The sequence below is a fragment of the Macrotis lagotis genome, chromosome 4 (genome assembly GCF_037893015.1).
Source record: "Macrotis lagotis isolate mMagLag1 chromosome 4, bilby.v1.9.chrom.fasta, whole genome shotgun sequence".
In the NCBI taxonomy this organism is placed as follows: Eukaryota; Metazoa; Chordata; class Mammalia; order Peramelemorphia; family Peramelidae; genus Macrotis; species Macrotis lagotis.
In genome coordinates, this window is record NC_133661.1 from 271472243 (window position 1) to 271588858 (window position 116616).

Here is a 116616-nt window from a genome sequence, read left to right on the forward strand (position 1 = left end):
AATATTTAAAAGCTTTCCTCACAACTCTGAGATAAAAGGTGCAAATATTATTATAGAGGAGAAATGAAGAAACTAAGAGGGTACTGAACAAACCCAGGCCATTTTTTTTTTTTAGGTTTTTGCAAGGCAAACGGGGTTAAAGTGGCTTGCCCAAGGCCACACAGCTAGGTAATTATTAAGTGTCTGAGACCAGATTTCAACCCAGGTACTCCTGACACCAGAGCCGGTGCTTTATCCACTACTCACCTAGCCGCCCCTCCAGGCCAGTTGTTTTGACAAAACGGACTATTGTCTGTGGGGAGAGCTGTTAATCGTACTGGATAGGGACAGTTGAGGAAAGAGCCTTTTCTTGAAGGATAATTACAGGAGACTACCCCCCCCCTCCCCAGTGTTGTACCTCACCCTACCTTCTTAGTTCAAGTTAAAGCAACAAGGATTTATTAAATGCTTACTATGAATAACACTGTGCTAAGTGCTGGGGACACTCAAAAAAAAAATAAGCAAAAACAGTTACTGCCTTCAGGGGGATCACAATCCAAACTGTCCCATCCCATATAGCTAGGGCCTTACAGATAATCTAACCTCACCTGCCATTTATATTAAATAAATTTTGTTGCTGTCTTTTGTTTTTCAGTCATTCCTGAAAATATTCTCTCACACTTTCTTCATCCTAACCTAACTGGATTGAACACTCCTTTGATTTTTTTTTATAATTTAATCTTTAAAATTAAAAAAAATCATTTCTCTCTCTCTTCTATCTCCCCAACCACCACTGGAAAAAAGAAAAAGAAAAACCAAACTTTTGTAACAAATATCTATAATAAAAAAAAACAAATTCCTGTACTGGTCATGTCCAAAAATTAGTATTGTCTCAATTTGCACTTTGAATCCTGGTCCTCTCTGTCAAAAGACCAGTGATATGTTTCATTATGAGTTCTTAGGAATCACTGATAATTGATTGAGTAGAATTCTTAAATTCTTCAAAATTTTTCATCTTTAAAATATTTGTTGTTATTGAGTAAATTGTTCTTCTGATTCTGCTCACTTCAGTTCTTATCATTTTATATAAGTATTCCCAGATTTCTGCGAAGCCATATGTCACTATTTCTTCCAGTACAATAAAATAATTCTATATTCATATACCAAAATTTGCTTAGTCATTCTTTGGTGGGTAGATACTTCTGAGGTGTTCAGTACTTTGCCATCACATAAATAGCTGCTATAAAAAAAAAATTGCAGTTATATGTGTCCTTTCCCTCTTTCTTTGGTCCTTTTTTGATGTATGACTCTAGCAATTATATATCTGGGTCAAAGGTAAATCATGTTTAGAGACTTTGAGGGGAGTATAGTTCCAAATTGCTTTCCAGAAGTCTGAACCAATTCATAGCTCCACCAGCAGATTGCACATTAATGTGTGTATTTTCCCATAGTCCCTCCAATATTTATCATTTTTGCCAGTCTGATATATATGAGGTGGAATTAGAGTTTATTACTTTAGTTTGCATTTATCCATTAATTAGTAATTTGGAGATTTTCTTCTTATGATCTGCCTGTTCATATCTTTTGACCATTTATCAATTAAGAAATAGTTCTTATTCTAATAAGGTTGAATCAGTTCCTTATGTATCTTTGAAATAGAGCTTTATCAGAGAAACTTTCTGCAAAGATTTTGCTCCCAATTGTTTCCCTTCATATTTTAGTTGCTTGTGTCAAATATTTTTATATTTCATGCAATAAGAATTATCTATTTTATCTTCTGTGATATTTCTAATCCTTGTTCGATCATGAACTCTTCTCCTGTCCATCAATCTAAAGGGTTCTTTCTTCTTTGCTCCTAAAATTTGTTTGTTTATTTTCTTATTTAAAACATGAATTCATTTAGAACTTATCGCCTTTCATACATGTTTTCTTCTGTTGAATCCAAATGATCTAATAATTACAATTCATCTCTGTAGAATTTCTATACCCAAAGGTATGACTGCTCATACTTTATGATTCCATTTTTATTCCCCAGCTAAAAAAAGTCCTTTAAAACTGAATAGAACCTGTAACCATTTGTGTGCCTTTGGGAAAATCACTCAACTCTGAACTTGTTTGCTCATTAGTAAAGTAGAGCTTGAACTGGATGATGTTCTTTTCCATCTCTAAATACTGTAATATGGGGGGCAGCTAGGTGACACAGTGGATAAAGCACTGGCCCTGGAGTCAGGAGTACCTGGGTTCAAATCTAGTCTCAGACACTTAATAATTACTTAGCTGTGTGGCCTTGGGCAAGCCACTTAACCCCATTTGCCTTGCAAAATTCTAAATACTATAACATGACTCAAAGGCCCTTGAATAGCTAGGGAATAATAATAAATATGATAGTTAGCATTTATATGCCTACTATATGCTAAGTACTTTATATATATATTATCTCAGATATCTTTACAATAAACATGAGAGGTAGGTGTTATTATTTTTTCTGATTAATATTTTATTTTATTTTTCCAATTACATGTTATAAAAGTTTTTCCACAGTCATCTACTTGCATATTTATAAGTTACAGATTTTTCTACCATCCTTCCTTCCCAACCCCCCAGCAGCAAACAGTATAGTAAAAGTTGTACATGTACATTTATTTGTGTTTAACATATTTACATATTAGTCATTTTGTGTATGAGGAATTAGTACTAAGGGAAAAGATAGAAAACCATGGGATAGCAAGGAAAAACATAAGAGAAGTGTTTTTAAAAAGTGAACATAGTCTCCATTCAGATTCTGTAGGATTTTTTGTTTGTTTTTTTCTTTGGATGTTGATGTCCTCTGGATGGCATTTCCAAAACAGGTCTCCCTAGATTGTCCTAGAACTCTGAACTGCTGGAGGAGCTGCATCCATCATAGTCAGTCAACTCATAATCTTGTTAACGTGTACAATGTTCTCTTGGTTCTGCTCCCTTCATTCAGCATCAGTTCATATAATTCTTTCCATGCTTCTCTATAGTCCGAGGTAGGTAGTGTTATTATTCTCAATTTATAGTTGTGAAATTGGGGCAAACAGAAGTTGTGTCTTGTCCAAGGTTACACAGCTAGTAAATATTTCAGGTCATATTTGAACTCAGGTCTTCCTAATTCCAAGCCTATTGCTCTACATATTATACCATCTAGTTGCCTTACAGAGTATGATATCTCTGGGAAGAGGTTACATTGGGAATAGTGATGCAATAATAAGAAATATCAATAAAATTTTATTTTTAAAAGGTTAGTTTAAATCATTTAATAATCCTGGATGAGCAAAAATAGCTTTGATTTTGAAGGGTAGAGCAACAAACAACTGGGAAAGAATTCACAGGAAAAGCTAGACATGACAGTTTGAATCTCCTCTAGAGATCTTTCTTTTAAAAGATGACCACATTGCCACTTTTGAGACAAAAGCCTTTTCTTAAAACCAATCTAATTTTAAAATATTTCTTTTTTCCTCTTCATTGTAGTAGAAATGCCATAAATCAATCAGTGGAAGCCCTCCCTAATAAAGGTGTAGAACAGCTTTATTGATCTCTGGATTTGTCCAATCATTTGGATGTAGTCCAGGTAGTTATCAAAATACACTCACATCCAGGTGACAGAAAGTGTCCAGAGCCCACAAACCATTCAGAAAGCTGAACCTAAAATTTTATTTTAAGAAAGGATTTCCATTCACCTAAGTAAAACTCAGAAGGGGTGGTCTCCAGGGCTTCATATGATCATAGGATTTAAAGCTGAAGTGAAACTTAGAGATCATCTAATCCAATCTAATTTTATATAGAATGAAACTGAGATCCAGAGAAGTTGCTTATATGACTTGCCTAGGTTATAGAGATAGTAACACAGGTGGGATTTGAACCCAGGTCTAATAACTCTAAATCTGATGCCCCATACCAACTGACCCAAACTGTACCATCTTATTAAGTCTAACTTTCCTAACATTCAGGACTGTACAACTGTCACACCATCTTTCCCCAGGATAGTGGACCATTGCTTCAGTACTCGGGGTAGAGAAAGTTGACTATGCTGGTTCTGATTGGTTCTGCATGTTAAGTCTCCTTTTCACATTTCTAATATCTTTTATTTCTTAATTGAAATATTATTTTGTTTTTCCAATTACATGCAATGGTAGTTTTTCAACATTCATCCATTTGCAAATTTGTCTAACAAACTTTCAATATGGAGCACCAAGCCAATAATATGGAAATCTTCATATCCAGTAAGTTTTTCCTAGATTGTAAAGTGAATCCTAGTGCCCAAATTACCTGCCCCCTTTGCCTGGATTAGAAGAATGAACTGGTCACCAGAAGGAAGGGGAAAAGGCAGACTATGTGTCAAGAAGGAAGGTAAGTACAGTAGTTTCAAAGCATGAATATAAAGTTCTCTTTTTCTGTTAAGTTTCAACTAAAATTCAATAGAAACTCATTGAAATATCTGGATGAATCTTTTTTTTTACAAGTGAATTGGATTTTTTTATATTTATTTTTTATTCTCATTTTGTACAAATGTTTTTTTACATTAATAAAATATTCTTGTTTACAAGTAAACAAAATGCCCCTCCTCCCCCATGAATATAGATAGACCCAAAATAAAATAAAATAGTAATAATAGTAGGGGTGGCTGGGTGGCAGACAGAGCATTGGCCCTTGAGCCAGGAGCACCTGGGTCCAAATCCGGCCCCAGACACCCAAAGATCACTCTGCTTTGTGGCCCCAGGCAGGCCACCCAGCCCCACTTGCCCTGCACCCTCCCCCAAATAATAATAACAAAAAATGTGCTTGAGTCTTTGTTCCAACACCAACAACTCTGTCATGGGTGGATCTCATTCTTTATGATAAGTCCATCACAAGAGTTATTTCCATATTTTTCCAACACTGCCATTGCTGATCACAACTCCCTCCTTTCTTACTTCTCCACTACCATGTACTCTGTTTTCTCTCTCCTTTCACTCTGACTCTGCTGTAGGGTCGCTGAGTGGTGCAGCAGACAGATCCCTGGTCCTGGGGCCAAGAAGCCCTGAGCCCCCATACCAACCCTTAGGCCCAGAATCCACCTGGCCCTGTGGTCCTGGGCAGGCCTTCCATTCCCAGCCCCTTGCAAGAAGTAAGAAAGAAAATGTGTTATATCTGGCCACTCTCCCCCCATGGTCCATCCTCTCCTCCTTTATTCACATCCCCACCCCTTCCCCCTGCTCCTCCCTCCTTCTTACTCCAGATGTCTATACCCCATTGAGTATATATGCTGTTTCCTCTCCTTGCCATCTCTGATGAGAGCAAAGATTCCCTCATTCCCCCTTGCCTCCCCACTTCCATATCATTGCAATAGCTCATTGTAATAAAAAAAAATCTTATGTGAAATATCTTGGACTATATCCCCCCCTCTCCTTTTTCTTTCTCCCATTCCATTTCCCTTTTTTTTTCTATTGACTCCATTTTTACACCATATTTTATCTTCGAATTCAGCTTTCTCCTGTGCTTCAACTATAAAAGCTCTCTCTACCTGCTCTATTAACTGAGAAGGTTCATATGACTATTATCAGTGTCATTTTTCTATGCAAGAATACATGCAGTTCATCCTCATTATGTCCCTCATATTTCCCCCCTCTCCTCCAATCTCCATGCTTCACCCGAGTCCTGTATCTGAAGATCAAACCTTCTGTTCAGCTCTGGCCATTCCAAAAGGAACCTTTGAAATTCCCCTGGTTCATTGAAAGTCCATCTTTTTCCCTGGAAGAGGACATTCAGCCTTGCTGGGTAGTTCATTCTTGGCTGCATTCTAAGCTCTTTTGCCTTCCGGTATATTGTATTCCAAGCCCTACGAGCTTCCAATGTAGCTGCTGCTAAGTCCTGTGTGATCCTGACTGCAGCTCCATGATATTTGAACTGTGTCCTTCTGGCTGCTTGTAATATTTTCTCTTTGACTTGGGAGTTCTGGAACTTGGCTATAATATTCCTAGGGGTTGGTTTTTTGGGATCTCTTTCTCTGGGGGATCAGTGGATTCTCTCCATCTCTATTTCTAGAATATCAGGGCAATTTTCCTGTAGTAATTCTTTGAAAATGATGTCAAGGCTCTTTTCCTGATCAGGACTTTCAGGTATTCCAATAATTTTTAAATTATCTTTCCTAAGTCTGTTTTCCATATCAGTTGTTTTTTCAATGAGATATTTCACATTTTCTTCTAATTTTTTATTTTTTTGGTTTTGAAGTATTGATTCCTGATTTCTGGTAAATTCATCATTCTTCTTGAATTCTATTCTTTGTCTGAAGGGTTTGTTCTCCTCAGAGAGTTTTCTTATCTCTTTTTCCATCTGGCCAATTTTGCTTTTTAAAGCATTCTTCTCCTCAATAATTTTTTGAACTGTTTTATCCATTTGACCTAAGCTGGTTTTTAGCATGCTATTTTCTTCAGCATTTTTTTGGATTTCCTTGACTAAGCTGCTGACTTCATTTTCATGTTTTTCCTGCATCTCTCTCCTTTCTTTTCCCAGTTTTTCTTCCAACTCCCTCATTTGATTTTCAAAGTCTTTTATGAGCTCTGTCATAGCCTGAGCCCAATTTCTGTTTTTCTTGGAGTCTTTAGATGCAGGAGCTTGTGCTTCCTCATCTTCAGACTGAATATTTTGATCCTTCTTGGGCTCATTTGCAAAATATTTCTCAATAGTCTTCCTTTTGTTTCTTTGCTTGCTCATTTTCCCGGCCTGGGCTTGGTTTGGGGGTGCTTCCTGAGCTTTTGGGACACTCCCACAAGGGTCTCAGTGTGTGAGGAGCTGTCCTCCCTCCTGGTCTGTGAATGACCATATGTGCCCCCCCTCTGCCACGGCGCTGAGGTAGGCGGGGCCCTGCTGTTCTATGGAGGGGCTTAGACTCCTATCAGGGTCTGAATGTGGTCAGAGCCCCAGAGTCCTGTTCCAGGGGCAGAGGACAGAGCTCTGCAGATTCTCTTCACTCCCCTCCCTCAGCTCAATGGGCTCATGCCCTGGGGGCTCCTGCTTACCAGCTCCACCTGCTTCTGTTTCCTGGATCAGGGCTGGGGAAAGACCATGCTGCTCACTGTGTGCCCTGAGGGCTGGGCTCCACGTGCTGGCTCTGGCAAAGGTCCCCCCCCCCCGCTGTTCCCCCACCTTGTGCCCGGTGCTCCTCGGGGTGCAGCTCAGGAGACTCCCCCACTGCTGTGAGCTGAGACTCCCAGCGCCCTGGGGCTGCCTCTGGGAGGCTGAAGTTCTTTGGCTCTGGCGGGACACCCCTCTGGCAGGCCGCCTCTCTGATCCCAGGGAGCAGAGCCTTTCTTCTCTTTTCCAGGTTACCTTGAGTAGGAGAACTGCCTCACTGAGTCCCTTTGTCAGTCCTGTCTCTGGAAAGTTTAGTTAGAGTCCTTAGCTGATGAGTTTTATCAGAGAGCTCCTAAGACTCGATCCCTTCTTGTTGCCATCTTGGCTCCGCCCAAGTGAATTCTGGATGAATCTTGATGCTTAGACCTGCTGAGGTTGAAAACAATTTCTTGGTTTTAAAAAAAAGTTAAATCAAACCACCTAGAAATTTACATTTTTCCTCAAAAGACTGTCCCTGAAATCTAATTTCCTTTCAGATGTGTTTTCCACAAAAAAATCCCAAATTGCATATTATCTCTTTTCACTAAATTCATCCAAGCTATTGTAATGCTTTCAGCTTATTTAAGATTCTGAAAGTTAATCTGGACTCCAAGATATGTTCCAATGCAAAGAAGTATTGTAGCCAAATAGGTCTAGTTTTCAATGGCAGGGGAGGAAATCGGGGATCAGGTACATGACAAAGCTCTGAATCTTGGAGCCACCTGGTTTCAGAGATCAAATTAATAGGATTTGTAACCTGAAGGAACAAGACAAGAAGTTCTTAGTGTAATCCAAATTCATTGGGAGAGGTAGTTAGGTGGCAGAGTGGATAGAGCACTGGCCCTGGAGTCAGGAGGACCTGAGTTCAAATCCAGTCTCAGACACTTAATAATTGCCTAGTTGTGTGACCTTGGGCAAGTCACTCTTAAGCTCATTGCCTTAAATAAATTTAAAAAAAAAGAAAATAGACCAAAGTTCATTGGGAGCAAAGTAACTAACTCAGCTCAATCAAGAAAGAACCTTAGAATGAGAGTTTTCAAAGTCACTAATGTAGCTAACTGAACATAGGGGCATGATGGACATGGCTGGCTTCTCTCAAGTCCTCTCAGACTATTTTCCTTCAGAAGTCTGAAGGGTTGGGTTTTGTTCACTTTCCTTTGGTAATTGGAAGTCAGAAACACCCAGAGAGACTTGAATAACACCCATAAGAAGATTGGAAAACTCATCTCTCCTGATCTCAGTTAATTCTATCACTGAGGAAAGAGTTTCAAACCAACAGACTTTATATTCTCATTGAGAGAGTTCCCATGTTTTGTGAGGAGTAGTAGTGTAGGTGTGTTGTTATATGGTTCAAAAGGAGACAGAAAATACATCAATCTCTTCTCTTACTTTTCTCCAAAGGAGATTTTAATTTCTTCCAGGATCCAAGGTAGAGACTTTGAGAGCAAGTTACTCAGGAAAAATGCCTTGGCAGGTATAAAAAAGACTAGACCCACTCCTTACCATCTTCAAGGAGATTCACAGCTTGCTGTCTTCCCTGCAATGTGGTATATATTGGGAACATGGAGATGAGAATAAAAGGTTTGGAGTTAACATGCTTCATTTCTAGTTTGTGCATTCAATTCCATCAGGAATGGCTACATGTTGCATACCATATTTGCTCATATTTGAACAAGAACCATGCCTGTCTATTCACTTGCACTTCAGTAACTCAGTTGGAGGTGATATAACTATTTTCACTCGGTACCTCTCTTAATTGAAGGAGAAACTGAAAAATGCACCCCTACCCCCAACTAGCCAGAGCTTTAGTTCAGAGGATCTGTGACAGCAGCAAAAGGCCAGATATTCTGGAAATACAGTATCAAGAACTTCAACAAGGAGACAGAGTTCTGCTGAGGAATGCTGACATTCAAGGGTCTCATGAGTTAGCTGACTAATAGAAGGCTAACTCACACAAAGTAATTCAGAGACTGGCCAGCTTGCCTATTTACAACCTTTGCTTGTTTAGTCCCAGGGAATAGAGGGGGCCCTATCAGGACTATTCACTACCACCACCTATTGCCAATAGGAAGTTAGACTTTCTACTGAGCAGGTAGAGAGAACTGATGGACACCTAGGAAAAGACTAAGAAAAAGAAACAGTCAAACAGTTGTACAAAGACTTTCTGACCCAGATATGAGCCTGAAAATGATTCATTACATGAAGGAAACTATGTATTATTTCAAGGCAGGAGAACTGAACTCTAAGGCAACTCCTTTCTTATTCTAAACTATTACCAAGACTCAACAGGGTACAGATTCAAACCCCAGAGCTTGAAAATACTGATACTGCTAGCCCAAGTGTAGATACAGAAGAAGTCTCTAATGATCCTGATGTTCAGTCAATACTAACTATAAATTCTGGTATATACAGGAGCTGAGAGATCAGGCTATTATGAAGTTGATAACAGGTTAAGTTATGATTTTACAGGTAAACCTGAAGATATGGTTACATATGTCTCTAAGCAATAATACTAGTGATTGCTAATGTAAAATGTGCCTTGCATATAATTGTATGTGTTTCCTGCTTTACCTATGAATTACTATGGGTTTATTTGAAGGAGACAGTCTAGGACTCTTAATGAAAGAGTTCTGAGAATAACAGTGCCCCCCCTCTCTTGACACTTGCTCTGCTTCTAGCTGGTCTCCAGAACTATTATTTTTTATTTTTATTTTTATTTTTTGCAAGGCAATGGGCTTAAGTGGCTTGCCCAAGACCACACAACGAGGCAATTATTAAGTGTCTGAGGACAAATTTGAACTCAAGTACTCCTGACTCCAGGGCCGGTGCTCTATCCACTGAGCCACCTGGCTGCCCTGCTCCAGAACTATTACTGAGGGGAGCAATCCTGTTAATGAAAAGGTCCATCACGAACTGACAATCCTTGATGGGTAACCTAAAAGTTCTAGGAAAAGTTATGTGCCCCCAGACTCGGTCCTGATTCTAGCCCAGTCCCTAAAATCACCAAGTATTTAAGAGATTTAGCTTGACAACAGCTTCTGTTAAAAAAAACCACAGCTCCTTCTGATCTTTTTTTTTTTTATCAACCACTGCTATGGAAGACCCAGAAAAGAGAGTTCTTGATAGCAAAGTCCTTGACTTTATCAAATGTTTCAACATCAGAAACTGATGTGATTTTACCAGTAGAAGCAACATTAAAGAAGATACATTACCATCTACTTAAGGACTTCACTCCAAGGACCATGGATGCCTGAAAACTGACTTGCAGCTGAAATCTTCTATGGATATTGTCTAATGGGTATTCCCATTAAAATTGGAAAACTATTTGAACTTGGAACTTGAATTCCTTGAAAGTTGGAAGTTCTCTATTTTTCCTTTGTAACCCAGCTTCTTAGCAGAGCTTTGTACATGGTAAGAGATTAATAAATGCCTTTTCATTCATTCATTCATTCATTAATCTTGATTGCTGATACACTGACCCAGCTTTCAAAGAGGAAGTGGAGAGGGAGGAGAGGGAAAATCATAAGAAGTATTCTAATATTGTCCAATTACCTAGAATGTCAACTCATCCCCAAAGTTTTTCCTCCTTATGTAGAGCAACAGAGCACTTGAATAGGGGAACCAAAGAAGAGAGGTGGGAAGGATCTGAAGACTACTTTACAGCATTGCCCTAAAGTAACTTTTACTGAAGTCCAGAAATTCACCCTGCCTCATACATTAGGAAAAAAATCAATTCAGAAATTGATTCTATTCATTCATGAGTTATTTTCTTACAGCTCAGTAAAGATATCCACCTTTGAACTATAGACCAGAAGTCCATCAATATTAACTTACAGCCCAAGGCTGAAATACAGAAATGCAAAGGTTATATTTCTGAAATCTCATTACCCTATATATTTGCTAACCTCTTAATAATAATCAAAATTAACAACTTCTCTGTTGAACAGTGCTACTAATCACAGATGAAGAACACATTCAGGGACAGAGGATGCTTAGTGGAAGTTTATAAAAATAAACTAATATTTTATGAGGGTCAACTAGGTGACACAGTGGATAGAGCACTGAGCCGAAGTCAGGAAGACTCATCTTAATAAGTTCAAATCTCTCAGACACTAACTGTGTCACCCTGGACAAGTCACTTAACCCCATTTACCTCAGTTCCTCATTTGTAAAATGAGCTGTGGAAGGAAACAGCAACTCATTCAAATATCTTTGTCAAGAAAAATGGCCCCACATGGGAGTCACAAGATTAGGACACAACAGAACAACAAAAATATTAAATGCTTCCATGCATGGAATCATGTGTGAACAACAACCAAAGCCAATTCAGGTTGTAGAGTACACGGGTTTACATTTTACATAGGGTCTTTAGTGTAATGGACTAAGAGATTGTTATGACTTGCATTTATTCATTCAACAAGGCAGAGATGGGTCTAGTGTCTCGTTCCCATGCTAGAACCAGAGGATCTTAGAATTAGAAGAGAAGACTTTAGAGGTAATACAGTTCTTTCTCTGTTAAGAAATTCTTTTTGTTTTATTGCATTGTTCACAATTTAACAAAATTAAGTACCAACTATGCAGAAAGCACTTTGCAAGATACTGGGGAAAACAAATAAAATATAAAGCCTCTGCCTTAAGGAAATTACATTTTATTAGAGAGAATATAATATAACAAATAAGTACAGGTTAAGGTGAGGAAGAAGAGAACACTAATTGGGGAATATAGGAGAAGGGCATCATGGAGGACATGGACAAGCATTTTAAAGGTAAAAATAAGAAGGAATTTCACTCAATCTGTCCGATTCTCCTCATTCAAGTCCAGGGGAAATAATGGTGCACTTTGGGTAGTCATGATAAAAAGAAAATCCAGGCTCCAGAAGTCCTTTTACAACATGGTTGACAAGTGCTCCTCTGGGCAGTCCTAGAATGTGTCCAAGGATGTCACTTTTTAAAGACAACCCATTCCTTCTTGGATAGAGCAAATTAATAAAAAATTCTTCCTTGTGTTGGTTTCAAATCTACCTCCCTACAATACTGTATCACTTTGAATGAGAGTCCAGCCCTACCCATGAAACCAACTGTCATCTGTCCTGACAAAACTATCTCCCATGTAGGGGGTAGAGTAGGTTTATCTGGAAGGACAGAAGGTAGGCTAGATCCCCACAATGGTTAAAATACTTAACCTATGTCTATTTGGGATCTTTCTGATATATTGTAGATGAGATCCATACCTTTTACTCTTCCCCCCCCCCATATAACTGACATCCCATTTGGCTACTGACTCCAACAGTGGAGCCCAGTGGACTTTAGTTAGCATCACAGAAATTCCTACTCATCTAGGGGTTTCTGAGATACGGTGCTGAGCACAGGACAATTATAGAATAAATTTCCTCTTTCTATATTTATATTTTCTTTTTTTGCAAGGCAATGGGGTCAAGTGATTTTCCTAAGGTCACACAACTAGGTAATTATTAAGTGTCTGAGGTTGGATTTGAACTTAGGTCCTCCTGACTCTAGGGCTAGTGCCACCTAACTGCCCAGAAAACATTCCTTAAAATAAAAGATCACTATCTTATTTTTTCTTCTTCAGGCTAAACATTTCGAGTTCCATCAACCATTCTTCAAATGAGATAGTTGGCATACCATTCACTTTCTTGGTGAATCTCCAGAATCTTGGAATGACCTGTAATTCATTTCTCCTAAAGTGTGGCAACCTGACCTGAACATAATTTACTGTTCTTTGGAAGTTAACATCATAGCAAAATTAGTAGCAGTCTTAGAAATGGAATTTGGATTTCTACTTTCCCTATTTAGCTGTATCCTATCTTTCATATTTATCTCAGAGATAGCTCTATGGAAGAATTTTTGCCTGGAAAGAGGCCTTTGTATTCTCTACCTCTTTCTTCACCTTATTTAAAAAAAATTTAATATAAGGCAATGGGATTAAGTGACTTGCCCAAGGTTACACAGCTAGGCAATTATTATGTGTCTGAGGCAGGATTTGAACTCAGGTCCTCCTGACTCCAGGGCTAGAGCTCTATCTACTGTGCCATGTAGCTGCCCCTCTTCACTTCATTTTTACTGATTACCAGTCATATTTCTAAACAAATCTCACCGCAAAATTGTGAGACACTATAAAAGTCAAATTGACAGATGACAAACTAATTAGGATTAATCCCAAACCTTTCTTGAATATTTTCTTGAAAAGTCAGTAATTTTCAATCATATGATTGAGAGGTAAAGGGGAGGAGTACTAGTAGGAGATCCTACATAGTAAAGAGGAGGGAACCAGTAGGGCATAATATATAGTAAAGGAGAGGATCAAATGAGCTACAGATATTACAGGTCAAGATCAAATGAGAAAATATTTGTAAGGTACTTAAAGGCACAGTGTCTGGTACATAATAGATACCATATAAATGCTATCATCACTATTATCACCATCATCATCATTGCAACTCTGAAACAATAAAATTAGCAGTACCTTGGAAAGTTATGTGCATCCCAGGAATCAGGACATAGGGGCCAGATGCACTTACCATGCTTTCCTCATCATCCCAAACAATTTTCTTGAGATCCAGTTCAGCATGATAATGAGTGCTCCAGTGGGAAAAAAATTTGCCAACCTTTTTAAAATTTAAACTCTGGGCAAATCTCTTAATCCTTCTAAACCTTAGCTTCTTCCTCTGTAAAATGAGAATGATCCAAGATCCTTTCAAATTGTAGACTCTGTCTCTGCTAGAATTGTAATTAGGAATTTTCTCCTCAGAACAAAAATAGGTGAGGTTTTAGAGTTCGGGATATGTTGAGTGGATGGAGGAAAGATCAGAAATGGTGGTCTCCAAGCACAGGATAGAGAATGCAGGTGTATATGGGAGAAGATGTGACTATTTCCCAGAGTATGGTTCAGAAGTGAAAGAAAATATGGCTTTGATAAATGGTTACCATGGGTACTGGAGACTGGTGACAGTTGACTACCAAGTGAAAGAGTAGGGAGGCATTGTAATAGCATGGATACATGGAAAATGAAGTAACAAAGAGATGGTGAACACCAGCAAATCCCTTCTGGACAATCTTCTTCCCTGTCCCCCTCTCAACCCTCTCATTCCGAGACCTTAGATAAACTGGATACATTTCTAGCAAGTAATTCTACTAGGCAAGCTCATAATGTATGTCTTAGGGAAGGGGAGCCTGGAATCTAATGGGATAAAGACTAGAAAGATAACAGATGTAACACTTTGGAAAGGATAAGATATATTGTAAATCACGTGATCTCCTGGAACTGATTGTGTTTTAACTTAGATCAAATAATATTTATCAGCAAGCTACACCTCAATTGTGTACCTCAGTTGCCACATGAGGCTTAGGATATTGTTCTCTCATATCTCCAAACCCACAACTCCCATTCTGAGCTCTACAAAGACAGTACTCAATCCTTGTAGAATTGAGATTATTGGATCAATCAGTGGCCTACCCAAAGGGTGCTTAGGAATTACTTCTCAAGATGCTGCCAACAGACTCAACTTCTTTTTGGAAGAATATAGATTTACAATGCAATAGTCCACCTGAAGGACCTGTGACTACTTTCTTTTGCTTTCAGGAAGCAAGAACAGTGGGTGGGGGGTGGGAAAAGCTATTTGTAGGTTCCTCCCAACATGTGGCCCCCATACATTGTTCCACAACAGAAAAATCTGAAGAGCAAAACAATTTACAGAGATTATTTGGCTAATCCAAGAGACTATAAACTCTAGAACAAGAACCATGTCAAGGAAATAGGTGTAAGGGCCTTGGTATAACAAAGCCAAACACTGAAAATAGAAGTTCAAAAGAGTTTTAGAGGGAAATATTCAATAAGGGAAATAAAAAATGGATTTCTCCCAAATGGGAGTGGTTTATTACAGTTTTTTGGTATAGACTGAAGCTTAATGACACACATATAGAGTGAGATAAAACTTTCTTAATGTTAAAAGAGTATTGCCTGGTATATGGCAACAGTACTTATATGTATATAGTTATTTGAAATAGCCTGGAACAGGAGAAAAAGAGAATAGTAGCAAGGTATTTTGGACATTTAACTTTTTTCTTAATGCCAAGAGGAAAGGTTGTTAACCTACTTAAAGAAATACTACAGAAAGCATAGTTATTGCAAATTGATTAAGGCCTTAGTAATGAATATTTCCTTTTGTTTTGCTTTCCTAACTTTGGAGATACATGTTTTTCAGACTCAATTGGTCTAAATTGTGCTCATTTTCCAAAGCCTAGCTCAACCTCACCTCTTCTTTAAGATTAAAGAGAATTTTTCAAACCAACTCAGTCCACAGTAGTCTCTCCCACAGAGCCAGGACAAAAAAGCATTATTACTTAATAGGCAATAACACTCCTGAGTGTTATTGTTCACTGGAGGTCTTTGCTGAAAGTCATGGAACCTGACTCCACAAAAGAAATACCTATGTGCCACAGAAAGCAAAACTGTATAACATTAAACTTACATGCACTTGTAAAAAGTAGCATTAAAAAGGGTTCATTCTTTTTTTAAATTTAATTTAATTTTTTTAAATTTATTTTATTAAAGATATAATTTGAGTTTTACAATTTTCCCCCCAATCTTGCTTCCCTCCCCCCACCCCAACATGGAAAGCACTCTGTTAGTCTTTACTTTGTTTCCATGTTGTACCTTGATCCAAATTGGGTGTGATGAGAGAGAAATCATATCCTTAAAGAAGAGAAGAGAACAAGATCAGACAATAAGATATCTGTTTTTTTCTAAATTAAGGGGAATAGTTCTTGCACTTTGTTCAAACTCCATAGCTCCTTATCTGGATAGAGATGGCACTCTCCTTTGCAGACAGCCCAAAATTATTCCCAATTGTTGCACTGATGGAATGAGCGAGTACATCAAGGTTGATCATCACTCCCATGTTGCTGTTAGGGTGTACAGTGTTTTTCTGGTTCTGCTCATCTCACTCAGCATCAGTTCATGAAAATCCCTCCAGGCTTCCCTGAAATCCCGTCCCTCCTGGTTTCTAACAGAACAATAGTGTTCCATGACATACATATACCACAGTTTGCTAAGCCATTCCCCAATAGAAGGATATTTACTTGATTTCCAATTCTTTGCCACCACAAACAGGGCTGCTATAAATATTTTTGTACAAGTAATGTTTTTACCCTTTTTCCTCATCTCTTCAGGGTATAGACCCAGTAGTGGTATTGCTGGGTCAAAGGGTATGCACATTTTTGTTGCCCTTTGGGCATAGTTCCAAATAGCTCTCCAGAAGGGTTGGATGAGTTCACAGCTCCACCAACAGTGTAATAGTATTCCAGATTTCCCACAACCCTTCCAACAATGATCACTATACTTCTTGGTCATATTGGCCAATCTGAGAGATGTGAGGTGGTACCTTAGAGAAGCTTTAATTTTCATTTCTCTAATAATTAATGATTTAGAGCATTTTTTCATATGGCTATGGATTGCTTTGATGTCCTCATCTGTAAATTGCATTTGCATACCCTTCGACCATTTGTCAATTGAGGAATAGCCTTTTGTTTTAAAAATATGACTCAGTTCTCTGCATATTTTAGAAATGAGTCCTTTGTCAGAATCATTAATTGTAAAGATTGTTTCCCAAATTACTACATTTCTTTTGATCTTGGTTACATTGGTTTTATCTGTGCAAAAGCTTTTTAATTTTATGTAATCGAAATCATGTAATTGGTTTTTGGTGATGTTCTCCAACTCTTCCTTAGTCATTAACTGTTCCCCTTTCCATAGATCTGACAGGTAAACTAGTCCTTGATCTTCTAATTTGCTTATAGTATTTTTTTTTATGTCTAAGTCCTGTAACCATTTGGATCTTATCTTGGTAAAGGGTGTGAGGTGTTGTTCTAACCTAAGTTTCTTCCATATTAACTTCCAATTATCCCAGCAATTTTTATCAAAGAGGGAGTTTTTATCCCAATGGCCAGACTCTTTGGGTTTATCAAACAGCAGATTACTATAATCATCTCTTGCTTTTACACCTAGTCTATTCCACTGGTCCACCACTCCATTTCTTAGCCAATATCAAACAGTTTTGGTGACTGATGCTTTATAATATAATTTTAGATCAGGTAGGGCTAAGCCACCTTCTTTGGCACTTTTTTTCATTAAGCTCCTGGCAATTCTTGACTATTTATTTCTCCATATGAATTTACTTACAATTTTTTCTAACTCATTAAAGTAAATTTCTGGAATTTTGATTGGTAGGGCACTAAACAGGTAGTTTAATTTTGATAGAATTGTCATTTTTATTATATTAGCTCGACTTATCCATGAGTTGATATTTGCCCAGTTATTTAAATCTGATTTAATTTTTTGTGAGAAGTGTTTTATAATTATTTTCAAAAAGATTCTGAGTCTGTCTTGGCAAATAGACTCCCAAGTATTTTATATTGTCTGAGGTTACTTTAAATGGGATTTCTCTTTCTAGCTCTTCCTGCTGTATCTTGCTAGACATATATAGAAAAGTTGAGGATTTATGAGGGTTTATTTTATAACCTGCCACTTTGCTAAAATTGCTACTTGTTTCCAGTAGTTTTTTGGATGATTTCTTGGGATTCTCTAGGTATACTATCATGTCATCTGCAAAGAGTGAGAGTTTTGTCTCTTCCTTCCCAATTCTAATTCCTTCAATTTCTTTTTCTTCTCTAATTGCTGATGCTAACATTTCTAATACAATATTGAATAGTAGTGGTGATAATGGGCACCCTTGTTTCACCCCTGATCTTACTGGGAATGCCTCTAGCCTCTCTCTCCATTTATATGGTTTCAGATAGACACTGCTAATTATTTTAAGGAACAGTACATTTATTCCTACACTCTCTAGTGTTTTTAATAGGAATGGATGCTGTATTTTGTCAAAAGCTTTTTCAGCATCTATTGATATGATCATATGATTTTTGATAGGTTTGTTGTTGATGTAATTGAGTATACTAACAGTTTTCCTAATATTGAACCAACCCTGCATTCCTGGAATAAATCCTACTTGATCATAATGTATTATCCTAGTGATAACTTGTTGTAATCATTTTGCTATGATTTTATTTAGGATTTTTTGAATCTATATTCATCAGGAAAATAGGTCTATAATTTTCTTTCTCTGTTTTAACTCTTCCTGGTTTAGGTAACAGTACCATATTGATTTCATAGAAAGAGTTAGGCAGAGTTCCATCTTTACCTATTTTTCCAAAGAGTTTATATAGAACTGGAACCAATTGTTCCTTAAATGTTTGGTAGAATTCACTTGTGAATCCATCAGGCCCTGGAGATTTTTGTCAGGGAGTTCAATAATGGCTTGTTGAATTTCTTTTTCTGAGATAGGGTTATTTAGGTATTTAATCTCTTCTTAATTTAACCTGGGCAATTTATATTTTTGTAAATATTCATCCATTTCACTTAGATTATCAAATTTATTGGCATAGCATTGGGCAAAATAATTTCAAATTATTACTTTAATTTCCTCCTCATTGGTGGTGAGTTCACCTTTTTCATAAATGATACTAGAAATTTCGTTTTCTTTCTTTTTTTTAATCAAATTGACCAGAGATTTATCAGTTTTATTGGTTTTTCATAATACAAACTTTTGGTTTTATTTATTAATTCAATAGTTATTTTGCTTTTGATTTTATTGGTTTCTCCGTTAATTTTTAGTATTTCTAATTCGGTATTTAATTCGGGATTTTTGATTTGTTCTTTCTCTAATTTTTTTTAGTTGCATATTTACTACATTGATTTCCTCTTTCTCCAATTTATTCATGTAAGCATTTAGAGCTATAATATATCCCCTGAGAGTCACTTTGAATGAATGCCATAGGGTTTGGCGTGTTGTTTCATTATTATCATCATCTAGGATAAAATGGTTAATTCTTTCTATAATTTGTTTTTTGTTCCACTCATTTTTTAAAATGAGGTTATTCAGTTTCCAATTTGTTCTGGGTCTATATCTCCTTGGTCCAGTATTGCATATGACTTTTATTGCATTGTGATCTGAGTAAGATGTATTCACTATTTCTGCCTTTTTGAAGTTGATCATTAGGTTTTTATGTCCTAGTACATGGTCAATTTTTGTATAAGTTCCATGTACTGCAGAGAAAAAGGTATATTCCTTTCTATCCCCATTCAGTTTCCTCCATAAGTCTACCATATCTGATTTTTCTGACAATCTATTTACCTCCTTAACTTCTTTCTTGTTTATTTTGTGATTTGATTTATCTAGATCTGATAGTGGGAGGTTGAGGTCTCCCACTAGTAGAGTTTTGCTGTCTATGTGTTCTGTAGTTCTTTCAGCTTCTCCTGTAAGAATTTGGGTGCTGTCCCACTGGGTGCATATATATTCAATATTGAAATGACTTTATGTCTATGGTACCTTTTAGGAGGATAAAGTTTCCTTCCTTATCTCTTCTAATGCTATCTATTTTTGCTGCTGCTTTGTCTGAGATAAGGATTGCTACCCCTGCTTTTTTTACTTCAGCTGAAGCAAAATATATTTTGCTCCAAAGTTTTACCTTTACTCTATATGTATTTCTCTGCTTCAAATGAGTTTCTTGTGAGCAGCATATTGTATGATTCTGTTTTTTAATCCACTCTGCTATTTGCTTACATTTTAAGGGAGAGTTCATCCCATTCACATTCAAGGTTATGATTATTAATTCTTTATTGCACTCCGTGCTATCTTCCCTTTGTTTGTATTTTTCCCCCTTCCTCCCCCCCCTTATCCATATTCCCCAGTATTTTGTTTCTGAATACCACCCCTTCAGTGTGTTTGCCCCCCTATATCACACCCTCTCCTTTCTTTCCCCTTTCCCTTTTTCCCTTTTCCCTTCCCTTCCTTTTGTTATTTCCCCCCTTCCCCCCACTCCCCTTCCCTTTCTCCATCCCCCCCTCCCCTTTACCCCTTTTAATATTTGAAAGATTAGGTGTTTTATAAGTTGACTGAGTATGTGTAGGTTGACTTTAAGCCAAGTCTGATGAGAATAAGATTCAGGTATTTCTTATCTACTCCCTTCTTCCCCTCTATTACCATAGGTTTTTTGGTACCTCTTAGTGTAATGAGATTTATCCCATTCAATCCCCTCCCTTTTCCCATCTCTTTCCTGTCCCCCTTTTTTTTCAATCAAATATATAACTTTTAATAAGCATATCTTCCTTTTGCTGCAATCACTTGCTTGACATGATTTGTCATGGAATTTCCCACATTTTTGACATATTCTATAATTCATCATGAAACCGCATTTTTTTCACATTAGCTACCAAGTGTGCTTTTGATGAACAGTCCATTTCTCCAAGTCTAGGTTTGATTCTATCCCAAAGGTTTTCTCTTTTTTTATTTTCATTTTGTACAAATTTTTTTTACATTAATAAAATATTCTTGTTTAAGAGTAAATGAAATATCCCCCCCCCCCCATGAATATAAACTTGCTTGAGAGATAAAGTAAAGGGGAGAGAAAAAAAATTAAAATAAAAAAATAGTAATAATTGTAGGTATGGCCAGGTGGTGCAATGGACAAAGCACCAGCCCTGGAGCCACGAGCACCTGAACCCACATCCATCCCTGTAGACCCAACAATCACCCAGCCATGTGACATGCAAGCCACCCGATCCCCACTGCCCTGCAAAAACCAAAAGGAAGGAAAAAAAAGGCCCAAAATAAAATAAAATAGTAATAATAGTAGGGGTGGCTGGGTGGCAGACAGAGCATTGGCCCTTGAGCCAGGAGCACCCAGGTCCAAATCCGGCCTCAGACACTCAAAGATCATCCTGCTATGTGGCTCCAGGTAGGTGACCCAGCCCCATTTGCCCTGCACCCTCCCCCAAATAATAATAATAAAAAATGTGCTTCAGTCTTTGTTCCAACACCAACAACTCTGTCATGGGTGGATCACATTCTTTATGGTAAGTCCATCGCAAAAGTTACTTCCATATTTTTCCACCATTGCCATTGCTGATCGCAACTTCCTTCTCCATTACCATGTACTATATTTTCTCTCGCCTTTCACTCTGACTCTGCTGTAGGGTAGCTGAGTGGCACAGCAGACAGATCCCTGGTCCTGGGGCCAAGAGACCCTGAGTCCCCATACCACCCTTTAGACCAAACTGCTCGCTGTGTGCCCTGAGGGCTGGGCTCCACGTGCTTGCTCTGGCAGAGGTCCCCTGCTGTTCCCCCACTTTGTGCCCAGTGCTCCCTGGGGTGTAGCTCAGGAGACTCCCCCACTGCTGTGATCTGGGACTCCCAGCTCCCTGGGGCTGCCTCCGGGAGGCTGAAGTTCTTTTGCTCTGGTGGGCCACCCCTCTGGAGGGCCGCCCTTCTGACCCCGGGGAGAAGAGCTTTTCTGCTCTTTTCCAGGTTACCTTGAGTAGGAGAACTGCCTCTCTGGGTCCCTTTGTGGGTTCTGTCTCTCAAAAGTTTAGTTAGAGTCCTTAGTTTAGAAGTTTTATCAGAGAGCGCCCAAGACTCGATCCTTTCTTGTCGCCATCTTCTCCTGTCCCCCTTTTTAAGGAGGTAGTGTTTTTTAGATCATTCTATCTAAGTCATAGAAAATTCTGAGTGTCTGTCCCTTCTAGTTCAGTATATTCTATCGAATAGAGTCAAAATTCCTGAGAGTTATTAGAGTCTTTCTCCCAAGTGGGGTTAAAGCCAGTTATATCCCATTAGATAGCAGTCTCATGGATAGGTCATGAATGTCCATCATTTCTGGCTAGGTGTATTCTCTCTGTTAGAGTTACAATTCTCAAGATTTATGAGAATCTTTTTTTCCTCCATGCTAGGATATAGCCAGTTTCAACTTACTGGATTGCATTTTTTTTCCTTTTACTGCCCCCCCCCCCTTTTACCTTTTCATTTGTCTCTTGAACCTCCTGTTTGATGTCCCAATTTTCTGTTTAGCTCTGGTCTTTTCATCAGAAATTTTTGGAATTCTTCCATTTCATTGAATGTCCATCTTTTTCCCCTGGAAGAGAAGGCTCAGCTTTGCAGGAAAGTAGATTCTTGCTGCATTCTAAGCTCCCTTGCTCTTCGAAATATCTCGTTCCAGGCCCTTCGATCCCTTAATATTGATTCAGCCAGGTCCTGCGTGATCCTTACTGTGGCTCCTTGATATTTAAATTGTTTCTTTCTGGCTGCTTGCAGGATTTTCTCTTTTATCTGATAGTTCTGGAGTTTGGCCACAACATTCCTTGGTGTTTTCATTTTAGGATTTTTTTCTGGTGGGGATCGATGTACTCTTTCAATAACTACTTTGCCCTCTGATTCCATGATATCAGGGCAGTTTTCCATCACTAGATCCTGTAATATTAAGTCCAGGCTTTTTTTCTCTTCAATGTTTTCAGGAAGTCCTATAATTTTCAGGTTGCCCCTCCTCGATCTATTCTCAAGGTCAGTGGTTTTGTTGATGAGGTATTTTACATTTGCTTCTATTTTTTCTATTTTTTGATTTTGTTTAACTGACTCTTGCTGTCTCATGGAGTCATTAGTTTCTGTAGACTCCATTCTTTTTTTGGGGGAGGAGTTTTCTTCATTAACCTTTTGCAACTCCTTTTCCAATTGGTCAATTCTACTTTTGAAAGAGCTTTCCATTTGACCAATTGAGGTTTTGAGAGAATTAATTTCTTTTGCATTTTCTCATTTGAGAATCTGAGAGAATTATTCTCATTTTGTATTTGTCCAATTGAGGATCTGAGAGATTTATTCTCATTTTATATTGGTCCAATTGATGATCTGAGAGATTTATTCTCCTTTTGTATTTGTCCAGTTGTACTTTCTAAGGTTTTGTTTTGTTGTTGCAATGTATTAATTGTCTCTCCCAAATTTTTAAGCTCCTTCCTTATTTCTTCAAGCAAGTCTTTCTGTGCTGAAGACCAGATTGTATTCTCCTCAGAGGTTCCAGGTCTCTCTGAGTTAGGGTGTTTCCCTTCCAAGAATTTTTCTATAGATCTACCTTTCCACTGACCCTTCTTCATTTTGCTAAGACCTTGAGTTGGAGAGGGGCTGGTTCACAGGGGCTTGGGATTGCCAAAGGCTTTATTCACTGAGTACAGTTTTTCTGGCTGGCCAGTAGGAGGTGTTGGTTGCTTTTTCTGGAGTGTCTGTGACCTTGGTTGAGGCCTTCTCCCTTTGCTTGAAGGGAGGGGTTGGAGCTATTGAATTCTTTTGCCTTCAGTCAATGGTGGGCTTTACCCTGGCCTCAGGTCATGGGCTGGTTCTTCTGCTCACACACCTGGGCCTGAGGCAGAATTAGTTTGCATTTGTTTGTTTGGGAGGAGGTCTGAGTTGTAATGGGACCAGAGATGCTGAGGGATGGTGTCCACAGCTCTCCTGCACCAGAACTCTACCCCCAGCCCAGTCCCCAAGCTCCAGGGGGGACAGTACCAACATTAGTGCCTCTGTTCCCCAGTTGACCCAAGCCCCTGCCATCTAGCCCCACCGCCGATCCAGCAGGTCCAGCTCTTGGGCCCTGAGACTCCCAGTGCAATGCAGCAGCTAATCTTCCTGATTGGGGCTGATCCTCCCTCTGAGCCCAGACTCACTCACCCTAATTCAGCCAAAGCTGCTGCTGGAGACAAATCCCAAGGTAGATGTTATTTCTCCTGGCTTTTCTTTCTGGGTTTTGTGGGTCCGATTTCTTTTAAGAGGTTTGTTTCATGTGATAGATGGGGAAGAGATCAGGAGACTTTAGAACTACGCCTGTCTTCTCTCCGCCATCTTGGCCGAAAGTCCCAAGGTTCATTCTTTTAAGAAGCCCCATTGTTTCTACTTATAATAATGTACTGACTTAAAGAAAGACTGACACAGGAAAAGCTGACCTTTTGTTGGGGGATATTGGCTTTCTACCAAAGCAGCTGGTGGTACAATGGCTAGTGCTGGGCTTGGAAAAAGGACGATCCAAGTTCAAATCTGACCTCAAGACACTTTCAGTCAAGCAATACATATTTATTAAGCACCTATTTGTGCACCAGGCACTGTGCAAAAGTGCTGTGTTTAGCAAAGAGGCAGGAAAGTCCCTGCCCTTAAGGAGCTTAAAGTCTAATATGTGAGACAACATACAAACAAATACATACAAAATGAGCTATATACAATATAAACAGGAAATAATGAACAGAAGGAAGGCATCACAATTATTAGTCTAAATTGGTTCAGGTAGGTGTCCTATAGAAGGTGGGATTTTAGAAGCCAGGGAGATCAGTGGGATTGACCTAACAGGTAGAGAAGGTTAGCCATGGAAGGAATAAGGTCACTTTATCGTGTAAGAAAGGAATAAAGGAGGAGAGAGTGGCAGAAGGCATTTCTACCTGTGTAACCTTGGGCAAGGCACTTAATTGCTGTTTATCTCAGTCTTCTCAACTGTTAAAATACAGATAATAAATAAATTCTACTTCTCAGGTTTGTAAAAATCGAATGAGATATTTGTAAAGTATCTAATACATAGTATGTATTTAATAACCGATTTTGTCATTAGGTACACCTGAAATATCAAGGAGAGATAATACTCTTTAGCCCTATCGCCACACTTATTAATTTCCAACTTATAGTTTTAGGAAATTTTGTACTGTACTGTAATTGTAATTGTTCTTTGCCCCATAACTACACTGCTATTATCTGATATAAGCCCCCAATGGCTGGTTTGGGTACTGCTCCTATCTGTAGCCCTCTAACTTCATTTCAAAATAACTTTTTTGTTGTTTACAGAAAGTTTTTTCAAAGACATTACTAAGGGAACACATTGACTCCTTTCCATGCTGCCACAAAAATGCTCAAATAGGGGCGGCTAGGTGGTGCAGTGGATAGAGGACCAGCCCTGGAGTCAGGAGTACCTGAGTTCAAATCCAACCTCAGACACACTAGCTGTGTGGCCTTTGGCAAGCCACTTAACCCCATTTGCCTTGCAAAAAACTAAAAAACAAACAAAAACTAAAAAAAAAATGCTCAAATATCCCATCTTCTAAAACAAACAAACAATTTTACTCACTTTAATTCACTCTGATGAGGTATGAATGTTATGAAGTACTATTGTTCTGTAAGAAATCATGAGTGGTCCGACTTTAGAGAAGCATGGGATAAATTATATGAATTAATGGGCAAGAGGAAGCTGATGACACTATGAGACACTAGGAAACAAAACAAGGACAAAAGAATGAAAAAAATAGAAGAAAATGTAAAAGATTTTATTGGAAAAACAGGAAAAGAGATCAAGGAGAGAATTCAAGAATTATTGGACTAGGGTAGCTAGGTAGTGCAAAGGATAAAGCACTGACCCCGCAGTCAGGAAGCCCTGAATACAAATCCAGTCTCAAACATTTAATAATTACCAAGCTGTGTGACCTTGGGCATGTCACTCAACCCCATGGCCTTGCAAAACAACAACAACAACCACAACCACAAAAAAGAACTATTCAACTACCTGAAAATCATGATAAAATAAAGAACCATGACATCACATTTGAAGAAATTATTAAAGAAAACTGATATCTTAGATGCAAAGGTTAAAATAAAAATTAAAAGCATTCGCAGGTTACTTCTTGAAAGAGATTCAAAATGAAAACTTCCAGGAATAGTATAGCCAAATTCCAGAGTCCCTAGGTCAAGGAGAAAATATTGTAAGCATTCAGCAAGAAACAATTCAAATATTGTGGAGCAGAGTGCAGACAATACAATATTTAGCAGTTTCTATGTTAAAGGATCAGAGGGCTTGGAATGTGATAGTTGAGGCAAAAGTATCTAGGATTATAACCAAAAATCAGCTATCTAGCAAAACAATATAATCCCTCAGGGGAAAAATGAATTTTCAGTATCTAGAGTTGATTAGAAAATCTGACATTCAAATTCAAGATTCAAAAGAAGTATAGGGGCAGCTAGGTGGCACAGTGGATAGAGCACCAGCCCTGGAGTCAGGAGGACCTGAGTTCAAATCTGGCCTCAGACAATTAATAATTACCTAGCTGTGAGGCCTTGGGCAAGCCACTTAACCCCATTTGCCTTGCAAAGAAACCTAAAAAAAAAAAATAAAAGAGAGAGAGAGAGAGAGAGAGAGAGAGAGAGAGAGAGAGAGAGAGAAGTATAAAAGATAAACATGAAAGAAAAATCATAAGGGATTCAATAAGGTTAAATTGTTTACATTCCTACATGGGAAGATGATACTTGTAACTCATAAGAACTTTCTCATTATTCAGGCAGTTAGAAGGAGTATACAAAAACAGAGGACCTGAGTGTGAGTTGACTATGCATGGATAATTTCAAAAAAATAAAATTAAGAGGGAAGAAAGAGGGATGTACTGGAAGAAGGTGTAAAGGAGAGATAGAATGTGATAGATTATCTTATATAAAGGAGACATAAAGAAAGCTTTTAAGTGGGGGGAGTAAAGGCATGATAAAAGAAGGATGGTGACAGAAGTGATGGTAGATTGTGGAAAGTGGGGATAAGAAACAAAACTTTTGAGGAGGGACAGGGTAAAAGGTGTGTGTGTGTGTGTGTGTGTGTGTGTGTGTGTGTGTGTGTGTGTGTGTATGAGAGAGAGAGAGAGAGAGAGAGAGAGAGAGAAAGGGAAAATGGGATAGATGAAATACATTTAGTATTATAACTGAATGAAAATGGGATGAACCCATAAAATGGAAGAGGATAGCAAGTTAGATTAAAAATCAGAATCCTGTGATATGTTGTTTACAAGAAACACATTTGAAGCAGTGAGACACACAGAGTAAAGATAAGGAGCTGGAGCAGAGTCTATTATGCTTCAGCTAAAGTTAAAAAAAAAAGCAGGGATGGCAATCATAAACTCAGACAAAATAAAAACAAAATAGAATTAATTAAAAGATAAGCAGAGAAACCACATTTTTCTAAGAGTTACCACAGACAATGAAGTAGTAGGAATACTAAATATATATATATGCATAAAATGATATAGTATGCAAATTCTAAAAGGAAAAGTTAAGTAAGTTACAGGAGGAAATAGACAGTGAAACTATGCTAGTGAAAGAATCTCAAATTTCCTCTCTCAGAATTCAATAACTCTAACCAAGAAATAAGAAAGAAGTTAAGGAGATGAATAGAATTTTAGAAAAGTTCATGAAACCAACTCTTGGTTCTGTATATGAGATCAGAGGATTTTTGCTTTCAGTTTTATTAACCTGTCCCTTGATTTTCAGAAATTCTAATTTAATATTTAATTGGTAATGTTTAATTTGTTCTTTTTCTAACTTTTTTTTAGTTGCATACCCAATTCATTGATCTCCTCTTTCTCTATTTTATTCATATAGGATTTTAAAGATATAAAGTTTCCCTCAAAGCTGCCTTGGCTGTATCCCATAAATTTTGGTATGATGTCTTATTATTATCATTTTCTTTGATATAATTATTGATTATTTCTATTATTTGCTGTTTGATCCACACATTATTTAAGATAAAGTTATTTAATTTCCAATTAGTTCTTGGTTTCTCTTTCCCTGACCCTTTATAACATGTAATTTTTATTGTATCATAGCCTGAAAAGTGTGTATTTATTATTTCTGTCTTTCTACATTTGATTATAAGGATTTTTTTTGTGCCCTAGTACATGGTCAGTTTTGGTGAAGGTGCCATGTACTGTCATGAAAAAGGTATATTATTTTCTGTCCCCATTGGTTTTTCTCCAGATGTCTATCATGTCTAAGTTTTCTAAGATTTCATTCATCTTCTTAAATTCCTTGTTTATTTTGTGGTTAGATTTATCTAGTTCTGAGAGAGGGAGATTAAGGTATCCTATTATTAAAGTTTTGCTATCTATGTCTCCTTGTAATTCACCCAGCTTTTCCTCTAGGAATTTGGATGATATACCACTAGGTGAATATGTTTAGTAATGATATAGCTTCATTACCAATGGTGCCTTTTAAGTGCCTTATCCCTTTTAATAAGATTGATTTTTGCTTTTACTTTGTCTGAGATTAGGATCACTACCCCAGAATTTTTTACTTCAGCTGAGGCATAATATATTTTGCTCCAATATTTTATCTTTACCCTGTGTATATCTCTCTGCTTCAAATGTGTTTCTTGTAAACAAGGATATTGTAGGATTCTGATTTTTTAATCCATTCTGCTATCCACTTCCATTTGATGGGACAGTTTATCCCAGTCACATTTACAGTTAAGATTACTAATTCTATATTTCCCTCCATGCTATCTTTCTCCATTTATATTTTTTCCTGTCCTCTTATTCCTCCTCACCAAAATTTTACTACCTTTTTCCCTTTGATTTTTTAAATTTCTGTTTATTTTTACTTATACCTTCCCTTCCCTTTTATCAGTCCCTTCTTCCCTCATCTTCCTTTTCCTAGTCCGCCCCCCCCTTCCCTGTAGATTAAGTTAGATTTTTAAACCCAAGTGGGAATATATCTTTATTCCCTCCCTGGGCTAAATCTATTGAATAGAATTTACTCAGCACTCACATTCTCTCTTCTTTCCCTCTAAAATTGTAAATCTTTCTGCATCTTCCCTTGGTGTTATTTATCACTCTAATATTATTAATCAGTTATTATCAATCACAGTTTGATTCTTTGATTGCTTGATAAGCTCATATTGTTACAAGATATCATCATAAATTATTTACTTGATGGCTTGATAAGCAGCATTGATTTAAATTGCATCAAATTATAATTGTAATCATTTTTTACCTTACCTTCTTTTCAAGTATAATTCAAGTACACACAATCCTTCTTAGGAGCCAAAGTATCATCCAAAACTATATCATTTCTTAAACTATTTGTGCTCCTTCCCTCAGGCCTATTTTCTTTCACACTTTATTTCCTTCCCCCCCACCCCCTCACCCCACTCCAATCCAGGGTATTTAACACCTTAAGTGAAGCAAGGCCTATTCTCTCTCCCACTTCACTCCACCCCTTCCCACCTAGGGTATTTAACCACTTGTTAAGTGAAGCACTGGTTTAATCAAGCCTGATTTATTACCTGTAAGATCTCTAAGTCCTGGGAGGCTCTGGAGGTCTCACCTGAGAACTTTACAAATGGTTGTAAATTACAGAGACACTGACACAGGACCACCCAGTTTATGATGCTCTTATTAGACAAGGTGCTAAGCACAGTGGGATTAAAGTGAGCCCACGGATAAGGAGACTCTTAAATTTAAAGTTAACACCCCTGATTTTCTTCAGGGCTTTTTGTCTCAGACATAGTGATGTTATCTTGGACTTCTTCAACTGAGAGATAAGACTCAATTGTACCCATATCCTTTAGGTTCATTCTCTTCAATTATATTCTACCTTTTAATTATTCTAAGAGAAGTAAAGTTCTAGAGAATTAGAAATGTTATAACTTCCCTTTTAGGGTTGTATATAGTTTGATAGTCTTGAACAACATTTGTTTTGTTTTTTCCTTCCCCTTTTCATTTACCATTTTTTGTTTTTCTTTGCAATTCTTGAATTGTATATTTGGTGACTGAATTCTCTGCTCAGTTTTGGTCTTTGTGGAAATTCTGGAAGTCCTCTATTTTGTTGAACATCCATCTTTTTCCCTGACAGTATATGCTGAATTTTGCAGGATAGTACATTCTGAATTGTAATCCCAGGTCCTTGGCTCTACAATATATGCTATTCCAAGTCTTCTGATCCTTCAGTGTTGAGGGTGATAAGTCCTGTGTGAGTCTGATACTGTTTTCTTTATAATTGAATTGTTTTCCTTTTGCTGCTTGCAATATTCTCTCCTTGAGAGTTCTGGAATTTGGCTATTACAGCCTTAGAGTTTTTATCCTGGGGTCTCTTTCTGAAGGGGTTCTGTGGATTCTTCCAATAGTTATATTGTTACCTAGTTCTAGTAGATTTTGATAGTTTTCCCTTATAATTTCCTGCATGATGTTTCCTGGGTTCTTTTCTTGATCCAGGCTATCTAGTAGTCTGATGATTCATAGATTGTCTCTCTTCGATCTATTTTCCAGGTCATACATTTCCCCTGAAAGGTATTTTACATTTTATTCAATTTTTTTCAGCCTTTTAATTTTGCTTGATGGAGTCTTGTAGACTTATAGACTTATAATTACAGCTAGGTAATTATTAAGTGTCTGAGGCTAGATTTGAACTTAGGTACTCCTGACTCCAGGGCTGGTGCTCTATCTACTGCATCACCTAGCTGCCCCTCTTCTTTGGTTTTTAAATTCTTTTTAAAGCTCTTTGATGAGCTTTTGTATTTGAGTCCAATTTATAGACTGTTTTGATATTTTGCCTGTGAGTGATTTTTTTACTGCTTTCTTCTTCAGACATGGCATTGCTGTCATCTTTGTCTATAAAGTAGTTTTCTATAATGAATGCTCTTTTAGCTTTTTTTGCTCATCTTTGTTGTTTTAGCTCTGCTCCTGGGGTACAGGGAGTATAGATCCAAGCTTTTTTTTTTTTTGCTGGGGCTGGAGTCTGATCCCTGGTTTGCCATTGGGCAAGATGTCACCTATGCAGTTCAGGCCTTGCCTTTGCAAAGGTTTTTTTTCCCCTCCTTTATGTCCAGGTTCTGACTTAACAGTGGTTTGTTCCTGATCCAGTCCTGTCTTTTTTGCTAGTGTTATTAGGGTTCAGACTTTGTTCAGGGCTGGCTTGCTATCTAGCTACTGGGACTTCTGCTGTTGTTAAGCTGTTGGGACCTAGATTGTTCTGTGGTTAAAAGTCCTCTGCTGGCTTTTCTGCTATCTAGCCTCCTTCCACCTTTTCCCCAAAGAGACAGACCTTCACTGAAGATCCTCCACCATGTCTGCAGTTGAAAACTTCTTTGAACCTTCTCTTCTTCTTGGTGGAATATGTAGTTTGAATATCAGAGTAGAGCCTTCATTTATTTTTGTAGGGAAAATCTCCAGGAGTATGCTAGATTCATGCTAGCTTGGCTCTGCCCCAGTAGTTCCTCAGGGAGAGTTTAGAAGAGAAAACTTGTAAGGGAAAGATTGAGAAGTTATAGGAGGGAATATTTGTTATTCTTATGATTGTCTGGGAAAGATGCCATATTTTCTTCCTGGGTTGGGGGGAAGGGGTGGTGGGTTGGACACTTGATATTCTTGATCCCATCTGCCATCTTGTTAAGACTTGAACTCTAAACTGAGTTCAGCTGATGAGTGCCCCATCCATTGGTGGGGGGTGCAGGAGACTTCAAGTGCTTACGCCTTAAAGGGAAAGAGACCCCATCACAGGTGTGATAAGTGATTGAGAAAAGAAGAAAATATAGAAGTCAGAGGTTGGGAGACACATTTATTGAAAGCATATCATGTTTAATGAATGTCTCTGCTCTGGTCACATAGTCTAAAAGTGTTGCTCTCCTGACTCTCACACTGTTTTTTTTTTTAGGTTTTTGCAAGGCAAATGGGGTTAAGTGACTTTCTGAAGGCCACACAGCTAGGTAATTATTAAGTGTCTGAGACCGGATTTGAACCCAGGTACTCCTGACTCCAAGGCCAGTGCTTTATCCACTACGCCACTACGCCACCCCTCTCACTCTGTTTTTAAGGTTTCTGAACTAAAGTTTTGGGAATTACTCTGAGGATTTTAAAAGAGGAGTATTGGTGTTGTTACATTCTGACAAATTTGTACAGAATGGGAGGAATTAGATAATCTAGGTTGTTAAAATGGTTTGGGATTTTAAACTCTATTCTAACACCTTTGAGTTAAAGGAAAGTGGTATTATATTACTAAGAAGAAAAATACATAATTATGTTATCAAGGATATTTGCTGATTTCTTTTGGGAAAAAGCTCTAAATCATTTTAATGTTAAACCTAATAACGTTAACAATTGTGTTTTTATTTTGATGGAGATTTTGGAGTGTGAGTGCTGGATTCTCTGTACAAGGTACTCTAAAGCTTTTATCAAACTAAACTGTTGGGAAGTTTAATTATATTGTTGATAGCAAACTAGATGAAATGAGGTTTAATCTAATGATTTAGTCCTTTGCTGTCAGATTAACTGTAGCAAAAATAAGAATTACATTGGGGTTTTAAATGTATTATATATGTGAGATTAGATTCTTGGAGGATCTGGGTATATCTGATGTGGGGGGCTCTGACTGATGACTGAACAAATAGCAATTCTGTGGTCCCACTGAGGGTAACTTATTGATGAATAAGATGTATGTAATACAGTTATGTAATATTCTTCTATAACTTCAGACAAATTATATTATCCCTTGTGAACAAATAAACTATATGAATCCTGTAATGTTAATGCATGGAATTAACATGTGATTGCTTCAAAGGGATAATAAGGGAAATATCAAAAAGTATGACCCTTTTGGGAATCGATCTGTGGGTTCATGTATATTGTAATAATGAAAAGATTGCTTTAGGGGCATCTAGGTGGTGCAATGGATAGAGTACTGGCTCTGGAGTCAGGAGGACCTGAGTTCAAATCTGACCTCAGACTCAATAATTATCTAGCTGTGTGACCTTGGGCAAGTCACTTAACCCCATTGCTTTGAGAAAAAAAAACAAAAACAAAAAAAGATTGTTTTGTATAATCTAGTAATTTGTGTGGTATTCTTATTGCTGTTTTGTTATATTGGAATTAAAACATATATTGGAAATTTAAAGTCACCTAAGATGTTCTAATGGTTTTTAAGAATTCTGAAAATAATAATTTATATTTTAAAGATGTCCAGTAGATAAACAGGTATATATATATATATATATATAATATATATATATATATATATGTTCCAAAACTATGTTTGTTTGCTTTGAAGTAAAAGCAACTATGTAATATGAGAAAGATAAACACAAGAAAATAATTTCAGATTTTTCTATGACAATATTTAGCTTAATTGTTATGTGAGAATTTAGGAGATGATAGGCAATTTCTTGGCCAAAGGAGGTGTTAATTTATTGCAAAATACAACAGTCTAGAAGAAGGATTCTCTAGCCAAGGGGAATCTGATACATCATCTTTATATAGAGATAGAGTAGATATGACCTTGAGTAAGAGGTAGATGAGGCATGTAGGGCCAGTTATAGTTAGGATTCCTGGTTTTAGCAAGGATCCAGGAAGGACACTTAGAGCTTTAGGTAGGGGGTTTATTAATTGGGACCCCATTAAGACTATAATTGGAATTTAGTGAATTGGACTCACTTGAAGTTCTAATTAGTTAAAACAACTATTTTAGATCATGGAACTTTTAATCAATTTTCTTTTTTTACCAGGATGGTGAACAAAAAGGAAGTGTTACTGGATCAATGTACTCTTGAAGCCAAGGAAGGCAATGGGCTGAAGATTTTAAATGACAGGGATATAAATAGTTAAAGGGGAAGCTTTTTAGTGCAACCTGAGGTTGGGCCTTTTTGATTTGACTTCCCCAAAGTTACATTTGGATGATGTTTCACTTGGTAGAATAAATCTGGCCTAACACATTTGGCTACCTACATGACTTCTGCCTGGACACTGCCATTCAATAATTATATCTATAAAGGAAATTTTCCTTTAATGTCCTGGATCTTTAAAGTAACTAAGCAAACCAGAAAAAGAAGTTTTAGGTCAAGGGAATTTAATAGCCAGATAGGTTAGGTGTGTGTCTCTGACACCTGCTGTCAGATGCATGTTTAAAAAGGAATTAAGATTCCTTAATTTTTATGTTAGAGGGGATATTTAGATAAGAAGAATGGGAAATTTTTAGGATAATTATAGTTTCAAGGTTTATTTTAAGGAAAGGAATGTGAGTCAGATAAATATATCAGGAAAAGGAAAATCTATGGTATCTTTGGGAATATTCTGGGAACAAAATTCATTTTGGTTATGGATGTTTGAGTCATTGTAATGATAGCAAAAAGTTAAGACTGTTATAGACTTAAGTTAATGTATTTCTCAGTGGTTTATTCATGTATTGAAACACTCATAGAAGTGTTTTTGTATTAAAGTGAAGTATATATGTCAACAAGACAGTGAGCAAGGCAAAATGTAAATTGTAATAAGCCCCAGAATCTTATTGTGTTGGAATGAAAACAAGTGTTTTGAGCTGAGTAAAATGTTAAACAGTTTCTTTACCAGAAGACAAGGCCTCAACTAGTCACCTGAATCAATTTGGAATCAATTCAGAAGATGAAGAAGGACATAGGATGTCTCCAGGGGAGAAGAGAAGAGAGGAGAGACAGTGGACCAATTCATCTCCACCATCTCTCACCTATGTGTATATTGCTTAGTCAGGGAATCTGTTCCTTTGATACCTGTAACTTCTCCTCGATTCTGTGTGACACCCCTTATGGAAAGGGAGAAGGGGAGGAAGATGTTCTCTATTGAAAGAAAAGAGGTTGAGAATTATGGCATGATTATATCATACGCCTATATATCCTATCTAGGAAGAGTCCTATCTCTGATTTAAAGAATGAGTTATTAGTAATGGTGGGAGGAGAATCTAGCTGACAGAAGTTGTTGCCCAGTCTTTTGGTGTGGTTAACTGTTGGACTTGTGGTGGTCCACAGAAGTTTGAGAACTGGCCTTGGGTGCCAGTCCTCCTGGGTCCAGCCTAGATTCTTAGTTCCTGGTCAGAGGTGCACTGTGGCACAGGATCCTAGTCCACAGGAGAAAAATACCAGTGGCATATGACTGAGTCAGTTCAGGGTGACTATTGCCTATACCAGTCTGGCCAGGATATTTTCCTGGATAATAGCAAACATCTGTGGACTTAGGTCTGGAAGCAGGGTACAACATATTCTGGACTGCAATTTACAGAGATAGGTGAACTGAGTCTCATGTGAGATATAATGATGGTACCTAGATCCTTTGTCAGGATCCATTACAATAAAGAAAATTGGTCAGGGAGTTGTTATCCAGACTTTTGGACCTGCTACCTAGGCATGGGATGGGAGTTAGGGCTATGGAACCCCAATTTATATCCTGATTTGATTCTAAACTGTAGTGGAAACAATTACCAATTAGACAGCTAGGGTCCTGGACTTGCTGGCTGGCTAAACTATGCAAACAAAAGGGAGAGTTATTCAATATAGAGTTGTATTAGACAATTAGAGAAGGAGCAGCTTTTGGTAAACTGAATCTATAAAGCTGATGCCTAAAGATAGAGTATAATAGGTAAGTAGTAAAAGACATCAGAAAGTTGGCATGTGCTCCTGCACAAACCTGGAAAATAGGATGGGTCCACATAATCTCATAATGAGGAAGTAAAAACCTTGAAAGAAGAAAAAAGTCAGTAGTCACATCATTTAAGAAAGAAATCACTAATAAGGTGTGGAACCCAAATTCTTATTTTTTTTTTTAGGCTTTTGCAAGGCAAGTGGGGTTAAGTGGCTTGCCCAAGGCCACATAACTAGGTAATTATTAAGTGTCTGAGGCCAGATTTGAACTCAGGTACTCCTGACTCCAGGGCTGGTGCTGTATCCACTGCGCCACCTAGCTGCCCAAATTCTTATTATAAAAGAAAAGAGGGAATTGTGAAGAATACAGGGGTATTTGGGTTCTACAAGAATGTGAAGGAAAAATTATTAGTATACATTACAAAGACTGGGGTCTGTCTATATTGTTGCTTATGGACAGGTGTGTGAGTTAAGAAAAAGGACTTAGCTTCACCTGATCAAAAACTGAGATCAAGCTAGGTCTGTCCCACCTAGTTCTAAATTAACCTAGGATCTGCAACTTCTCCTTTGCACATGTTCAAGGAGGTAGCTGTTCTTGCTCATTAGTATAATGAGCAGAGTGGAGAAAACTTATGAGGACCAATATATCAATGAGATTGTGACCCCTAGCCAATGACTGGCATGAAGGGGCAGGAACGGAGCCTTTCAAGGTGCATAAAAGACCTAATACTTCATGGATTCCTCATCCTTTTCCCCTTAAAAGAGAAGTGTGCCATTTATTAAGATATCTTAATTTTTAAAAAAACATTTTAATCACTCTGGACTAAGAATTCATGAGCCATTTATAACACTCTGACACTGCCAATCACTTTGGTGCAGACCCTCATCACCTCACTCCTGGATTATTGCAATAGCCTGCTGGTTGAATCTGTCTGCCTGAAGACTCTCTCCACTCCAATTCATTCTCTACTCAGTCACTAAAGTGATTATCCTAAAGTGCAGGTCTGATAATGTCAATTCCTCCCACCCCTACCCCAGAACACACATATTCAATAAACTCCAGTGGCTCCCTAATGTCTACTGGAGAAATTTAAAATACTGTTTGGTATTTGAATAAGAAATCATGATTCTCATATGAGTAAGTTCACTCGAGCCTGTAGGAGAAAGTGTCCTTCCCCTCCGGAACATGTCCTATGTGATTTGACCACCTTCTTAGAGTCCCAGGAACTAGCCATTCCTTGGAACATAAACAGTACCGAAAAGAACTGGCTATTCTCACAGTACTGACCTTAATTATGTTGTATCTTGTGGCCCCATATGACATCTTCCTAATGTCTTAACACTTACTGACTTCCTATGTTCATGATAAGAACTCTAGGATCCTTTCCAATTGAATTTAGCAACAAGCCTTTGTTCTTCCCTAATAAATATCCTAAAACTCCAATCATTCAGAAGAAGAAGAAGAAAAAAAGGGAATCTCACCCATGGAGAAGATTTTCTGCCTGGGGCCCTTTCCCATTCGGGACTCAAAGACTGCTGCTGAATTGGAATCCCCCAGCAAAGATGATTGGAGTTGGTGCTCCCCCAAATTGATGATGTTTTCTTTATCTTTTTCTTCTTCTGCCTGGGGCTTTCCCATTCAGGACTCCCCCAAATTGGTGATGTTTTCTTTCCCATTCGGGACTCCCTCCCAATTGGTGTTTTCTCTATTTTTCTCTTCTACTTTTGTTACAGTATTAATAATCCTTTCTCATATACATATATATTATTTGCTGTATTGAATATTATTGTAAGCAATCTATTCCTTGCATTATTACAATACTTTCATTTTCAACTGCATGAGAGCGTCATTTACAGGAATGAATCCAAACCTCATTAAAATCACAATACATTAATTGGCATCACGAACAAGATTTGCTGTGTAAATGCCTCTATTTAAGAAAAGTACAGAGACCCCTGTCCCTGTCGAAGTACCAGGATGGGAGGACCCCTCCCCTTTTTCTTCTTTAGCAAAGGTTTGGGCTCAAAACACGGCATGTGTGAAGATTGGGGAAGCCCCATTAGGGATGGAAAGCCTCTCCAATTTTCTGAGTGCTTAAGTAAAATTTCCATAGAAAAGGGAATGGAGATGAATGGTATTTGCAGAAGGCTCTTTTAACCACATATCAGAAGGTATGTCAAGCTTTGGATAATAAGATTGATGGACTCCCTACTCCTGATTTGTTCAGGATGGATAAGGAGAAGAAAGTAGAAATAGGGAAATTAGGGCCATTCTATCAACACCCTCCCTTTACCCATATTTAACCTGTCTTAAAGGAGAATAGTAGATAGGGACCAAACCCCAGTAAGGGAGATCAGACAGAGAAACTATTGGTCTCTCATAAGATTAATTAATTATAAATTGGAAAAATGGATATACAACTGTTACTAAAGTTTGTTTCTTTCTTCTGTTTTGTTTTGAAATTGGGGCAAGACCTCTTTGATGAATGGCAATCCTAGTATATTTAGAAATGGAATGTCTGTTAAAATTACTGGCTTGGGAGGAAAAGAAATTTAGGTAAAACAAGTTAAAATAATGATGAAGGTAGGTCAATTACCCAAAAAAAGGAATACTCAGTGATGATTGTTCCCTTTCTCCCAGAGTACATATTAGTACATTTTAAGGGGGATGACTCCCAATTTACCTGATGAGAAAATATTCTTGCAAAAGTACAAAGACCATTACAATCTGTAAAATTTTAAATATGCAATGGAATTAGGGACATTGAAAAATCTTGCCCAAGACCTTGTAAATAGAACTATGCCTATCTAGCTGCAAAAGTAAGGTTTTAAATAAATCATTGGATCTGGTCATGAACAGTATGTGTTAAAATAAAATATGTGTTAAAATAAAAGAAGAAGAAAAGGAGGGGTGAATAAAGTCTGAAATATGCTTAAGTAGTATGTTAAGAGAAAATGCAAGTTGTGCAGTCTGAATACTGGATTTAAGGACCTGTGAAGAGAATAATGAAAGGGGGTGCAAAGAAAATGAAGAGGCATAGAGAAGGTTAGGTTCTTTTTAATTTATGGAAGCTAAAGCATATAGAATGAAGGTATGAGCAAGTTTGACTTTGTATAAATAAGATATTGGTTTTGGAAGTTTTGAAAATTGATTTTAAATCAATGTAAACTAGGAAAGAACATAGAGAGCTATGAATCAACTAATAAATTATGGAATTTCTTCTGGGATTGGGCAACCCAGATTTGTACTAAATTGAGATATGTTTTTAAAAGTGGTTGGGGCAATTTAAAAAATTTTAATATTAGACTGCTACCTGTAGGAGAGAACTATACTCCTTTTGAATGATTGCTAGCTGCATATTGGACATTAGTAGAAACTGAACAGTTCCCTTTAAATCATGAAGTTCTGTTAAGGCCCCAAATAACTATTATGAGCTGGATAAATGGAGACTCTGATGTCTCATAAGATAGGACATGCACAGAAGTCCAGTATAATTAAATGGAAATGGTACATACAGAACAGAACTAAACTAGGAGAATCTGGCGTCTCTCCCCTGCCTGAGAAAGTATGTGAATTAACCTCAGTGCAGTCTCCACTGACCATTCCCCCTCAAAAGGCAGTTTCACCAATCAAATGGAATCAAGGATATGATGCCTTGAGTGCTGAATAAAAGAAAAACACTTGGTTTACCGGATGGCTTTGCTAGATATTTAGGACAAATTAGGTATTGGAAGGCTGTAACATATAATATTTTAGAAAGCACAGGAAAGCAGTCAGTGGACAAAACTGATGGCTGCATGTCAAGTATTGAAACAGGAGAAGGGGAGACAATGTCATATTTATTTTTTTACAGGCACCTGGGTAGTGGCAAATGGCCAAACCACTTAGATGACCATGTGACATGCAAAAAATTGGGATTTTTATGGGAAACAAGTTTGGGCTTATGAAATGTGGAAAGATAAATGTATTTGGGTCCAGTATACTAATGTCTCAGTCTTTCATGTAGATGCCCATGTGAAAGCTGATTCGGTGGAACGTGAGTATAATGCCCAAGCTGATGGAACTCTCAAAAGTAGAAAGAAAATCCCTGCAAATGATGCCCCTGGAGAATAGGGATGATTTGATGCTAGGAAAATGGATTCACATCACTGTAGGCCATCTTGGCGCTCTTGCATCTTACAGTGTTTTATAGGCTTCTGGTTTTATGTTGCAGTATGGACTTGGACTCCGGGGGGCCAGTTGAGATTCTCCAGGAACAAGATCCAATTAAAGTGGTGGTCATCTATTGTTCCTTCACAACAGGGAAATTATACCTGCCCTGCTCTCAATTTTTGTAACATTGCTAATTGGACTATCACTAATGCTACATTTTATCAGACTCCTTCGTCCTATATCCTGAAAGGGCTTCTTCTGTGAACTTAAGTTTTACTACCTCTTCATTAGTTAACATTTCATGTTGTATTACTCCTCTTCCCTTTGCATCCCCGGCCTCACGGTGTAACAGATTAATTGAAAGTTGTCCATCAACAATGGAACAAGAACTAATTAAGAATTGTACACAGTGGAATATAGATAACTCTACTTATAATATAAATGTTACTACTGAAAATAGATACCAGTATTTAGTCTGCTCTAATGCTTCCACTATAGTTAACCGAACTACATAGATACAATATATATCATTGTCACCAGAGACTCCACCTAATCAGCATCCTCCTTCAGTAGTACGAATTCCTAAATCTTGTGTAAATGTATCTATTGCTCAGCACAAAATTGTATTTTGTTATAATGTGTCCTTCCCACCTTTATTGCCCTGTACTAGATTTAAAAGAGCCTGGTATGACACTCTACTTGGTGGAGCTGGAATAGGTTTGGGTATAGTAAATTCTATAGAAAAAAGGGAATCTCATCCATGGAGAAGATTTTCTGCCTGGGGTCCTTTCCTATTCGGGACTCAAAGACTGCTGTTGAATCAGAATTCTCCAGCCAAGGCGATTAAGAGTTGGTTCTCCCCCAAATTGGTGATGTTTTCTTTATCTTTCTCTCCTACTTTTGTTATAGTATTAATAATCCTTTCATATATATATATATATATATATATATATATATATATATATATTATTTGCTGTATTGAATATTATTGTAAGCAATCTATTCCTTGCATTATTAAAATACTTTCATTTTCAACTGCATGAGAGTGTCATTTACAGGAAGGAATCAGAACCTCATTAAAATCACAATACAGTATTTAAAGGTGTTTATAACCTAGCCCTATCCTATATTTCCAGTCTTCTTAAACCTTATTCTTTGACAGAATGACACAGTGACACTGGCCTCTTGGCTGTTCCACAAACAAGGCACTCTATCTTTCCCCTCCAGTCATTATCTCTGCCTGTCCCTTATGCCTAGAATGATCTATCTGCTCCAGTCTGATTACTGATCACCTTGGCTCCCTTCAAGTCCCAACTGAAATCCCACATTCTATAGAAAGCCTTTCCCAAATATCTTAATTCCAGAGCCTTCTCTTTTTTAATTCATTATTTATCTCACATTGAGCTTGTTTTGTCAGTATTTGTTTACAAATTGTCTCCCTGATTGTAAACCCATTTGGGGTAGGGACTGTCTTTTGCTTCTTTTTTGTATCTCCAGTGCTTTGTACATAAATGTTTATTGAATTGAATATACAAGAAAAACAGAAAATAATTAACAAAGGGAAGGCAGTAAAATTAAGAGAGATTGGGAAAGGCTTTTGGGATTTTAGTTGGGACTTAAAAGAAGCAAAGATAAGGAGGGAGAAGATCACAGGCAGAGAAAATGTCCCGAGTTGAAAGATGGAGTATCTTATTTGAGAAAAGAGGCCAATGTCTCTGGATCAAAGACCAGTACATGGAAGGGAGTAGGTATAAGACTGGAAAGAAAGGAGTAGGGTGAGTTTGTGAAGAATTCTGAATACCTGAGGATTTTGTATTTGATCCTGGAGGTGACAGGAAACTGCTGGAGTTTATTAAGTAGGGAAGATATAAGGTCACACTTGCACTGCAGGAACATCATTTTGGCAACTGAATGGAGGAAGAATTAAAACAGGAAGGGTTATTGTAAGCCAAATAACAAGCAGATAATTGCAATAGTCCAAGTGGGAAATGATGAGACTCTGCACCAGGTAGTGGCAGCATTAGAAAGAAAGGGAATTATTTGAGGGATGTTGCAAAGGTGAAACCAACAGGCCTTGGCAATAGGTTGGACATGAGGTTGAGAAATTGAGGCTGACACCTAAGTTGCAAGCCTAGGGGATTGGGAGAATGGTAGTATCTTTGCTAGTAATAGGGAAGTTTGGAAGGGATATGTTAAGCTTAAAATGTCCACTGGACATTCAATTTGAGATATCTAGTAGGTAGTTGGACATACAAGATTGAATGTCAACAGAAAGGTTGGAGCCGTATAAGGATTCAAAAAATCATCAGTATAGAGGTGAAAATTAAATCCATGGGAGCTGATGAGACCACCATGTGAAGTAGGACAGAGGGAGAAGAGGGCTCAGGATAAAATCCTGTGGGTCACCTAGTTGGAAGGCATGATCTAGATGAGGATCCAGCAAAGAATGAGAAGGCATTGGTTTAATAGGTAGGAGAACCAGGAGAGAGTTTTAAAAACAGAGAGAAGAGTAGTGAGTGGATGCTCAACAGTGTCAAAAGATGCAAAAAGAATAAGAATGAGGCTTAGGGGTAGCTAGGTGGTGCAGGAGATGGAGTACTGGCTCTGGAGTCAGGAGGACCTGAATTCAAATGTGACCTCAGACACATTCTAATTACCTAGTTGTGTGACCTTGAGCAAGTTACTTAACCCCATTGCCTTGCAAAAAACAATACAAAACAAAACAAAAACCCTAAAAAGAATGAGGCTTAAAAAAAGTTACTGGATTTGACATCAGTAACTTTGGAAGAAGCAATTTCAGTGAAATGATGAAGTTGGAAATCACTGTAAGGAGATTAAGAGTGAGGGAATTGTGAAAATTAGAACAGCAAATGGAAGTGAGAATTGAGTGAATCACACTGATTACATGTTATTACCCAATTCTGGAGCTAGTTCAGTTTTTTTTTTTTTCTATTTAATTATGAGTCTAGTCCAATTTCTGTCGTGTGAGAAAACTCTTTTCAGATGTGAGAAAACTTTCTTGCATTGTTTGAACCTAGCCCTACAGAGCTGGTATGCTAGACTATCTACTATTACTTAGGGACCTTTAACTAAAGACCTAGGTAATGCAGACCAGAAACCTAGTCAGATCTGAAAACTGATACAAGTTTTCTCACAATTGTACATCACAAGCAACCCATATCTTTTTTTTTTAAGATTTTTTTTCAAGGCATTTGGGTTAAGTGGCTTGCCCAAGGCAACATGGCTAGGTAATTAAGTGTCTTGAGGTTGGATTTAAACCCAGGCATTTCTGACTCCAAGGCCAGTGCCAGTGCAACACCTAGCTGCCCAACCCATATCTTTTTAAAAACCTGGCTCTATATTGATCAGTCAGCCTGAATAGATACTTTTGCGGACACATCTCTTTCTGATTTCAGGGAATTGTTCTTGTTTATTCTTCCCCTCCCACCTTGGAATGTCTCTATTATTTTTCCCTGTTAGAAATCAGATTGTCTCCTGGTTGTTGTTTTTTTAGATTTTTGCAAGGCAAATGGGGTTAAGTGGCTTGCCCAAGGCCACACAGCTAGGTAATTATTAAGTGTCTGAGACCAGATTTGAACCCAGGTGCTCCTGACTCCAGGGCCAATGCTTTATCCATTACACCACCTAGCTGCCCCAAGTTGTTGTTTTTTAAATTGGTCTTGATTTGTTGGTTTTTATTGTATAAAAATCTTCTTTCCCTGTATTCATGCCAAAGCTGAGGAAGGCAAATGGTCTGATTGCAATTGGGATGCATTGCTTATTAAATGACATGCTCAGAAACTTTAACTTTTGTTTCCTCAGTTATTTCATCTCTCAAGCACCACAAGAGGAATAAGAGGAGAGAATGAAAACACAGTATACATAGCCTTCTGAAGAAACTGAGTCACAAAGGGCAGAACAGATTTAGCAGTGAGGCTAGAAGGAGAAAATGTGGGTTTTAGAAATCTGAGGGATATATGGACATGACTAGCAGCATGGAAGGAGTCAATAGATAAGATTAAAGCTAAGTGAAAGAGTGTGATGAAAGAGGAAGAAATCTGCTGGAAATGGTCTAGAATTAGAGGGGTTTGCCTTGGTAAGTAATAGGGTCATCTTTTCATATGAGAAGAGTGAAGATAATGGCAGAAGGCACCCATCTGATGAGGAAGTGGGGAGAAGAGGAAGCTAGCAGCAAATTAATCAATTTTTTTTCTGTACAATATAAGGCAAAGTTCTCACCTGAGAGTGGGGGAGGGAGAAATATGGAAGATTTAAGTAGGGATGAAAATGTTAATTAAAAGTGACTATGGGAAACAATTCGCAATTTTAGCAAAGTGGCAGGCTATAAAATAAACCCCCATAAATCCTCAACTTTCCTATATATGACTAGCAAGAAACAGCAGGAAGAGCTAGAAAGAGAAATCCCATTCAAAGTAACCTCAGACAGTGTAAAATACTTGTGAGTCTATTTGCCAAGACAGACTCAGAATCTTTTTGAAAACAATTATAAAACACTTCTCACACAAATTAAATCAGATTTAAATAACTGGGCAAATATCAACTGCTCATGGATAGGTAGAGCTAATATAATAAAAATGACAATTCTACCAAAACTAAACTATTTGTTTAGTGCCCTACTAATCAAAATTCCAAGAAATTACTTTAATGAGTTAGAAAAAATTGTAAGTAAATTCATATGGAGAAATAAAAAGTCAAGAATTGCCAGGAGCTTAATGAAAAAAATGCAAACGAAGGTGGCTTAGCACTACTCGATCTAAAATTATATTATAAAGCATCAGTCATCAAAACTGTTTGGCATTGGCTAAGAAATAGAGTGGTGGACCAGTGGAATAGACTAGGTGTAAAAGCAGGAGAGGATTATAGTAATCTGCTGTTTGATAAACCCAAAGAGTCCAGCCATTGGGATAAAAACTCCCTCTTTGATAAAAACTGCTGGGATAATTGGAAGTTAGTATAGAAGAAACTTAGATTAGACCAACACCTCACACCCTTTACCAAGATAAGATCCAAATGGTTACAGGACATAGGCATAAAAAACAATACTATAAGCAAATTAGAAGATCAAGGACTAGTCTACCTGTCAGATCTATGGAAAGGGGAACAGTTTATGACTAAGGAAGAGTTAGAGAACATCACTAAAAACCAATTAGATGATTTCAATTACATTAAATTAAAAAGTTTTTGCAGATAAAACCAATGTAATCAAGATCAAAAGAAAAGTAGTAAATTGGGAAACTACAACTAATGATTCTGACAAAGGACTCATTTCTAAAATATACAGAGAACTGAGTCATATTTTTAAAACAAAAAGCCATTCCCCAATTGACAAATGGTCAAAGGATATGCGAAGGCAATTTACAGATGAGGAGATCAAAGCAATCCATAGCCATAAGAAAAAATGCTCTAAATCATTGATTATTAAAGAAATGCAAATTAAAGCTATGCTGAGGTACCACCTCACACCTCTCAGATTGGCCAGTATGACCAGGAAGGATAATGATCATTGTTGGAAGGGATGTGGGAAATCTGGGACACTATTACACTGTTGGTGGAGCTGTGAACTCATCCAACCCTTCTGGAGAGCTATTTGGAACTATGCCCAAAGGGCAACAAAAATGTGCATACCCTTTGACCCAGCAATACCACTACTGGGTCTATACCCTGAAGAGATGAGGAAAAAGGGTAAAAACATCACTTGTACAAGAATATTTATAGCAGCCCTGTTTGTGGTGGCAAAGAATTGGAAATCCAGTAAATGTCCTTCAATTGGGGAATGGTTTGGCAAACTGTGGTATATGTATGTCACGGAACACTATTGTTCTATTAGAAACCAGGAGGGACAGGATTTCAGGGAAACCTGGAGAGATTTGCATGAACTGATGCTGAGTGAGATGAGCAGAACCAGAAAAACACTGTACACCCTAACAGCAACATGGGAGTGATGTTCAACCTTGAAGGACTTGCTCATTCCATCAGCGCAACAATTGGGAACAATTTTAGGCTGTCTGCAAAGGAGAGTAGCATCTGTATCCAGATAAGGAGCTGTGGAGTTTGAACAAAGTACAAGGAATATTCCCTTTAATTCGGGGATAAAAAACCCCAGATGCCTTATTGTTTGATCTGGTTACCTCTGAGAATTCTGTTCTCTTTAAGGATATGATTTCTCTCTCATCACACCCAATTTGGATCAAGGTACAACATGGAAACAAAGTAAAGACTGACAGTGCTATCTTTGGGGTGGGGGTGGGGAAGCAAGATTGGGGGAAATTGTAAAACTCAAATATCTTTAATAAAAATTTAAAAAAAAAGTGACTATGAAGAGTGGGATGCTGAGTTGATAAGGCAGATATGAATTGTCTAGCAGCAGTGAGGACCCAGTTGAGATTGCATACATAAATTGTAGTAGACCTAGTCAGAATGGCTGTGATTTTTTTCCACCAAAGTTCAGGCAGGACATGTACATGAGCAAAGATGACAGATTAGGGAAGTGATCCAAAGTTATGGCTTGTCAGGGAACAATTGGCAATACAAGGGGACCAGTGTCTCAAGAAGACAATGTAGAATAAGTGATTCACCAAGGGGTTAAGATGGGAAAAAGGGGAGAGTAGCTAATATAGGAATGATAACTTGCGAGAGAATTGAAGGGTTGAGAGATTGGAGGTTTTGGTGTGGATGAGGGAAGGCAGAGGGAAAGCTGGAAAACCAGTTATGGTCAGATAAAAGGATTTCAGACCTCCTGTAACATGGAGGTGGTATCAAGGTATATCAAGGTGGTATCTTAAAGTATAATTGAGATGAGATGAAAGGAGAAGACATGTGAGATGATAAAATTGAAGAAACTTGTTATTGAATATGGAAATTATGTAAAGAAATCTAGGTGCAGAGTAGTAACCCTTCTTTTGACTGCAAGACTTCTATCTCCCTGGGCCATCTCCTGTCTAATCTTAAGCCTTCAGAGGGAAGAGAAAGGAATGAGACAACCCATCTGATCCTATTCCTTCCATATTGTGCTTTGTCTCCCACCTCATCTCCAGCCTCCTCTGAGTACAAGAATGATCTTTTCCACTCATACTTCATACCTTACACATCCCAGTGATTCTAAACTCTTCTAGGTTATCCAAACCCAGTTATTCATCCCCCACCACTTCATTCCTTATTCCTGTTCCCCCTCAAATCTCTTGCCTCATAAGTCCCAACCAGATACCACCCACACCTTTCAGTGTGTCCTCTGGAATGCAACAAACTTGCCTTTATCTTAAATGTTTTCCTTCCATTTCTTAGTTACTATTGAAACCTGACTCCTCCCTAGATGACAGTCTTCCTGTCCACCCTTTCCAGAACCTCTGCTAACTCATTGAGGCAGGGAAATTGAATACTCCTTGTTCCCCTTTGCTACTTCTAGGTTCTCATCACTTGGTAACCTCATTCCCCTTGAGGTTCATACAATGCACATCTTCTACTCAATCAAAATCTTGACACCTCTGGTCTACATATTTTCAACACATCTTCATTACCATTCCTTCAAACCTGATCAAAATTTTTTTTCTCCTTTCCCCAACTCTTAATCCTAGAGGATTTCAATTTATATACTAACTGCCCTGACACCCCAGTTTCTCAGTCACACTTCCTATGACCTACTTTTTTGATGTGAATATTCTCTAAAGTGCCATAGATCTCAAACCATGCAAGTATGAACATTCTGCTCTTGTCCATGTCTTCCTATAATGCCACACTAGATTCTTCTTAAATAGTAACTGAAGTACATAGGCATTTAAGCACTGATCATTACTTGCTCTTACATGACCATCCCATCTTTTTCATTCACACATTTCTGAGCTTTTACTAGTTTTACACCATAATTCTCTGTATTGTATCCTAGTCAAATTTCAGCTTTTCCGCTGCCCTCAATGACTGATGTTCCATGTTTTGTAGGCATATAATATTGCCTTCACAAAGTCCATTGTGCTGCCTCATTGTGGCGCCTCATTGTGGCAAGGTTTCAAAATCTTTGCAAGAAGAGCACAAGTTACAGGCAGTTCCCCTCAAAAGATAGGCTTTGTATACAATCCTAGCAAGCAGACTGTTTGCCTGCAAAAAAAAAACTAGCCTTGTCTAACACAAACAGGCTCACTGTGGGTCATTTTGTGAAAGATGCTTTGGTCATGATAGCAAGAAAAAAACAATTCCTTTAAGAAGCTGCCAACATCATCTAAATTACAAGCCTTAACTATATTAGTCCCTTCAGTATCTCCCTGCTGCTTCTGGAGTAAAGCACAACTCTTCAGTTTGGCCCCAAACTACCTTACCAATCTTATTTTGTTTCCCACTCACTGACCTCTATATTCCAGGCAAACTGGACTATTTATGATTTGCCTAAATTCAAGATTCCTTCTATCTTTGTGTATACCCAGTCTCCCACACCTAGAATTCATGCACTTCTCATATCTGCCAGTCAGAATCAAGATCATTCTTCAAGGCTCAGTTCATGTGTCATCTTTTCTGGGAGCCCTTCTTTAATCTTTGTCAATTTAGTGCTCTTTCCTCCACTAATTATCTTGTATTTACTTATGTGTATATCCTTTCCCAATTCACCCATCTCCCTCCAGTGGGCATTTTCTTTGAAAATTTTGTGTTTTTTGCCTATTTTCAGTTTGAACCAAACTGACCTAGTGTTTTTAAAATAACATCATTATCTGCACACTTCTTTAGTATGTTCAAAATTTCAGCACCTTCACAAATTTGTGTTCTATTTCTCAGACTCATTTTTTTTATAACAGCAATTCTGATTTACCTGTTACTGATTTTATAGTAGAATTTGACAAATCTTTTTTGATTTCTTTAAATATTTAACAATAAAGAAAAACAAAATCTCTAGTTCATTTCAATCTATATGTAGGATACCTGAAGTCCACTGGATCTGTGAAGCTCAAATATTTTAAAAATCTTCCTACTGTAAGAGTTATCATGATGGCCTTGTCTCTCTGATCTACAGTATTCAAATCCTTCTGTTATTACTTTCATTTCTTTTCTTGACAGTCATTTATGATTCCATGTCTAGTCTTTAGTACAGAATAATAAATTTACTAGGCCAAGTGAAGAGCCACTCACATAAATAATGCACTAATAAAAATTTAATATCATAAAACAAATCAAAAAACAACAACTTTTATTTTTAAACTATTCACAATTAAAGTGGAAAAAGACAAAATTATAAGGCAGCCATCCATGGAATGATTTCGTGTTTACAAAGGATCAAGAAGAGAGAGACATTTAAAATCACTGTTCAAGCCTTTGAATCAGAGGAACAGCAATGTTATCCCAAAGAAATTCAACTTAACAGAAGATGCTGCCAGAAAAAAATAATTACCCAATCTTCTTATGTTCAGCACTTGATGATCTTAGGCTGAGTACACCTGGAAAGTTAGCAAAATGTTCTGTTTCCTTCCCACAAATAATAATTTCCTTCCAGATCTCCTGAGATAAATATCAATGAGCTGAAGGAACAAAGACAGTAAGTAACATCACTGATTTGATTCACAGCATCTTTTACTTTTTTGGGACCAGTGAATATACTGTAACCAGGCACATATTTACCACTGCATGGAAGATTCTTATAAGACAAATACAAAGGGTTCCTCCAATTTAGCAGTTCTCAATAAGTGCCCTAAGTCTCTCAAGAGATTAGATTTATACACACAGTAAGCAGGAATGTTCTTTGGGGTTTTGTGTTGAGACAGTCATCAAAATCCTGTGCTCAGCATCTCACAATCAATATGTAGTATATTTCAGCTGCTTAAGATAGCCTGATGCTGGTGTGTTGTCCTTGCTAATTCTCATCCATTTGAAAGGGAAAACCCAAGCAGTTTATATCTAGGATGGTGGGGAAAATAAAGAATAGTTTTTTCTGTTACCACAAGGAACAGATATTCTAAGCAGTCATTTTTCCTCCTTTTTCAATGACTGAAAACACAAAAATACAGCAAAATGGCTGATGTAGTGAGCACAGAATTAGGGATAAAGAAAAAAGGAGCATGCAGCCTCTGAAGGTAGTGCCTTTCCCAATTCTCAGTACTCCAGTGTAGAATCTCTCCACTAAGACAATCTAGCAATGGAAAATTAAAAGCAGAACCAAACTGAGCATCAAAGGATCACTACTTCAAAAGAAATGGCAACTGATATGTGGCTACCTGAAAATACTTCAGGGGGTGATATAATTTTGATTCAGAAACTCTTTCATTTAAACTGCCAGTCAAGAGAAAATCCTGGATCTGAGCAAAGTCTTGTACCCAAAAGGGGACCAGACTGTAACTAAAAATGAATTTTGGCTACTGGTAGGAAAAAAATTATAAGTTGTATACCTCTTTGGTAGCCAAAAATTCCATCCAAAATCATGGCAGCAACTTATATATCACCAACAATTTAATACCTATTATTATTATTATTATTATTAAGGCATCCACATTTAAAGGGAAAAACAGAAATGAAATGTATCATTAAGTTAAAATCAATATGGCCTCTCCCCCAGTGCAAGTAAATTTTTTTTTACCAACAGATCTTGGTGAAACTGCTCTGCTGCATGAAGAAGTGTTTGAGCCCTACAAATTTATTATGGCTTTATCTGCTGACCTTGAAGACAAGGAATTCTTGGGGCAGAAAAACAAAAATCTAGAGAGAATTATAGACAATGCTCTAGTTATTAAGTCCTGACAGATTTGCCTGTGATGGCAAGGTTGCAGATGAAGGTAGATCTGGAAAATAGTTTAATCCTTGTAAGTGTCCAAGGCCCTGCATAGCAAGATTCTAGCCAAATTCATAAAGATGATGGCAAGGCACTGCTGAAAGGGTCTTTGGCCAGCAAAGTATCTATTCACTGCACAAGAGCTAAATGGTAAAATTCCCATCCAAACCAATTATCAAAACTGTGCAATTTATTTGACAGCAAAAGTGCAATGTTAGATAAAATCCAAGGCAACCAAGTAATTCTGAAGGGCAAGATGAAGCCCTATCTTTCTTGTCTGGCTAAGGAAAGTCAGCTATTTTCTATAGAAAATCTTCTATGTATCTTAAGTACAAGTGATTCAATGGGGAAGGGGAGGGGTGGGCAATGTATTATTTAGCAAAATATCTCATATGGTACTACTTTGGTCTGCAGCCAAGAGGGCTCACAAATCCTTGTTATCTATAGCTAATAATGATAAACTAGTTAGTAGAGAAATCACAGGCATATTATAGTTTGTGTGTCACATTTAATTTTTATGGGCTAAAAAAACCTTTTTACTAGAGAAAAATAATTTTCTTTCCCTTTATATAACTTGTTTAAAGCTGGTAAAAAAAAAAGTAAATCAAAAGTTAAAAACACATTAATAAGAATTATTTTCCAGTCTCATTGAAGAGTTTACAGGGACTCCAAACATCCAGATCAGTGATTTAGGAAATGTTAGGGCTTGAGGGCAGAAACTCAGTGAGTATATAATTAATAGGTTTATAACCAAAAGGGGGGGGTGTTCAGCATTTTAACTAGTACAGCAAATCTCTCATAAAAAGGTAAATAAATTAAGGGGCTTAGACAATTTGCACTGGATGAAAATTATCTATCTGGAAGAAATAGGTATGGAGCAAGTAAGAGCTGAGTGGTTGTTCTGCTGAGAACTAAGTCCTATAGAATTAATTAGTACTATCCCTACCACCAAGCTGACTATGGGAAGAGTGGGGAGGAGAAAAAGAACAATGTGTATAAAGAGGGAAGTTTTATCTCAGAGGCAAGTGTGGGAAAAATTAAGTGACATGATTGCAATTACAAGGAAAACACTTCTCATTTATGATAAACCATTACTTTTCTTTATCACAAAAGATGCTTACTTAAAGCATACTTAGCATTCCCAAGATGCACCATTATTTTTACCAAAGGGATTGCTGTTCTGCTAACAATAATACTTTTTAAAAACAAGAAAACTGACAACATAGAATTCAGTTACTCTAACTTTAAAAATGATCCAGAGACCTCTCCTTAGTAGCCATAATTTGTATAAAGTTTAGTATCTCTTCATTTCTAAAGATGTTCTGCAAATCTGAGTCCCTGGAGAGGGCCGCCTAAAGTTATGCTGCTGCTCCACAGGAATATGCTGAAGACTGAGATTCTCCCAGGGGGAACTTGAGAAAAAAATATTTTACAAAATTGTTCACGTTAGAAGGAAGCTTCCCCATATTTCATTTCCTGGGATTTTGCCTTTTCCTGCAGAGAAGCAGAAGCAAGTATTTCATTCCATACTAAACTGTGTTACCTCAGTTGTTTCCTCTTTGTGTATCCATTCATCATTTTCCTTACTCTTTCAACAAATCTAAATTTTATCACCTTTCAACATATAATCCAGGCATGGGACACCAGTGTCAAAATGTGAAGACCATGTTAAAAATAAAAACAAGTTCAGAGATCTCTTAAACTAAAAGAGGAGGTTCAATATGTGTTAACCCAAGTATGAAAGATGAATTTTGAATAATATACTTCAATAATTATTATTTTAAAAAGAGCAATTAAGTCCTCCATTTTACTTGAAATCTAAATTTCATTTTTTTCCTGAGAAGAGGGTAATCAAAAGTCTAAAAACTCAAATATGAAGGGGTCTTTTAAAAAATGTGAGATAACAAAAAAAACTTATATTGGTATATACAATGTTTTTATGCTAAAAGCATTTCTAGTATTCTGAATTTTACATCACAATCCTCACTGAGTTTCTGAAATATTGGTGGAACTAGGCAAGGTAAGACAAGAGACAGAGGAATTGAGCAGCTGTAATGTGCTATCCACATCAGACTTCTGAAAGACCAAGGATAGAGGCTGGGACCTGAACATTTAATGCTGGTGTCCAATTGACAAAATGAGTGGGATGAGGCAACCCCAAACCAGAGCGGCCACTTCAAGGCGGCTGAGTCCTTTTCCTCCAGCAGAGTCAGGCTTGTGACTGTGACCCAGTCCTCCCACTTCAGGGAGGACATGCACTGTAGCAACATAGAGAAATGTCCCAGCAGAGAAAAGCATGGCCACTCCAGTGGCATTCACCTCTGAAAGGGCTTCTTTGCTGCTCTGTGAAATTTTAAAAGAGAGGTTTAAGTCTTAGAGTTAAATTTATTATGGTCAGGTAAACATCACAGTAAGAAACCAGTCAACACTTCATAATTAGCTCTGGCTGAGTCAAGCAACCAAATAATAATGGATTAAATTACTAACCTGGTCATATAAAAGTTTCCAAGAATTGCAGGCTGTTGGGGTTTTATTTTAAAAAACTATAGACTTGTAAACTACAATAGATAATCAGATGTCAGAAGAGAGTCACAGTGGATAGAGCCCTGAACCTGGAATCAGGAAGAGTTCAAATCTGGCCTCAGACACTTCCTCTAGCTGTATGACTCAAGGTCAAGATATTTAATCTATTTCTCTCAGTTTCTGCAAATGGAAAATGAGGACCATAATAACAGAGCACCAGCCCTAGAGTCAGGAAGACCTGAGTTCAAAGCCAGCCTCAGACACTTAATTGCCTAGCTGTGTGACCTTGGGCAAGTCACTTAACCCCATTGCCTTAAATAAAATTTTTAAAAATAAAAAAAAATCATCCTAGGTCTTCCTGATGCTCTTTACTATGTCCAATTAACAGAAATCCAATCAACAAGAATTCTTAATTAATTTCCCAATGAGCCCCATCCACCACCCCCAAAAGACATCTTTTCTTTCTGAAAAAAAACAAGATAATAGAAAAGATTTAGTTTAAAACCGAACTATTGGGTTCAGTAAACATTGAGCTCAATCTTCTACTCTACCAAAGATCTAATTAAGTTCAATATTACTGTCAACAAGGCAAAAAAAAAGTTATACTAAATGAATTAATGCTAAATTATAAATCATAATAACTTGCATAATTAGAAATCTATCCTGTAAAAATAGTGAAGATCCCAGGCCCAGGCTTTTCACCTTTGCCACTGTTCTTTAAGTACATACCCTTCTCTCCTCTAATATTACCATCACTAGTGTAGGATCTCATCACTTCACACCTTGATTTTTTAATAGCTTACTGGTAGGTCTGCCTGTCTCAAATGCCTTTCAATTGCAACCTACCCTTCATTGTCACTAAAGTGATTCTCTTAAAGCATAGGTCTAATTATGTTATTCCCTGCCCCCACCCCCAATCTTCAATAAACTCCAATAACACCCTATGTCTCCAGGAGCAAATACTACATGCTCTGGTTTGATATTCAAAGTTCTTCATAATCTAGCCCCACTCCTACCTTTCCAGTTGTCTTACACTTTATTTCCTGACACATGCTCTTCGATCCGGTGACATTGGCCTCCTGTCTATTCCACAAACAAAACATTCTGTCTTTCAACTATGGGCATTTTTTCTGGCTCTGCTCTGTACTTGGAATGCTATTCCTCCTCTGCTTCTTGGCTTCCCTGGAGCCTTTCCCAATCCCTCTTTTAGTGCCTTCCCTCTGTTAATTTTTTTATTTATCCTGTATACAGCGTGCTTGATAATATTTGTTTGTTTCCTTCTTGTCTTTACCATTATACCATGAGTTCCTTGGGGTCAGACTGTCTTCAGCCTGTCTTTGTGTTCCCAATAATAAACACAGTGCTTACTACACAGTAGGTACTTAATCTATGTTTATTGATGGATTATCTAAAGCACTACATTAATATAAACTATCATTATCATTATTATTATTTTATATTTCCAGGTAACTTAACTGAAAAATTACTCTTTAGGAAATCTGGCTCAGTGTAAAAGTTTGCAAGGCTTTCTTTATAACTACTGACAACCTAAGTCATGAAAGAATTATATTCTTTTATATGGAAAACAATTTTATATAATGAAAAGTAGAAAGGAGGTATACTTACTTTACTCAGCCCTAAGTATGTAACCATAGCCATAACGGGTGCTGCCAGTGCAAAAACCAACAAATGCTTTCTGATTCGGTTTCGTTCTAATCCAGCATGCATTAAGAAGGAAACCAGGCCAAAAGCAGCTGGTGCCTAGAAGAAAATTTCCAGTTACTTACTGGTCCTAATTCTATTTCTCTCAAGTTTTTACATGACATTTGACAGAGTCAACCCTTCCATCTAACAAGGTATAACAAGCCATCTAGAAAAATCTTAGGAAAACTGGATGACTATATGAAAAAGCCAGATGGAGCACATAAGGAAGAACTATAAAGTTATGATATTTTATTCATTAATTAATTTAAATATATCTACAGTTATCCCTTTTACATTGAGGACATTATAGGGGCACAGTGCTCCTATGAACTGGAAAATCTGGATAATTTTTTTGGTTCTTCCTTCATATCAGAGGAAGAAGTCTTCCAGTTTTATGGATTAGTCCTTTTCTTTTTTCTGATATTATACATGATTTTAGATAAATTTATGCATTTCTGTATCATCTGTAACTTCCACAAAATATCTAAAAAACTCCCATTTAATTTCTTATGCCAACTCATGATATATCAAAATTACAATGGGGAAAGTCGTGATGTGAAATGGATAAATTACTATAATTACTAAGTTTAGTTATATTGCTATTTGATATTATTTTCAACAAATAGTTTAACAATTTATATATTAAAAATTACTATGATATTGCACAGAATTAAAGATTAGATAACACATTTACAATTTTCTAACAAAATGGTTATTCCTAAAAGACTTCATATTACTTCACTCCTACCACTGCACAAGTTTCACAAATCAGACTAACTTTCCTGGGCAAGGTAATCTTAAAATATAAATATAAAATTCACTTGATATCAAATCTTACTGCAAATGCTTACCTTATGTAGCATTATTGCCACAAATACAATTAGCTGGACACTAGTTTGTGAAGTAGAAGCTGCTGCTCCCAAAGCAACACCATCAGCTGAATGCATAAAAATGAAACAGAAAAATACTCTCAAGTTCACAAGTCAGGTCAAAGACGATATACATATGAAGTGAGTATTTCAAAGGAAGATTTTCCTTTCTTTCTTTTTTTTAAACAGCTGGAAACAGCTCAGGTCCTCTTGACTCCAGGACCAGTGCTCTATTCACTGCACCACCTAGCTGTCCCTCACTCATCTATTCTTAAATGTTAAATCAATACACACACACACACACACACACACACACACACATACATGACCTAAAGTGTGTTTCAATACACACATGACCTAAAGTGTGTTTCAATTGGAATTATTTTCCATTTTTTCAAAACGAGTTTGCCAAGTTGAAAAGCTCTAGCACAAATGAGTCTTTACTTAGCCCTAAGTATGTCACCATGGTCATAGTGGGTGCTGTCAGTGATTCAATTTCATTCTAATCCAGCATGCCTTAAGAAGGAAACCAGGCCAAAAGCAGCTAGTGCCTAGAAGAAAATTTCCAGTTTCTTACTGGTCCTAATTCCACCTGCTAGGAAGGGATTCACTGCAATTCTTTATTTCAAAAGATTCCTACTTTACTGCTTAAAGTTCTAAAATAATACCAAGAAAAGTATTATGGTTTCCATTCTGGAATATTCTCCCACTTAAGAACAGAAAAGGGTAAAGGGAGAAGTTGCAGGTCTTTGTACATGATCCGATTGGCAGCCTCTCATAAACCGAATCTTAACAAACTGAAAAGTAGGCTAGTGATTCACTGGCATTCCATCCACACATAGAAGCATGATAATCCTACCTGCAGCATGAACTACAAGGCCCAACGTGGTAGTGATTTTGGAATTGTTGGATCGTGCTGCTTCTGGATCTGAAATGAAAATGAGAATGACATCTCTTAAGGAAGATGAATTATAAGTGAATATAACATGGGTTTGAAGGCAGAAGTAACTATTTGTAAGAAGAGCTAATTATACTCTTCCTTATAATATGAAATAAAGACTATTCAGTATAAATTCTGACATTAGAAGATCTGGATTAAGTCCTGATTCCAACAATAAATTAAATGTATAACCTAAGCAAGGTACTTCATACTTCTTTCAGAACCCAAATTTTTTTCCTACCTGTAAAACAGGAATAAAGATTGCAGGGCTTATCTCACACAGTTGTTGTGAAGAAAGCACTTTGCAAAACTTAAGACAGTGTCTGTCTCCAATGATTCCTTTTCATTGCTTTCAAAAAATGCTGAGATCTCCCCTTTCCTTAAAACACACACACACACACACACACAAAACCTCTTTCAATAACTGTCCCATCTCTACTTCCATTGATAACCAACTCTTCAATTAGGTCACTTTCATTAAGAGCTTCTATTTTAATACCTTTGTTTTCCTTATAATTTTGTTATTCTTTCACTGCTCTTTTAAAAAGTGTCATCAATGACCAAACCAACAATTGTTTAAATTTTTTCTTCATTTTTCTCAACTGTTTTCAATGGTTAATGCTTCTTTAAACCCTCTCTTAGAATCAAATAATTTTGCAGCTGGAAGGGAACATGGAGGTCATGTAGTTCTAACCACAAGTTTCTGTGATATATTGGCACCAACCTCCTTTACAGACTCCACTTTTTTCCTCCAGTCTCTTAGTATTCCTAGTCTTTGGCATCTTTTTCCTTCACTTTAAGAAGTCTCACTGTTTCAGTTTCAATTTCATTTGTATCTACATCTCCAGTCCCTATTGTTTACCTGAATTTCTATTCCATATCTCTAAACACTTAAATAATACTTTCTTCATTTAATTTGTTCCATAGTCATCTCAAATTCATTCAATACATCTCAAACTCATCTTTTTTCCTCAAACAGTTCTCTTTTCTAATTTCCCCATTTCTGTCAAAGGCACCCAGCCTCACAATCCTGGGATCCCTTTTCACCTTACCCCTCAAAAATAAAGTACTTCTGACTCTTCTTTCCAAATGTCCCCCATATCTTAGCATTCTCACTGCTACTATGATAACTGAAGTCCTCATTATTTCACAATCAAACAACCAACCACAAGAGTTCCTTACTGATTCAGCTCATCTATTTCACACAAAGAGAATTTTAGACTACCTAAGGCAAACCATCCCTCATTTCACCCCTAATTTCTTCAATTCCACATATTCCTTCATCTTTCCAAGATCTGTTTTTATTGCATCACTCCCTTGCTTAAAATAGTATGTAATGGATTCCCAGTGTTTCTCAATACCAGTCCAAACTTTCTGGCCTAAATAGCCTCATATATTTCTACTTACTTTATACTTGTTTTTACTACTTTTGCATTCTCTGTCCAGTCACACTAATTTTATCACATACTGAACATGCTATATTTTATTTCTCCCCATGTTCATGTTTCCTAGAATGATTTAACTTTTTCCTTCTTTATCAGTCCAAATTTGAATTTATTTCAGAGTGTAAATCAAGACCATTTCTATCATTAATCTTTATATATTAATCTTGGGTTAAAAGTGATTTTTTTCCCTGTCATCTTAAAATCTAACATGTGGGTTTAAGTTTTTGTAACAGGGGTTCAGAATTGAGACAGAGTTAGAGTAGTGTTCTCTGCTAGGTCTTAAGCAATAGCATTTAACTATTAACTAATAGTATTTAACTAAAAGGACAGACAATTCTTTAAGGCAAAATGAAATTTGATCTAAAAAGCCAAGACTTGGACTTGGAAAACCTGGCTTTGAATTCAGCTTCTATTTATGTGACTATAGGTTGAACATTGGATGTGTTGAATCTGTTTGTCCATCTGTAAAACAAGAACTATATAGTAACCTCTTTCAAAAGCTCAATTTACAGAAAACAATTTAAACTTTGCTGTATTACATAAATAGGACTTATTGTTAATTACTGCATATATAAAACATGCTATATAACATATCAGCATATGCTATACTATACATAAAATTATTATATATATATATAAATTACTGTATATAGCCTATATTATATTTATTTTCACTAGGAATTCACATATATTATATTTCTCAACTATAAGCACCTGAGAAGATACATAATGATGTTAATAAATATCAAATACATTTATAATAACAGTTAACATTAATATAGCATCTACTATGTGCTAGGCACTGTGCTATACACTTTACTTTAGAACCAATTAAAATGACTAAAGAATGCTCAAATGACAAAATAGGTTAGGGTCAGTAATGAAAATATTTCTGTCTTTAATGCCAAAATATTTCTTTAAGAAATAACACAAGAGAAAGCATTTACAAGGAAAAAGAATTAAAATTAAAGCACTGTATCTTATTACAGTCAGATAAACACTCAACTGAATGACAAACTAGTTAGTAGCCTAACCTTTATCTTTAAGGCAATAAGGATCTCAAATTCATTTTAAAAAAAATCAGAAAAGAATTGCCCTGTTATGCTTTGCTAAAACTGAGTCTAGTCTTCATGTTTGATGTTTGTTTCCAGTTTACATTTAGGGAAGAAAAAATAATTTACTTTTAAACTGAAACCCTTTTTAAAGCTATAGGAAAATTTAATCTTTTTCACTGACATCATTAGAACTGAGGAATTAATCAGTAATGATTTTTAAAATTTGGGAAACTCTGAAAAGCAGATGAAACTAGGTAATCAAGCCTATGAGAATTAGCTTGTTATGCTCTATTCTATTCTCTCACAATTGTACACTGGTCCCACCACATATGAAGCATAGAACATAAAGTCATGAATGAATGTTTAACTATCTATAGTATGCTTCAGAGCCTCAAAAATAGCTCAGGACAATTAAGAATTCAATTGGAAATGCAGGTCCTGAGAAAATTTAATGGCACCATTGTTTTTTGATCTTTTATGCTACCAGTGGGAGGGAAAACTTCTAGGCTTTGGAAATATTTCCAGAGCACAGGGAAGAACACAAGGAATAGGCTTATAACTCTCTAAAAACATCTGAAATGAATCTATCAAAACCATTCATGGTTGAGTCAGACATTCTCTATAATCCTCCCCCTCCTCCTGAACACAAGGAATTTTTCAAGATTCCAAACATATATCTGGATGAAAATAGACTATTTCCCAACCCTTAGTGCTCTTTCCCCAAATTTTTATTTATTTATTTTTATATACAAGTGTATCTACATCTATGTATGTATATTCTCATTCATTCTCCCCCCCCCCCTTTATGCCCCCTGATTGAATGTAACTTCTTTGAGTGTCCTGACTTAAATGCTGGGATTTTTCATTCTTTGTTCATACTCCCCCCCCCCCATGTCTAGCAAAGTGCCTATTACATACTAGGCACTTAGTAAATGTATGATCGGTTTATAAAATCCACAGGAAAATAGAAAAGCTTACCTGTTAGAGATGAGTCCTTTCCTACAGAAAAAGGGAAAGCTTAGATGCTATCTTTGAAACTGTTACCCCTCCCCTTATACCTGTTGATCTGCTATTTATTTAGAGATTTGCTACATTTCCTATTTCTGGTCCGCTTGACAGTAAGCCAGTTCCAAAAAATATCTTTAATAAATCTCATTTGCATGTTTTCTGATTGGATACCTTCCTTTCCCCCCTTTCTAGTATGATGCTGATTTACCATAAAAATACTTATTCACAAAGTCAATTATCACCAAAAGTAGGAATAGAAACTGATAAAATGATCAATTATCTTGATTTTAGGGAAAAAAATCCAAAGACCCTAGAGAAATAACACTAATTCAACAATAAAAGAAACTACTTAACAGGCAAAATAAGTGGAAGAACAATAGGGATACAAAGAGCATTTAAACCCTTGATTGAGGATTTAGAATACAGTCCATTAAAGGATATTTTAATTTTTTTTTTAGATTTTTGCAAGGCATGGGGTTAAGTGACTTGCCCAAGGCTACACAAGGACATTTTAATTTAAACTGAAAAAAATTTCAAAAACAGACTATAGACAACTCAGTAATGCAGTCAGTATTAGATAGCATCTAAGAGATTTGTTTCTCATTTGATGTTAAGAAGAAATCATATAAATAATGTTTTTATTTAAATCAACTACAATTTTTAGATATTAAAATTTAATTTATTCAAAATGTAGGAGTAGAGTTGGGCAACAACAAATGCTATGACATACAAACCTCTAGACTAAAGTTCTTAACTTTTTATATATTACAATTCCTTGATCAGCCTGGTAAAACCTATAAATTTCTTCTCAGAATAATGCTTTTAAATGCACAAAATAAGAAATGAATTCTACTGATGTACTATATGTCTATGTATGTATCTATTTATGGAAAGTAGGTTCAAAACTCCTGTTCTGAAATTTAGAATCACTTCAATAATATGACAGTTTTAAGTAAATAAATAGCTGAAAGATATTTTACAAATATTGAAGTAGTGTGTGTGTACACACACACACACACACACACACACACACACACACACACACACACTACTTCAATAGCTCCTCCCAAAGGAAAGATTTCACTGGATCCAAAGGAAGTCAGTGATTTCTTAGGTATCTATGGAATAAGGCAACAATACAAACCAGGATATTTAAGTTGTTTGTAATTTTCCAATCCAAATCATTTACACATTGCAAACCTAGGGTCACTTACCTTCTGTAGAATGCATATGAGAACTGCCAATCTGGTCCACCAGTAGCATGAAGACAAAGCCTAAGACGAGGGAAACACCAATATATGCATGTAGTCTTGTGTGATCATGGCTGTGCTCATGTTCATGTACAAGTGGGTTTTCTACTGCTTTGTCTGATGCAATCACATTCTGTGCCTCACTGGTCTGGTGATGCTTTCCTAATGTAGGAGAAATCAAAAGTGGGAAGGAAAAAAATGCAAAGAAGAAATCTTTATTTTCCTGTATTTTTATTTCAGACCTTCCCCCAAAGCACTGATTTCCTATGTTGTAAGCTATCTAAACATAAGATGGTTCCACTAACAGGTCTGAAATGTTTAAATTTTCAAGTTTCTTCTACTACTGAAATGTAATTCTGTTTGCCCACTGTATTTCCAAAACTCAGAATAGAGAAGTAAACTTACGAGGGAGCAAGTAAGCTATACCATTTCCCAATAATCATAACATTAAAGATCCAAATCATAACATTATGTCACTGATGGTTTAACATTACGGAAAGCTTTACTGACTGATCTGTCAGTAAAAAGGAGAATCGATTAATGATTATCAGTCCTAGGTGACATAAAAAGAAAAGTAAGCAATTATTTTTCAGCTTTAAAAGTTGTAACCTTAGGGGAATCATTTAAACTTTTTGCACCCTTTTCCTCATCTACAAAATCAAGCATGATGTCCAATAGTCTTTTAGTTTTAATATTATGACTTGAATAATTTCAGATACCATTCATTAGATTAACACAAGAATAAAAAAGACAGAGAAACATCCTCTAGACCAAATTCCATCTTCACAAGAAATATTTTCTGGGCAGCTAGGTGGCACAGTAGATAGAGCACCAGCCCTGGAGTCAGGAGGACCTGAGTTCAAATGCAACCTCAGACACTTAATAATTACCTAGCTGTGTGACCTGGGGCAAGTCACTTAACCCCACTCACTGCCTTGCAAACACACACACACAAAAAAGTCAGTTTTGGAGACTTTGAAATGGAGCAAATGGCAAGAGCACTACTGAATGTCCATCTATCCTGTAACTTGGATGCAAACTCTTTAGGGACTGGCATCTCAGCTTTGCTGAATTTCATTAACACAGGCTAATAAAGAGATAATATATTTTTTTGACAAAAAGATGATAAATAGTCCTGTTTGTAATATTTTAGGTCTAGTTAGTTAATTTCTCCCAAGTGTTCTTAGGCAATTTGAGAAGGATAAAATCCCTGCATACTTACACTGCACATAAATGAAGAAGTGGAATAAAAGATAAAAAATTCTTCTTTATTATTAACATTTCTTTTCCTATAGAATGCATTTATTTGTATTTTTTAAAATTTCACAGATGCAAATGGATTAAGAAGAGGGGGCAAGAAAGATATGATTAAAAAGAAATTTCTAACAATTTATCAAAAATCTTTTTTTCTAAAAGAAATGACAGTTATATTCCCATGGTAGGATCAAGTTCATAATTAATGGCCATCTGATTTCTATAAGGGTTAACCACCTAGATGCCAAATTTTGTTCATCTCAACACATTGTTGTGTATTCTAACCATCCTCTTTCAAAATTTAAATATGCTTTGGAAGATTTAATGCTTTTTTAATTTAAATTTTTATTTCAGAAAACAATTATTGTCAGGTGCACAGCAAAATACAGGAGAAGATTCATAATATAAAGCAATAAATTTTGATTTCAAAAAAGCCTACATAAAAATATACACTGTGTTCAAATCTGTCCATTTTTTCTTTGCTTCCTTATTAAGTTTTCATCTGCTCTCTGTTGTACACTGTTTATTTTTCCCCCTCTCACCTCTCCCCACTCCAGGACAGCTATAATTAAGCATGATACACTCATACATACATTTATACACACTTATATACATACTCACATACACATATACAATATGTATTGAGATATTTTATAGTATATATATATATATGTACACCCACACACATACACACACTCACATACACCTAGACATATAGAAACATATGAACATGCCTATTCATAGATATTTGGCTTGTATCTCTCATTCTTATAACATTTCCTGAAAGCAACAACCTCTTCTCATTTCTCTACTTGTTACTACTCAGCCCTCCTATAACTTAATGATCATTCAAATTACTGCTTCCTTACATACCCTTCCTATACTCCCCTCCCCATCAATCTACACACAATTCTATATTTCCCTCTAACTCATCACCCTCCCTATGCCCTCCTCTTATTTTTTTCCAAAATTAGGTTTTTAATAGTCATATATGTAGGTACACACACACACATGCATACACACAAATAAGTAGATTTTCAGAACTACCAGCCCTCTTTTCCCCCAATTCCTTTGTATCAATTCTTGTCACATCTCATTTGTATCAGATGGTAACTCACAATTTATCTTTGAGTCCCTTGTAATTAGTCTTTGATGCTTACCTTGTATTTGTCTTGTTATCATGTATGTCAAATTTTCTATTAAGTCCAAGCCTTTTTGCAACAAAATCCTGAAAACTGGTAATTCATTGAATAACCAATTATTTCATTCAGGATTATGTTTAATTTTGTTAGGTATGTTATTTTCTGCTGCAACCCTAGTTTTTTTGTTCTTCAATATGTAGTGTTTGTTCTAAGACCTGCAGCCTTTTAAAGTAGACACTGTTACGTATAATTCTAATTATTTAAATTGGGTATTTCCTTGTTGTTCTTAATATTTTCTCCTTAACCTGGAGGTTTTCAAATTTTGCTGTTATATTCCTGTCAGTTTTTCTCCTAGGATCCCTTTCAGGTGGCAATCAGTGAATTTTTTCCTATTTCTACTTTTCCCTTTTGTTCCAATACTTTAGGTAAATTTTCTTTAATTATTTCTTGTATTATTGTATCAAGAATCTTTATTAAACTACAGTCCTCATGTAGTTCAATGGTCTGTTCTCCATAGCTACTGTTTTTCTTGTGAGGTGTTTCACCTTCTCTTCTATTTTTTCATTTCTTATATTTTGTTTTATTATTTCTTGGTCTCTTATAACTTTACTGACTTCCCCCTTGCCCAATTCAAATTTTCAAAGAATCATTTTCTTCCTTAAGATTCTGAATCTCCTTTTCCAGTTCATCTACTTTTTTTTGATAAGGCAATGGGGATTGAGTGACTTGTCCAAGGTCACATAGCTAGTTAATTATTAAGTCTCAGACTAGATTTGAACTCAGGTTCTCCTGACTCCAGGACCACTGCTCATCCACTGAACCACCAAGCTGCCTTCATTTACTTTCAAGATTTTCTTGTTTTTTTTTTTTCCTTGGATTTGTAATTATTTTCTTTTTTAAAAACTGATTTTTAAAGTCATTTTTGAGCAGATTTTGACATTACTCTTCAGGGTAGAAAAGGCTTTTTCTGTTTCAACTTCTTCCTTTGAAGATGAGCCCTGGTCTTCTCTATTTCCATAGCAACTGTTCATGGTTGGATTCTTTCTCCTTTGCCTGCTCATTTAAAAAAAATTAAGCATCTTTTTTCCTTATATTCAGCTCTAGTCCTGTGGTGTTGGAGATGGTGTCTCTGACCACAGGAGCTTTGTGCTGTGTCTTAACCAATGCATCTTCGCCCCCTCTGAGCACACACCTGGGGTCCCTCAGCATCCTATTCAGGAAATGATCTTACTTCTTGAGAACCTTCCAGTGGTTGTAAGCTTCATTTCTCCCCCTCTGGCTGAGAATCAAGACCTAGAACTCAATTCTACTAACTGTCCACTCCGAGCAGTGTCGCCATGCCTCTGCCTCCACACTCCCCAGGCATGGGCTGCTTCCTTCTTGCCGAGGACTACGACTTACCTGCCGCTCAATTGAGCCTGGCATCTCTTCTCAGCAGAGGTACCCTCTCTTCCACTCATAAGCCTAACTCCCCCCCCCCCCCCACCATAGGCTGGGAGGTTAAAAATTTCTGTGGTTGAGACAGAGGCTATCCTCTGGGGTCCAATTCTAGTTATTTCAAGAACTTAGGCGTTTGTACTTCACTCAGGAGTCTGAATCTCAGTCTAGGATGTTTCTTTGGATTTTCTTCCTTTGTTTCAAAAGGAAAACTGTTCTGCCCACCTTTTGTTTGTTTTTAATGCTCTACTTTCACCTGAGGTGCTTTTTTGATTGGTTAGTGGAAAAAATATGGAGTTTGGAATTTTCTGACCCACTCTGTCATCTTCCCAGAATTCCTTTGGTAAGATTTCACACTAATAATAGCTTACCTAATTATCAAGATTAAACTCCAAGGATAGGTTCTTTTACTATAATACTATAACTTTCAATGAGGAGAGTAGGCCTAATCAGATACTGTTGAGTACAGAGTTATTCAGGGAAGGGGATGGTGGAGAAAATAGGAAGAGGTTGTAGGGAACTAAAAATGAATTTTTTCCACAATACAATTTTGCTTAGAATTAACTCATTATGCTCCATTAACAAGAATTATTAGCAGTAATCATAGTAAGCAGAGTTCATTTATATAGCCCAGATTTATTAAAACACACACATTAAAACAGTAGAAATCAGAAGAAAATTTTTCCTTGACAGAACTTGATATCAGGAGGACCTGAGTTCAAATCTGACCTCAGACACTTAATCATCTAGCTCTGTGATGGGGGGCAAAATCACTTACCCCCACTGCCTTGCATAAAACAAACACACAAACAAAAAATAAAGCAAAAAAAAATTTTTTTTGAACTGATTTTTTAAAATGATTGACCTATAAGGTTTTCCTTCTGTGTTTATCCTTCCCTGGTTTAGGTATTGAGACTATTATTATCCCATTAAAGGATTGTGGTAGTTTACTTTTTCAATTTCCAAGAATAATTTGAGTATTACAGGTTCTAATTGTCTCCTATTACTAACCCCCCCCCCCCAACCTATGCATCCATATTACTTCCATTTTATAGTTAAAAACCCTAGGAGGAAAAAAACTGTCTACATATGTTATCTCTGCTTCCTTTTTTCCCATTTATTTCTCAACTTCTTGTACCCTGGCTTCCCATTCTCATCTATTCTCTTTAAAGGTTTTAATGAAATCTTGCCAAATCTGATGGTCTTTTCTCAATTATCCTTTTTGTACAATCTAGTACTACTGAACTCTCTATTGAATGCTCTTTATTCTCTGAATTCTAATGACACTGCTCCTATCTAGTTTTTTCCCCAGTTTTGTTTTCTTTTCAGCTTCTTTTGCTAAATCACCATCCATGTCTTATCCTCTAATTGTAGGTCCTCCCCATGCATCCTCTATTGATGATCTCAATCCTCTCTAGGCAGAATTCCAGATTATGTCTCCTCCTCAACTCTCTAGTAGTCAAATGAAAAAAGTACAAGAAAATTTTAAAAAGGAGCTCCTTTATAATAAAAAAATCCTGCTTTCTCTCCTATCTTCAAATCCTTTGTCACTGATTACCTACCTATTAAACAGTTCCAAATGTACCAAAGCACTTAAAATCTTCATGTCCAAATCAGAACTCAGAAACCTTTGTTTTGTTTAAAGCTGAGTTCAAATGCCACCTCCTACATGAAATCCTGTTTGATCTACCTGAATGCAAGTGCTTCTTCTCTATTGAAATGACCTTGAATTTAATTTACTTATATGTGTACATATAAGTACATACTCCTTAAGAGTAAGAACTGTTTCATTTTTGTTCTATGTCCATTGCCTATTTTTATTAAACAATTGTTATTGTTGACTGATCCCCAAATGTTTTGTCGTGAGGAACTCCTATTTGACTCATCTGTTGCTCTTAAATCAACCTTGGGGCAAACAGGGGAGGAGGAGATGAGTGTAGAATAGAAGGCAAACCAACCTCATCACCTAACCATATTATTATTAATAATTCTACAATAGAACAGAATGTGGAACTTCAATATAACAAAGTAGAATTCCATTTTTATCTTGGGGGGGGTTGTTTTTTTTAACATTTTAACATTTTATTCGCTTTCCAATTATATACAATAGTAATATGTACCCATCATTTTTTGCAAGGCTCTAAATTCTATAATATCCCCCTCCAAGGCTGTCTGACAGTCTCTACATTGTTTCCATACCAAACATTGATATAAATTGAAATTGAATGTTAGAAGAGTAAACATAAGAATAAACATAACCACCCACCCCCCCAAGAAGATAGGAAACTTCAAAATTAGAGAGAAAAAAAAATGTGCTTCAGTCTGTGTTCAGATTTCAATGGCTCTGTCTTTGGGGTGAGCTGCTTTCTTTATCATAAGTCCACCAGAGAAGTTGCTTCAATATTTTTCCCTCAGTTGCTATTACTAGCTGTACCTCCACTCTATTTCTCCCCACTCTCATTTATTCTATTCTTTCATCCTGGCCTTGCCCAAAAGTGTGTTGAATCTAAATACCCTCTCCCTAGATCTTCTCTCTCTTCTATCACCTATTCCCCCCTTCCCTCCCCCCATTCCCCCTCATCCTAGCCTTCTCCAAGGCAAGATAGATTTCCTCACCCTATTAAGATTTCCTCACCCTATTAAGTGTGCATGTCATTTCCTCCCTGACCCATTTTCGATGAGGATGAAGGCTCACTCATTCCCCCTTGCCTTCTCCCCTCCCCTCCATTGAAAAAGCCTTTTCTTGACTCTTATGTGAAATCTCTCAGGTTCTTCTTCATCTCCTTTTCCTTCCTCCCAGTACTTTCCCCCACCACCCATTGACTCCATCCTTTTACCACATCATACCATTATATTCCACTCCTTCCTATGCTTGTTCTAACAGTTCTTATAAATGAGAAAGTTCATATAAGTTATCAACATCTTCTTCCCATGCAGGAGAATACAAACAGTTCAGCATCATCAAGTTCCTCATAGATAGTCCCCTCTCTTCCACTCCCTCTATAGTTCACCAGAGTCTTTCTGTTCAGTTCTGGTTGTTTCAATAGGAAAGTTTGAAAGTCCCCCCGTTTCAATGAACGTTCTTCTTTTCCCCTGAAAGAGGATGTTCAGTTTTGCTGGGTAGCTGATTCTCGGTTTCTGCCTTCTGGAATATCATGTTCCAATCCCTATAAGCCCTTAACGTAGATGCTGCCAGATCCTGTGTAATCCTGACTATGGAGCCTTTGGTAGTTGAATTGTCTGTTTCTGGCAGCTTTTAGAATTTTCTCTTTGATTTGGGAGTTTTGGAATTTGGCTATAATATTCCTGGAAATTTTTCTTTTGGGATCTCTTTCAGGGGGTGACTGACTGATGAATTACCTCAATTTCTATTTTACCCTCAGCTTCTAGGATCTCAGGGCAATTTTGCTGTATTATTATTTCATGAAAAATGAAGTCTAGGCTCTTCTCCTGGTCGTGGCTTTTGGCTAGCCCAATAATTTTTAAATTATTTCTTTTGGATCTGCTTTCAAGGTCGGTTGTTTTTCCAATGAGATATTTCACATTTTCTTCTAATTTTTGGCTTTTTTTGGGAAGAGTTTTATTTCTTCCTGATTTCTTGCAAAGTCATCAGCTTCCTTTAGTGCCATTCTGCACTTGAAGGAGTTATTTTCTTCAGAGAGCTTTTTTATCTCCCTTTCCAGCTGGCCAATTCTGCTTTTTAAGGCATTATTCTCATTTGCCTTTTGTTTTGCTTTTTCCATTAGGCCTAAACTGGGTTTTTAACATTATTTTCTTCAGTATTTTTTTGTATATCTTTCACCAAGCTTTTGATTTGATTTTCTAGATTTTTTTGCATGGGTCTCTCATTTCTCCTCCCAGTTTTTCCTCCATCTCCCTTAATTGCTTTTTTTTTAAGGTTTTTGCAAGGCAAATGGGGTTAAGTGGCTTGTCCAAGGCCACACAGCTAGGTAATTATTAAGTATCTGAGACCTGATTTGAACCCAGGTACTCCTGACTCCAAGGCCAGTACTTTATCCACTATGCCACCTAGCTGCCCGCCCCCCTTAATTGATTTTTAAAGTCTTTTTTGAGCTCATCCATAGTCTGAGCCCATTTTTTATTTCTCTTGGAGGTTTTGGATATAGAAGCTTTGATTTTGTCATCATCTGAATATGTATTTTGATCTTCCATGGGACTAAAGTAATTCAATATGGTCAGATTCTTCTTTTTCTGTAGTTTAGTTTACTCATTTCCTCAGCCCAAGAATAATTTACAGCACTTCCAAGACTTTGGTTTTTTTTTTTGGGGGGGGCACCCCACTGAGACCTTTATTCCTCCAAGGTCTTATGGTCTCCAGCCCATGCTTTGATATGTAGATGGCCCAGTACTTCCCTCTGCCCTGGGGCTCCCTCACTCCACACTCATTCGGGTGGAGCAGAGTTCTCTCACTGCCCCTTCAAGCTGTTGCCTGTGATCTCTGGGCTGGGCTGGGCCAAGACTTTTTTTCCCCAATCCCCCATCTTGGTGAAACATACCTTTCCCACTGAACTTCTAAGTTATCTTGGACTAGGAAAATGTATCACTCAAGTCTTTCTGTGGGTTCTGCCCCCTCTAAATTTTGGTCAGAGCCATTCTTTGTTTGTTTTTTGGGGGGTTGGGGGGGTTGGAGTTCCAGGGAAATGCTGCCTTCATGCCACCATCTTGGCTCCACCACTCTGGAATTCCATTTTAAAGGGCGAATCTTTTTCTTAATGATTTGACAAGAATTAAATATAAAACATTAACAGGTGTCAACAGACTTTATAAAAGCAAAGCAAGAACTATAAATGTTCACTAACTATAGAAATGCATCCTAATTATAGAAAGAAAAAAGAAAAACAGGTAGTGAAATGTCAGAGGATCTGGAAGAGATCTTTACACAATAGAAGTGTTTTACAAAGAGTAAAAGCATTTTGGATTTTGCATAGGATTTTACCCTTGTTTTATGTTTATGTGAATGTTTTTGTTTATAGTTATTAAATTTATTACTTAAAAATTTTAAGGCATAGTAAAACGTTACAGAAAATAAATTACAAAAGGGAAATTCACTGTTTTAAAGAATACAATAAGATTCTAAATATTGAAAAGTAGTCTAACTTTTTGACAGCCTATACAAATTATTCAATATAGAAGATATATGGCATTATTTAGAAGACGGTATTATTTAAATTGTTATTAATGTCAGATTCCTGTAGTCTGGGCTTTAGACCTAACCTAGATTTTATTTACTTTATTAATTTTTTATTTCTTCCATTGCTTTCCTGTTATTTGTGCCTTTTCTCACAGTGGTGAGAAATTCCAATTTCAAATTCCAGTTAGATAATGAACTAGCACTATGGCAGGTAAAAAGTTCTCAAAATTCTTGCTACTTTGAGAAGACATACGTTTCCTACAAACATAAAACTATGATCATTAAGTATCAGAAATTCTGTTAGGCTATAATTGTAAAAGCATATCTTGGAAGTTTCTGTTTATAATCATTAAATTTAGTTACTCTTATTATATAGTTTTAGAGCATTGAGATGGGAGCATGAGCTCCCAAAATATCAGTTAAGAACCAAAAGGAACACAAATTGTAGGAACAGATAACCAAAGATCTTTTTAAAAATCTAAAAGAACAATAATGTGATATATAAATAAGAATCAAGAATATTGTAGGTTAACATTCTTTGTTGTAAGCTCTGGTCAATCTAGAAACAAGCAGTGCTGAGACACTGAAGCATGTGGCAAATTTGGAAAGGGAGACTTTTTATAAATGCATCTTGGAATACATAAAAACTAATGAAACAAAAAATATTCAATAAAAAGAATATCATCTAATATAAAATAGCATAATTTAATCCTCACTTTCTTTGATTCAAAAGATCCTGAAGGAACAAGGATGACTAATATTTATAATCTCTTTTTGGTTCTCTCTTAAGTCATAGTCTGAACACACTCTTGATTTATCTTACTCCAGTTCCTTTGGAGTGCCTGAAATCAAACCCTCTAACATAAATCTAATCACAAATCATAGGAACATCTCTTACTCAGCAAAAATCTACGGATAAGGATTTGGCTTTCTTCCTTCAACTGGGCTAATGTCAAAACAATGATTACATTCCATTTAGTATGCTAGTGAGTTATCTGGAGATTAATTAATTTTATTTACTATATTTGCTCCAATTAGAGGTTTTTATCTAAATCTGTGATAAATTAAATGACTAAATTCTATAACAAAAGTTTTTATAGAGTTTGTAAAGTTGGAACCTGTACTTTCATTATGAAAGGGTTCTCACCCAATACTGTTCTGCAAATTTTAGTGTTATAATGTCTAGAAGCCTGGGGCTCTGCAGACAGGATGTGTCAAGAGGAAGAACATCTACATAGGTTATACTGACACGAGGCTAACGTGTCTATCCATTCTGCCTCTCTATGACAAACTTAATGATATTTATTCTCAGCAAGTGAGTTTCTGCCTCACTAGCCCAACAAGTCAAAATGCATCAAAATATGAGACCTTATTTTCTTTCTCACCCTCCAGAATATCTTCATAAAGTGCATGTACTCCTTCAGGCACAATGACAGCCAATGCAGTTCCACAGAGAAGCCCGGCACCCAAAACAGTTATCAGTTTTAGTCGCTCCTAGAATCAAACATAAGTACTATTAGGCCAATGTATTAATAAGGGAGGGGAAAAGGGGGAAGAAATGGGGAAGGAGAAATTTGAAAGATTTGTAATCGAGGTTTCTGAGGCAGAAGAATGGTCCACTAAAAACCAGGCAAAAAAAATCCAGACATCTTTACTGTATGATCTTGGGCTAATGTGGATCTGGTTTGATTTGTGTATGGCTCATTATTTTATAGTTACACTCTGTACTTTCATTCTTCGGGTTTAATTTTCTTATCAGTACAATGGAAATAATTCCAATTACTCCTTTTCCTGACTATATCTAATTAGGATATTAAAAAATAACTATTAAATATACTGCCTATTGAATATTTCTTTAAAATAACTTGAAAGATAAATGCAATAATAACTGACATATATAGTGCTTTCCATAAATTTTGTTTGATCAATAAAATCCAAAATCTTTTTATATGACTATACTTCTGTCTTACAAAGGATGGCTTATATAAGGAAAGAAAGAATACAATGTAGGAATAGGAGAGAGAAAGTAATGCAAAAAAGGGCATTAATGAAATGGGCTACATATACAAGAAGAGAACAAAAGGAAGTTCTTACTTTTTTTTAAATTTAAGGCAATGGGGGTTAAGGGACTTGCCTAAGGTCACACAGCTAGGCAATTATTAAGTGCCTGAGATCCAGATTTGAGCTCAAGTACTCCTGACTCCAGGGTGGTATTGCCCTCCAAAAGGAAGTTCTTAAGTGAACACAGAAAACAGCAGTACTACCATTTTAAAGTTGATGAAAAATTTATTTTAAAAGACTAACAGAATGGATAAACTTGCTGAAAATAAATGCAAAAAGAAAACCAAATTTACTAAGTAAAAATTAAACAAGATAAAATGACAACTAAAAAAATCCACAAACTAGGAGAGATTTTTTCCTTTTTTTTTTTTTTGCAAGGCAAATGGGGTTAAGTGGCTTGCCCAAGGCCACACAGCTAGGTAATTAGGTGTCTGAGGCCCGGATTTGAACTGACTGACTCCAGGGCCAGTACTCTATCTGCTCCCACCTAGCTGCCCTAGGAGAGATCTTATAACCAATTGACAAGTGGAGTCAGAAAGCACTTTTTAAATGCCTACTATGTCCCAGGCATGGTACTAAGTGTTAGAGGCACAAAGGAAGCCAAAATTAAGAACAGTAACAACAAACAGTATATACTTTCAAGGAATTCAATCAAATTGGGGAAGACTATGAAAATTGTTCTGTACCAATGTGTTTGTGCTTGTGTTTATGAATGCATGTGTGTGTGTGTGTGTGTGTGTGTGTATGATAAATTCGAGATAATCAACTGAGAGAAGGCACTAGACTTTAAAAAGGAAATAGGAAACAGAAGGTAGAATTTTATCTGAGACTTGTAGGAAGACAAGGAAAATCAAGAAGTGGAAATAAGGATCTAGGCATGAGAGTAGATAATGAAAATACACAGAGTTGAAAGGAGTATCTTATTCAAAGAAAAGTAAGAAACCACAGGATGTAGAAGGAAATAAGATGCAGGGAGCTACTCTATAGTTCAGGCATAAAATGGCAAGGCTGCACTAGTGTGATTGTAGTGCTAGAGAACAGAAAGAGGTGTACACGAGAGATATGGTGATGGTGGAATTCAGAGATACTGGATGGGAGTTTGAATCCAGCCTCAGATACTTTCACTTATTAGCTGTGTGACATTGGGCCAGTCACTTAACTATGCCTCCCTCTCAATCCAGGGTCATTTCCAGTCATCCTGATTCATATCTGGCCATTGAATTCAGATGGCTCTAGAGGAGAAAGTGAGGGTGGTGATTTAGCACATCATCTCCCTCATCCAACTTCAATTCACATTCTTGTCCAAGTATCACCTTGCTGATGTTGTGGTCTTCTTTGAAAATGAAGGACGGGGAAGTTAGGTGGTGTAGTGGATAGCACACTAGCCCTGGAATCAGGAGGACCTGAGCTTAAATCTGGCCTCAGACACTCAATAATTACCTAGCTGTGTGACCTTGGGCAAGTCACTCAAACCCTACTGCCTTAAATAAAAATTAAAAAAAAAATTTTTTTAAATGAAGAACATATTATATGAAGGGCAAGAGATAGCTTCTAGGTTGCAAGCCTGGGTGATTAGAAAGATGGTAGTACCATCAACAATGATAGCAAGTTTGGAGGGAAAAGATTTTGAGTTTTGAATATGTTAAATTTAAATGTCTATGTGACATCCTGTTCAAGATATCCAGAAGGTAATTGGAAATGTGAGCCTGGAAGTCGGAAGTTCTGAAAATCATCTGCATAGAGACATGAATCCATGAGAGATGATGAGATTATTAAGCAAAATAGCATAGAAGGAGAAGAGATGCTTGGGGAATACCCATGGTTAGCTGGCATGACCTGAATGAAGATCCGGCAAAGGAGACTGTCAAAAAACAGAGGTTAGGCAGAAAGAAAACCAGAAGAAAGCAATATGTCAGAAAGCCTAGGGAAAAGAGAGACTATCAAGAAAAAAGAAAGAGAATGAATGTCAAAGGCTACAAAAGAGGTCATGAAAGTGAGAAGTGAGAAAAAGCCATTAAATTTGGCAAATAAGAGATCACTGGAAATTTTGAAAAAAGCAGGTCAGACTTCAGAGTTTAGTGGAGAGTGCACTGAGTGCAGACTATTTCCTCAAGGAGTTGAGTAACAAAAGAGAGATATACTATAATAACTAGGATGGATCAAATTAATTTTTTTGAATGATAAGGGAGACATGGGTCTGTTTATAGTCAAGAGGGAAGCAGTTTCTAGAGTAAGAATGATAGAGGGGATAATATGCCCAAGAAGATGGGATGGGAATAGAAGCACTTGCTCATGTAGAGGAAGAGGGACTGGTCTTGGAAAGGTAAAGGACCAGGTGTTTATTGTCAGATAAAGGTAGAAGAGATAGAGGCAGAAGGCATATAAATGGAATGAGAAGGAGGATAAGGGAAGAGGGAACTCTTGGTGAAGTTTCAATTTTTTTTTTAGTGAAATGTAAGGCAAGGTTCTCAGGTGAGAGGGTTGAGGGAGAAAGTTATAGGTTTGAAGACAGCTAAAAAGAATTGGAAAAAAAAATGACTGGTTACAGGGCTAAGTGAACTGATTTGGGAAGAGTTAAAAAGATTTACATTGCTGCATTGAGGGCCCAGTTGAGATATATAACAAATCTGTAGTAGTCCCAGTGAGCATAGTTTTGTGGTTTTCTTCATCTTCATTCATTCAGCAGCAGCTGCAGCAGCACGAGTAGCAAGGAAGGCAGAGAATGGTGGGAATAATGCAGGACTGAGGCTTGATAGGCAAGATCAATTAGAGAATAAAAAAGCAAGAGACTCCAGAGAAGAGTGTTGAGTTGAACTAGTTCACCAAAGAATGATGGAGAATGGGGGAAAGTGGAGCCAGTACAGGGGAAAAGAACTGAGGGAAAGAGTGGTTAGAGAATAAAGAATAGGATTATAGGATGTGGAATGATAACAGATTATAAACAGATAAAGAAAACTCAGAGTTCACAAACAAAGAAGTAGAACATTTGTAGGCAAAAGCAAAAATCAATGGTAAAACAATATTGTGTGTAACTGAAGTGGAATGGAGGAACAGTTCATGGGAAATAGGAACTGAGGAGTCAGCGTGTTTGAGGGAGTAATCAGTACACATGTTGAAATCATCTAGCATTAGGGCAAAAACTGGGGAGTTGAGAAAGCCAGAGTCAGGCACTGAACTATTTGAAGAAAGAGTACTAGACAGAGGTGGATAATAGGTACCTGAATCTTAATTGGGTATAGCCACAGACTGAATTAATCTCAGAAGAGAAGTTACTAAGTTATGGTGATAGAAGGAAAGCCTAAAAGCAGGGAGCAGTCCAATTATCTCCTTTCCTCTCCATAAGGTATGAGTCAAAGTACAATCAGTGATAAAAGCAGTGGCCAGTAAACTATGCTGAGAGCCAGGTATCAGTGAGCACAACATAGGAAGAATGAAAAAGGAAAAGGTTTATGATCAACATTTGCTATCTATGGAGCAGGCTCTCCAGAGATCCCAGTGGAAGGGCTGAGTGGCTTTAGAGTAGGATAGTGGCAGGGAAAGGAATATGAGAAAAGTGGAGAGTGTTACACAGAGAACAGCATTTGAACAATGACAGGGGGTTTGAATTCACTGGGATGGGGAAGGCATGATATGGTAGTATATAAATTCCCAAAGGGATGAATTCTGGTAGGTTATTATAGCCTCTAAGGGCTTGACTCTAAGAGGAGGTATCAGGAAGTGGTGAGTAGCTGGAGAGGCAAAGGGAAAGAGGGTCTTCACCCATATGTACTCACCATTGTAGAGTTCTAGATAGGAAAGGTACAAAAAATAAATTGTACAGGAGTTTAGAAAAGGATACTAAAGAAAGATTTCATGAATAAAATGTCATTTAAAATCAGTTTTTATAAGATAGGTAGAATTCAGTAGGGTAAAAATTTTTTACCTTACTAACACTGAGGAATGACAAAGAAGCAACTAAAGCATACAGCTTATGGACACTGGTGGAGGATCAGCAGGTAAACCATTCCTCTTTGTGAGCTACACTCCTAACTCTAAGGACTTTCTCCACGATGATACAATAGTGTTCTCACCTTGGAAGCTCACACCCTTTAAGTTTTTCCCATTGGAAGATAAGATCCTTAAGAACAGAGACTTTCTGTAGATATTTGTATTTCAAGCTCTTATCTTGGCCTAAGGGTTTAACAAATGCTAATTTTTGTTACTGTTGGTTGCAGTTCAGGGTTCTTTTAATCAGATATAAACTGGAAAGATAGGTATACCCCAATTTACAAATTCAATTTCTAACAGTTTAAACATGCTTTTTAAAAAATGAGATGGGGGGGTAATTGTTTAGAACTTGAAAACTAATTTTCTGAAGAAATAATGTCATGAGGAAGATCTGAGTTCAAATTTGACCTCTAACACTTAAAAGCTGTGGGGCCTTGGACAAGTCACTTAACTTCTGTCTAAATTTACTAGAGAAGGAAATGGCAAACACTTCCAATATCTTTGCCAAGAAAACTCCAGATATGACTAACAACATTTAAACAGGACTTTACAGGTTAAAGACTGTTTAATATATTTAACTGATTTGAGCTTCATAACTCTGTGATATAGATAGTTCTGATCTTCCAAGGGATCAAAGTAATTGTCTATGCTCAAATTCTTTTTCTTCTGTTGTTTGCTCATTTCCCCAGCCTTTGATCTGATTTTAACTCTGTTAAGTTGGGGATTTGCTTCCAGGGCCGTGGTCACAAGCTTTGAAAGTGTTTTTTTTTTTGGGGGGGGGGGGGAACAATCCCCCAGGAACCTCAATTATTTCAATGTCTTATGAGAGGCTCTGACTGCTCTCTTGCCTGTGTTCCAGTCTGTGGATAACCACAGGCACTCCCCTCTGCCCTGGAGTTGTGAGAAAGGTCCCTGCTCTACTATGGTAGTATGGGGCTCCAGACTTTGACCTGGATTGAGGTGACTTCACAAATAGCAAAGAACTGAATCAGTCAGCTCTTTGGGATTTAATGCGACATTCTACTGATTTTTTATTCAGTATTTCTGTTTTTTGTTTTGCTTTTTGTAAGGCAATGGGGTTAAGTGACCAGCCCAAGGTCACAAAGCTAGATAAAGTATCTGAGGTCAAATTTGAACAAGGTCCTCCTGACTCCAGGGCCAGGACTCTATCCATTGTGCCACCTAGATGCCCTGGTAAAGTATTTTTCATTTAGCCCATAAAAGCCTATTTAACCCAAAGTAAGACTGAAATCAAATTAATGTAAACTTCTCTCTATAAATTGATTCATTTTTGATAGCAATCTACTATTGTTATCTTTTTCTCTTTCTATGACTTAGTAAATTATGGCCATTCTTAGATAGCTTAAACATTATTTCCATGGGAAAATGAATGGCCATTGAATACCAGATAACACCCTCAGTTGAAAAAAAATCCCTTATTAGTTATTATTCTGCTTGCCTTCTCAGTTGGTTAAGAGAATTTTGAAACCAGTTTTTTTGGGGGGAGGGGGGCAAGGCAATGAGGTTAAGGGATTTGCCCAACGTTACACAGCTAAGCAAGTCTTAAAGGGTCTAAGACCAGATTTGAACTTAGGTCCTTCTGACTTCTGGGCTAGTACTCCATCCACTGCACCACCAAGCTTCCCCTGGAACTCAAAATTTTAAAAATTGAATGGTAAATGAGACAAAGACAGAATTATCTGCTTCACAGTGCTTATAAAATGTTAGGGGAAAGGAATGAAAATGCTTTCATTTCTTTGAGGGGAATGCATTAAATAAAACCCAAGATATCTTTATTTAATGCTAAACAAAAAAAATAATGTAATTCTAGGACTACAGAAATTTTTTTAAAATGATCAAATTAAATGAAGTAACTCAAATTGTAGGACAGGAAACAAGTCTACCCTGATTCCTTAAGAATGGTCAACTGAGGGCAGCTAGGTGGCGTATTGGATAGAGCACCAGCCCTGGAGTCAGGAGTACCTGAGTTCAAAATCCAATAATTAACCCCCATTTGCCTTGCAAAAACCTAAAAAAAAAAAAAAAAAATGGTCAACTGTTACGTATTTTCTCAATCCTATTTTTTCAAAATAATTAATAAAGTCTTTTCCTATAAACATGTAAACTTATTAAAATGTAGACTATTTCCTAAGAAGGCTATTAATTTTTTAAAATTTTTTATTAAAGATATTAACTTTTACAATTTCCCCCCAATCTTACTTCTCTCCCCCACCCCCCACTGAAAGCAATCTGTCAGTCTTTACTTTGTTTCCATGTTGTACACTGATCCAAATTGAGTGTGATGAGAGAGAAATCATATCCTTAAGGAACAGACAAGAAGTCGAAGAGGTAACAAGATCCGACAATAAGATATGTTTTTTTTCCCCCTAAATTAAAGGGAATAGTCCTTGAACTTTGTTCAAACTCCACATCTCCTTATCTGGATACAGATGGCACTCTCCTTTGCTAGCAGCCCAAAATTGTTCCCGATTGTTGCACTGATGGAATGAGTGAGTCCTTCAAGGTTGAACATCACCCCCATGTTGCTGTTAGGGTATACAGTGTTTTTCTGGTTCTGCTCATCTCATTCAGCATCAGCTCATGCAAATCCCTCCAGGCTTCCCTGAAATCCCATCCCTCCTGGTTTCTAATAGAACAGTAGTGTTCCATGACATACATATACCACAGTTTGCTAAGCCATTCCCCAATTGAAGGACATTTACTTGATTTCCAAGTCTTTGCCACCACAAACAGGGCTGCTATAAATATTTTTGTACAAGTGATGTTTTTACCCTTTTTCATCATCTCTTCAGGGTATAGAGCCAAGTAGTGGTATTGCTGGGTATGCACATTTTTGTTGCCCTTTGCGCGTAGTTCCAGATCACTCTACAAAAAGGTTGGATGAGTTCACAGCTACACCAACAATGCATTAATGTCCCAGATTTCTCACAACCCTTCCAACAATGATCATTGTCCTTTCTGGTCATATTGGCCAGTCTGAGAGGTGTGAGGTGGTACCTCAGAGAAGCTTGAATTTGCATTTCTCTAATAATGATTTAGAGCAATTTTTCATATGGCTATGGATTGCTTTGATCTTCTCATTTGTAAATTGCAAAAGGCTATTAATTTAATTAATAATTAATTTAATATTCAATATTAATATTTAACATTAATTTATTTTTTATTCTCATTTTGTACAAATTTTTTTTACATTAATAAAATATTCTTGTTTACAAGTAAACAAAATACCCCTCCTCCCCCAGGAATATAGATAGACTTGCTTGGGCGAAAAAAGGGGAGAGAAAAAATTAAAATAAAAAAAATAATAGTAATAATTGTAGGTATGGCCAGGTGGTGCAGTGGACGAAGCACCAGCCCTGGAGCCACGAGCACCCAAGCCCATATTCAGCCTCGTAAACCCAACAATCACCCAGCCGTGTGACATTGCAAGCCACCCGATCCCCACTGTCCTGCAAAAACCAAAAAGGAAAAAAAAAGACCCAAAATAAAATAAAATAGTAATAATAGTAGGGGTGGCTGGGTGGCAGACAGAGCATTGGCCCTTGAGCCAGGAGCACCTGGGTCCAAATCCGGCCCCAGACACCCAAAGATCACCCTGCTATGTGGCCCTAGGCAGGCCATCCAGCCCCACTTGCCCTGCACCTTCCCCCAAATAATAATAACAAAAAATGTGCCTGAGTCTTTGTTCCAACACCAACAACTCTGTCATGGGTGGATCTCATTCTTTATGGTAAGTCCATCACAAAAGTTACTTCCATATTTTTCCACTGTTGCCACTGCTGATCGCAACTCCCTCCTTTCTTATTTCTCCACTACTATGTACTCTATTTTCTCTCTCCTTTCACTCTGACTCTGCTGTAGGGTCATTGACTGGCTCAGCAGACAGATTCCTGGTCCTGGGGCCAAGAAGCCCTGAGCCCCCATACCACCCCTTAGGCCCAGAATCCACTTAGCCTTATGGTCCTGGGCAGGCCTTCCAATCCCAGTCCCTTGCAAGAAGAAAATGTATTATATCTAACCACTCTCCCCCCATGGTCCATCCTCTCCTCCTTTATTCACATTCCCACCCCTTCCCCCTGCTCCCTGCTCCTTCTTACTCCAGATGTCTATACCCCATTGAGTACATATGCTGTTTCCTCTCCTAGCCATCTCTAATGAGAGCAAAGGTTCCCTCATTCCCCCTTGCCTCCCCACTTCCATATCATTGCAATAGCTCATTGTAATAAAAAAAATCTTATGTGAAATATCTTGGACTATTCCCCCCTCTCCTTTTTCTTTCTCCCATTCCATTTCCCTTTTATTTTCTATTGACTCCATTTTTACACCATATTTTATCTTCGAATTCAGCTTTCTCCTGCGCTTCAACTATAAAAGCTCTCTCTACCTGCTCTATTAACTGAGAAGGTTCATATGAGTATTATCAGTGTCATTTTGCTCTGCAGGAATACATGCAGTTCATCCTCATTAAGTCCCTCATATTTCCCCCCTCTCCTCCAATCTCCATGCTTCACCTGAGTCCTGTATCTGAAGATCAAACCTTCTGTTCAGCTCTGGCCATTCCAAAAGGAACCTTTGAAATTCCCCTGGTTCATTGAAAGTCCATCTTTTTCGCTGGAAGAGGACATTCAGCCTTGCTGGGTAGTTCATTCTTGGCTGCATTCTAAGCTCTTTTGCCTTCTGGTATATTGTATTCCAAGCCCTATGAGCTTCCAATGTAGCTGCTGATAAGTCCTGTGTGATCCTGACTGCAGCTCCACGATATTTGAACTGTGTTCTTCTGGCTGCTTGTAATATTTTCTCTTTGACTTGGGAGTTCTGGAACTTGGCTATAATATTCCTAGGGGTTGGTTTTTTGGGATCTCTTTCTCTGGGGAATCGGTGGACTCTCTCCATTTCTATTTTGCCCTCTGATTCTAGAGTATCAGGGCAATTTTCCTGTAGTAATTCTTTGAAAATGATGTCAAGGCTCTTTTCCTGATTATGACTTTCAGGTATTCCAATAATTTTTAAATTATCTTTCCTAAGTCTGTTTTCCATATCAGTTGTTTTTTCAATGAGATATTTCACATTTTCTTCTAATTTTTCATTTTTTTTTGTTTTGAAGTATTGATTCCTGATTTTTGGTAAATTCATCAATCTCCCTGAATTCTATTCTTTGTCTGAAGGATTTGTTCTCCTCAGAGAGTTTTCTTATCTCTTTTTCCATCTGGCCAATTTTGCTTTTTACACCATTCTTCTCCTCAATAACTTTTTGAACTGTTTTATCCATTTGACCTAAGCTGGTTTTTAGCATGCTATTTTCTTTAGCATTTTTTTGGATTTCCTTGACTAAGCTGCTGACTTCATTTTCATGTTTTTCCTGCATCTCTCTCCTTTCTTTTCCCAGTTTTTCTTCCAACTTCCTCATTTGATTTTCAAAGTCTTTTTTGAGCTCTGTCATAGCCTGAGCCCAATTTCTGTTTTTCTTGGAGTCTTTAGATGCAGGAGCTTGTGCTTCCTCATCTTCAGACTGAGTATTTTGATCCTTCTTGGGCTCATTTGCAAAATATTTCTCAATAGTCTTCCTTTTGTTTCTCTGCTTGCTCATTTTCCCAGTCTGGGCCTGGTTTGGGGGTGCTTCCTGAGCTTTTGGGGCACTCCCACAAGGGTCTCAGTATGTGAGGCTCTGTTCTCCCTCCTGGTCTGTGAATGACCATAAGCACCTCCCTCTGCCACGGGGCTGAGGTGGGGGGGGCCCTGTTGTTCTATAGGGGGACCTAGACTGGGATCAGGATCTGAATGTGGTCAGAGCCCCAGAGTCCTGTTCCAGGGGCAGAGGACTGAGCTTGCAGTTTCTCTTCACTCCCCTCCCTCAGCTCAATGGGCTCATGCCCTGGGGGCTCTTGCTTACTGGCTGCTTTCTGCTGCCTGCATTCTGTTTCCGGCTCTGGGCTGCAGAAAGACCAAGCTGCTCCCTGTGTGCCCGGAGGGCTGGGCTCCCCGTGCTCGTGCTCGCTCTGGCAGAGGTCCCCCGCTGTTTCCCCACTTTGTGCCCGGTGCTCCCCGGGGTGCAGCTCAGGAGACTCCCCCACTGCTGTGGGCTCCCTGTGCCCTGGGGCTGCCTCCGGGAGGCTGAAGTTCTTTGGCTCTGGCGGGCCGCCTCTCCGACCCCAGGGAGCAGAGCCTTTCTCCTCTTTTCCAGGTTACCTTGAGTAGGAGAACTGCCTCACTGGGTCCCTTTGTGGGTTCTGTCTCTTGAAAGTTTAGTCAGAGTCCTTAGCTGATGAGTTTTATCAGAGAGCTCCTAAGACTGGATCCCTTCTTGTTGTCATCTTGGCTCCACCCTCAAAAGGCTATTAATTTTGAGAGAGGGAGGTAAAAGTCTCCTATCAGTGTAGTTTTACACTCTATTTCCTCCTGAGAATAGGCAACATACCAAAACTTAATGGAATGCAGCCAAATCAGTTTGTTGGTTTTGTGACCCCCCCCCAAAATAGATAAATCTTCAGTTAACTTTATTAAAGAAAAGAATGAAGAAAACCAAATTACCAGTATCAAAAACAAAAGGAGTAAATTCATCACTAATGAGTAAGAAATTAAAGCAATAATTTGGAGTTTTTGCCCAACCATATATTAATAAATCTGATGATCTGAGTGAAATGGATATTTACAAAAATACAAATTGCTCAGATTAGTAGAAGAGGAAATAAATTACTTGTCTCACATAAAAGAGAGGAGAGAAAGCATTTGCAGTGGAGGGGAAGGTGTCAGGGAGGGAGTGAATCTTACTCTCATCAGAACTGTATTTACAAAGAGAATAATATATACACACTCAACTGGGTATAAAACTTTATCTTACCCTAGAGAAAAGTAGGAGGGGAAAAGGATTAAAGAACCAGAGGTGGGGGTGGAGGGGAAGACATGAGAGAAGGGAGGGTGGGCAGATTTGGGGAGGGGTAGTCAGAAAAAAAAACACTTTTAAGGAGGGATAGGATGAAAGGGGAGAGAATAAAATAAGGAAGAGGGAATAGGAATGGCAGGAAATACAATTAACAATAACAACAGTAAAAAATTTTGAAGCAAGTTTCTCATTCTCATTTCTCAAAGATACAGAGGGAGAATAGAGTCAAATTTACAAAAAAATAAGAGTAATTTTCCAACTGGAAAATAATCAAAAGTGATGAAGTGTTTACTTGAAGTAATTAAAGCTATCTAAAACTATATGAAAAGATACTTAGCATTGAGTGGAAAAATATAAATTATAACAATTCTGACTTGCCAACACCTTTTAGACTGTATAATAGGACAGAAAAGGAAAATGACAAATGTGGGATGAGGGAAAAATGAAACATTAATGCACTGTTGGCAGAGTTGTGAACTGATTCAACCATTCTGTAGAGCAATTTGGAACTACGCCCAAAGGGCTATAAAACCCTTTGACCACTAGTAGGTCCAAATCCCCCCCAAAAGGAAAAGAACCTTTATGTACAAAAATATTTACAGCACCTCTTTTCTGGTGTCAAAGAACTGGAAATTGAGGGGATGCCCATAAACTGGGGAAATGGCTGAAGAAATTGTGCTATATGATTATGATGGAATGCTATTATACTAGAAGAAATGATAAGCAGGATGCTCTCATAAAAACCTGGAAAGATTTACGAGTTGATGAAAAGTGAAATATATGGTGTACAAAGGAACATCAATATTTTAAGATGATCAGCTCTGAATGACTTAGCCAATTATTCTCAGCAATACAATGATCCATGATAGCTCTGAAGGAACTAAAGATATCTGAATACAGACTGAAGAATGCTTTTTTCTTTGGGAACTCAAAGTTTTAAAAATGAATGCTAAAAATTGTTTTTATGAGTAAGTAGGGAAAAATACTAAATAATTTCTTAAAAATTCTGTAGTTAAACTATCCAGCCTCAGACACTTAATAACCACCAAGCTGTGTGACCCTGGTCAAGTCACTTAACTCCATTGCCTTAATAAAAAAAATTCAAAAACAACAACAACAAAGAAGTACCCATGCCATTTCTTTTACTCAAAGTAGCCAATACTCTTAAAATGCTAGATAATGAAGAGCTAAAATACAGTAGGGTCCAACTACTGTTCTAGTATGAGTTTCCCCTATGGATTTATTTTAAAGGACCCCATGTCAAGAAAAAGATTAATGTGAAATCAATAGCAGACCTACCTGCTAAGAATGCTAACAGTTATAGGAGAAAAGGCATAATCCTCAATTTTGAAGTTCTAACTCTTAAGATTGAGGCAAGATTCCCCAAGCTTCAGACTGGAGGAAAAAATAAAACAAAAACTTGGACATGAGTTAATATTCTAGGTAAGCAATGGTGTTGGACATAGACCCAGTCACAGAATCCTCCTTTTCCCAACTTTAAAAGGCTTACTACTTAATACAACTTACTAACCACTCAATCTATTTCTACCAAATAATTTTAAATTCCAAAATAACCCAAAAGCTATAGAAATTTAGTTCTAAATAAAGAAAAAGGAAAGTTTCTAAAGAAGTCATATGTGATTGTTCAGAGTGTTCATCTGATAAGCACAAAAGTAAAAAGCACATATATAAAAATACAAAAGAATGGTGGTATGTTTCATTAAGAATAGTAACAGGTTGCTATCACTTGAGCCAAGTCCTAAGTTAAAAGGAATTTAAAAACTCTATCTGGGGCCAGAGGTATAGGAAGGGGATTAGGCCCATTGATAAGAACATATATAATATTAATAGATCATACAAGAAGCAGAACTATTTAACTCCCATTTTTTCAACTTCCCTATGAAGTTGCAAATTGAAAAAATAAAACAGTCAATAATAATCAAAAATACTTATAAAGCACTAGTTACAAATGAGAAAAGGGAAGACATTTCCAAACCTCAAGGAGCTTATACTCTAATGGAGAGAAGATAATTGAAGAAAGCTATGGGGTGGCATGGGAGTCACTAATTGCAGAGAAGGATAATGTCTATTAATAGTTGAATACCAAGCAAAAGTACAGCTGGAGAAAGAAGAGTTATCTTGCAAGTTCTGAGCCCTCTATAAGGAAAGGCTTTGCTTATAGGAAGGTAGTTCAGAGATAAGTGAAATTCATAGCTGATGAGAAATCAGTAAGAGAGGACTCAACCACTTGAAACCAGTTCAAGTGGTCCAGACTCAGAAACTGAATTCCAAGATGACAAAAGAACTTGTAGATGGGGGGCAGCTGGGGGTTGGCTAGGTGGCGTAGTGGATAAAGCACCAGCCTTGGAGTCAGCAGTATCTGGGTTCAAATCCAGTCTCAGACACTTAATAATTAACTAGCTGTGTGGCCTTGGGCAAGCTACTTAACCCCATTTGCCTTGCAAAAACCTACCCCCCCCCCAAAAAAAACCTTGTAGATGTATAGCTTTCAATATATGACAGGATTTCCCATTAAGGAACCAACAAGGCACTAAGTATTATTTTGTTGTCAGGCTGCTTAATATCCCCAGTCTGGCTGCATTTATCCTCTATTTCTTTGATTAAATCTATTGTTAGGTTGCTATTCTTGGAGGTGAGCTAGACTACTCTTTTGAGGCTTATATCCTTTTCCACTAGAATGATAATTCTATTATTGAGCCACTATATACTGATTTCCCTCACATTACCCACATCACTACCCAGCCTGCTGTAATTCAATGTATTATCTTGGCACTCTTGCTATATTCAAGTGAATTACATGAACTAAAGACATGAAGTCCCAAGTTGAGAAAAATCTAAGCTAACTTCTACCTCTAGATACAGCACTAAAAAAATGTAAAATTAAAAACAGCACTTTAGAAATGGACAAAAATCTAATTACAAAGAATAAAAAGTTTAAAATTCCAGAAAATTCATTTTCCTTGATATAAAAGTGTCAAGAATATATACATTTTCCTACAAGTATTTTTTTTTACAGTAAACAATGATCTTAAACACAACAAACCTTTCACTTTGTACTGAATCCCCTTGCCTCAAATGCACAATTATGGAAAAGAGTCAATTGTTATTATAATCAGATACATTCAAAACTTTATTAAATTAGGGCTTAAAAGGGTTTTAAAGAGGGTGGGAGGGGGGATATTACTTTTTCCATCATCTTATATAATGCAAAATTTCAAAACATTTACAATATCAATCCCAATGTTTTCTCTGCTAAAATGGCAAAATTACTGATATAAAAAATAATTATTTCTGCTTTTCCAAAACCAAAGAAGTTCTCTACACTATCACTGCTTTTTCATATCTCCCTTACTGGAATCAAAGTCTTTGTAGGGATCATGATAATGTACTCCCTTCTGTAACTGTCTTGTATTTATTTGTATTACTTAGCAGTTCAATGGATATTCTTTCCTTTCAAAGGAAAATGTCTTGATTTTCAGAATTTATATTTTGATGTTTAGTTTGTGATTGTTTGATTTGTTGTTTCTTCTTCTAGCTGCATTCCCAATTCAATAAGCAGTTTGGGTTTTTTTGGCTGATAGTTTTGCCTCATTTCTGGTCTTTAATGACATTCTCTTTTTCTATGATTTGTTCTTTGACCTAACAGTTTTTTCCCTTTTGTTTTTTTCTGAACTTAAATACCAAAAAATATGAGTATTTCCATACAAAATGTACACAAAACTGTCAATTTCAATTACATAAGTTTTCTTTTTAAAGCATGTAATAAAGTTAATATATAATTTTCAAAACTATCCTGCTTATTGGTGATTCCTTGGAATCTTTTTTTCCGTATGCGTGCGTTCGTGTATGTTTGTGTGTGTGTGTGTGTGTGTGTGTGTGTGTATGTTTGTTTTGCAAATCTATTCTCTAGTCTATCTTCCCATCTCCTCCAATGGGGGAAAAAAATCCTTAGAACATGCATTTTCAAGCAAAACAAATTGTTACATTGTCCATTTAAAAAAGTCTTATTCTGTATTAAGTTCATCATCTTTTTGTCAAGAGATTCACAATTACTATAAGATTAAAAATTAATAATTGCTCATTTTAATGTTTTCTTCAAAGTACCTTTATTGATTACAATTTTTATTATGATTATGGTCAATAGAGGATGTTATTCATATTTTTGCATGCTTGTATACCAGAGCACTATCATAGCAACATTTCTAAATTTAATTTTGGGGAATCTTAATTTATTTCTCATCTTTTTGTTAAATTTGTCTAATTCTAAAAAAGAAATACTGAAATACTGAGATTCATCATAATACTGATGTCTATTTCTCTTGATAAATCACTTAAATTTTTCTTTAAGTACTTCTATCTAATTCTATGTACATAACTCCTTGAATAGGTACCCTGAAAGACAATGTAGTTTTCCTGCTTATCTTAATGCAATCTATTTTTACTGTTGCACTGAGGTTATGATTGAGATTTCTCTTTCTCTGAATAAAATTGAAGTATAACGATTTTTATTCCTGGCCTTTATTGTACTGTGTAAATATTTATATTTCAAATATATTTCTGTATTTCTTGTAAACATCTTTGAATCTACTATTTCTAATTCATATTGTTTCCTATTCATATTCTTTTCTAAATTTGTCCCATTTGTACTCATAATTATTTCTCTCCATTCTTTCCTCTTTTTCTCTCTATGGACCAACCCAGTTCTTTACATGGAAGAAGATAGTGCCAGAAGACTGTTTATCATTACTGAAGGATACCTGATAGAGTCTATGTCTGCTGTCTACCCTCTTCTCTTTTCCTTTCACAGAATCTGATGGTTGATTTTTATTTTTTCCCCTTCCTTTTAAAGGGAGTTTTTGCCCTTTCAGAATCAATCCACTGACCCTTAAGTTTGTTTTGGCTGTGACTAATCTCTCTTAAATTGTCCTATTTTTACTCCCTCCCCACCCCAGATCTCAGAAGAATTGAATATCATTCTACACCAAACTTTTCTGTCTGTGAATGTTTTCTACCGTCTTTTATATGTTTCTGATAGAAGTTTGTCTCCCTCTCTTTTCCCTCTCATTTATTTCTCTCTGTGTGTCTTTCCCCCATATTTTTAAAGTCTTTTTCTTTCCCTCTCAAAACTTAATGGAGGGGATAACTAGGAGGGATAGGTAGGAAGGACAGTGAATAGAACACCAGCCTGAGTCCTTGGACACTTAATACTTATTTAGCTGGATGACTTTGGGCAACTCACTTAATCCTATTGCCTTGGAAAAAACAAAACCAAACAAAAAAATTAATGAATATTGTTCCCTTTCTGCCCTTGGATCTTCTTTCTCCTCTTTTCTTCTCTCAAAATAATCAAAGCATAGCAAAATGACTTCAAGGCCTTTGTCTCCTTAGACTCCCTGTAAGATCCTAACAGTTATTTTCTTTCTCTAGGCAGGGTAGGGTGGAGGAAAAGGCAGAAGTAAGAAATAAGCATTTATTTAGTGCCTACTATGTGCCAGGCAGTGAGCTTTTTTTATAGATATATCTAACTTATAAATTATTATCTCATTTAATGTTCACAAAAACCTTTAGAGGCAAGTGATATTATTAGCTTATTTCATGGTTGAGGAAGCAAACAGAAATTAAGTAACCTACCTAGGTCACACAGCAAGTAAATGTGCTAGACTAGATTTAAATTTGATCTTCCTGACTCCAAGTCCAGCAATACTGTGACATTAACTGCCATTATTAGATGCTAACACTTCATCCTTATATGAAGGGTGTGTGTGTGTGTGTGTGTGTGTGTACATATTATACATGGTTATCCAGTTCCAAATGCTCAAATGTATTTACCTTTTAATGTTTCTCTTGACTCCTGTGTTTATTTCAAGATTTCTCTTCAGCTCCGGTCTTATCAGGAATCCTCCTGTTACTATCAAGAAGTCTTATATTTATATATTTATTCCATTCCCTACTCCCCATCCCTTACAGGATTATACTTAAGTTTTGTTGGTGGAGTTATTATTGATATGAGTTTTTAATCTGAGTATCAGATTAAAAGTTCTCCTCTCTTCTGATAGTGGTATTTGCCAAGTGTTGGGTGATATTGAGTATGACTTTTTGAGACTCAAGCCCTTTCTTTTTGACTACTTGCAGTATTTTTTCTTTGACCTGAAAGCTCTGAATTTTGGCTCAGGATATAAACCAGTACATTCTAACTATTTTCATGAAATCTTCAATTGATCTAGGCAGTTTTCAAATCATTATTTCTTGAAATATGTTCTCTAACCTTTTATTCCCCAGTTGTGATTTTTGGATACTCAATGATTATTAACTTTTTTCTGCTTTTTGATCAGTTGTTTTTGATAGGATTTTTTTTTATATTTTCTGATTTGTCTTGATCTTTTGATTTTGTTCTTATATTTGTCTCATTTTGTCATTTATTTTTATTTGGGCCTCTCTCATTTCCAGCGAGTTTGTTATTTAGGCAAGGTTTTGTCCCTTCTGTACTAAAGCTGCACTCCTTCAAATTTTTTTTCTTCTAGAGTTAACATTTTATTTGTGATGTCATTTCGTAATGGTTCATTTCTTTTTTTTTAGGTGCTTTTTTTTTTTGGCAAGGCACTGGGGTTAAGTGGCTTGCCCAAGGCCAATACAGCTAGGTAATTATTAAGTGTCTGAGACCGGATTTGAACTCAGGTACTCCTGACTCCAGGGCCAGTGCTCTATCCACTGTGCCACCTAGCTGCCCCAATGCTTCATTTCTTCAATGAATTCTAGGTGATCTTGTGGCCAAGTTTTTGAATGAAGCTTTTGTTGAAGGTCTTTAAGAGGTATTCTCCTTTTCTGGGTTTGTCTTGAATGTCCTTGAATTCATATTTATGATCAGCATTTCCTTTTGTGTTTTCATTTTCCCAGTTTACTGCTTGAATTGGAGCTTTGCACCAAAGTCTGCCTCTGAATACTTCTGGAGGGAAAAGCAGGGTCTTGTTTATTTCTGATCTCTATTATTTGGGGTGTTGCCATTACTTCCTCTGGTACTAATACTCTTCAAGAACCCCAGGGTTGCTATTCTCCTGCTCAGCATTTTGAAGGTTCACAATTCCAGTTCAGGGTATGGGTGACATAGCCAAAGAGTCCATCTTTCATCAGAGCACTAGTAGATCACTGCTGGTCCCTGATGATGACGATGTTTGTCCTTTGTTTTCGAAGAAGATCATGATTTCAGGGAAGGGGTGCCAAAACAAGCATGTGAATTAGATCTGAGTGAGGAGGTGCTGTGCTAAGTCATCAGTCTCAAATAGTCAGATATAAAACAGGATGACTGGAGATGGCTCTGGATGGGAGGCAATTAGAGTTAATGACTTTGGTCAAGGTTACAAAGCTAGTGTCAAGTATTTGAGCTCAGATTTGAAACTCCTGCTCCAGGGCTGGTGCTCTGGCTCCACCAGTTCTGATCAATAAAATTATAGGCTTGTCCTTGGTCCTTATTCTTTGCTCTGGGCACAAAGTGTCAGGCCCTAGCCCTGGTGGTTTACCATGCTGGAAAAACTTATTATTCTCCCTTGATGTTTGTAAGTAGTTGTGCAAGAAAAGTTGAATTCTATTGTTCCCTTTCACTGCTATTTTTTTCTAGTTCTCAAAAACATACAGTAACAAAAGTGATTCCAAATGCAGTCAATGGTTAATCTCAAATTATTTTTTTTCAGTCTAGATCAGGGGTTCTTAATCTTTTAGGTGTATAAATCATTATAGTAGTTTGGTGTAGTGTGTTCTTAAATGAAAAAAATAGATGCTTATCTCCCTTATCAAGAGAGAATAATAAGCTTTTCCAGCATGGGAGACAGAAACCTTTGGGCATTAGGGAGGGGACTAATCCAGTGACCCTGGTACAGAGGTCTTCCAACTGCAGACTATGGCTATGGGACTGTAGGATAAGGAACTTGAATCAGAGTCTGTCTTCAGAGTTGCAGGGGTTTACAATCAGGGAAACTTGGATCAGAGTCTGTTCTTAAATGCAAAAACTAGATGCTTATCAAAATATTTTTTAAAAACAAGTTTACAGATCTCATATATATGCACACATACATATATGAATATTTTAAACATACAATTAAGAAAGGTCCATAACATTTTAAAGTAAGCCATTTATTGTAACGATAATAACAACTAACATACAGTATGTGCTATGTGCTAGGCACTGGGCTAAGCACTTTATAATTATCTTATTTGATTCTCACAATTACCTTGGGAAGCATATGCTATTATTACCCCCATTTTACCTGCAAATAGGTAAGTGACTTGTCCAGGGTCACACTAATTAGATGTGTCTGAGGCCATATTTGAACTCAGATCTTTCTGACTCAAGGTCTGGCATCCTATCCATCATACTGTGTATCAAAAGAGAACAATATTATATTATTCTAAATTAAAATCTTTACACACCTGTACATAATTTTTTTTAAAATAAGAAAATGACACATGAGAGCAATACAAAAAAGACAACTTCTGGAGTTACTGGTTTTATGCTAGCTTTTGCTTAGTTATTGAAGGAGAAACACACTAGAGAAAGGGGAAAAAAAACTTTAGCTAAGTTATTACTGGACTAATTTTATATTAGGTAATAATGAACTTCAGAACCCTGAAGTTGCATACTTGATAATGTTAAATAGAGACAATAAGAATTATCAATCTGAATAATAAGACTGCTATGCTGGAATGATCCAAATTCTTTTTAGGGAGGACTATACTTACATAATATAACTTCTGGCTTTTATACTTACAACATGTATCTCATATTTATCCTAAGGTAGAATTTATTTTGCTTACAGTAAAAAATATACAGAATGAGCACTAAAATAAGAATTTTCTAAGAAACTAATTTCAATGAAGAAGAAAGGAAAGTATTTCAGTTTTTGTTCTGGATTTGGCTGGTAGTATTCTTTTAAACATGGCAGAACAATGAGTACCAGATGAAAGTCCATAGAAGTATGTACATATTTCAGACAGCCAGAAAGAACATACCAATAATCACAACTGATCCAAAGTAGAATGGGTTGTGATAAGGATATTATAAAATAATAATTATCATTATTATATTTATCATCAGGAGAATTGTTCAAGCAAGGGCTAAATTACTTTTTATTGGGACATTATAGAAAGGATTTTTGTTTAAGGCTCCATCACCTAGCTTAAGAACATCAGTAAATAGTTCCCATACAGAAATAAATACACTGTACATTTTATTTTTACTTTTTTGCTCTCCTTACTGGAAGTTTCCTAATATATTTATTTATACTTATAGGACATAGTCTTTAGATCTGAAATGTTTAGACAAGGGGCTTCTAAGAGTCAGTCCATTCTAGCTATGGAAAATATCCCACCCAAAGGCAGTAAAATGAGTCAGAACAAATTATATCTGAAGTGCCTTCAAACTCTTAAGATTTTTAGATTTTGCAACAAAAGGCAAGATAAATATCGAGAACATTTTAGTGAATACAAATTCTTTGAGATTAAGAACTGTCTCACTTTTTTATGTGTAACCCAGGCCTAATACTGTACCTGGGACATAGCAAGGAGGTACCTTAATAAATGCTTGTTTTTGAGGGAACATCAAGAACATAACATGTGTTAGGTACAAGAAACTAGATCAATGTCTTATAGGCAACCCTAAAACCCTTTGAAAAGTGGAATATGGTAGAAAAATATCATTCATATCCGACCTTTCCGAATGAAAATTAATTCAACTCTTACCTTGACTCTAACTCAGAAAAATATAAATAAAATGATAAAAGTAGATTAGACATAAATATATGATACAAACATAAGTATACTGAGTGATAGCTCATCAATAAGAGAGACACTGAGAAAAGATGCATTTATTAAATCCCTTTATATACTATACACAGTGCTGGGGACTAAAATGCAAAAGAAAGAGACAAAATTTACACATACATACTAAATAATTCAAGGTAATTTTGAGAGTGTGGATGGAGTAGGAACTAATAGCTGAGAAGAATCAGGAAAGGCCTCATAGAGACTTTATTTACTTAAGTTTTTTTTTTTTTATTAGTTTTTGTAAGGCAATGGGGTTAAGTGTCTTGCCCAAGGCCACACAGCTAGGTAATTAAGTGCCTGAGGCCAAATTTGAACTCAGGTACTCCTGACTCCAGGGCCAGTGCTCTATCCACTACACCACCTAGCTGCCCCTTAAGATAAGTTTTAAAGAAAACTAGGGCTTCTAAGAGTCAGTCCATTCTAGCTATGGAAAATATCCCACACAAAGGCAGTAAAGGGTCAGTAAAATGTAAGGAACAGAATAAAAGCAAGTTTGGTTTGAACAAAACATATAAAAGAGAATAATAGAATGATAAAAATAATTAGCTTGGAAAGGCAGGTAGGAACTTTGGAGCCAGGCTGTGAAGGATTTAAAATGCCAAATAGAAGACTTGTATTGATATTAAAAAGAACAGGGAGGGAAATTACTGGAGTTTACAGAGCAGGGGAGAAATGAGGTAGTGCTTTAGAAATTTCATTTTGGCAAATAAAATGGAAAAAGATGACAGGGAGAGATCAACAAGGTGGATATTTCAAGGGTCTGAACTGGGGTGGAAGTTGTATGAATAGAGAAGGGGACAGGTGAGAGATGATGTGGAAGTAAATAGCTAAACTGTGGCGATTGAGTATAACTGTGAATAAATTAGAGTGGGTTGATGGAACTGGTGTGACTGAGAAGTGTCCCCAAGAGAAATATAAAGTTTGGAAAAAGGATAGACTGGGGGGGGGGGGCGGGTGAGGGGAGGATCAGACAGGGAAAAATACACTATTTTCCAATTGAAGATGTGTTAATATACATATGGAGACATGGAGTCATCTGCATAGAGATATTTTGATGAAATTATATGGAGAATAGGGCCCAGAACAGAGTTTTGGAGTACAACAAAAGGTGGCGGTGGGGGGGATATGTATGATGAGCCAGAAAAGAAGACTAAACAGGTGCAGTTGGATAGGTAGGTGAACCAAGTTAAAGCAATGTCATGAAAATAAGTCTATTAAGTTACTGAAAAAGATTTCCAGTAACTATTTTCCATACACAAATGAATGCACTGTTCAGTTGGTTTCAGGTGTGTACTACTCTTCACAACCCATTTAAGGGTTTTTATTGGCAGAAATATTGGAATGGTTTGCCATTTTCTGCTCTAGCTCATTTTACAGATGCAGAACTGAGGTAAACAAGATTAAATGACTAGTCCAGGGTCATTTAGCCAGTAAGTGCCAAGGCCAAATTTGAACTCAGGAAGATGAGTTGTTTAGATTCCAGGATCAACAAATTATACCCACTTCATCATCAAGAACATCAGTAAATAGTTCCCATACACAAATAAATGCACTGTGCATTTTATTTTTTACTTTTTTGCTCTCCTTAATGGAAGTTTCCTAATATATTTATTTATATTTATAGGACATAGTCTTTAGATCTAAAATGTTTAGACAAGGGGTCTTCTAAGAGTCAGTCCATTCTAGCTATAGAAAATTTCCCACCCAAAGGCAGTAAAATGGGTCATTTCTCTGATATGTTTCCTTCTAACAATTCCAAATGAATTTATTTCTTTGTGCAATAATAATCAGACATTGAAGACCATCATGGAACTTGGAAAGGAAAATAACAAAAGGTCATCACTGGAAAATGATTTCATTGTTTCTATTAATTGGATTGACTTATAAGCAACATCACAGATATAGAATTTAAATATTACCCTTAGTGTTAATATAAATGAAATTTCTCACCAGTTTAGTACAATCTAAAAAATTTATCTGATAACTCAGGAAAATACTGAGATTGAGAAACCTTTAACTGTGTTGTGGGAAAGAAAATTTTAATGTGTTTTAACTCAATTATTCAATATGTATATTTGTAAGTGAAATGATATCTAAATACAAGTTTTAGACAACCTGAAGGCCTTTTATTCCTCACAATGTGACCTTTTTACATATTCCCCAAGACACAGGTCTTTGTAGATCTTTTTTTTGTGTGTCATGGACCCCTTCTCATAAAGTTTTTAAATGGCTGAAAAAAAATACAATGGAAATCAAATCTATTAAAATAACTTAAAAAAACATATTTCAAAAATTCACAGACCTTTTTAAATCTGTCTATGGATTCCTTGGTATTCAACCTAAGCCCATCTGGAACCACAGTTGTCACTTCCAATAGTACTGATTCAATTCTAATTCCTAGAGGCTGCGTAGTATGGAGGCAGATTGGAAGAGAAGAGAAATGAGAATCTTCTCTTTTAGGCAAGTGTCTTTATGTTCCTCAAAAAGGTTAACTTTAATTTCCTCTGCTCAAGTTATTCTTTTTACCCTGGAATGCACTACTCTTCCCATTCAACAAAGAAAGCTGAAGTGACGGCCCATCTGTTCTCTATAGTCATAAAAAAAAAAGGCTTCTAAATTTTTATACCACTTTGTACTACTCAATGTTAATAATTTTTAATATATTCTTTTGTACTAATTGATTATTCAATGAATTCTTAGAAGAAGCATACTGGAATTTTATATTACACTATTTCTGTATTTACCATATGTAACATACAAATGGTACTTTCATACTTGCTGAATTTTTTGTCCCTTTTTTCCTTGTATTTCTGGAATAGTGGTTCTGCCTAAAGTGATCTTAAATAAAAATTCAGAATGGAAAAAAAAGACCTAAACTCAAAATCCCATCCACTGTGACCAACCAAGTTGTGAATATATTCTTATCTGTAGATTTTGCATTTTGTGAATTATACATGATGTTCTAAGAATCTATACTATATTATTTTCTTAGCATGCTCAGGGTCTGAAAAATAAATTTAATGTTTGCCTCAATATTGTGGGAGGGAAAAAAATTAATGTTTATAAAACAAATGTTTTTCAAATCCACCCTTTAAAATATTAGTTCTATTCCTTTTATCATTAGTAGCACACTTTAAAAAAGTTCTATTTCTGAGATTTGTTCAGAAACATTGCTGAGAAAAGCTAGTACTCCTTACAAAAATCAAGCTAGCATTTTTTTCCCAAGACAAAGAAAATTAGCAATCATAAAAAAGGTTCTCGGTGATGTTTTTACACTACTGTCCGGGATTTGAGAGTAGGTTTAGAATTAAGTGTTTGAGCAACATGAGAAGGCCTTTGGTTCTGCTATCATTTAGGGAGTCTGCCCAGTTCAATTCTATTTTACAACAACTATCTTGAAAACTGACGGATAACTGAGAATTCCTTACCTCCGAGAAATTAACAGCCAAGGGGATGATTCCAGCCACGTAACATCCTACCAGCATGGCCAGCGACAGAAGACTAATGGAGATGAAATCATCCATTTTCTTGTCCTTTAGTTATCCCAAAGGACATCAAACTACTACTTTTCCCCCCCTGGGATTTCAAAAGGTGCTTGGTTAAACCCTTGTCGCGGCTCCAAAAAGAAGAGACTTCGGGCATCAACTTGTCAGTTCAGCTCTTTCGGTCAGAGGGACACAGGCTTATGTCAAGTACTTTTCCTGGCCGACTTGAAGGACTAGTTTCCCGGTAGGCGTCCCAGGGAGGGCTTTTGGTGGCCTTATCCACAAGGGATTCAAGAGTGAAGGATTTCTTTTGTTCAATCCGTTGTTACCGAGGAGAGAAGTCAATAAAGAATGTTGCTGAGAGGGAAGGTTTCTTCAATAGGAAAATCACGGCCCTAAATCTGCTGGCACACGGACTGGGGGGGAGGCGGGTGGAGGGGGTACGCTGTGAAGAACGGGCGGCAGGAGTACCGCTCCCACGACCCGAGTCCGCCCGTCGGTGACCTCCCCCTCTCCCCCCCGGGGCCCACAGCAGCCCACCGGCACCAGCCAAATCTCCTCCGGGTCCACAGGGCCGCAGTTCTCTAACTGGAACTTCGGGGGAGAATTCAGCAGAGGCGTGTACAGAGACCAGTCTCCGGCCCATCCCCAGGCGTCCCGGTGGCTGCCCGGCCTCGGCCGGGCGCCTCCACCTCCGCCGCCATTGCAGCCATTGCCGCCAAGTGGCACCTCCTCCAGACATCCACTTCCGGATCTCGGCATTTTTTTTTCCCCTTTCCCCGCCCCCGCCCCGCCTCCTCTACACGTCGCTTCCGGGTCACAACCGTCCTCTCTCAGACACAACATACTTTTGGTTCTCCTCGATCCGGCCAGCCGCCATCTTTGAGTTGGGCTTGTGGGACAGGATCTCCGTCGCTCCGTGAACAACCGGCCCCCTGGAATGGATGTCTGATCATAGCAGCCTAATATTCAGCGTCCTGGAAAGAACAAGATCTGCGCTGCATCCTAGAGGTCCCCCAGCCGTCTCTCCCCCCTCATCAAAGATGGCCAGCCAGGCGTCAGCGACTCCTTTGAAGGTATGGGTCTCTAGTCTCCGAGGGGGTGCTCTCGCGTGGCGGCGCCGCCGACTTCCGGCGGCTCTTCTCGCGGGGATTGGCTGTTAGCGGGGTTGCGGCTCAGCTCGTGTGCAGCGGCTGTGGCGGCGGCAGCGGCGGAGCGCGGCGCGATGGTGAGAGAGGCCTCGGCGGCCGCCCCCGACCCCAAATCCTAACCCTAGGCTGGAAGGACCGCCGCGGAGGCTTCCCCGGCCCCCACGCTTCCACCCTTCCTCCGACGACTTGTCTCCACCTCCTCCGTCTCCGCGTTGTGGCCGACCCCCCCCCCCCCCCCCCGGCCCCACACACACACCCGCCAAGAAGCGGGGCCCGCTCCTGGCACGGGGCCCGCCCGCCAGGCGGCCTCGAGAGCCGCAGCTGCCCGGCGGGAGGCGGGCGCGCTCCTGCCCGGGCCGGAGAGGCCGCCGAGGTGGCCTGCTTCCCTCCCCCACCCCCGAGCCCGAGGCCCCGGGAAGGCTCGGAAAGTTTTCCCTCCAAAAACTGCCCCAAGGTGTTTTAAGGAATGCAGACATTTTGCAGAGTAGTCACGGAACTGACCTTGGAGTTGAATTGCTACTTTCCACGCATGGTGCTGGGGATCGCTTGGTTTCTATTTTTTACTGAGTTAATGATTGAACGTTTGCTTAGCGCTCTATTTTTTTTTTCTTCAGGCCCCGGCCCCCCATACTCCTGCTCTTTTATGTTTTATTACCCGTGCCTTCCCCAAATCAGGGCTGACTATCTAAAAGAGACCAATAGCATAAAGTTTGCAAATCAAGTGAGCTTATGTTGTAAGGTGCTAAATAAGTGTACTTTATTCTGTATTCCTTGAGTTTTAAGATTTGGACGGTCTTGGTATGTCAGTATAAATGAGTTCTATATGCACCGTAGAGAGGAAGTTATTAAATCCTTGCTAAGTTGGAGCAAAAAAAACACCCTAATCGACTAGGGATAATATTTACATCTTTTCGTGAAATATTTTCAATATTTTATCTTTTCATTGATCATGCCTTAAATATTTTTTAATATTTAACTTAGCAATTAATTGAGCAAATTAATCAAAAAGTAAAGGTGCTCCTGATAACTCGCTCCAACATTCGTGTCACCTAACGTTGTTCCGATTTGAATTTAAAATAGGAATCATTAGCAAAATTGAATTCTCTTTGTTCTGAAAAACATTTGCTTTAATATTGTATGACTAGGTTAAACAATATTTCTTTTTAACGAATTTTGAGAGGTATTTAAAATCGGAATATAGGTCTTCTGATTGTGGAACCACCCACATAAGCTACTACAGTATCTTTTCTACAGGGCATGCTGGAAGAGACCATTGCACTGGATTACAACTTGAGCCTAGATGCTTGCTTGTTAGTCGCATGGTAATGTTCAGTGCTGCATTTTAAATGCACTATGGAATGGCACATCTTTATTGTGAGGTCCTTTTAGAACAGTTTCAGGAGGACTTTATGGAGAAGATGGGCTTTGAGTTGGGTTTTAAAGGATGGTAGAAACTGAAATTTGGAAACTAAAGCAAAATGTTGCATTTTAGACTGTTGTATTAGATCATATTTGGAAAGGGAAGATTGAAAAATGAACCAGCAATGCTAGAATGAATTAGAATTGGGGATGGGGATGCGGATGGGGAGAGGATCACTTAGAGTGAAAAATGAAAGATTTTTCTAAATCCTATTTAGGTAGTCATTTGTTTCCTCAGTTTTTGGTAGCTTTTACTATAATTCTTGGTGAAAGGAAGTGCAACTTTGTGTTGGTTGAAACCCAAAAGAGTTAATGAGGAATTCTGGAGACCAAATTTGAGTAGTAGAAGGAATATAACTGAATTTGGTACTAAGTATAATTGGATTTAAAATGAAATATCTCCAGAAAGCTGTGCAAACAGCCCTGGTTTGAGGAAAGAATAAAAATTTTTTAAATGGTGTTAGTATCTTATGATTCCACCACCCCAAAAAAAGAATCTTTCCTTTGAAAATAACAAATCTCTACTACTTCTCCCTTAAATATATTTAGACAGGCTAAATTCCAGGAAAAATTTATCACAGTTGGATAAACCAATAAATAGTCTTTAAGCAAGAAATGGGCGAATTTGCTCAAATCATTGTGGCAGTTATAAGTTAGCCAGTGATAAATATACCAAGTGCAGGTACAGAGTTCAGATATTAATTTGGGGGTTGAATATCAAACAGAGATGGCAAGAAGGAGGAAGAGCAGGGAATATAAGTAGTATTTGACCTTTAGGGAATAGTGAGAAAGGAAGGTGGGAAAAGATTGTAGTAATATTATAGGAATGTATTGAATGCAAAAGAATGGAAAGATTTAAATTTAATCTCTTATTTTAAGAGTAGAGATCATAAATGGTGAGCCACTAGCATTTCAATGAGTGTACTAGTCCAGTGGTCCAAATTACCATATCTTACTAATTGGGACAAAGCCATGTAAAACATGTTCTTTTTATTGATCGCTTTTGTTTTATTTGTCTATGTTATCCCCATCCCACCTTGACATTTTCCTTTGAGGGGAGTTAAGCAAAACAAACCCATTGACCATATTTTATAGTGCAACATTTATTGAGGTGTGGTCCATGGATTCCCCAGGATCCCTGAGGTCCTTTCAGGATAAGTCTTTCCCTCTTTAATACTTTCCCCTTTCCCAATTATCAATTTGTGTGAGGCCAGTTTTTCTCCATTTAATTCAGCCCAAACAATATGTCTCAACAGTGTGACTACAGAAGTATTAAGAGAAGCAACAGAGAATCTAGCTGTCTTCTACAAGTCTTAGAGGTTTCCTCCAAATTTCTCTTGTTATTTATAGAACAAAGGAGATGAGTAATTTAATCACTTCTCACATAATTCAAAATTGTTTTCCATAATGATTGTACCACTTCATAACTCCACCAACTTTGTTACGTGTAAGTCATCTCATAGCCTCTCCAACATGAAGTATGTCTGTCATTTGTCATCTCTGGCAATTTGTTGGATATGTAATGAAACCTCAGAGTTAAATTTATCTTTTAATTATTAGTCTTTTAGAGCAATCTTTCATTTGGTTGTTAATTGCTTTCAGGTACTCTTGAGAACTGTTTGTTCTCAAACTTTCGACCACTCTTCTAATGGGGAATGCATTTTGGTTTTTATACCTCAGCATCAATTTCTTCTATTTCTTAAGTTGCAGATGTAATTGATTACAAAAAAAATTTCCCTCCTAATCAAAGTTTATTCTAACTTAACTTCATTGATAATTGTTTAAGCAAAAACTTTTCTCTGTTTTGTAATTGAAATTGTTATTTTGTTATCTCTATTTCTTGCTTAAGATTTTTTCCCCCAGTTGTGAATTGTGAAAGATGTATTGAATTTCCGTCTTCCTCTATTTTAAAAAATTATATGACCTTTTGTGTTTTTAATTCTTTAGGCCATATTCCATTTGGAACTTAATTATATTATGTTAGATATGTTCATCTAAATCTTATTTTTTTGCCAAATTTATTCCTGTATTTCTTGTTAAATAAGGATTCCTTCTCCAAGTAGTTTATCTTGCCTTTATCTAAAATTTCACCACCATACTTTTATGAGATAAGTATTCCTAGTATCCAAGGTAGAGATGAATAAAACAAAGAAAGATTGCCACTATAACTAATTAATGTTTAAGCAAAAAGTTAAAATAAAGACAATATATCCAAAAAAAATTATTCACTGATAATCATGGATTTATGCCAGGGAGCAAGCAGATTTCAAAATTAGGAAAGCAGTTAACCTGAAAAGTCATGATAAAAACAAAATCACACATTACAGCAAAAGATGCAGAAAAATCCTGACGACACAAATACCCAAAACTTTTACAAGCATATAGGCAGAAGAAAAATCATTTAAAAATGTTTAAAAATGTTTACAACCAAAACTTAGTATAATTTTGAAATGAAGAGACACCAAAAGCTGCCTCACTAGGTACACAGGACTAATACAAAGCTGTAGGCAGCATGTTTACTTAAGTAAACTTAGGGAGGCAACAAAGAAACTAATAAAATAGAAGACTAAATATGAAATTAACACACATAAATCAACATTTTATGAAGAGCAATAACAGAATCTAGGAAGAAATAATAGAAAAACAAAAGCCATTTGAAATCATTACAAAGTCCAGGATTCAGTCTACTCAAACATATTCAAGACTTACAGAACACTTCAGTGAAACAAAGGATGACTTAAATAATTTGGAAGACTTTTGTTGCCTCATAGGCTGTGACAATATAAGGGGAAAATGATATTGTTTATTAAATTAACTTAGAGGTTTAGTGTTATACTAGTCAAACTACTTAGAATGTAAATTGAAAGGAAAAAACCTGAATACTGTATAGTTATAATTATGAAGATTGATTCCAGAGAGTTGAGAAATGCACTTCTTTCCCTTTTTTTAGAGGTGGTGGAGCCATGGGTATAGAATATTGCATATCCTGTCAGATATAGTTAATGTGTTGGTAGATGTTGCTGGACTGAATTTTAATTAAATTTTTTTTTTAATCTTAGTTACAAGGGATGACTTGTTGAGTAACGGAGGGAGCGATTTACATTTGGAAATGAAGGTGATGTAAAAACAAGATGTCAGTAAAGATAAGATTTTTTTAAAAGTAAACCTCATAGTATCGGCCAACTGAGTCGAGTATTAGCTTCAGTAAAGTAGCAAGATATAAAATAAAACTACAAGTCATTATTTTATGTTGTAATAACAAAAACCACCAGGAAATGATAGAGAAATGCCATTCAAAATAACTACAAAATACATAAATATCTGGGAGAGTTATTCTATCACAACACTAAAAACATAATAAACATAATTAAGAAACACTATAGAAATAAAGGAAGACAATCATTGGAGTATAGATATTGCTTATGTTGGAGCCATGTCAGTATTAAAATTTTTAATTTGCAGATTTAATTGTGATACCACTCTTACTGCCAAGAGTTCATTTTTAGAACTAGACAAAGGGATAAATTTCATTTGAAGAAAATGGTCTAGACTCTAAAGGAAAATAGCAAAAGTAGTAATAAAAGGGAAGGAATAGCACATTCATACCTCAAACCATGTTATAAAGAAATAATCTTCAAAAATGGTGGTGGTTCTTAACTCCTGGTAAGGAAGACCTTTCTACCAAAGGAGTTTAAATGTCCTGCAACTTAAGAGTTAGAGAGTTGTGAAGGGAACTAAGGAATTAAGGGATTTGCCTGAGTTATTTAAACAATATTTGTCAGAAACTGAATTTGAAAACAGCTCTTCCTGATTCTTGTGACAGGCTTTTTCCTAGTCACTACACCATTCTGCCAAGAAAAGAAAAATTTTATTTGTGGGCAGTTCACTTTATATTATATAGGGAAAGGACATCTTTCTACCAAACTACCCAATTATACTTCAAGCATCTAAATAATGCTGTCACTTAAATAAAACTAACCTTTCCCATAAAAGTAACACTCATAAAATTGGAGGAAAAATATAGCCATAGGGATTAGTAGTCAATCTTTTTTTTAAGGTGGTTTTTTTTTTTTTTGCAAGGCAAAGCGGGGTTAAGTGGCTTGCCCAAGGCCACACAGCTGGTAATTATTAAGTGTCTGAGGCTGGATTTGAACTCAGGTGCTCCTGACTCTAGGGCCGGTGCTCTATCCACTGAGCCACCTAGCCACCCCAGTAGTCAGTCTTCTAACATTTATGCATCTCCTTTGGGTTGCAAAGTACTTTACCAGAGATAGGTGGGAAATACAGAGATAACAAAATATGGTTCTGGCCTCAAAGAACTTGGGTCTATTCGGCAGAGTATGATATACACAAATAACTTAATACCAAATGAATAGAACTTAGGTAGAAGTATGAAATAAGACTGGAAAAAGATAAGTTGATGCAAGACTACAGAGGGCTTTGAAGATTACACACAAGAGTTTGAACTTTATTGAGTTAACCAGAAATCATCAAACTTATGCTCAAATACCTGTTTTTATAGATTCCTCAACTAAAAATTTTTACACCTTTAATGCAAAAAATATATTTTTTAACATTTACATTTTAAAATGTAAAAAAGCATTATCTCACAGATGGGCAAAACATGATTTATTGACTCCCCAGACCGTGGGGAGCCACTGAAGGTTTTTTGTCCATAAGAATAATGTACACAATAATGCACACACATTTGTCCATAAGAATAATGTACACAGGTAGTAGTTTAGTTTCCTAAAATGTCATTGTGTATGTAGCTATGAGGAACTGTAGCTGGGGAGTTGTTAGTCTTTTGTAACTTATTAGGTGAAAACCTCTGATTTGAGTTAAGGTTGTGGCAAAAGAATCAAAAGGAAGGAATATGTATGAGACAGATTTTTAAGAATAAAGAATAATAAGATTTTAGGTTCAGAATACAAAAAAAAAATATTTTGAAGGAATGATTGGTGATTTCTATTTTTTTTTGCCAAGTAATGGTCTCTTGGGACTTTAAAAGAGAGTCCAAATCAAAATAATGTGCCTAAATCTTACGTTATGCAGTCCCATAAATATTTAGCAAATGAACTATAACACTTTTTTTTATGTTTTGTTAAGAGTTATTTTAGTCTTGAACATGGGTTTCAGATTATGCTTTGAACACTCAAATCCTACAAAGAAACTTAATTTGTCTTTTTTTCTTCTGCAGTCTCACACCATTTTGTTGGTACAGCCTACCAAGAGGCCAGAAGGCCGAACTTATGCTGATTATGAATCAGTGAATGAATGCATGGAAGGTAAGTTAGCACTAGATGAGTTTGGTGATACAAAAATTTATACACACAGGATGAAAAGTCATCAGACTGATTTTCTTTTTAAAATACTACTATTGAAATCTTTGGGGTCTTACATCCCATATATTCCCTCTTCTCAAGAACCATCACTCTGATAAAAAGTATTTTGTTTAATATTAAAAAGAAGAAAGGAAGAGAGAGGGTATCAGGAAAAAAAAATAATCTGACCTTGTATGTAATGTTCCCCATTTATGGATCAGACATCTGTAAAGTTGAAGGTGGGTAGAGTGGGTCTTTTCATATCTCTTCTTTGAAGTGAGATAATTTTAAGAGCCACAAACGAAAATATATTTCATTAGCACACCTCATAAGTTCTGGCTAAACTCAGGTTAATATCTTAAAAGCAAGAAATATAGTTATGAAATTAACTTCCAGTCAAAAGATCTAGTTTTATTGTTCTGCAAATAATAAGCACAGGCTATGTTTTACTATATATAGATGATAATAGAGAGCAGTAGAAACAGAAGCCCAATTTATCATCACCCTTGTGATATTTTAGGATGCTATCCTCATATTGAAAATTAACAAACTTCATTTTTAAATTTGATGAACTATTCAGAGCACACAGTCTAGATCTAAAAAAGCTAATATATAATGTAGTTCATTGCTAATAAATCAATTATTTTTTTAATTATATTTAAAGATAGTTTTTAATATTTGTTTTTGTAAAAATTTTTTCCTTCCCTCCACCCTAAGATAATAAGTAATCTGATAGAGTCACTAATGTTATACATATTTCCATATTATTCATGCTGTGGAAGAATAAAATAAAAAAAGAAGATAAAACCATGAGAAGGAAAAAAAGCAAAAACTAAATTTAAAGAGGTGAAAATAATACCATTTGATCTGCATTCAGGTTCCATAGTTCTTTTTCTAGATGTGGATGGCACTTTTCTGTCATATGTCTTTGATCAGACAGCAGCATTTTTTTAAGTATGATTTTGGTTTATTAATATTATTACAATAATTTTATTATAAGAGCAAACATAAATACCCCCCCACCCCACCCCCCAGAAGATGAGAAACCTTAAGAATAGTGAGACAGAGAGAAAAAAATACACTTCAATCTGCATTCAGATTCCAATGGCTTTGTCTCTGGGGGTGAGTTGCTGCCTTTATCAAAAGTCCACCAGAGAAGTTGCTTCAATATTTTTACCACAGTTGGTATTACTGGTTGTATTTCCCTCCACTCTATTCTTCTCCACTCATTTATTCTATTCTCTCTCTTTCCTTTCATCCTGGCCCTGTCCAAAAGTGTGTTGTATCTGAGTACCCTCTCTTACAATCTTCCCTCTCTTCTATCACCTATTCTTCCCCCCCCCCCCCATTTCCCTCTTATCCCATCCCTTTCTTCTTATTTTTGTCTAGGATAAGATAGATTTCTTCACCCTATTAAGTGTGTATGTTATTTCCTCTCTGAGCCATTTCTGATGAGAATGAAGGCTCACTCATTCCCCCTTGCCTTCCCCTGTTCCATTGAAAAAGCTTTTTTCTTGATTCTTAATGTGAAATTTCTTAGCTCCTTCTTCCTCTCCTTTCCCTTCCTCTCAGCACTTGCCTTTGTCACCCATTGACTCATCTTTTTATTATATTATACCATTATATTCCACTCCTTCCTGTGCCCTGTCTACATATGATCCTTCTAACAGCTCTTATTAATGAGAAAGTTCATATGAGTTATCAATATCTGATTCCCATGCAGTAATACAAACAGTTCAGTATCATTAAGTTCCTCATAGTTAGTCCCTCTCTTCCGCTCCCTCTATGGTTCACTGGAGTCTTGTACTTGGAGATCAAACTTTCTGTTCAGCTCTGGTTGTTTCCAGTAGTAAAGTTTGAAAGTCCCCTGTTTCATTGAAAGTCCATCTTTTCCCCTGAAAGAGGATGTTCAGTTTTGCTGGGTAGTTGATTCTTGGTTGTAAACCGATCTTTTGTCTTCCAGAATATCATACTCCAATTCCTATGAACCCTTAATGTAGATGTTGCCAGATCCTATGTAATCCTGACTATGGAGCCTTTGGTAGTTGAATTGTTTGTTTCTGGCAGCTTTTAGAATTTTCTCTTTGATTTGGGAGTTTTGGAATTTGGCTATAATATTCCTGGAAGTTTTTCTTTTGGAATCTCTTTCAGGAGGTGATTGGTGAATTCCCTCAGTTTCTGTTTTACCCTCTGCTTCTAGGATCTCAGGGCAATTTTGCTGTATTGTTTCTTGAAAAATGAAGTCTTGGCTCTTTTCCTGGTCATGACTTTCAGATAGCCCAGTAGTTTTTAATTATTTCTTCTGGATCTGTTTTTGAGGTCAGTTATTTTTCCAATGAGATTTAACATTTTCTTCTAATTTTTGGCTTTTTTTTTTTTTTTGGAAGAGTTTTATTTCTTCCTGATTTCTTGCCAAGTCATCAGCTTCCTTAGTTCCATTCTGCATTTGAAGGAGTTATTTTCTTCAGAGAGCTTTTTTATCTCCTTTTCCAGCTGGCCAATTCTTTTTAAGGCATTGTTCTCATTTGCCTTTTGCTTTTTCCATTAGGCCTAAACTGGTTTTTAACATTATTTTCTTCAGTATTTTTTTGAATTTCTTTCACTAAGCTACTGCTTTGGTTTTCATGATTTTTCTGCAATTGCTCTCATTTCTCCTCCAAATTTTTCCTCCACCTCCCTTAATTGCTTTTCAAAATCTTTTTTGAGCTCATCCAGTGTGAGCCCATTCTCTTGGAGGTTTGGACACGGAAGCTTCAATTTTGTCATCATCTGAGTTTTGATCTTCCATGGGACTAAAGTAATTTTATATGGTCAGATTCGTCTTTTTCTGTTGTTTACTCATTTCCTCAGCCCAAGACTAATTTACAACACTTCCAAGATTTGGGGGGTTTTTGGGGGGCCCCACTGGAACCTTTATTCCTCCAAGGTCTTATGTTCTCTTGCCTGTGCTTTGATCTGTAGATGACCACAGCACTCCCCTCTGCCCTGGAGCTATCTTATTATGGAAGGCCAAACTGAAAGTGAGTGTGGGTAAATAGTAGAGTCTGCCCCAGGAAGAGCAGAGAGATTTCTGCAGTCTACCCTGACCCCCTTACTGTCTGTGGGCTGTGCTTTGGAAGTGTAGACTGGTTTGCCCCGATTCTCACTTGCAGGTTCTGCAGCTGGTGCTCCTCACTCCATGCTCATTCTAGTGCAGCAGAGTTCTCTCACCGCCTCTTCAAGCTGTTCTGGGTGATCCCTGGGCTGAGCTGCAGCAGGGGCTTTTTTCCAACTCCTGGTGGTGAAACCCACCTTTCCTGTGGAACTTCTAAGTTATCTTGGACTGGGAAAATGTATCACTCAGTCTTTCTGTGGGTTTTGCCCCTCTAAATTTTAACTACAGTCATAATTTGACAGCTTTTGGAGTTTTTTAGGGAAGGAGTTCCTGGGAAATGCTGCCTTCACTTCATCTTGGCTCTGCCCCACAGCAGCATCTTTTAAGACATTTGTAAGAGAATAAGCATGGCATAATTTTTTTTTTTATCAATGCTTAATAATTGCTTGTTGATTGAGTTTTTCACTTTAAGAAAGCCTTAGGGGCGGCTAGGTGGCGTAGTGGATAAAGCACCAGCCCTGGAGTCAGGAGTACCTGGGTTCAAATCCAGTCTCAGATACTTAATAATTACCTAGCTGTGTGACCTTGGGCAAGCCACTTAACCCCGTTTGCCTTGCAAAAAAAAAAAACCTAAAAAAAAAAAGAAAGCCTTAAAAGATAGAAGTCAGTAGTAGGAAGAAAGTCTTATTCCACTATTAAAGGGTTGAGGAAGTTTTCCCTACCTCAAAGGTCTTGTTCAATGAATATCAAAAATTACGAGAGGTTATGAATTCCTAATTATGAATTCCTTAAATTTATGGTTAGAAAGCAATTGTTTCTGAAACTTTTTTATATTTTCAAAAGCGAAATAGAAACCTTATCTATTAACTAGCACTATAAGCACATTATCTTTTATTTGCCCAGATAGTAATAATAGCTCGTGTTTGTCATAATTTAAGGTTTGTAAAGTACTTTACAGACATGCGTTATAATCATTTGACACTGACAACTCTGTAAAGTATATAGTAGAGTGCTCATATTCTGAATTTTACAGATTAGAAAACTGAGGCACACAACCTAGCAAATAATATTTCCTATTAAATGACTAACTAATACTCTTTTCTTATGTTGCTCTCCCTTTCCAGTGATTCTGCATATTCCAAATCCTGCCATCAGAACCCTTGTTTTCTTTTCAAATAAGCACAAACAAAACAAAGCAAAACACATTGGTCATGTCTGAAAATGTGCTTTAATACATATCTATGTATCTCTAATGAAAGGTAGAATGCTTGCTTTATCTTTGTTTCTCAGAAGTCACAGTCTGATGTTTTTCCTTTACATTATTATGGTTATATTATTTGTTCTCCTGCCTACTTAGTCTGCCTCAGTTCACATTAGCCTTTCCAAGTTTCTTTGAGTTTATTCTCTGAATGAGACATTAATAATTCCTTATAGCTCAGTAATATTTTATTACATTCATATACCATTGGTTTGTTCATTCAATAGACAACTATTTTCTTTCCATTGTTTTTTGTTATTACAAATAGTTCTGAGGTTTGTATGTGTATATGCCTTTGCATATGACCTTTCCCTCTGCCTTCTCTGAACTCCTTGGGATATGTGCTTATCTGTGACATCTTTAGGTTGAGGGATATATATTTAGTGTAATATTAGATGTGTATTTAGCTATACAACTCATTGTGACATGGAAGAATAAAAACCAGAATTCCAGGCTGTTTGATCAGCTAAACAGTGAATTCCTTTATTCAAGTTCTATAACACCTCACTGTGGTAAATATATTGCATGATAATGAATTCATGAAAAGTCAGATAACACTTAAACAGAGTGATAAACCCAATATTAATCAAAATGCCCTAGGTCTTTGTAAACTTTACATTAAAGTACAATTCAAAGCCACAAATTTGTATAAAATCTTGTTTCTCTCTTTCTAGGAGTTTGTAAAATGTATGAAGAGCATCTGAAGAGAATGAATCCCAACAGTCCCTCCATCACATATGACATCAGTCAGTTGTTTGATTTCATTGATGATCTGGCAGATCTTAGCTGCCTTGTGTAAGTATCATCTGCCAATGTAAATGATTTAAATTTTTTTATTTTTACTTTTTTTTTAGTTTCTCTTGCCTTCAAAAAAGAATTGCTGATTGAATTTAATACTGCAATTTTGTACATTTCTCAGTCTACCATTTGAGTAAGGATTTTATATCTTAGAATTAGAGGCACTGGAAGTTTCTAAAGTTCTGTTTATTGAATGAGTATCAGTTTTTGTTCAAAGGTATTGAGGATTGCTGTTGCTGAAAATCATATTTTAATACCATTTATTTAAAGAATAGATCAAAATGCATCGGCTCGGCCAAAAAGCTATAAAACTATGCATACCCTTTGATTGAACAATACCACTGTTAGGTCTATGTCATAAAGACATCCCCCCAAAAAGGGGAAAAGGACCTATTTGTACAAAAATATTTATAGCAGCTCTTTTTGTGGTGGCTGAGAATTGAAAATCAAAGTGATACCCACCATTAATTGGGGAATGCTAAACAAACTGATTTGTAAATGGACTATTATTGTGCAATAAGAAATGATAAGTAGGATCACCTCAGAAAAACCTGAAATGACTTAGATTTATTGATGCATGGTGAAATAAACAGAACCAGGAGAAAATTCTACACAGTGATAGCAATATTGTTTGATGAAGAATTGTGACTGATTTAACTATTCTCAGCAATATAATACTCCAAGACAATCCCAATGGATTAATGACAAAATTTACTATTCACCTCCAGAGAAGGAACTGATATTGTTTGAATAAACTCAAGCATGCTATTTTCCACTTTTTCTTTTATTCAAATCTTGAACAAAATGAATATTATAGAAATAGTTTACATGTTTGAACCTGTATAACCTGTATCTGATTGTTTACCAACTCAGGGAGGAGAAAGAAAGAAGGAAGGATAGAATTTGGAATTCAACTTTAAATAAAAATATTTTTAAAAATTGAAAAGATACATAGGATCAGGATGGAATTTATGTGCTGTTAGTGACTTTTTGCATGTGTATTCGTATCTAATTAGAAAACACTGATCTTATGAACTAGCAGTACTTAAAATGCTAAGTAGCTAACTGAACATAAATTTTGTATTTGAGGTACTGTGCTAGGTGCTTTATGAGGCTCAAAAATGAGTAAGGTATAGATAGTCTTCCACTATAGTAAACAACAAAATAATAAATAGAATAAGAGGTCTAAAAAGTTGCTATAGATTTGGAAAGACTTCATAAAGAAAAATGGCATTTGAGTGAGGGTGGAAATAGTAACAGCCCTTCTCAGAAGGACATGGATAAGGGGAAAGACAATTTAGCTGGAAGAAACTGCTTGATGAACCAAGGAAATGAAATAAAGGTTATTTTTAAGGAATGATGCATTACTCATTTAGCATAGAATACTAAGGAGACTATGAACTATATTTTTTCTTGAGGACACTAGATAAATACACAATAATTGCTTGAAAATTTACATGTCCTCTAGTAGTCAAGAATACTTGCTGAGGATTTGAAGTATATCAAATAGCTAAAGCAGTACATACTAATTGACTGGAAACTGTACTTTGCAAAGGAATATCCCTTAGGACACTGTAAGGAAAACTAGACCTGTCCAAGGAGGCTGACTAGGTAAAGGAAAAAAGAGCACTTGGGTACTTGTGGTTAATGCTTTATTATTATAATACAGGCCTCTTTGAACATCAACAAAGCTGTGTTTGGCTTGGAATAGAATTCCTTCAGGCAAGGACTAATAATACTTAGTTAAATAAATAAAGCTTGATGTCTTTTTTGTTGGTGTTTTTTAGGGCAGTAAACATAAGTGGTTTGCCCAGGGTCACAAAACTAGCAAGTTTGAGTTTGATACTGAATTTGAATACAGTTCCACTTGACTCCAGAGCCATTTCCCATAAATGCTTGTATCCTTAACTAATTCAAGTTAACCCTTTACTTGGGACAGTAACTATAATAAGGAGGGGATGGTAAATGTATTCCTCTTCCTCATAGACCTTCCCTTCTCTGTAGAATGTATGCTTCTTGAGAGTAAAGAATTTTTCTCATCTTGCAGTATACTGCAAATAGCAAGTGTTTGATAAATGTTTTGGGATTCAAAAAACCAATGTTTTGCATCTTCTTCATTGCCCAGCACAGTGTATTGCTCATTATGAACATCTAAATACTTGTGAATATATGAGGGAATGGAATGTAGCGAGAGGTGATGTGGACATGAGAGAGAAGTAGAAAGGTTGGGGGAACATAATAATTGATGAGATCTTTGAACTTTAGAGCTTGAATGTGATTTTTGTGATGGTTAGTCTATAAAATTGGTTAATCAGAGGGTGAAATGATAAAAATCAAAAGTACTTTAATAAAATTAAAGTGATTGGTTACCTGTAAAATGGGTCAGAAATAGGAGAGGCTGAAGGTTGGAATTGTCCTTGTGAGGTAATAAAGTTGATAATTTTGAGAAGGGAATAGATAAAAAAGATTGTGAAGGTAATTTCCACAGTTTGCATATTGAGAGTGAGGGAGGAAGAATCAAAGAAAGATGACCTCACAGTTTCAAGCCTGGATGAAAGAAAGGTGGCACTAGTAATAGTAAAAAAGAGAATTAGGAGAAAGGAGCTGATTGTGAGGGAGATATTTTCCAGTTTGGACAAGCAGGTATGATATGAGAAAGAAAATTTGGACCATATAAATAGAAACATGAAAATCTCTTGCATCGAAGTGGTAGCAGTACAAGGATATATAACCTTGAGAACTGTCTACATTTCAAAATGTAAAGAGGAATCAGTAATGCATTAGGAAGAGAATCTGATTTGTGAGGAGTGTTAATAGTTGAAGAAGGAGGATAGGAGCAAATGAGAAAATGTTATTCTGTAATCTCTTGACACATTTTAAATTTTCTTCAAATTTTTCCCATTTGTACAGACCTTAGAAAACTACATCCACCATTCAAACAATTATTAAATGCATAGTGTTTTCCTAGGCAATGGGGCTTACAACAACAAAAATAAAACAACCCCTCCCTGCCCTTAAGGAACCTCCATCTTGCCTTTGTCTTCCTTTTCTAAAATGGGACTAATTATACTTAGTACTTGTTCCTTTGATAGAAAAATAACATAAAAAGACAATTTTTGAAAGAAACTTTCAAAAGGATTGGAAGCTTAGAGATAAAGTATAAGTCTGCATGTACTAAAGACAAAACTATCCCTTTGGGTATATCTATCATATTCCCACCAGATGGTGCATGTAGCTTGTGAGATGCTCATTCTTCATTACATTCATGGATAATCTTTATTTGCCTGATAAAGACACTGTGAATCTGAATGATGAATTTGCTGTTTCAGTTAAGTTTCATTTTAGGTGAACTTAAATGTTAATCTCTGTTCTTGGAAACTTCTAAGACTTAAGTTTTAATAACCCTCTTGTCCAGGAGGAGGTCATGACTGTTAATGATAGTCCCTGTTCTTAATGTTTTCCCTTTATAAGTTTTTTAATTTTAATGTTTTCCTTAGTTACATGTTAAAACAATTTTTAATGGTTTTTTTTTAAATTTTGAGTCCCAAATTCTTTCCCTGTTCCCCTCTCCCTTGTCCCTTTATTGAGAAGACAAAAATTTGATATAGGAAGTCAGTCACTGTTGATCTTTGTAGAGTTATTACTATGTTACTGTTCTTCTGGTTCTACTCATTCCATCATCAGTTGAAAAACAGCAGTTCAGTAAGTATTTCCAGGTTTTTCTGAGAGCAGCCTGCTCATCATTTCTTATAAAGCATAGTAGTATCCCATTACAATTGTATATATCACAACTTCTTCAGCCATTCCCCCAATGGATTACCATCCTCTCAATTTTCCAATTCTTTGCCACCGAAAAAGAGCTGCTGTAAATAGTTTTGTACATATAGGTCCTTTTTTTTTTCCTTTTAATTTCTTTGGGATGCAGACCTAGTAGTGATATTGCTGCATCAAAAAGGATGTGCAGTTTTATAATTTCTTTGAGCATAGTTCTTAATTGCTTTACAGAATGATTGGATCAGTTTACAGTTCTACCACAAGTGCAGTAGGGTCCCAGTTTTTCCACATATCCGTCAAGATTTGTTATTTTCCTTTTCTGTCACATTAGCCATTCTGATTGGTGTGAAGTGGTTATCTCAGTTTTAATTTGCATTTCCATAAGAGCTATTTAGAAAATGGATTATAGATTCTTAGTTTTATTCCTTAAGACACTATCTAGTTTTTGAATTTTTTATTTTTCAAGACAAGTACTAAAAACTGATCTGGGTTTCATCTACATCTATGGAGACTATAACATGGCCATTTTGGAGAGTATTTTTTAATATTAAGTGTAATTTATAAATAGCTTGCTGCAGATCACCTTGCTTATTGTTTAGTTTCACTATTATGTCTACTGGCTTCCTGATCAACCTGTTTCACTAGCTTTATTTCTATGGGGGGGTAGGGGAGCAGGACAATTTACCACAGTAACCCTGCTTATTGCTTTTCTATTCCCCAGGTATCGAGCGGACACTCAGACATACCAGCCCTACAACAAAGATTGGATTAAAGAGAAGATTTATGTGCTTCTCCGTCGGCAGGCCCAACAAGCCGGCAAATAATTCCAATGGTAGCCTTGGGGGGGATGGGAGGAGGGCTTGGAAAACAGGTATGTACAGCGTGCTGTAGGGGGAGCTTTGTATTATAGAAGTCCTGTTTCCATTTTGTTACAATCTAGCCAAGGTCGAATGTATTAGGAGATTTTTGTCTTGTTCAATCTGAAGCCCTTGTCCCTCCTCAATTTCTTTTTCTTTTTTTACTAAAAAGTAGCTGAAAATTTCTCTTCGGTCAGTTAGCACTTGGTTACAGTTCTTCCAGCTGTTCATATCTGCTTCATAGTTTAACCTTCTGTGTGAGGGTTTTCCAAAATTTAGTTTTGTCCTCAAAACTCAAATGCTTAATAGAGAATACAATAAATGCTCTTTAGTTAAGCTTTCTTTGAGTATTTTTTAAAAAAAAAACAATACTTTTTACTAGCTACAGTAGTTAATAAAAATGGCACATTGACTGAGCTGTATACATCTTGTTGTTATATCATACAAGAAGCTTTTATCTTATTTTTCTGATATAGTAAGTCTCAACTATTTTATAGCTTGTAGGTTTACACCTACTACTCTGAATCTCTTGATTCCTAGTGACGTAGTCTTTATACAATGACATCCAGTTCACAGTTTTTGTTCAAGTATTTTTGCTATGAATGAATGTCCTGGCTACTCAACTTAGAACTTTAAACATTTCAGCAGTATATAGAAAATATATAGTATCTAAGAAATGAGAGTATGTAGAAAATGAGAGAAGAGCCAACTAGCAATTAAAAAATAAGTGATAAATTTATCATTTTCTTAGACAACCTGGGGAATGTCTATACTTTCAATTTACCATTCTCTTAATATCCACATTTTCCTAGTTCTCTTTTCAGATATTAGAAACTTAGGGGAACTTTCTAAATTCACTACATTCTTTTGACCTTAATCCTGCTCAAGTGTCAGGGTCACCACAAGATAGGCAGCTTATTGAATATCTTTGTGGTAGGTCAGGATCAACAAACTATATGCTGATGAGCCAGCTAAAAATACTTTTTATATTCTAAAATTTTACTGTGTTAGATAATTGGTAAAGTGCCATTGCAGTGCCTGGTACATAGTGAGTATTATATGTTAGCTAATATTTTAAAATGTTAAAGCATTATTAATGGAGTTGACCCTTGGTTTACCAACATATTAGGTAAATGATTTAAGAGTAAATCACTATGTGCAGGAGGTCTAGACTAATTCACATAGATCCAAGCCTTGTCGTTTTTCTTCATCAATTGAGCAAAGAACCAAAATGTATGAGTGCTTAATAGTGCTAATGTTCTGGAATTCAATGTGCTAGAGCAATGGTATCAAACTCAAATAGAACCAGATTCCTGCAAGACACATAATTGACCTAGAAAATCACAAACATTATCTGTGTTGTATTTTTTTTTCCCAATTACATTTTAATCTGGTTCTGGCCTAAGGAGTTTTTGGTACCTTTATTGCCTAATAAATTCATATTCCTGCTTGATGTTTTGCCATGGTCAATTAAAAATAAACTTGTTTAAAAAATAAATTTTTATTTGAATAAGTCAGATTATATCTTTTCCCTCTAGTTTTACCGATAGAATAGCCTTGTTATTTTCAACTGTTTTTTTTTTAAAAACCAACTTGAGAGCTCAGGTTTAGATAATTTGATTCAATATAGATTAAAGACTAATTTCTTGAAGGCAAAGGGATCAAATACATAACCCACAACACTCCCCTACTGTCGCCTAAGCCATTTTAAGATGTAGTTAGGAAATATTTAACAAATATAAAATAAAAATAGATGAAACTTAGATAATGTTATATTAAAAAACTAGCAGGATGTGGCCCTCCAGGCATTGATACCACTTGTTTATATAGCAGTATCTAATTTTTTTTAACCAAAATTACCTAACTCCATATGCATGCTAAATCATGTTGTTACATAAAACTTTTTTCACTGAATTTTTATAGTTAACCATAACTATTCTTGAGGTTTCAGGGTTTAAATTGTAGTTTTTTAGAAATCTGTTTTGTTGTAATTACTCAAATGGCATTGAGTAATTTAATATACATTATATTTTTAATATTCATACAGATTATACCATTTCCACTATTTAAATGCAGCAAGCAGTATTCATGTTATTGGTCGATAAGGTGGCAAGTCCTTTCCACATTTGACACACCAGTTCATTTGACTTCATTTGTGCACACTATTAAAATAATTATTGAACTGTATTCAGTGTGATCCAAGAGTGACTGATAGTTTTTGATTTTTATTTCAATGTTTTTTACTGAAAAATACATGCATTTTATTTAGGAGTTCTTATAGATTATAGAGTTAAAAAAAGGCATATTAAGAGACCATGTATTCCAGTTTTTCATTTTACAGATAAGAAAACTGAGGCCTAGAGAAATTAAGGAATTGGCAGTATTTGAATCATGGACCAAAGCCATTACACTTTCCCCTATAGCATCCTATATGCTATCCTCTAGCCCAAACACTTCCTTAACTCCATGGATACTTCCCTAAGGTATCTCCAGATATGCAAACCTACATCTTCATCCTGAATCTTCTTTTCTGAATCCACATATCTTCTTTCTGGCTTTCAGCTCCTTCAATTCAATGCTTTTGCAATTTGATTCACCACCACCACCCCCCCCCGCCCCCCCCCCCCCCCCCCCCCCCCCCACACACACACACACATAACTGTCCCCCAGATCCATCCTGCTATTCCACTCTGCCTAATCTGGAAAATGAACTGCTCTTGATTGTGTGGGAAGTCTGTATGGGACTCCATTGAGGAATCCCCTGGGCCATCCAGGAACCTCTGGCCCTGCACAATAATACTAGTAACAAAATTATTCCATTAATATCCCTTCAA

General features: G+C 36.7%; 2 protein-coding genes across 7 annotated transcripts; one reads left to right on the top strand and one right to left on the bottom strand.

Annotated features, from left to right (window-relative positions):
- Window positions 1-46904: 46904 nt before the first annotated feature.
- On the bottom strand, window positions 46905-97223 carry SLC39A9 (solute carrier family 39 member 9). 3 transcript variants are annotated; one of them, XM_074236033.1, is made up of 8 exons: window positions 96051-96770; window positions 71225-71333; window positions 60819-61016; window positions 59575-59595; window positions 56016-56084; window positions 55139-55224; window positions 54210-54344; window positions 48033-52403 (listed from the first exon to the last, which is right to left on the bottom strand). In XM_074236033.1, exons 1-8 carry the CDS (start codon window positions 96144-96146, stop codon window positions 52173-52175), a joined length of 945 nt encoding a protein of 314 aa, XP_074092134.1. In that variant the 5' UTR covers window positions 96147-96770; the 3' UTR covers window positions 48033-52172. The 3 variants fall into 3 exon arrangements, with proteins under 3 accessions (XP_074092136.1, XP_074092134.1, XP_074092135.1); XM_074236035.1 differs by lacking the exons at window positions 59575-59595; window positions 96051-96770 and adding an exon at window positions 96956-97223 and having other exon boundaries at window positions 46905-52403; XM_074236034.1 differs by lacking the exon at window positions 59575-59595 and having other exon boundaries at window positions 48042-52403; window positions 96051-96763.
- On the top strand, window positions 96918-115233 carry ERH (ERH mRNA splicing and mitosis factor). 4 transcript variants are annotated; one of them, XM_074236037.1, is made up of 5 exons: window positions 97095-97183; window positions 101737-101792; window positions 103878-103965; window positions 109028-109148; window positions 113647-115233. In XM_074236037.1, exons 2-5 carry the CDS (start codon window positions 101787-101789, stop codon window positions 113747-113749), a joined length of 318 nt encoding a protein of 105 aa, XP_074092138.1. In that variant the 5' UTR covers window positions 97095-97183; window positions 101737-101786; the 3' UTR covers window positions 113750-115233. The 4 variants fall into 4 exon arrangements, with proteins under 4 accessions (XP_074092137.1, XP_074092138.1, XP_074092139.1 ...); XM_074236038.1 differs by lacking the exon at window positions 97095-97183 and adding an exon at window positions 97193-97335; XM_074236036.1 differs by lacking the exon at window positions 101737-101792 and having other exon boundaries at window positions 96918-97183.
- Window positions 115234-116616: the final 1383 nt, after the last annotated feature.

Excerpts from the sequence above, each read along its gene's own strand:
- SLC39A9 (XM_074236033.1), bottom strand. The coding sequence starts at position 96,146 with ATGGATGATTTCATCTCCATTAGTCTTCTGTCGCTGGCCATGCTGGTA. Across the intron at positions 61,017-71,224 it reads TTATGAAGATATTCTGGAGG|GAAAGCATCACCAGACCAGT; the intron begins GTGAGAAAGAAA and ends CTCCTACATTAG. Across the intron at positions 52,404-54,209 it reads CATACTTAGGGCTGAGTAAA|AGCAGCAAAGAAGCCCTTTC; the intron begins GTAAGTATACCT and ends AAAATTTCACAG.
- ERH (XM_074236036.1), top strand. The coding sequence starts at position 97,052 with ATGTCTGATCATAGCAGCCTAATATTCAGCGTCCTGGAAAGAACAAGA. Across the intron at positions 103,966-109,027 it reads AGTGAATGAATGCATGGAAG|GAGTTTGTAAAATGTATGAA; the intron begins GTAAGTTAGCAC and ends CTCTCTTTCTAG. Across the intron at positions 109,149-113,646 it reads GCAGATCTTAGCTGCCTTGT|GTATCGAGCGGACACTCAGA; the intron begins GTAAGTATCATC and ends TCTATTCCCCAG.